This window comes from Platalea leucorodia, assembly GCF_965183815.1.
Source record: "Platalea leucorodia genome assembly, chromosome: 9".
Classification (NCBI taxonomy): domain Eukaryota; kingdom Metazoa; phylum Chordata; class Aves; order Pelecaniformes; family Threskiornithidae; genus Platalea; species Platalea leucorodia.
In genome coordinates, this window is record NC_138831.1 from 12,024,665 (window position 1) to 12,168,843 (window position 144,179).

The following is a 144,179-nucleotide window of genomic DNA, read 5'->3' on the forward strand; positions in this document are numbered from 1 at the left end:
GAAATTCTTCTGATTAAATGCTGTTCTACTTCATTATGACATTTCTGTACTTGTACTACCAGATTTGATGTGTACAGCTTAATAACACAACCAGACATGAATGCTAATAACTTTACAATTCATTGGATTGCTATTTTTTAATGTAGATGAATTTTAAAACACGTTTCTCTTGCTGCAGGCTTACATGAATCATATAAATTAGAAGGTAACAAAAGAACATATTAGCATTTGTTAGCTTGGATGCACAAATTTTGTAGTAACCATTTTAATATGTACTACAACTTTTCCAGCCTCAAGTTTAATATGTACTACAACTTTTCACCCTCGATTTTTCAACCAACATCATAATTGAATTGGTTTCCTTCTTGCCTAAGGATAATGATTTTACACTGATGGAATCGTTATTAGATTCGAAGGATTATACTGATGTTGCCTGTTTTACATAGAGCTAAAAAAAAAATCACAGTTATTCAACTGTAAAATACTTTTATACAAAGGCTACTGTAAGTCTGAGATAGATGAACTAATTATTATGTTTAGAGTTGTTGTTAATATCCAGCATCCATAACTGGAGCAAACTTCTTGACATAGCTCTGTGCAGTGGATGTGGAGTGCTTTTGAAAACCCAGCCCCATTGCGTGTTCTTAAGTCTGGCAGGTGGTAACTTGCTGTTGTGGAGCTGATGCTGTGGAAGCATGTGTTCATCGAGGCGGAGATGGCTCCCTACAGATATTCACAGAAACTACTCAGAACCCTCCTAATCTACAGACACATCCTCTGGTAGTGGAAAAAGAAGCAGAGGAAAGGTGGAAGAGGGAGAAAAAAGAAGGCATTACCTAGGGGACAAGTGCCTTTACTGGTAGGGATCTGGTTATCATTTCAGTTTGTGTTTGGAAGGTCTGCCTGTGCTCCACCACACCTTCTGAAGTATTAAAACAATGTTTTAACTGGTCCAGAATAGGTGAAAACCAGCTCACCTGCATCTGCCATTTTCCATCTGCACATCCAAGCACTGCTTCTTGAATGTATGGAGGGAAAAAATAGGCTAGGTTAAGCATAAATGATAAATTTCTGCTATCCTGAAAAACATCAACATTTCATGGGTAATTACACTTTAGGCTGCAGAAATCGCTGTTGAATTAATTGATTTTACACTTACTTCCTGATGTGCTAAGTGGGTGTTGGTTGGAGTGGATGTGTCAAAATAACATCTTCAAAAGTCTCAGTGATAAAAGACATTTACCTATATCCATTGAGTAATAAACAATTAGACTGCAGTATAAATATCTGCAACCTTTAATCAGACGAAAGAGGAAGAAAACTTTATTATTGCCTTTAAATATATTAAATGTTTTTGCGGTTTTTACTTGTCAAATATAGAAGTGTCTGGAACTGAAATTAAGCAAGTGGTCACTCGGACTTCCTTAAAGCTGGAGGTTAACCTCAATTAAAAAAATATTTAAAAATCATGTTTCTTTAATCATCCATTTAAAATAATTTTAAATCATAGGTGAGAGACCAGTCAGCATAACTCCAATGGACGCTCTTCTGCATGATTTTAAAAAGCCTTCATGCTTCATTACTGTGGATGGATGTCACTTCTAAGGTCACGAAACATGATTGCTTTCCCGCACTTATGCTTCAGTCAGTTTTATTCGCTACAGAAAACGAGAGCGAGGAGCAGCACCGATTGTAAACTTGCACTTACTCAACTAATTGTATACAGAGCGATCAATATATGAAATCAAATGCTATGTCCATGGTGCATTAAGACATTATCAAACTACTGTGCTTCTTGGCTACTTTAATATGCCTCGAGGTATAGCACACCACTCTAGTTATATGTGGTTCAATAGTTTCTTTAAGCTGAGATGTAAACATGTCTTTAAAAAAAAAAAAGCAGCCAACTGAAAGCTAATAGAGCTGTATTGAATTCATCTCAAATACATGTTAAATTTTCTTGACACCATTACCCTTTTCCTTTGGAAACTTCAGAGTGTTCTTGGCTAATAATAAAAATAAGGAAAAAAACCCTGTAAAAACAAACCAAGAAAAGTCAGTGGCCTATCTACTTTCAACCTTTTGCTCTTTGTCCTGGGTATTCACAGCAAAGGAGACAAAATCCCATCAAGCTTTCTTTTCAGCATTGCACAGTGCTTTATACTATTTCCTATGCTCAAGTTTTTGCCTGTAACAACAAAACAAAGTAATTAAGGTGGTTCTAGCAAAGTTAAATCAAGACGATAGCAGGAGACAAGATCTCTGGATTCCAACCCAGGCTCTGCAACTGATTTATTGAACGACCTGTGCTAAATTGTTTAACCTTTTTGCTGTTGATTCCCTGTCTTTAAAGTGAAGGCATTAAGCCTCACCTACCCATAGCATCAGTCACAGCGCTTGTTGACTTGTATTTGCATGGCGCTTTTGAAGCGCAATGCTCTGTAATGTTGCAGCAAAGTGTGGCTGTGCCGAGACATGAAAGTACACAGCCGGGAATCGGTCCTGGCTTGGCATGGCAGATGTTGCTGGCAAGTCCCTCTTCTCACCCCGGCATGGGAACCAGGGACTTGGACTCCCCGTCGGTGCGTGCCTGTAGCCATATGACGTGGTGCAAGCTACCGTGTTCCTCAGTGAGGAGACAGCCCCAGTGAGCACCTCCTCTCATCTTGGCTGAAGGTGACAAGCTCCGGCAACCCAAGGAAAATGTGTCCTTGTGCCATGGGCAGAAATGTCCCTAGCAAATCCTGGGGTGATTTCCAGCCACTTGATGGTGTTGATATGGACCTGGCTCATCCTTTATGAGGACAGAGTGACACTGTGGTGCCAAGTCACTGGTGAGATGCCAGTGAGCTTCAGCAGGGTGTGAATTCACCCACTGTCTTTTAGTTCAAGGTCTAAATCTGTGTCTGTGTGGATTCTGGGTGCAGAGCAGGCTAGAGGGCATGGCCCCCCAGCCCTGGTGTGTCTGCTGCTTGTATCGCTTTCATGACTGGCATCAACTTTGGGTTTTTGCTCCCCAAAGCTTGAATTCTTCTAAAAATTGACCAGATTTCTGTAGATCTCTAGAGGAAGAGCAAAATCTGTTGTTGTTGCAGTAAAACCTCATTATAGACTTGATGTTACATTTCATAGGGGATCAGTTTGTGAAGCATCTGTTATTGCTCTGTCAGAGAAGGTGCAGAGCAGAACTGCAGAGAAGCTTTAAGTTGAGTTTGGGGGATCAGGCATAATTGGCAAGTTGCTGAAGACTTGCTGTGTGCTGTAATTAAAGGGCTGCTGTCAAAGGCCAAGCAGGCATAAAAATGTACCTTCCTCAGCTGCTGTCCCCTCTGGTGAGTTCATCTTAATTTTCAACGTTTGATGGAGAATTGAATTTTGAGATGGAAAAGGGAATGTCTTATTTTAGCGAGACCTTGGTATCTCTTAGTGCCCTTCTGTGGGTATCCAGTCTGCACAGGCATGGGAGGAAAGGAGCTGGCTCCTTGATGTATCGCTCAATCTCCCAAATTATCATAAGGCCTCTCTAAGGGATGTGCTGACAGCAGGAGAGGGCAGGCTGGGTAAGTGACTGTACCACTGGCTGTTTGACATCAACAGCCAAATGTGCTGTGCCACTGCGTTCACCTATAGTCATGGCTGGAATTTCCACTGGGAGAGAATCTCAGCTGGGTGGGGATAATCAAGGTAAATATAGAGGTTTCTGGGATGGATTTCCTTGGCAGATGTCAGAAGATTTCTAGGAAGGGAGCACTTGAATTTCTTCTGCTTTGGTAGCTATAAAGCCCCAGAAATGTAAGGAAACTTGGATAACAAGCTTGGAGACGACCTTGTCCTTGGCACAAGTTATCCCAATAGGGAGCGGTATCAAGTATGTCTAATGGACAGATGTGCCCCTAAGGACACACGTCAACAGTTGGAAGACCCAAGCTCTAAAAGTGTTTTTGTGTTGCTGTGACCATAGTTTAGACATGCATTAGCTTTGAAGTAGCTGGCTGGGATCCTGCGACCAGTTCCGCTGCAGCAGGGCTGAGCTCAGTGCAGTTGCAAAGTCCATCTGAGAAGCTGAGAGGAACGGCAGTGTTTTAGCAATTTCTCCATCCTACAGCTGTATGCTTGGGCAGAGAGAGTGCTATCACTAGCCAAAACTAATTTAAAACTGTGTAGAGCTAACACAGATTGCTCTCGCGGGAGTGACTAAAGATAGATATATCCTGTAGCTCTTTACCCACCAGGTCAGACCATGCCTTGAATAATTTGGATGCATTCTGGTGGACTTGGTGGTCACTCTCTTTCCAAAGAACAGGAATAGGGATTAGCAGTTACAAAAAGACAGCTAGAAGGAAAGGTTTATTTTTCTGTTGTTTTCTTTCTAAACAACATTTCATTTGGTGCAAGTGCTAATATTGACAAGCGTATTTTATAATTTGCAAATGCACATAAGGCTGAGATGGTGCATTGGTTTTTAATGTTTAATGCACATAGTTTAGATGGCATGTATTAATCATATTCCTATTGCCTTTGTTATGTTAATGGGAGAAATAAGTTCTTTTTTTAATTTAAAAAAAAGAAAACAGGTTAGACTTTTTTTTTTTTTAAATGCATTATATATCAGCAGCTAATGAAGAGGAAATAATGATGACTGCACTGTAATATGTATTAGAACACTAATTAGCCTATAGCAGAACTGCTTACGAATGTCTTTTAAACACCTGCTTGGTAATTTTCAGCCCCATGCGTTACTCCATTTAACAGTGCATGCATGATGAGAAGACAGAGTTAAGACTGAAATATGAAACACAGTACACGTCAGCCTTTGGTTTTGTCTTTTGTTCGTCCAGCTTTATGTATGTTTAAGAAAGGGATAATGATGTGGATGGCCACTGAATAGCCCTTTTCATTGGCTGGGCTTTCTATTGCCTGTTGCAGGTAAAGGGAAAGGAATCAGATATGTTGTTTTCTAACTTCTCTGTGACCATACAAAGGCATTATTGTTTCAGGACAAGAATTCCTGATTCAGACTGTTGTCTTTCATGTATGCTAGGCCAGAATGTTATGCATTGCATCTCCAAGATTTGTTTATCATTGATTCAGTTTTGAGTGTGTGTTTTTGGGACCATTAAAAGCTGTACATCTAGGAATACTGTTGTCCTTGATTTTTAAAGCTATGTTTTGAAGTCTCCTTCTTTTACTGTAATAAGAAACCACAAATATTTCTACTCTACATCTTACTTGCTTTTACATTTTTGGCCATTATGTAAATAATTGAATTATAAACATGAATTACAAATGTGGACCCTCAGCCTAATAGCCTACAATGAGAATAATAAAAAATCCTAGCTATAAAAGCAGTTCCCATATTCCTGTGATGGGCCAAGGCTTCATCTGTGGGCTTTGAACTTGCACTAAAAGAAGTAGATATTGTCAGTAACTTGTTCATAAGAATATCAGTCCTAAGATTGCAGGTGCTTGCTTTGCATTTTCATACAGAAAACATTTCTAAGCTGCTCCCATATTACAGCGCTCTGCAGTGAAAACTGTTGGCGTAAGAACATTCATAATTATGCACATTTTGTACCATCTAACTTTAAGCTCCATGTGCATGGCGGTACCCCATAGGGAAGCCAGCTTAGGGACGTGCCCACGGTTTCCTCACCCGTTTTCAGAATGAAGCCCACTCTCAGGAAAGGTCTGTGTGGGACAGTTTGATTTGTTTAGGCTGGAGCATGTTGGCTAAGGTTTGGAGGATCCCTGCCTTTCAAACAGCAGGATGCCGTATATGCAGTTACTTTCAACCTAAGGCTTAGTGAGTCCTTTGCTAAAGGCTATTGAATTTTGGTGTTTTCATTCCAAATGATAAGTGGTGGTTTAAACCAATGATACAAAATTGCCTTAGAAAATCAAGGATGTGCAAATATTTTAGTGGTCTCAGACTAACGTATAAGAGCACTGGTTCAGTTTGTGATTTTTTTTTTTAAGCTTCTGTAATAGATTAGTGACTCCTGGTGAAGTTTTGTTTGCTGGTTATACAGTGTTAAGCCTTATTGACAGTGACTCTTCAGTATCCTCAAATACTGAGTCTCTGCAGTGATTCGGCTTCTTTTTTCTCACTCCTCTTTCCAAAGGCAATGTTCCCTGACTGCGCCGTTGACGTGCTGTAAGATATGGAGCTGTTTGTGCCTGAAGGCCTGAGCAGACCCTAAATGAGCATGCTAAAGGTGAGCAACTCTGATTCAAAGCTTTTTAAATTTTTTTTTATATCTTGACCATGAAAATTTTCAACTGATGCACTAAAACCTGAGATAATTACACATTTAAGTGCAGTGTGACCCCGTTTCTCATAAAATAACGCATTTAAAAGTAATATGCAATATTTCCATTTTATAGGCGTGTCAGAATTTTTTCTCTATTTTGAAATTTTTGGTATTATCTGCAATTTTATATAATGCTATTTCAGATGGCCATTGTGAGCTACAAATGTTTCCATCCTGTATGTAAGATCGGTTTTGCCTTACACACAGGGATGCTGCTGCTTTATGTAACTTCTGCTCTGGACCCTAAACATAGCAGTAAAGCCTGGGTATCTGCATGCAACACATGCAGAGAGGATATAGTTGAAAAGGAGAAGAGTGCTGGGGAATTTCAGTGGTGCGCATTGGTAGCGTTTGGGTCCCAGAATGGTAACAGATTTAAGCCTGCCCAAGGACCAGGTAAGAGGTGAATGCAGAGGGGTGCAAGGTAGCATCAGATGCCCTAAGGCAGCACGATGACCAGGTGTGGATTTGTAAAAGGGAGAGAGGGAAAAGGAGAATCTCTTTTCCTCTTCTTCCCTCCTCAGCGTGTGGTCTGATCCAGCCCGTGGTCCTGTGCTATAAGGGGGATGTACAGCGGGACTCCTGGAGGCAAACGCATGGATTCTTTCAAGGTGCTTTGGGGCTGGGAGGGTTGTCTGATGCTGGGTGACAGAGCAGACCTCCAAGACTTCGCAGTGTCAAATGTTATCGCCAACAGATGCCCTGGGGACTGCGATACTGGAAGAAGATGCCTTTGGGTAGGAGGTTTACACGCAGAAAGTAACAGAAAACTTACTCCAAGTGTAAGACAAGGGACTTACCTAGATACAGACAAACAAGCATCTAAAAAACCCCCAAAACCCCAAGCAATTTTGTCGCGTTCATCATCAGGATAAGTAGTGGTCTCAGCACACCAGGTGCCTCAGCACTATCAGCGCTTGTGGAGGCAACAGAGCAAAGCATAAGTGCATTTGTGCAAAGGAACCGGGAGGCCAGAACCTGAGTCTTCCAAAGCCCCAGGTGGATCTTTTGCCTTGCTAAGCAAATCTGCTCGCTTGGAGACACCAGCTGTATCTACCCACTGCCCCTGCGTAACGCTGGCGGGACCCCTGAGAGCAGCTGCTGTCAGACCTGAACTCACCCTTCAATGAAGTGCTGAACAAGTACATCTAGGATTTCTGAGTAAGGTGTGCTCATCTTTAAAATAGTATTCTTTTGAGGTTAGGCACTTTCCTTCAGTTATGTGAGAAACCGCCTCTCAGTACCATGAGAGGAAGAAGAGGGAGGGGAACGAGGGCATCTTGAAACAGGTCTTTTTAAGTCCCACTATGTGCAGCTGTGCTGGGAAGTCTGAGGGGTTTTTGCCTCTGCTGTCAGTGTTGGTGTGTGTGTCACTGATGGGGGTGTGTGAGACGAGAGCTGTCCCCACCTCCGTCTGCTCCCTTCCTTGTGTCTTCTGAAGTTGTACTCTACCTCCAGAGGAGATGGGACCATGTCCTGTCTCGTCAGCATGTGAGAGATAAATGACCAGTCCAGAAGAACTGAAATAATAACCCTCTGGTGGGTATCCACTCCTTTCTGGGGTTGAATCAGTCTCTCCGGGGGTCCTCCCCTACCAGCTCCCCAGTGCATTTCAGGTGAATCCAAAGATCTTAGCTTCTATTGCTATTTAATTGCTCGTCTGTATCAGCAGTATACTTAGGCATAAGCCATATGAATCTAATCACAAACCCAAACAAACCAACAATCATTTGAGTCCTTTATATATTGTCAGGCCCTCACCTCTTATCCATTCTGCATACATATAATTTTTCTGCAACCTTCATCAGCACCAGGAATTCAATAGCCGAGACCAACATTTATGTCAGTAAATCCAGTGTGTAGGTCTGCCCCTTTCCTGAATATTCAAATACGCTGCCACATCAGTGTTTCTCATTTGGAAGACAATGACAAGGGTCATAATTTTATTCTTTATCTCCCACGTCACCTGCTCCTGAATGCTGAAAAAAGGGAGGAAATGGCATACTGGGGAGCTCGATGGTGTTGATGGCAACTTTGCAATGCTCGACCGTTTGTCGGGGCATCGTGGGAGGATGAGGAGTGAGAAGCGCAGCTGAGCATCCGTGCTTTGCAGCCCTGGCTGGCCGGTGCTGGTGGCGGTGAGGTGGGACTGCCGATGGTGGCGGGAGGGAGACGGTGGGCGTTAGCCCTGCCTACCCCTCCAGCCGCACAGCGCAAAGCTGAAGGGCAGAATTGCCATGTCAGGTAGGAAACCTTCAGCCTGATCAAAAATAGGTTTGATTTCTGAAGATCAGAAAGGTTAAAATTGAGTTTAAACGTCTTGAACTTCCGTCAGGACTGTTTTGTGAAAAGGACAGTGGGTTTCGTTCAGTTGCTTTCCACTTGCACTGCATTTACATGCCTAAAAAGATTCAGCTGTCATAGCCCTGACAAGTGCTAAAAAGCTCTTGTTAAGGTCACCGATATCAGAGAAGTGTCTCTCATACAACATCCCAGTGTATCGGGGCCACTGTCACTGGGAACGGGGGCCGATGTCAGACACTGTTTGCTACAGACAGGATTGTGACCCCGACGTCCCGGCACAGCTGAGCCGGCGCTTTTCTCACCTCTCTTCCTAAGGAGAGCTGTGTAACGCTGCTCCAGCTAAGCGCAAAAAAAGCTCTAAACATGCATGACCTTTAAATTTAGGCTGAAGCTAAAAGATCTGCTGCTAACTAAAAATCTGGGGTTGTTTTCATGTGTCTGAGCATTCAGGGAATAGATGTAGCTCAACATGCAAATGCAGGGCTTCCTGCAGAACGACGCTGCTTTTCAAGATCTCTCATTTCACGCTGTTACCTCTCCATGCCCTGCTGTTTCTATGAAAAAAGCCTCTCTGAGGAAAAGTTTCCCACAGACAGAAATCCAACTGATGTGGTAAAAAAACCCAACCCAACAACTTATGGTTTAATTTCTAAAATGTGTGGTGTCCATCCACAACCTGTCAATCAGCATCTTCTCTGCCGCTGGTGTTTAGGAAACCGCCAGCCGCTCCCTCAGTTTTCTGTGTATATACTTTATACGTTGGTCCTCATCTATTTAAGTGAGTAGATCCTGAAGTCGGGAGCCAGGAGTCCTGCCCTACCGTAGGTGTGCAGAGGAAGATTTTCCCTCTGTGAACAGCGATGCTCCAGCGCCTTTTGGCATGTTCATTTGTGCATCTGTTTTCTCTGTCTACGAGTTACCATGCTCACGTAACTTAGGTGTTCTGAACATACAGAGAAATACATGTCCGAATGCTTTTTTTCGTATCGCTAATGACAAATGCCTAAAAAGGCCATGTACAGCGGCTGTCTGGTAGGTCCCTTCCCTGGAGGTTACGGGTGTGACATGCCACCAGCGGAGCCCTCTTGCTGCAGTAATGCTTATTTGGCACTTCAAATATCTTCCTTGAGCCACCTGGAGCCACTCATCATCTTCTGTCTTTAAAGCAAAATATGATGCATTATTGATGGGTGAAATACCGAAAAAATGTTTGACATTTCTCTAATACCTTACATTTTTATTCTCTTCTAATTTCAAGTATTTCTCATTCTATGCCACTACCATATAATTCAACATTTTAAGCATATTGTTCCTCACAGTGTCTGCTTATATTTTTAAGCCTGTCTGGTTATTTTGACAACAAGAGACATCATAAATTATGTAAGCAATTTCTCTCCTTACAAGCTGGTCCCAGCCCTGCGCTGCCCCGATAAGAGCAGCGAGACAGAAGCTGCTTTAGTAACGGCAGGACTCGTGTGGCTGCACTTCAGCTGCGCTGTGACCAGAGAACAGAGCACGCGGCACGTTGGAGATGAATTGAAACTGCATAGAAAATAGGGGGGTGGGGGGGGTGGAAAACCAGATCCAAGCCTGGCTGTGGTGTGAGACTCCTCTAAGATTTGGGAAGCGCAGTTTGCGGCAATTTAGTCTTGAAGCTGTGGCTGTGACCATGCTATGGGCTGTATGTAACAGAGCCTAGTTAGCACATTATGCGGGTCTAGAAATCGTGGTTCATCTCTAAAAGCTGGGCTTTCATCGCAAACATGCAGCTGGGGGTTCAGGTAGGTGTAAGGGAGGGTTCTAATCCACAAGGCTTCAAGAAAATCAGAGATATTGGGTTAAAACCCCTTGGGCGGGGGAGGGAGCTGAACCTGGCCCACACTTTCTAGCACATAGTCCAATTAAGTAGGAAAGTGGCCACAAGCAGCAGTATCTTGATTCTTACTTGAACTCAAAGAAGAGCAAAAGTCCTGCTTTTTCCTTGAAGGAAAGGCAGGTGCTGGGAAGCAATGCCCTGCTCCTTGTCTCGGTACCTGGGCTTTTATTAGACTCCACCATGATGTTTATATTCAGAGGTCAGTCTCCTGAGCTTTCACTCACCTTTTTCATATAAACAATCATTACAGACTAATTGATAATCTTGAGGGCTGGCAGCAGTTATCTGGGACAGATGGCCTCTGCTGGGAAACCTCTGCCTCTGATAACTCCAAAATATGACATAAGTTTCATCTTTTCAAGAAAGCCTTTACCAGATGGGTCTAATTTAAAGCATAGCCTTTCTCATTTCTTCCTAGAGGATAGCTAATTAACTGCAGAACGGATAGCTCTGCTCTTCTGAAGGCAGGCAGAAGTGGGTGTTTGATATCGAAACATTTATGGGTTTGGTTCCAGTGCATCGGTGAGGAGAGATGATGAACTCATTAGAATAAATATCGATAAGTGTGTTGAACTTCTCATTATTCTGAATTTACCAGAGCTGGCCAAAAAGAGGCCAGTTCTTGAGAAATATGTTGTGAAAAAATGTCTCTCGTCTCATTTTTATTATTGGTCTGCAATGACCAACCCTAAGTCAATTTGTATTGTCTCTCATCAGTCCTATTAGGAGACTGCTGCCAAAATTTGTGGTCACAGCTGAGGAGCTCAGGGAGCATCTCAGAAGAGGAGGTTGAAATAAAGCTCTTGTCTTGCTTTTCGAGGGCTGCCTGCACCAATCCAATTGTTTCTGGCAGTCATTTCCCAATCAATAGCCAGCTTTCTCATTTGACGTTTGAACCTTTGCCTTATTTAGCCGGGCTCCTCACAGTCCTTGGTTTGCTTGCTCGGAGGAGGCATCAGCCCCAGGCTCCAGTGGGACACTTTATTCTCTTTTCCTCTTGTGCATCCGAATGGCTCTGAGAGATTCTTCTCCTTCAGGCAGGAAACCCTGATCTTTTAAATGAGATGCATTACAAACTGTGCTGATTGCCAGCCTTGTCTCTCTTCTCTTACACGAGCTATAAAATACCTCTTCTCCTCCCCTCCCCAGCTGAACTAAAAATGGCCTATTTTTATACGCTTTTTACAAGCGTGTCTATGTGGTAGAAATGAGGAGTTCTAGCTTATCTCATGTTATGTAAATATTTCTCTGCTTCTAGAATAAAGTTTTTCTTTCCCTTTGATCCAGCTTTCTTGTAGTCAGTTTAACCTTCAGAAAGAGTCAAAAGAGATTCATTGAGATTGCCAATGGCATTATTCCTGAGAAAAACTGGAGAGAGAAAAGAAAACTCAAAATCACTGATATAAACAGCTCATTTAGGAATGAATGGCTAACTAAAGGAAAAGGTTGTCTTTTGGTGTCTTTTTAAGCAAAGTTTTGCTTAAAATAGCTGGGACCAAATGTAAAAATAGCATTTGCCATGTTTGCATAGTGTTACAAGATGAAAGTGGTGCTTTTCCTGCAGCCTGGGAGGTGGCTGTGCCCCATCCCTGTGCTGTGGGTAGGATCTCCAAACCCCGTCCCCTGGTTTGCGGTGGAGGTGCATTTTGCCTGCAAGCACTGAAGTGGGCCGTGAACTTCATATAGACTAATGCCAACGGTCATGGGGCACAGTACCTTATAGGGACATGGTTTGGTGGTTGACTTGGCAGTGGTAGGTTAATGGTTGGACTTGACGATCTTAAAGGCCTTTTCCAACCTAAATGATTCTATGATTCTATAGGAGCATATACATACGATGGAAAAGCTGTAGGTATGGCTGGAATTAGACGAGTCGGGCTCCTGGGGTTAACTGGTGAAGTCGGCTTTGGGTTTGTGGCTGAACTGTGCCCTTTTTAGTACCAGCTGCTGTGAAGGTGCGGCTGGAGCTCAGTCATTCCCATGGAGACAAGAAGGGGTCAGTGTGGTTGGAGGGGACAAGGTGTGCCTGTCACACCGTTGTGGGGAGCTGTGTGCTGGTACGGCTTTGCTGTGCCCCCGCTACACCCCAAGGCAGTGGCTGGGGACTGCTGCAAGGTCCCCTCCGTGCAGAAGCTGCTGTGTGCTCTGCGTTCGTCATGGGCTTGTTCTCTGCCCGCTGCACAGGGTTACCGCCACGGCTGCAAATGCTGAGTCTCAGACTCTGACATTTCTCCAGCTCATCAGTGCGTGCCCGTCTGTGCGGTACGTGGGACTTCACCCAGTTCCAGTGTCTTATTTAATGAAATACTTTCACTGGTGTCAAGTACCGCTGTGTTAAAACCCAGCCTAAGTCCGAAACCAGATCATCAAAGTTCTTTAGCAATGATGGTCAACCTCGTGAATATGAATGAGTGGAAAATACTCTAAAATTGTGCTTGGGTTGTTAGACAAAGATTAATATTCATTGTAAATGAAAGAGAAGGGATACTTTGCATAGTTCATGAGTGAGAAGGATTCCTGGAGAAAATTAAGAAGATTTTACTGGAATTATTTTTATCCCTCCGTACCTTTGTGGCTGAAGTTTTAGCTGATTGCTTTGGGCTGTGCTGGCAGGGGGAGTGAAACAGTCTTTCCAAAAGAAAATTCTAGGACAATTTCAAACTCCCACAAGAAGAGGTTGATTCTAGTCTTCACCTATTTCATAGAGATTTATAATTAGGACCGCAGCACCACTACTAGTGGGAGGAAAAGAAGCAAGCAGTCTATAGTTAAAAAATGTTTAATTAACAGTTAAAAATGATTATACAGAAGATATAAGAGTAGAGACTTTGTTATTTGGCAGGTTTTGGGCAAAAAGAATGATAGCAGAAGGTCTGGCTGAACTCATGCTTCTGTGCCACTGACCAGGACTATTAGCATGATTTCCTATCTGGAGAAAATGTATATGTGGGATTTACATAGGTCTTGTACATGTGTTTGCATGGAAGTTTATCAGGTCAGCTGCTAGTACCTCTTTGAAAAAAGCGGACATATATTTTGAAAAATAAACAGATGACAATGTGGACAGTGTCAGGGATGTGAAGGCAAGAAGGAACCACTGCGAACCACCACTTTGAGTGTCTGCCTGAAGCCTTCTGGCAACTTGTCTGGAAACACGGTCAGAAGTAAAACTTGGCTGAGCTTGGTTTTGCCTTGGTTCTCTCCTTGTTTAGAAGGGCTGATTGATCAGTTAAAGTCTGCTGAAATTGGGGTAAGAGTTTCGTTGCCTTGGATTAGGCCTCAGCACTGGATACTCTGGTTGCTTGAAAATAGGTGATTAATGGTGCTTTATTTTTCATGTTTCCAAGGCAACGCACAACCCCAAGACGTTGTTTTCCAGTACATGAGCAGAAGCTTTTGGCTGCTGCAGAAGAGTTCCCCTTTGTCTCATGTGAAAGTGCTGTAAAGGTACCAAAGCCATATTTTCTGTCATTATAGTCGATTTACATCCTAAATCCAAAAAGTAATGACGATCAGATGCAGCTGATGAAATGTTCTGTTCTCACTGCAGAAGAACTCATTCAATCAGCTGAGAGCTCTGCTGTTCAAATAGATAATTAGCGTTGTGACAAGTGTAACTTTAAATGCCTTGGTTTGGTGTCAATGTTAGGAAGTGTGATAAAATTAAATTATTTGTCTGCTTTAACCATGGCCCTCCTTGGATTGCTAATGAGAGAAATTCATGTTAAACACATGTCCTTTCTGATAGACTCCTTTACGGGTTCTCAGTTGGGAAAATGATTTATTATTTGTTTCATAAAGGGCATGAAAGAGAGGGCTTTCCCTTATTTTCTCTGACTTTTTTCTTTTTATGTCTTTAGCTGAGGTAACAGGTCATTGCTTGTGTTCCAGCATAAAACAGAAAGATCCCCTAAAATGAAATCACCGGGGAGAGCAATCCCGTTGTACACCTTTCCTGCCTGTCGATATTCCTCCTAAATTAACGGGCAGGGGAAGCACATTTAGGTGCTCAAATCTCAGGGGAGTGTTTGCAGCACCTTCCCTGGAGGTGACAAAAAAAATCAATCTGCACTTCTATTCAGGGCTGCAGAGCAATGAGTTCGGAGTGCCTAAAAATAAGTCCCTACGCGTGCTTTGAAGTACCTGCCTCGGCGTGCTGTAGCTGCGGCAGGGCCCCTCAGGTCCCGCAGCAGGAGGATGCTGCGTTCAGCACTCGGGGAGAGCGGGGAGTTGCTCCGGAGCACAGCTGCCGTTTCATTCAAAGGAAGCATTTTTATGTTTGCATTTTTATTAATGGCCAGATGGTTTGGTAGCTGGTTGTGGGTCCCGCCTTTGAGCAAGGGCATGCCAGCCCTCCCCTCGTGCTGCTGGAGGATTGCAGTCCTGCAGCCTCAGCTGGCAATGGAGGGGGGAAGCAAGTCTGCGTCCCTTCTCCTCTTGCAGCTGGGTCATTCTGCATCCCGAGGAGTGCGGGATTTGGGAGGCTGGAGGCTGAGCAGGCAGCAAGGAGCTGGACTCTCTCAAAAGTTGCTCTTTCCTGATGGACGGTTCTGGCATTTCCCCCCGTCCTAGGAGTTGCTTTGAGTTTAAATTAGCATGGGCTGAATGAACGAACATCTTGAAGTTGCATCTTTTCTATTGACTCCTAATGGGATGCTTTTGATTCTTCCTTTTTCAGCGTTTGTCAATGCCTTGATGTTCTCCCACCCAAAGAGAATTAATTGCCAAGATAGAATGAAGAGCACTGCACAGAGAGCAGGCATGGTCCAGACCTCACGGGACTAATTATGCTCTTAAAGGGTAAGAAAGTAATCTGAGGTACATTGGGAAGAATGTGTCTTAGTTATGCTACGTGGGGTTACTGGTACGTCTCCTGTATTTGTGTGTGTTTTAAAAAAAAAAAAAAGAGAGACTTTCAAAGATACTTCTTGACCTCAAAAAGATCAGCAAGGAGCTCAAGAAAAGAAATTTAATACCAAATGAATTACCAAGTTTCCTTGACTCTTGGAGATGGGAAAAACCAAAGGAAAGATGCACATGAAGGTCTTGTGAAATTCTAATACTAAAACACTCTCATGCACAAACTGAAAAGTCTCAAAACAGAGTTCAAAACCAAAGCAAATAAAGAGCATGGTATGAATGACAATAAGTGCCAGCACAGACACTGCAACGTGGCAGTTAAAGCTGATGAAGAGGATCCATGAAAGGAAAGGCGAGTGTCTATCAAACTGTTGGGCAGGGGAACTTTTTGATGCACCTAATGAGAGGCAGGAGAGAGTGAGAGGACTGACAACACACAGCCACTGTCAGCAAGAGGAAAACATGAAAATAGACTCAAAATTGGTGACAGGCTGGGGTTATTTTAGACTGCCAACTGTCTGTATTTGTGGAAAGTGTACTTATGCACAGACGTACATGTGTACTCCAAGGATATCTCCTAGAGGTAGCCGTATTCCTCTGGCAAAGATGAGATGCTACCTGCTACTCAGGTTGCACCCTCTGTGCTGGCTGCAGATGTTAGGAGAAACGTTTGGTAGCAGAGCAGTTCCCTGCCGAGAGGCAGGACAGCGGCTGCGTGGCTCCCGGGAGGACCCAAGGTCTGTCCTGGAGAGGATGCCCTCTGCCAAGGGCAGCGTGGGGGGACGCGCCGGTCTTTGGGAGGGCTGCCAAAGCAGCGTCTGTCTGCCTCTCCTCGTCCTGCAGCCAGCGCTTTGATGGAGTGGGAGTGACCAGTCCCACTGGTGCTAACGAGATGTCCGCATCCTTAGCCGACCTTGGGAAAGACTTCCAAGCTGAAGGTGAGACGTTAATAGCACCTCTGAGAAACAGCTCCCATACGCACAGCATGCAGGCAGGCTCCGCTTGCTGAGGCTGTTGAAATAGATCTTAAGCTTGGAAAAAGACAAATGTCTATCCTTTTTTTACAGGCTGTACATCCCACTTCCCAGTGAGACCCAAGCTGTACGCACGCCAGGGAGGCAGCTATGAACTGTGAAAAGTCTTCGCGGAACAGCTCTTTTCTAAGAGGGTAAGACTGATAGCTAGAGATACAGTTAAGTGGCCTACCATCTCCCCCCATCATGTTGCAGCTTGCACTATACATGCATCCGATTTAAAGAAAAGTAGTGCCTCTTTTTATCAAGCAGGCTTGATAAAACAACAATAACGTACATTCAGTTATATCTCTGCTAAACATATCCTTTTTTATTGCTTTTCGGGAGTTCAAAGCGTTAGCATAAAACAATCGAGGAGGTTGTTTTTCCTAAGAGAGCGAGTGCCTGTTTACAAACTCATTTTATTTTCACAATATCCCATTGTTATTTATTTCAGACAGAAAGCTGTCAGGTTAATGCACTCCCTCATGCAGGACAGCTAGCTTTATTGCCTGTTATTAAGATATAACATACATAACCTGACAGGCACTGCCCACGTCTGCGTTCTACCAGTGAAAGGCAAATTAAGTAGAAAATGGAGATCTCCAGTATTTCTTTGGGCTAAAGTGATATTAGTTTTTAACTCATTTTGTATTCATAGAGGATCCTGCATGTTTGCAACATATCCGACACAGTAAACTGTCGGAAGAAAAAGTTTTTTTTTTAATTCTTGTACTAGCTATCTCTGAGAAATTCAGACTTCAGAAGCATAGGAGGAGTTATCAAGTCAAGACCCCTCGTATAAACAGTTGTCAGGAAAGAATGAAAAAACCCACGTTACTCAGGTGGCACAAGAAACCCTTTAGAAAGCAAATACTGGGGGAATAGCGGTGCAGGGTGAGAAACTTTAAACCCATGCCTAAAATAACCCAACAACCAACCCTCATCCTCCAGACCTTCAAATCCCAAACCACAGCACTGCTGTCGCCTCGGGTACCGGCTTCCAGCGAAAGCCGTTACAGCTTCCAGAGCAGGCACGCACAGTTGCAAACTTTTTTTTTTTAAGCTGTATCAAATTCCTTTGTCTTTGGTGTGCGTATCCAGCTGGCGGCAGGACTCGTGTCCTTTCTCCTTCTCGCAATGACGGTTTGAGTCATTGTCCAAAAAACCCCAGCGAGTCGCCCAGTTTTGTGTTGCACCAACAGTTTCCAGCGAAACCCCTTGGAAGCCTCCGTGGCGATGCCGCTGCGGGTGCTCGCCCGCCTTGCAGCACCCACCTCTCACCCTACGTCCCGTGGGGAGCTGGAGAAAGGCCGGGCTTGTGCCTCCGGGGGTTCGCCTTCCCCGCTTTCCCCTGCTCCTCCTCTGCCTCCGCCCAGCTTTTGACTTTGCTCCTTGGTAGCCTTCAGCATTCCTGAGCAGCCTGGAGGAATACAGCTCCATTTTGGGATAGGGTATTAAAAAGCAGACGCTTTACAATAGTGTTTGCCTAAAAACGATGACTCAAGCCGACTATTGTGTCTTACTGGATTTCAAATAATAGCAATTGTAAGTGACGAAGTGTTGGCTATTTTTGGTGCTTGCAAAAGTGGAATGGCAGAAACACCTTCCCCATCACCCGCGGTTCCAGTCATACAAGTGATGTTATTCACATTTTTCATTATAATTTATTTTTTTCTTTCTTTTTTTTCTCCCCAGGACTGAATTGCTGAACTTGGTTAGTCACAGAAGCTGCTCTGGAAAAGCCGGCAAGAGGTAGGCTGGCTCAGGGACCTCTCACCTTAGCCCTTACTGGCTCTCCACCTTTTCCTCCTATACTTTCCCAATAACAACTTTTTTTTTTCCATCCCTCCCTGGAGAATCAAGTCAGTTTTATTAATTACCACAAATAAACATTAACTGAATTAACATGAGATGAGGAACAAACAGAGGTCAGTTTAAAAGAAGACTAGTCTGAACACTGGGAGAAATACAGAGCAAGGCGGGGGTCCACCTACAACCATCTGAAGAGGAAAACCCGACTCTTGCCTCTTGTGTATACGCTTGTAAATGTGTTGGGATTATTGTTAACCCTTACTGCAGCATCTAGATCAGCTCCCTCTTAACATAGGTAGAAGCCATGCTTTAAAAGCTTAAAATGTATAGTTCTGTTTTGTCTGTGTTCCCAGTGAGAAGGTTTTAGTGCTAGAAAGCCTCTGGCTTTATGGGAAGCTGCAGCACGTAAGGAATAGGCAATTTGCAGGGGAGAATGGGCCATGCAATTTAATGCTAAATAGTGATATACTAAATAAATTATTATAAAGAACTAACTCTTCTTCAATATAATTACAGTATTTTTTTTTCATTTCAGAGGAGAGGAAATGGCCTAATTGGGTAGAGGGGAAACCAAGCCAGGGAAAGGGAGGTGGCTTTTTGTCCGTCGTGCTGCAGAGGTAGAGCTCAGAAGCTGGAGCTGAGGCTTGGGCCCCTGCCCTGTGCATGTCTGACCCCTCTGGAGCAAGACCAGGATGGATTTACATCCTTACTCCTCTTCACCCTCCTTCCCTGCATTCTGGAGGAGGAGGAGGAGGAGGCCTGGGCGTACGTGTTAGGATTTTAGTCTTAGGACAGCAAAGCTACTGTGAGGGAAACCACTCCTATCCCTGCCACGTGCCAGTTTGCAGATACTACGAAGAACGCGGACAAGGATTTTTAGATGCAGTAAATCCCCGTGTGTGCAAATATATAATACGGACAAGCAACGATACTTTGAAATATTCTAGTATCCCGCAATGTTATAAATATTTTATTAGAGTAATAGAAAAAAATGCATACAGATAACCATAGGATACACACACAACTGGAAGTTTAAGGATAAATTTCAAACTTTTCAATATGAAACAAGGTACTCAGTACATATCTCATGGAGATATATAACTAGAAATTAAATAATACAATGTAATTGCATGAAAATGGCAATACAGGAACATGGACTAGAATTTTGTGAAACAAGAACAGAAAGAAAGAGTCACCCTTTGTTGCATGAAACATAACTATATACTTACTAGTAACACCTGTTTTTCCATCTCCCCCCTCCCCCCACTTGCAAGTGTCTGAAAACATCACTGGTTAGCCACATTGAAAAGCAACTAGCCATTTATAACTATATATGTACAGTATATACAGATCTTGCTTACTTCAACAGTTAGCACGTATTTTTATCTGGGTGTGATACTAATAAGGTAATTTGCTATTTGAATGCATATCAAGGTATTTTTTCTACAGTGCTACCATCATTTCATTAATCCTGGTTCTCTCCTTTTATAGTTCTGTGTGTTGTAATAGCACTGGGAGATTAAAAAAAAACCTCTTTAAGAGGGTATGCTTTATGTCACACGACCACTTGCTCTACCATGTATGTGTGCAGCTCTCTAAAAGGTGTCTAAAAGGCTGATTTGACTAAACTCACAACTGTAGAAGTCAAATGTACCAGGTTTAATGTATCTTTAATATATTGCTACGAAAGAAAGCATAGATTTCTCTGTAATAGCAAGCCTGAAGTGTATTTGTGTAATTTTTTTATTATAACCTATAGTATTGCCATAAACTTAGCAGAATCATATGACAGTAATGGGGTGCATTAGAGTGCCAGACCAGGTAAAATACTTTTGAATTGGTTAAAGAGCAGCAGGAAGGAGAGTTATGGATCTAACACTGAATTCAGGATGAGTTTACAGTGCAGTGCGGTAGACAAAAGAGCAAGATAATTTGAGGCTGCATATTTGGAAGCACCACATCACAAAGTGGTAGTAGTCCCTTTGCATAAGGCCATGGTGCAACTGCATTTCAATAATGCTTACAACTGGGCACTTTTGTTTGTTAGTGAAACACACTGACAGGAGTTCAGAGAAGGGCAATAAAAACCATCCTGAAGGTGGGAGAACCTGGTTATGAATAAAGAAGCTGGTTAAGAAATCTAAGGTGGGGATATATGGAAATTAACTTTGAAGTCTATCGATGGAGAGGAAGGTTAGGTGCTTGAAAGGTACATAAACGTCCACTGCGATAGAACAGAGAGCCTTCTTTGAAACACAGCTGTGAAATTACTTCTTAAGAGTAGTAGTGGAAGCCCTGCCTCTTGGACACCCCAGCGTGGACTGTGCAACACTAACATCCATACTGTGACTTTTCTCTACCTTCCAGCTTTGATTTCTTCCTAGATTTAGAGTAACTTATATAAAGGGCTGTAAGAAAACCGATCCAAACCTACTGGATTATGACACTGTCTTAAGAACGGCCACTTGGTCAACGTGTTATCGTCCGATTGAAACGCCATGTCTCTGGTTTCATCTTTTGCACGTAGAATGATGTTACCGTAACTACGCAGGACATACCCCAGACAATTCAGTGTCACTGCAGAAATGGAGTTTCTCGCTGAGCTAAGCTCTTCCTCGTAACTCTGATCACAGTGCCACTGCTCTCCTTCTCTCTTACGTTGTATCTGAAGTATGGAATATGTAAACTCCTTTGGTTCAAGTATTAAGGCATTTTAGATTCCTTTTTAAAGGATTTGCTAAACTTTACACGATATTTTTACTTCAACCTACAGTGAAATATAAAGAATTTAAAAACACGTCAGGATAGAAGAAAAACATGCATTAACCACTGCAGTTTTTTTAAAAAATGCACTTTTCTGTAGTAACTGATGAATTTTTTTTTCCCAGCAAATGAAAATGTATCATCACAACACTGAATTAAGAGTCAAGGAAAATATTGTTGGTAAGAAGCTGGATACACTGAAGATATTCAGGACTGATGGACCAGAACCTCTTGCATCCATACCTGTGACAAATGAAAAAGGTCAGGATTAAATGAAAGCATGAGTATCTGCTCTGTCAAATTATTACTCTTCCTAGATGCTAAGCAAAAATTATTGTAAATTTTTATTTCTGACAAGCAATTAAATTTACAAAAATACACTAAATATTTTTAAACTACATAAATATACTGCAAAATGCTGACGCTGTACGAGTGTTCTTTACTTTCAAGGTAATAATAAAAAAAGGAGAAAAAAAAATCGTAACGTTTTTAATACCAATTTACATGGTAATTTACCAGTTCAATAGAATGAAGTTTGTCATGCATAAGGGCATGAAGACTGTTAATTGCTTTTCTTTTTATTACCTTATTACCATACCACATACAAGCATTAAGTCTTTTTTTCTCCCCATCAATAAGGACTCAATTCCTGCAAAGACACGCTGCGACAACTGCTGGGTGTCAACTGTAAATTTAGCAATGATTCGTTACACTAGGGCAGAGACATGTCTCTCTATACCATGGCTGGTATAACGGAGGTGCCGATATTCGCTGGGGACCCTGTATAAGCACGTGACAAAATAATACTAATTCAGCTTCAACCTACTAGCTAGCCTGGGAATCAGGATCTGATCGCTGCTAGTGCCATCTCCGCCATCACTCGTTGCTTTAACTTCTATAGTGTAATCTTCGTTAAACTGGAGCAGAAGTTCGGCGGTTGTCTTGTTCGTGTTCAGCACGCTCATATTGCTCTGACTGCTGGTCCTGTACAAAACCTGCAACACAAGCAAAGAGCTGTAGTGCGTCATTTCTTCCGCTAGGACCTGCCCTGCAATTTTTGTTTGTGTTTCTTAGAAATAAGGTTTCAGTCTTTAAAAAGACGGGATGAGAGAAAAGATCTGATTTTTGGTTAATGTTCTAGGGCAGAATTACATTTAAAGAAAGAAGGTAACATCAATCAAGCTCTTTTATTCCAGCTGTAATCTAAAATGGCACAATGTATAATGATAACAAATCAATAATGTATTCTGTTGAGTGTCTTAATAATATATTGTTCTATAAATTATCCCGCCATTTGGAATCTGTCATTATCTAGATCAGCTTCTTACGCCAATACGTAGTTTGGGAAGGAGAGAACTAATCAAAATTACAGACTATGTTGGAAGATGTTCTGCAAGTGCTGAGTGATTATTCTGTCATGAAACTTAACTGCATTCCGTCTCCTATGTTTTAAAGAATGGGAACTACATTTGAATGTCACAGCCCGCTGCTCAATATGATCGGGCAAGAGCGAGGGATTTAAGAGCAACATCAGCCTCTCTTCTGTCCTGAAGACTTGATGAGCCTGAGGAGTCCCTAGTGCCAGTGGCGAGGCTAGGCAGAGAGGTATGTCCTGGCAGAGTTTAAAAAATATGCGGATCCAGTGCCTTCACCTGGCAGAGTTTCACAGATTTGACAAGCAGGTAAGCTTGGGAGTTTGGCAGTGCAAAACCCAGCAATCCCAACTCCCCCAAAATAACAGCAATAATGATGAAATGGAAAAAAACGCAAGGCCAGTAGAATTACACACATGCTGCCACCCTCGAGACATGCTCCCTAATGCCATGCCTTGCTGTAAAATGCTCTCGGAGGGGCACAGCGCATGGCTCGCTTCCCCAGCGACCACGCTACGGCTGCTCTGGTGTTTTCAATGTCATTTGTTGGCTCTTCTCTTCTTGGCAAACCAACTTTAGTTAACTGTACTGCCCTTGCCTTTTGGGATAAAAACGACCCCCTAAGTGCTCTACTTCAGTAAAATTAACCACCATTATCAAAATTCAGCTTATCCTTGTGTACTTAGCAACGTCCATTATCCATCTGGGAACCTGAAATCGCTGTGGGAGACGCAGTATGCAGTTTGAAACTCTACGTGGTATGTTTTTAGGTCAGCTACCATCTATGAAACTAGGTGGCTTATCTAAGCTGTAAACATGTATTTCTTGCCAGTACAACTCAGAACACTGCATAGTCAGATCTTCAGCATAAATCTTTTATGGAGGATGTGGGATCCAGCTGTACGCAGCTCATCAAGAGCATCCTCAGCTATTCTCTTAAATGTACTTAAGATATATGACATATTTAAATACCTGTACATTTGTGCACTGATCAGATTTGGAGTAGATGTAGCAATGTAATTTCTATCAAGACAATGAGCATGTCCCACAGTAGGTAAGAAGGGTTAAGAATATCAGTTTGATATACGTGGTACTAATAAATATACGTGGCCGGCAATGGAAACTATACCCATCAGCTAAATCTCGGATTATATGTTATATATTTATAGTAAGTGTTGTACATGTGTTAAGCGTTATACATGTTCTAACATCCAAGTGTTATACATTTGGATAAGTGGGATCCCAAGAGCTGGCAGCAATGCCTGCAGCTCCTGCCTTTGTTTGCATGAGGAGCAGAAGGCATTTAGTGTACCCTTAATGGTGAAAGGAGCGCAGTTCATGAGACATTGTTAGAACATGATTTACATCTCTAAAAAGGAGACACTACTGAGATGGTTTAGATGGGCTGCTGTGCATCCGCTGAACTTACTGCCTTGCAAATAGACAAGAAAAAGCAACCTGTGGATTGCTTTCAGATATTTTTCTAGTCTGTTTTTACTTACCTTATACCCAGTCACCTCGGACTCGTTCTCCATAGCTCTTACTTCCTCCCAGCTGAGGACTACTCTGGAGTCGGTGACATTCCAAATAACGTTTCCTGGCGGTTGACTGGGTGCTTCAATACATAACAAAAGCATGACTTTAATTTAATTGGCATTAGTGATTTATTCTACAGTAGGAAATAATAGTCCAGGTAATTGACTGTCATTACATGTTGGATGCAAAAGCAACTCAAATGCAGCCTCGTTGTTTGTAGACTTTATGGTTCAGAAACTAAATTGGAAAAACAGAAAGAAGGAAAAATAGAACGGCCCATAAATGTTATTTCTGAAGCTGCATTATCTGTTGATGGTCCTTCATTAAATACAGCCAAACGAAAGCATGTGTCTTAGGACATGGGTGATCAATTAGAACAAACTCTAATGAAACCAATGATGGTAACAGACAATTTCTAGTTTTAGTATGTTGCCAAGAATAAGCAAATTCTTCACAATAATTTGTTAGACAAATTTAGTCTTAGTGAATATTCAAATCTACACACTATACTGATTTACTTTAGTGTGTTTGTAATGTAAAAATATTTGACAGATTTTTTTTTTGTTGTTGTTCTTTTAACTCGAGGTGTGATTTTGAACTGCAGCCTGTGCCATTTCAGTATCTGCAGTTGCAACAATAGCGGGCTTTGGTCAAGGAAATCTATGGGGGTTTTTTTGTTCATTAACAATCTGAGACTGTTATTTTCTAAAGGAGTAGTATGCTTTTGGCTGTATGCTTTAATATATCTTGAAACTGCCACGCTTTCAGGGAAGGCGAAGGTAAGTACAAACCTCTTAAGATGCCTGAAGTTGGTTTCGCAGAAAATGGGTCATGCAGTGACACAATCAACGATTAAAATCTTTTCGAAATGTATTAAGGAAAACAATTTACTGTTGCTGTCACCTAGTGGAGGCAACTGCTGCTTAGGTGGACCACGCTATGCTTTGATGCTGAAGGTTCCAGTATTAAACACTGACAGTGGTTTTAAACACTCCTATGCATGTGCTTATGGGGTTTTTTTTCTCTTTTTTTCCTCCTCTTTTATTTTTAAACTCTTTCACACAGGTAGCTCCCTACCTTCTTTCCATGAGCAGTCAGATCAAAACCCACCTGATTATACTCCTTAACACAAAGTAGACACGAAAATGTAAGAGCGAGACTTAAAAGAATTATTCTAAAGTCAAACAACCTCTCACAGGTACTTTTTTGCAGTATTTGCCTTGTTCTATATACTAAACAGGATTTAACCTGATGCACTAATAGACACTTTTTGTAAATGTAAGAGGAGATTGTTTTACTCCTGAGAATTAAGTATTACAGCATATATGAATACTTTCCACACTGAGCTATTAAAGCTGAATTTCAAAAGAAATGAGTCATTCTTTTAAATCCACAACAAAATATTAATATGACATCTGAAAAAATGAAGAATAATTATATGTAAAAACTGTAAGCCTCTATCTACTACTTGACTTATGGAAGTGATTCAGATGGCTCCAATTCACTTCAGATACCAAAATCTCCGCTAATCCTGAGTGTTCAGAACTGCAGAACTTAATTTGTAACAGGTTAGTACGTGTCCAGTGCTAAGCGTGCAAATAGCTACACGGATTTCTCTGAGACTCCTCCGACACTTAAAGCTGGTCATATACCCTAGTATTGCTCTGAATTAGAACTGATGGACAGAACATTTGGTTGCATTTCAAGACTTTCTAAGTATGAAATAATTGTAACATCTTGCTTTACACACTTAGGCCAGTCTCCCCCCGTTACTTGCAATTTCATACAGCAATATTTTATAAAACAAAACTACACTTGTTACTTCGGGCTACGAATGTGAATATTTCAAATAGAAAAGCAAAGATACTTTGTCAAAGAGCGAATTTTCAATCTTGAAATATACTGCCAATTGAACCTCTGTATTTGTGTTTCTTGATACGGCTAATAGTTACTAAGTAAGTATCTTGTAGGTCATGTGGATGAACATAAACACAATGTGCACAGAAATCCTTCACAGTGAAAAACATATCAATCACAAATATTCAAGTTAAGGTAGAAACTGGGAATGATTAAAAACCACACATTTGAATGAAAAAACAGTTTCTACTGCAGCAGTACAGAGAATTATTTGTCTTAGTCAATTCAGCCAGTAGTTAGCAAAATCCTTCAGACTGACATTATACTGTACTGCAATGTTTTTGCTCTCTTTATTCACCAGCAAGATACATGGATGTAATGCAACTAATTTTTCTTTTTAATTATTCCAAATAGCAGTGATCTTGACTTCCTATCAGCCAATTCATGGTAACTATGCATATAATGTATTTAAACTCTAGCAAATATAAGTTAATCTGAGTTGGTTTAGTCCTCAGTGACAGTGAGACTCATTTTCGCATGTAATAATTTCTGATAAACTAGCTTATTTCATAATATTGACAATGCGACTACTTTTGGTAGAAAGATGTTAATGACTGTTCCAGGGAATTTGACCTTTCAGACAGAGGTAATCGTACATTCTTGTGAGTCTGACAGAAATACTTCAAGGTTGATGACCCTGATTCTGAATTGTATTACAATGTAAGAGCACACTAAAAATATTTCAATTTGTAGAAAAATTAGTGCAGTCTTTGACAATCTGTTCTCCAGCTTAATTTCTCCTTTTTAATAGCAAAGTAAGTGGCCTCTTGTGCAATTTGTTCAAGGGGAAACAATGGACATGAAGGATTGTTTTGCATGAATTGTATGAGGATCATTGCATTTCAAAAGCCATGCCCTAGGGAACTTATAAATATGTTCTAAAACCCTGAAAAATTCAACAAGTCTGTTTTTTTCCTTCTAAATAACAGAAATTTTTCTTTTAAAATTCTTCCAGTCACTAGAAGAATAATAAAGGTTCTATGCAGAAATTATGTATCTTACTTCAGCTCCACTGGCATACTTGAGTTTTACTTACTCATCCTGCTGAAGTAGCAGAGGGTAGAAAATGGAAGATCTATGCTCGATTTAATTGTGTAACTCCTCTAGTCTGAATGAAAATTTAGGTCACTTACGCATAGTGTGATTCCCAGTAATGCGCCTATTTCTCATTTCCCCGCAAATGCTAACGCACCATTATGTCTCTCTCCACTTTAAATTCAAGATACTTACGTGTCTTTTTTGTGGTAGCATTTACTGTGGCACTAAAGGGGCCTGCTCCAGCACTGTTATAAGCACGGACAGCTGTGTAGTATGCTAAGTTGCTCTTCAAACCTGTTATTCTTACTGATGTCTCATTCCCTGCAGCTTTTACTCTGTTTGAAGATTCTTCTTTTCCACCATTATTCCAGTACCTAACCTAGTAGATACAAAACAAAACCATTTAAAATCTTGCATGGAATGGACTGTTCACCCACAGCATTGCATTTGACTCCTTTAAGTGCATTTTTTCCTCAGCTGAAAAAGGTGGAAATACATTAAAGCTTCAGAAATATGTTTACTATGTAAAAAAAAAAAAAAACATCTATCTGCCTTTCATGCTTGCTGCTCTTTTTAGTGTGACTGTAGGAAAAAGGCAACTGAAATATTAGCTCTTGCTTGAATTAAAAAATGACAAGAAGAAAATCATTACTTCATCTAAAAAGTAAACAAGTTAAAACTCAGAAAACTGTATCTTACGGAACAGTTTCTTTGGAAGTAAATGTAATTCTGAAAAATACGTCAGTTTGAAAACACTGTCAGACAGACACATGACTATCAGCACAGGAAGCAAAACACAATTTCATTCTGTGTTCTCCATTTTCAAAGATATTTAAAATAAAATATCCTTCTTTTTGGTGTAGGTGGCGCAGAAAGAAAGCAAGATATGCAGTATACTGTCTTTTGTAAATTAGGTATTTCTAGAGTCTAATACTATAGCTGTTCGCTTTGCTTTTGAAATATTTTTATGAAAAAATCCAGTTTAACAGATTCTTGATTTCTGAATAGTTGGAAAATTTCTGGGGAGAAGGATTGGGCTGGAGACATCACTCGTGTCTTGAAGTCCCAAGTCCTGCAGCCCATCAGCAGAGGGTCTTGCAGAACATCCTCCCCACAGCCTGGCCTGCATTCACAAAACTCCCGCTGCTGGCCCAGACCTAGTGCCAAAAGCCACAGCTATCAGTTGCTCCCGGAGAAGAGCAACGATGCCAACATTCCCCATACTCTGGGGTCCTGCAGAAGTAAAACACCCTTTGGGTTAAATGCTGTCCAGCAGCCTGCCCAGCCCTTCTGGGTCGTGGCCCTTTACAATATCAATACTGGGAGTGTATTTTAAATGAGCTCACCTCGTAACCCAGTAACCTTCCACTGCTCATCTTCCAGGGAATGGCTGTCCAGGAGACCTCGATGACTGAGGACGACAGACTCGTCGCAGATACCCCAGAGGGTGCTATGCTAGGCTCTGTATTCGGAAATCAATAAATGAGAGAGCAGCAGCATTGGCAACTGTGGAACTAAACACATCTGTATTCAAAGTGATCTCATTTCTATTAACTGTGGCTATATTCTCTGATGAAACATCTCATGCTTAGTATCTGGAGGTAACTCAATCACATACATACCTTCTTCAGCTGAAAAAACTGTGGTTACTGAACTAAATGGCCCTTCTCCTTTATTGTTATAGACACCAACTTTCACTTCATATGGCGAAAAGGGCAAGATGCTTTCATTCCTAAAGACATATCTTGGTGTGTCAGGAGAGGTGACCACAGTCTGTATCCATGTTGTGGTGCCAAAGGGGCGGAAAGCAACAACATAGCCAAATCCTTCTCCATTCTGCAATTCTTCAGGGATGGGCTGTGAGAAAAGCAACAGATGACAGAAGTCAGTGATGCTACATACATCACTGGACAAGTTTTGCAGGAAGAAAGTACCAACAGACTAACATACGTGATTGTAACCAGGTTCTGGTACTGAATTTGGGATCATTCCATCAGCAAATTAACTCTGGTACAGCAGAGTAAAACGTGGTCCTTTGAACCTATTTTAAGGTTCGCACTTCAAGAAGGGAACAACTTTCAGGTACATTCCTTGTTTTCCACTAAGTATACTGCTTTGAGACATACAATTTTTTTTCCATTTCACAATCCATAGTTCATAAAAAAATAATAATTGCTTAGTCAACTATTAGAGAATCTAGTACTACCTTTGTACAGTGGCTTATACCTTCCTCTGATGCGGTTATGATTAGGTAACCACACGGAGCAGTCAATGTTAGTAACAGTATCTGAACATTTTTTTAACTCGTTAAAAACAAGATACATAACATGAAGTAGTATGTGATTGTTTCTGTTGGCTAGCACACACATCCAGAGTTAGTGGTAGGAAAGCAAGAACTGCAAATTTGCACTGAAACGCATAATTCTTTGGCTCAGCCTTTGAGCAATACCCCTCTTCCTCTTCCCCTGCCCTCCTGCCCCCTTTTTAGCATAACACTTGTTTGAGAACAGAAGCAATCTCAGACAAACGAACTAAATTTCCTACTGATTGCCATCTAGCACAGTAGGAAAAGCAAAAGAAACACATGAAAGCAAAAGAGGGAAGGCAAACGTGCATAGCTCACATTACAGAATGTTACCGAGCACATATACATCCTAGATGAGAAGCTGCTGCAGCCAGGGAAATTCATCTTTTAAGAAGAGTTTGAATGAAAACAATCATTCTCTGAAGAAAATTGCTTGCCAGAAAACTTACTTACATCCCATGTTATGACCAGTTCAGACCTGCTGCCTCCTCCCCCACTGACTTCAGAGGGGGGAATTTCAGGAACTGTGAAAAGGAAACGTATAGCTGTCCACACAGTGTAGATACAAGGGACGACATCATATAACATTAACCTCATGCTCTGAAGCTCACCTAGTTGCATTCATATTGCTTTTGCAAATGCTTCTGAGGCAGGGTGGGCACTCCTGGAAAGCCCCAGCCCCTCCTGCATTCACTGCGCTGCTTGCCATCACTGGGGCAGGCAGATGTTTTTCTGAGCACTTGAAGACCCTCACTAGCTCGCAGACTGAACCCTGTATGCTAATGTTTATGAACTTCTAAAAATTGGAGGCATGCTTCACTTTTTTTAATAGGGCTAACTTATGCAGATGTATTGGGCGAGGGCCTTACTCCTGGGGTTTTAATTGATGTGCTCTTCTGAGCTATATGCTTGTTACATGGAAGGTGTACACTGATCAAACACTAGGAATGAAAAAACCCTGTCAAAATTAACCTCTTTCCATCCATTAATACCTTCAGACTTTACAGCACTGCCTGAACTGACAGATTTTGGCATATTAAATACAGTTTAAATGTATTTAGATGTTATGCTTCTGTGATGTTCAGTAATGCAACAACACAAACTGTTCCACAGCTAAATGGAAAAATCATCAACAAACTAGTTATAGGCTTTTATATTTGATGGCAATTCCAAGCTTGTTTGCAAAAAGCCAAGGATGTGAATGCTCCTTTTTTTGTTAATATTCAAGACTTTTGAATTAAAAACAAGTAGAAGAACCCACTAACCTGCCTCTTCAGTTCTTACTTTTTCTGAGGGTAAACTAGGTTCTCCACCTCCTATTTTGTTACTGGCAACTACACGAAATTCATATTCAACCCAAGGATTTAAATCCACTACTGTGGTGGTGAATGTTTTTCCATCGATCACATCTGGAACTATTAGAAACAAAAAGAAAAAAAGAAACAAAGAACATGGTGTCCCTGGTCGAAAACATTTCAACAGAGCCTGCAACAAGAATTGTGTTTTACCTGTTGTAACTCGCTGCCAGCCAACTGAAAAAGGTGTCCTTGCTTGTATGGTGTAAGTGGTTACTGGGCTGTGATTGTCTGTGCCTTCTTGCCAGGAGATCTGAGCCGTGGTATCAGTTATTTCATCCACTTTCACTTGTTCAGGGGGCCCAGGTGAGCCTAGAATCAGATTGAAAAATAGGCAGAGTTTTGTAAAGCCGCTACCCTGGAAATCACTAACATAGCAGTATGGATTCCCATTTTATCAGCGCTGTGGGAGGAAGAAAACAATTCAGCTTGGAATAAGAACGCTTGTAATTGTTGTTTTACATTCACTAAACTCAAGTCTGATAATCTATTTCTGAAATACTCTGAACTGCGGCACAGATGACAGGGTTTTTCTGTTTGGTTCCCCCCGCCCAAGAACCTTTGTTCAGCGTGAACCCTCTATCTTTCCTGCATCTTTCACTTTAGTCTTCAATGTCCTCTTTTAATCTATTAATACATCTCTGTAGTCTGCCAATTTGTTTTCTACAGCTGTTTTACTGTCTGATGCACTGTAGCAATTTTTCAGCACAACATCTGATCAGCACCCCGAGCAGCAATTCAGTCAGGCAAGCTTTCTGCTGCCTTCTGGAAAATCCCAATTCTGAGCATCCTGGCAAAAATGCTGGTTTTTGTCTCATCTGCACCGGCAAAGGGGGGCTGAAATAACTCTCGTTCCCTCTCGTCAGTGACTTGAAGGACTGTCAGTGAGAAAAGATGTGAAGTCAAGATTTATGTAACTTTCAGCTCTTAATTTCTCTGGGAAAAATTATGCTTCATCAAAAATTGAGCTAAAATTCTCCCTAACTGCAAGGCAGAATCACATAATTCAAGTCACAGATGAACTGCGTTTGGTACTCTACAATATCAGTTGTTTCTGTAATCTACAATACACAAAAGTTAGAAAATATGATTCATGGTAACTGAAGCTGAAATTTACCTCGTACGATAAGGTCCGCTGCAGATGCTACGCTATCCACCTCTGTCTTCACCATACAAACATATTTTCCACTATGTTTCAGCTGGATGTTTCTAATCATTAAATCTCCTGATGCACTCTGTCAAAATACAAAGTTCTTACTAAAATAAATGTATTACCTTGTAATTTAATATTAAGATTCTATTTGTAAATGGAAAAGAAATCAACCAAAAATGTTGAAAATAAAATTGCTCAAAAATTGCATTGGCAGACAGCCTGCAGGATAGCAAGTTATTACCCATCAGCTGCTCCATGGTAATTGTCTGTTAAGCATTTTCCTAATAAACATGAGATAGTGTCCCTTTTTCTTTTACAGGAGAAGTAAGCTACAACGTGGTGAGCTCATACTGGGAACACACCTCCTGACTGCTATTCGGAACCATGAAGAAAGTCAGTGCCCCCAACCAACCATTTGCCTCAAAAGCCCTAAAAAAAAGAGAAGAACATGATTTCCATGGCCATTAACCAATTTGACTTCTAGACAGAATTTAGTTATCACAGATTTCTAAAGAAAGAGTTCAAAACTGTAAATGACAAAGCCGAATTTGGTCCATTCTACAGTGTGCGAGCACACTTTCATTTAAAAGTTAGTTCTACATTTTGGGCTAAATTCCCCGAATTTATAGTTCTAAGTTCTATTCTTTGTTCTTTGTTGAATAGTTAATCTTTGGATAATTTTTTTCCCATGGGTCTCTCTCATGTCATAGCATGTGGTTGATCTCCTGCATCAAGGGAAACATACATAAAACTTAAGTGAAAACTGTAACTTCATGTCACGTTAGGGCTCCTTGTATACGATTTGATTTCTGCATCACTGAGTAGAGAACTTGGTAGCCACTGTCACTTCAAAAAAGATCTTGTCTTTGTATCAGCTGAATTACTGCTTTAACGTTCACATCGTATTTTCCAGGTGAAATATCTCTCAGTCAGACTCCAATTTTAAAAAGTTTCTATTTTTTAAAAAAATTTCTGGAGAAGCAGCGTTTCATTTGAGGACAGAACCCTATTTTGTGGGTATTTTCAGCTACTCTGACCACATGACTGATTCTTGGATGCGCAGTAGTTTGGGAGAAAGGGGAAACGCAATTCTGGAGCTTATTTTAGTCTTAGGAAAAAAAAAATCAACAACCTTTCCAACCATTTGATTATTTTTCTTTGTTTCACGCTCACACCCATTATTTCAGCATTACCATGTCTCACTTTTTTATTCAACACAAGCTGAAAACAATTCTGCCTGATTCCCTTCCATGTGTGTGTAAACACAATGCCTGGTCTTCTGCGAAAGCACAGATGTAAGCATTTGCAGGACAATTCAGCGCCGACTGCCTACAATACGTTAGAAGTTGAGTCGAAGGCAATCTAAAATCCATCTGCTTGATTGGAAGTGGATATTCAGGGAACAACCAACAGCAGCAATGCATACTCACAAGCAAATCATGTTCTACGTGGAACTTACTTACTTATTTTAGCAAACTACATTTAAAACATCTCAACAAAGGGGACTGTCAAACAGAATAATTTTACTTGAAATAAAACCCACCAATTAACACTGCATTTAAATTATTTGTGGATATTTTGGGGAAGAATCCTAAAGTACTGGGGAAAACAGCAGAAACCTGCAGCAGCAAAAAGCTACAACACTGCAGGAACCCTCACCTCCTATGGCTCTGCAGTATCCACATTCTTGCCTAGCCAGATTAAATCTCTGTCAGTGTGGACAAGTCCAGGTGACAGTAAGATCACCTTCCTTTCTCCATGCTACACAGAATACAAATAAACCGTAGTCCATGCAGTATGAACAGCTGCTGAAATTGCTTTTGCTTCTCCTGACTGCCTAACAGTCTCGGCCATTGCTGGGCTCTATAAGCAGGTGATAGCCGAAACTGTTTAGAGGCAATCTGTTCAAAATTTTGGAATCTGCTCGGTTTGCCATACTCTTGGTATAAATCATCTGTCTTAGAAAAAAAAGAGCAGTAAGACAGTGTTACATCCTATATTTTTCTAACCATCTGGAAGACCAGGTGGTGGTCCCATAACATTCCCACTAACTACTACATGTCGGAGACCTCAGGCACGCGTGACACGGACTTCCAAGGCATCATTACATAGAATCCATTGAAAAAGTATTTTCCTTTTGCCATGTTTACGACCAAGAAAGCTGAAGTTATTGTTGCACAGATTTTTCATTTAACAAATACAGACTGCAACCATTGGAAGGCTTAGAACATGTTTATGCTTATTTACTTACCATGACCCACATGTAACTCCAGGTGAAATTACTCCACTGACCTTAATGGGATACAAAGCCCATAAAATATTTTTGTGGATCTCTTGGTAACCCATGAAGTTTTCCACTAAGGAGCCTCAATCCCTCTTTACACAATTAAGAGTTTTAAAAAAAACCAACCTAAATGTCTATATTCCATAAAACCCCTTAATTCTGTCCCTTATGACAAATTTCCAAGTAAAATGTTCTAGATTCAGACTTCTGAGTTAGCCAATACTCACCCTGGATTCTTCTTCAGCACTGACTGAGAATTTTTTGTGAAAAACTACTTTTTGATGCTTTTTTACTCGGGGGGGGGGGCGGGGAAGACACCTAAACAAGGCTTTGATTTGGCATTATGCCTGTGTTTGTTTTAGGAAAAACCTGGAATTTTTAGTGAGGAAAAAATATTGCATTTTCCAATCAGCTTATGAAGCTTTAATTGAGCCAGTAAAACTGTCAGATTCAGGTTTTGGTATGTTTTTAACCTTTCCTTTCTAATATCACTATTTGTATATACAACCAGGGTACAGCTGGGGGGAAATATTACTAAATAAATAAAGTCCATGTAGCAATACTGGAAGGTAACGGGCTATGAAATCGGAGCATTCCCATTACAGCATGACAGATGGTCAGTTTGTAATTCTCTAAACATTTCTGTGAAAATGTACATGATATATGAATATCTCATGGCTCCTACAAGGAAATCCCATCATCTCCACATGCACTTGTATTTAATCAATTGCAAACTGCAGAACAATCTGTGTCTTTGGTGCCTACTGATTAAATGCTAAATCTTTCCAGGTTTTACAGGCAAAAAGAAAAAAGTTAGGTGCTGAAATGTCACAGTTTCACAGGCGGTAGTGTCTAACCCACAGTTATTCCTCTAAAGCAGGAGATCTGGCAAGACTTATGTGAAAGAAAACTTTATGAAGGCTTATAATGGCCAGTTTCATGCTGATGCTCAGCTGCTTGTTTTGTTATCACTTGGCCATGGCTCGCACTGTAATAAGAGCTTTTGCTGTAATTGTTTTCATTCTCTTGATACATCCTTCATCTGTCTTAATGCTTTCCTTTTCCTGTTTTAATTAGAAGGCTAAATTCTAAAAACCATTAATGTCACCACGCCCACCACCCCCAGCAGCATCTCTGCATCAGGCATAGGAAATATTTAATGGGATATATGGCTTCTCACCTGCGGATGCTCAGGCAGAATGTTGAGGGGCACACTAAGGATGCAAGCGCAGGAAAAATAAGGAAAGATGGGATGTTTTTGTTCAGCTTTAGGCTGAAGCTCACAAAGTCTGCGTCAAGTCCCTTAATCTGTCATCGCTGTGTTTCATATGATCTTGGGGAAAATCATGCGGGGCCAGATGCAGAAACACAGGTAGGAACTTATTCAGGTCTAAAATACAAGGTGTCTGAGCAATGGGTTATGGGCAGCAAGCTAGCTCAATGAATGATTTCCTTCTAACATAGAAGGAAATTCTACAGGCCCAAAACAGAAGAAACATCCTATTTTTACCATGCTAGAAAAAGACAAAAAGTAAGCCTGTCTGTGCTGCGTACATCCATAAAGCAAATGAAGAGAAGGTGTTTGCAACTTACCCCTCCAACCTTCTCAAAATGAGAACCGTCTTTCTTGAAATCGGTGAGCGTTCCATTGAAATACCAGGTGAAGCTGATGTCCAGTATAGGATCATGCTGAACCTGGCAAGGCAAGACGACACTTTCTCCGACAGTGACATCCATGTTAGAAGGTGCCAAAGTAATCCTTGTTGGCTCTGTTGAAAGCAGAAATATCAGTTATTGGATTCCTGTATTGCTAAGCTGTGCTTGCTACTAATATTCTACACGTTCTTCAAATCTGATTAATGACAGTCACTTCAAATTCTGCCTCTGGACTATAAATGCTGCTGCCCAACCCCTCTTGTTGGAGCATTGTGTCCTTGCACATTTACCAGTGGGAGCTACTTGACACTGTAAAGGTAAATTTTAACCTGCTGGGGACAGGCCAAAGTAGTTTACAAAGCTAAATGCACTGCAACCCACAGCAATGAAATTACCATTCATGAGCGTGTGTGGGTCTCAGCAGTAACACTCAGGGTTTGGAGCAGGAAGCTGCAGTAGCAGCCACTGGGAAGATTAAGAGGGGGGAGTGAGAGAAGGTGCTAATAAACTAGCAGAAATCCACACAGGATAGAATGCATTGGATATTTGGGTCCATATATCATATAGAACATAAATAGCGTCATTAAGAACAGCTGCTTGTTATTCCAGAACCACATTAATGGAGAAAAGTTTCAAAGTACTGTAAACACTGTAAAAATAAACTTTCATTCTAGAAATCCTTTCTATATAATTCTATTATTTGTATATAAAGGGACATGAATCATTTAGGAGCACAGACGGAAAATGTGAAGCTGTTAATTCACTGAACAAAATAATTCTATTTGGATCTACGAGATATATAGGATATGTAATGCAGTAGGATATTCAGTAATTCCGAGTTTGGAAAATCTTTCCGATATTCCAATCTTTAAAAAAAGAACATCATGAGAAAAGACAATCTTCAGATAAACTCCACAGACTACTGGTCCTTTTAATCCAGTATCTTAGCTAGTAATGGATGACTTAGAGGGAGGGGCAAGAACCCTTTTAACAACAACCATGTATACAATTCGCTTTTGAAAGACTTTATACTTTACTGCCCGTGGAGTCCCCGAAGGCTCCTGCAGCTGGAGTTTCTACCACATCTTTTTCCATAAGCAAACAGCATATAGTTCCTTAGGGCTAAGCAGATTTTGGACTGGAATACAGAATTACCTCAAAAATTTTTTGATTGCCATGGTTTTTTCCTCAACAAATTAAAAAAAGCCCCAAACTTAAAAGCATAATTGCACTATTTAGTATTTAGGTAAGTGAGAGAAGGGAGGAAAGTGTTCAGAACTCCCTCACATCTGAGAAATATCTTTGTCAAAGACAGAAAATCCCTCAGTCTCTTTCCTCTCAGCTAATAAAAGATCTATAACAAATATCCTTTTATCTTTTTATATTGTCAAATATGTAACTTCTCACACTCTTTACTTTCCACCACATTTAGTATTTTTTCAATAAGCAAACTCAGACTCCACATCATTGCAGACTTCTGTTGCAGAGTTTGCAATTCAATTTACTCCACCTCGCAGATGACCCTCCATGCCAGCTCACCTACCTGTAACTATTAAGTTTGTCGAGCCACTGGCTGTTCCAAACTGGTTTGTTGCCAGGCATGTGTAGCTTCCAGCATCAAGTTTGGTCACATTTGCTATTCTTAGTCCTCCATCCTTTAATAACATGATTCTAAAAAATTATGAAGAGATTTTAAAAGTTGCAGCATTGATTTGTAGACAAAATGCTTTACTACTCATATTGTTACCTTAGATATATCAAACTGCACCAATTACCAACCTGATGTTTGAAAATTCTGTGGCCATACACTGACAATATACAACAAATTTGAACCCATCTGTATTTTACTTACCATTTTGGACACCAGTAGAACCAATGTTTAAGATATGCATGTGTGCACATGTATGTTTGTGTGTGTGAGAGAAACCCCACATTAACTCCATCTTTTTCAGCTGCAGCAAATGGAACTAGAATAATTTTCAACTGTATTATGTTGTTTACCTCATGCAGTCTTGCATGGTAACTTTGAAATAACTGCGTATCATTCTTATGATGGTGCAATGGGATTTTTCAGAAACAATCCACGTTTTGCACTTTTCAGGGCTCATATATACAAGCCTAACACACGCTGCATTGAAGTCAATAGCGCATTTGCACATCTGACTCTGTAAAGCAAGATTTAGTCCATGCAAGTAGAAACTCAGTGTTTGTTTAGAAAGCAAACTGAGACTTCACACTGTTGCAGACTTCTGTCTCAGTTTATCACCAACGCTGGGTCCGAGTGACCTGCAGACATGGCAGAGGTATGCTTGGTGGAAAGAAAATTCCCTCCACTCCAGATAACCTCCACCAGTGGGAATCATGCCTAATGGACAGATAGCACAGAACAAAACAGAAAGATGCTTATAAAAGATGTGGACAGAAGACAACTTGCATTACTGATATAGACAGACGAGCACCAGCATCCCCGCAGTAGAGATGACATCCTAGACAACAGCACTGGAAGGATGCAAAGGTAAGGCTGATTTGACTCCCTCTTTCCCTATTTCTGGTCCTCCTATCTGTCCTATCCTTAGATGCAGGACCTTCTACCAAGTCTTCCCTAAGATAACCTGGAGCAGCGATATAACAAACTGTATATAAAAATGTCCAGAATAATTAACAAAAAAAAACCCCAAAACCCATTTTCCTGATATGCCTAATTCTATCTCCAATCACATCAATCAGTTTCAAAGGCACCAAATGAATCACAGCACGGCTATTCTGTTGGTTCCCTAAGCACCTTAGCTAGAAGGTATTTTGGAAATGCCCAATTCCCCCATCTAGCTACCGAGAATCAACAGAACAGCAAACACCAGTAACACTCCAGGCGAACCTCTAACTGCGTTAGTTGGAGTCTTACACAGTTGTCAGAGTAAGTATCAGCTGAGAAGGCAGCAAATGTCATGAAACTTAACAGTGCTATCTTCCTTCTCTGAAGAGTCATGAGGATTTTGCCTTCTCACTTGCGTGTACTTCATTATTAACCTGCTTCTTTATTCAGTACAAAATTCATTAAATACACACCACACCCCTTTTTATTTTTAACATACTTGAGGCAAATTAGTATCAACGGATCTCCATCATTTGTCCCAACTGAGATTCAGTTCTCTATAGTTAGATACATAGTACAAAAAGCAGATGGGAAAGTCCGCTGTGTTAGGTGGCAATTGGGATCACTGCTTTTCTTCTCAAAACTTCTCCCAAAAGCATGGGACAAGCAGGATGCTCACTCGATAAAACAGGTTCCTTGCTCTTCTGGCATTCACACACTAACAGCTCAGCGTGAGCAATTCGTGTGAAGCTCCACATGTGCTACGGTAGCTGACGAAGGATTATGCAAGCTTGGCACTGCGGCACTGGCTGCAGGGCAGGCCTGTGAAGACTTTTAGGACTGAAGGCAGGCACGGCTAAGACACACCTGGTGAATGCACCACCTTCGATTTAACTGCATTGCCAAAATAAAAGTTGGCGCATAAAAGGTACGTGCTTCAGTAAGCTGCACTATCATTAATTATTTAGAGTGATTTATATTATAAATAATACAGTGTTACAATGGTATTTTTTTAAAAAGCAATTCAGCTGAATCCATATTTCAGAGAAGAATTAAGTTGGTAAATAAGGGCAGCAGAACACGAGGCTGGAGTCCGATGGGTTCAGCGATCTTATCCTTCACCCTCAGCTCCTCTGATCCTCCAAGACCATGCTCACTACCCACAGACCACGGCGGTGGGAGTCTGTCATGGCTCTGTAGTTATGCTGCTCCTCTCCCTTAACAGCAAGTTCACCTAATCCTCAAGGCCACATGGAGACTGCATTTTAAATGTCTGAAAGCGGGAACCTGGATTCCTTCCACAGCTGCACTGCTCTCTACAATGAAACATACTCTAGAAATAAGCACAGCTTTTAATTGTTTTTCGTAATTATTTTGATTGCATTTTATATTTTCTTAAAAGAAGGTGTTGCCACACTCAACGCCGTAGCCGAGATACATTTCCTTTCGGCAAAGGTGGTACAATAATGAAATTAACAGATGATTCCAAGAGATAACAAGTCGCCTTGTTAGAATGACAGACAAAGCATCTTATTTGGGGGAGCAAGAGAGTTATAAAGAGACAGACAGTTTAATCAGTTTACGTTTGGACGTAACCACCTTCAAATCTTCCAAAGTATGAGGTACCGAAGCCAATGGGGTGGTGTTTGAAGCATATTCGTAAGGAGGATGTGCTTCCTTAGCGTCAGCACAGCTGACCTCCCTGAGGCTTATTAACTTGTTCTGGAAAATTCATAAGCAATATCTGGCTGCACTTTATATTAGATGGAACGTTTATAATTAATTAAATCTTACCATATGGTTTATAGATATTTAACATGTGTTAAAGACATGATTAATACATTTTATAGGTAATTTTAACGACATCAATAAAAGGTGTTAAATATATCAATTATGGTTGCAAGCAAGCTATTGAGTTGTTGGACTTTCTAGCTACCTGTATATTTTGCAAAGGCTTGTATTGCATCATCTACTTTGAAGCAGTTTCCAGTAGAAAAAATGCAAAACCAAATAAAAACCCAACAGTATTGACAAAGCTTGAGATCAAACAAAGGAAAAAATAGGACTGGGGTATAAACCAGAAAATATCTATTGTTTAATTTAAACAAATCTCATTTAGAGTGCTCTGAGCTACCTGTGAGTCTAGCTTGCCTAAAATAATTAAGCAATGGGCTTATTAAAACCAATATATAATTAAGAATCAAGTTTTTTTTCCAGAATTACAAAAAAGAAAAACAACAACAAATCAATTCTAGAAAAAAAAAAATCTTTACTGGTAAATTAAAAAGAGAAACGCTTTACTTTTTCAATTACAAAACAGTAAATGCAGTGCCGCCTGTGCAAACACTAAACCCAGAAATAGCTCTATGCCTCCTCCTGAAACATTAGACAAACTGAAGCTTTTAGTATATTTAAAATTATTAGATATTCACACACTGTGATAAAACAAATGCACTACGGCTGGCCTGCTGCCAGAAAGCGATCTAGATCTTGAACACAAAAAAATAACACATCCTTTGGTGTTCCCTGTATCTACAAGCATTTTTCCAATACATTTTGCTGAAGGCCAGCAATTTTCAAAGTGAATTCCATTTTCAACAACCTACACACTTTTGATACACTAGCAAATGGCAGAAACTTTTAGCCCCGTAAAATAGAGATAATTGGCGGATTAATGCTTTGGCACATATCCACTTGCACAACTGGAGACTGATTTAGGACCCGTTTGGTCATAAGATCAAAACATCATTGACAAAATCATTTCTCGCTAACTCTTGAGCAAAACTGTAGGAAATTAATCTTTGAGAAGATTCTTTTTTTCCAATAGTCAAAGGGATGGCATTAAAAAACCCCAACTAAACAAACCTACAACAGCCAAATGTCTTAACTTATGCCCAGGCTCTTTGACTAAGGTCAACAGAATGGGGAGAGGATTAAGCAGCTTCAGGACTTCAGGGTTTGAGAGACTCATGTTGGTAAAACTGTGAGAGTCTTCCCGTCCCACCCACACTAGAAGCATGTATTTGGCATTACAGATCTTCCAGACAGCTGAGGGACTTCAGTAGGGTTAGTCTCCATCAATTCTGCCTAGTCTGTCAGCTTTTACACGTGACGTTACAATATATTATCTTAGTCATAACTGACCATGGAGAAATCCAATTGTGAAATGAGCGCATGTACTTCTCATACTGATAAAGTATTTTGCTATTGTTACAGACTGCATCAAATTTTCATATTCTCAGATATTGAAACAAGTATCATCTGGGACTAGAGAGCAAGCGGTGCTCCAGGATGCCCATCTGAGATCTGCCAGATGAGCAGATTCAAGCTATTCTGCATTCACTGTCCCCATACCTACCTGCTCAGAGAACTGGGACAGCGTTACCTTACTGATCAAAACCCTGTCAAATTGAAATGTTGGTGCAGTACAACCATATACACGCGACTAAGGGCCAGAATATGCCTCAGGATCCAAGACCACAAGGCTGCCAACTAAAATTTAGTGTCATTAATGAAACTGTTAATGAATGCAAATTTGCTCATCTTCCTGTGACACTACTTTATTACTAAAATAACAGACATAATCAAACTAAGTAATCACTGCCTTTTTTGTCAGATTATTCAGCAGAAAAGCCAACTATTTTAGATCCTTATTGATATGATAATAAACATAAACATATTGCTTTCCAGTTCATAACACTTCAGTACAAAGGAACAGTGGAAAAGTGGGTGAAAACTGCCTTTTTATATATCAATCAAATTCCAACTACATTAAAACAGATTAATTAACAACAAAGCAAAAAAAAAAAAAAAGCTCCTATTGAAGTACTGGTAAGTAAATGCATTACTTTCCACATCACAGCATTTCAAACTGTAATGCAAAATGAAGTAAAAATACTTAATTCAAACTGTAGGGAAGATAAAACCAGTAACTGATACTTCCAAGAATCATGCAACATTTTATCAGGAATTATTTCTCCTCTTTTCTTTCCCCCTTAATTTACCATCACTTCGCCACAGTTGAAGATGCTGAAACTGGAGATTTTAAAGAGAATTGTGCTGGAATATCTTTTAGTGAAGTTAAGGTTTGCAGCATCTTTTAATCTTTTTCTAGTCTTGGTAAATCTAGAAATATCTAGGAATAAAGGTGGATTTGTTTACAGGTGAAACACTGCTCCACGTGATCTCAAAATCCCTTGAATTAATCTGTTTCTAGTCAGGTATTTGAGCCAGGAGCACAGGACCCACTACAGCCAACATGTAGCAACTGTCTAGTGCTATATATATATCAATTAAAAATTATATACATACATAAAACATTTAAAGAAATCTTTAAAGGGGTTATCTAGGTTGCAGCTTATTTTGGTATGTCTTCTGGTTTTGATGAGTTAAACTAATATCAAGCGTATTTAACCTTGGTTAAATGTCTAATCCTCCTTTTTTGGAGGATAAAAGAAAAATAAAAGCACATCCATCTGGAGATGGAGGTGTCTCAGGCCAGCTTTTCAACACAGAAGGTACATGAAAGCAACTACAGTTGGCATCCTTTGCTCTCTCTACCTGGAGACACTGGGAGCTATGGCCTGCTATCAGTAGAAGCTGCTCCACATTAATTTGGAATAAACAAAACCTAGTTGTGCAGATAAAATATAGTTTAGAGATTAAAGACCTTATAATACGAGATGGTTGGCAAGGAACAGCCTGAGTAAGTACGAGCTGCTGCCAGTGTGGTGGTACACACTATAACCATAATACGGGGTGAAAAATTACCTGTGCCAGGTAATCAGGTACCCTCGGTACCTGATCTGGCAGTCATTAAAGAGAAAAGAACTCTTGCGAATTCTTCATTATCATGCTTCATTACATCACTCAAATTATTTATTTCAAAGGTCCAAAACTGCATTGTGGTGGGGAGCATATCGTCCTTCAATACCCAATTGATTTAATTCCCATTTTCTGTCTTTCCTTCTGCATGTTCTACAGTGATCCCTATGCTTTCACTTCTCTCTGTATTCCACTGCTCTTTACTGTCTAGCTCTCTTTATTCAAGATATTATTAAAAAAAAAATCACATATTTTGCAAAACTAACAAGAAGCAAGATTGTATTCTTCAACGTTGAATGATTTCTCAGTCCAGAGCTCATGAATCCATTTTGAATAATATTTTCTTCCCTCCACAAGACATATCATATTCAGCTCATTTAATTAAAATTTACTGAGTCATTATCCAAATCTTCTACATACAGAAAATGCAGCACCATTTAAAAATAAATTAAGAATACAAGCAACAGTGCCATCAAAATGAAAATCTTTCGGGCTTTACTAAAGTAATGTGGTCAGTACCTCCAGCAAAACATAAGTTCTCTTACAACAAAATACTATGAATGCATTGAAGTAATGGAGTATTTGTGCTTCATTTTTATTATTCTAACAGGAATTTTCTTAAAACATACCGATTCTATCCACGTTGCCGCATCTTGTGTGACATTTTCACTTTTACAGCTGACATTAAGGACTAGTTCTACCCTCATGCTAAGCCATGTTTGGCCTCTAAGCCTTCCAGAAAGCCTTCCCAGTTTAGGTGCAGTCCAAACTAGCATGGTCTAACCACAGTATCTATACCAGGGTGCTAGTGGAGTGTGCTGGCACATCCTCAGAAGAGGACACACTCCAACTTTTGTGCACGTTTACATGAAAAATGAAACATTACACTGTCCCCGTTCTCTACCAACGTTGAATAACTCCACTATACAACAAGCAGACCTACCAAACTCAACAAGAATATGGTTTTAACTACTCAAGGGCAAATAGATTTGGGAAACTATAAATATATTTATCCACATGGGATATACTGCAAGGGCTGTTCCCTTGCAGGAACTGACTTACGGAGACAAAATAACTTGCTGCACTCTTTGAAGACTGTGACTTCCCTCTTGCTCTTTACAAGCAAATGGCAATTCTAAGGGAGGGGAATGTCAGTCTCCATCTCACACTCAGTCTCTGTCTGTCTCTCCTAAGGAGCACTCTGTGAGCCTGAACCCTACTGGAGGTCTGAGCCCCAAATGTCATTAAACTCATTCTACCTTCTAGGTAAAGAGCATGCTGGATCTCTGTGGCCAGCATTACCCCTTTTGGGAACTTATTCATCCCTTTTTCTGGAATTAAAAAAAGACACCCCCCCCAACAGACTTCTCCATTAGAAATGTAGTGAATGGTTGAAAAATGTACTGCTAATTGGAAACACTTTCCTGAATTGCAAGAATCATAGAACTGCAAGAAATTCATGAATTGCAATTATTCATAGCAGACAGTAATGAACTCCAGTGCTTTCTCCAAAGAATCGCATTTCTGCTTTTCTCTGAAGGCGAGTGTACTTCATTTAGATTAATTCAGGATTATTGGCTTGTTATTATGTTTCCTCTGTAAGCCATTTACAGCGTGCTGTCAAAAATATAGAAGAAGACACTTTGGGCCATATTTTGGAAATACCTCCACTTTGCAGAACTAAAAGCCATAATTTATGTTCATAAATCTAAGCAGGCAGCATCATGTATGATCAATACTTTTTCAGAAACTGAACATTACTTTCTTTAGCCTGGTACCATCACCACAAATGAAATTGGTGAGTACTGCTTCTGAAGGGCAATCCAAAGCAACCATTAAGACCAGATCTGATGCCTATCCAGACAGATAGCTCACAAAGCAATGCGGAAGTGGTGGCTGGAATGCTCTTCTCTTGAACATGTGTGGAGCCCTGCAAAGTCCAAGCATGCCTGGCAGCTTTGAATATCATGAACCAAAGCTACACAGGTTATCTGAAGGCTGATGACAAGCAGGAACGGGAAGGATACCATTCTTCCTGCCTGCCTTTTTATGGAAATGGTATGGGGACAAAAACTAGGAATTTTCCTAAATGGCAAATATCAAGTGCTATGGATTTACATACATGCTGTACAAAAGCAACCATAAAAATAAGAACAAATGAGAATCATCAAAAAGCACTGTTTCACATGAGTTTTAGAGATCATTTTGGCCCTGTGTTACAGACTTATTTATCAATGTGATACGATGTCATTACAAGACGATGGGAGGTTTCACATAGAAAGAAAAACCAACTAGGGTTATTTTGAATGAGATTTTGCTTGCTTGCTTGCAGGCATGCAGCCAGCTAGCGAGCCTGTGGTACCGTGTCAAGCTCTGTAATGACAGATGCCTAATCTTCTGCCAAATTGCCAAACCTGACAACACTTAACACTTCAACACATGAAAACTATTGTGGTCCCTGTGAAGAAACAGCCAGAGCTGCACAGATCAAGATGACAGCAAGTGTCCAAAGCTTTCGGGTACAAGGAGAGAGCTCTAGCCTTACAATAGAGCAAATAACGGTCTCGATTGCAGCCTCTAAAAGTTTTGACCTATCTGGTAGCATCTTCTGCGTTTAGAAACTTCAGAACAAAACCATGCCATGGTGTTTTGCAGGAATAGGACTAGAAGAATTTCACCTGGTTTAGAAATAGCTTTCCAATGATAGGCTAAGCTTTGTAAAACCTAACACAAAGACCTAGAGGAGCAGGGGTACATTCATGAAACCACAACACACTGCCATAGCAATCCTCCTTCAAAACCAAAACGTTCAATTTCCTCCATCTCACGTCTGGACTTTTGGACACTTCAGTGATACCACTGTCCCTGAATTATCCTGCTAAGCACAGGGTGATACCAGAGCATTGCAAGAGGAACACTTGCAGTCATCCTGTCCTCACTGCTCCCAGGCAAACCCTACGACTTTCCATGGCTGTTGCTGTGACTACAGTCTATATCTTAGATAGTCCAGCAACTAGCTGCAGAAAGGCTGACCTCAGGGCAGACTAAACTCCCAAATAGTTATGCTGCTCCTCAGAGTTTTTACAGCCTGTACTGAGTGCTGAAGTGCTGCAGCTGGAATGTCCTAAGTACCAAACTGCCTAGTTTCATGCTAAATCAGATACATAACTATCTTAATTACCCCTTTCATCCAAGGGTTTTTTTTCCTGTCCCAGTTCACTACCTGAAACTCCCATTCTATGCAAATATTGAAATGTAAAACAGAAAGCTTGAAAAGGCTGTAATCCCTCATGTTGGAGAGATGCGAAGCAAGTGACTGCTCCAGAGTGCAGACATGTATGCTTCTGCATAGTTTGATTACACAATTTAATCAGTAGACTTTTGCAATTTTAGCTTATGACTAATTCAATAATGCTTTAATGGTTATTGCTGGAAAAAAAATGTTTACATATTGTTGGAAGTCAATGGCTGAGGATATAGGTGAATCACAAACTCTCCACTGAGAATTACTAACACCAAAACACATTCACTATCATGTAAATGCTAAAGAAATGGCAACATACATTATCATTGGTAGACAAAGTTTATGGCTGCTTGAAAAGAACCTGAAAGAGTATTTTCATTTTCTTTTCCTGTTTTCATCTGAACATGCACATGAAATTAATAATATATAATATATAATATTAATAATATATATGAAGAAGTACATTCATAATGAGTACACATTTTCTTTCACACACCTATTATTTCTTCCTGAAGTCATACAATCTTAACCTTTCCAATGGCTGAACTGACTAGAAATCCATCAGTTGTGATCCTAAATATTTTCGTCATGTACCTCCACTACATGTTTCTGAGAGAAGATGACCAGCACTTAAGACAATATCCAAGGGAATGAATTTTTGTAATGGCATGTAAGTTATTTTCTGTTCTGTCCCATACATATCACTGCTCTATTATTTAACTGATAATGCATACCGAGCAGATGTTTGCACCCACCTGTGCATGGTGACACTTCTATCACTTTCTTAAGTGTTCCCAGTTAATTTACAACACTTGGATACAAGTGGTTTTACTGTTTTACTTTTTCTTTCCAAAGTGTATTACACATTTGCCAATATTGATTTTCATCTGTCACCATTCAGCTCAAGTGTTTGGGTTTATGAGGTCCATCTTGCAATCACCTGGAAAACCTTGCGTAATTCTTGTGTGTGTGTGTGACCTACAATTTTGAGTCATCTTTGTAATAACTCTTCCCATATAAACAAACACAGTACTAGAATGGTAAAAATCAAAATATTAGAATGGTAAGAGTGCTATTCTGGACCTACCAACTATTAACTTTTGCCAACTGGATTTTTTTTTTTTTTTAAGTCTCCTTTTTGTCTCTCAGCCACATTATCACCATGGCTGTAATATGCCTCATCTGCCTGATTGCCAGCATTTTCAGAGTATTTTGTTGAAGGCTTTAAGTACTGTTTCATAAGCTTTGTATTTCCAGTTTTCTATCAGTACCTGGTTCTCTCTAAATGAGGCCAAATTCTACATTAAACTGAAAATAAAATCTGGCCCTTGACCTTAAAGAAAGCAATATGCATGTACTCTCAGTGCTCAGATTCAATAACAATTAAAAAACAACCAAACAATGCCCCCAGCTAGACAGACTTCAGAGAGACTTTACAACTATTTGGATCTACAGATGACAGTATTGCATAAAAAGACATAAACAAGCTTTTTGTAAGATTAAAACAAATAAACCAATATAACTTGATACCTTTCATTTTCATGTAGCTGCTCACCTCCCTTCTTCCAGGAGCATCTGGCCTTAGGGGAAGCTTTGGGTTTGCACTCAAAAGTAACTGTGCTGCCTATTTGAACCTGGATCAGTTTCTTCATTGGATTCTTGGAAAAATCTGGAGCAGAAGCTAAAACAGAAGGCATAGTAACAGTAAAATAAAGCACCTTTAATTATATTAATGATACTGCTATTTAGCACTTACATGACACTTTTCAGCTTCTAAACATAATTAAAAATATGAATTAGTTAATTCAACCAGATCTTCTATTGGACAATTATGCATTTCTTCTTATACTGGTACAAAAGTAAATGTCTCAGTTGTGCCGAGTACGTCACCTAATGAAGCACGCACAGATCATCACACCAACTTCATCTGAGCTGAAGCTCACTCAACCCAACGAGTATTAAGCACATGCCTAACTTTACGCTTTGCTGAATATGAGTGTACACAACTTGTCTAAGTCCAGGGAGGGCAGTCAACACCGGCAGTCTCATTAAAACTCAAGGAACTGGTTGGCTTCTAGTTTTGTGTGAGAATGCATGTCAGATCAGATAGGTTAGATGACACAAAATTACAGTGCAGCTCATTCTGAGTGGGTATAGTTTGCATTAACTAACAGTTAAGAAAAGGCACATGGCTTCTACCTATACTAACAATGAACTTCGAAAGGAAATTCAGTATTTTAGGAGATCAAGGCTAAGGGAGCAGTCTGCTGATTGACTGCAATCTTAACAACAGAAAGGAAATAACTCATGTCCCCAAAACACACTGCTCTTACAGGCTTAGTTTTGAAATCAGTCTACGTTGGAGGTAGAAACCGTACAAGCATATGAGTGCATAAGGCAGTCACAAGTTCAGTGTTTCCCTCAAACAAACAGTTGTCACTATTTTAGATTCGAGCACACACCGTTTGAATGACTGAATGACAATCGCTTGTCCCCTCGATCAGGAAAGGCTGCACACACGAGCAGCCTATTGCTTTCCAATGACATGGCTCCCCTGGGAGCACTGAAGCCCCGCTGCAGAAGGTGAGTGCAGCTGACTGATGTGCTGAGCCAGTGCTGCCTCCAGACCACGTAAGCGGTTTTAATCTTTGGGCCTGTGTCCAAGCCCCCATCTCTGCTCTTCCCCTAATTAATAATTTAGCTGTGTTCTGTTTTAAAGCAATGAATGATTGGACTGCAAATCCTCTGGAAGCAGATGAGTCAACTCCTCAGCACTGCAGATAAAGATATTAGGTAGACAAAAACATTTATTTCAGTGATAGCATCTGAGTTAGTTAAATTTGAGATCACGACGAGGTGGAATATGAGGCAGGTGAAGGGTGTGTGGAGAGGGAGAATGAGGTTTGTGTTTTAGCGAAAAATGAAAATCTTACCTACAACCCTGAGCTCTGCACTCGAATAAATGACACCATGTTTATTTTCAGCTATGCATTGGTATCTGCCAGAATCTGTCAGATTTAGATTTGATATTGTAAGTGCACCATTTTCAATTTGGATCCTTCCCTGAATATTAAGAAAAATACCTTTATTGATGATATATTTCCTGTGAAAAATTTAAAATAAGTAAGAAATATAAATAGGACAGCATAAATACAATAAATGGGGTAAATGTAACAGCATAATCATGAGAACAGTTCTAAAATAAGTGACATGACCGCATCATGGCATGGCACCAGTGACCGAATACGGAGACTTGGCAACACAGTGTATGAAATTGATTCTTCAAACTTGCTCAGTTTCACAGAGGCTTTGCAATCTCAAATATCCTCGTATTTCCCCAGAAATATGGACAAAATCATACTAGGCTCCTCACGACAGACCAGAGTATCCAAACTATACAGATGGCACTGGCATTTCTTACTATTTAGAGATTTCACACATGCCATTTGCTCATGAGCTCTCTGTAATACTATGCAGAAAAAATTCCAACAGTCATGAAACAGAAGACATATTTAAGTGCCTCAGAGCCAACAAAGCTACTGAAGTAAAGGAATCTTCTCACCTTGCTTATTCTTGGAAAGCTATATGAATTACGGTAAGAAGTGACTAATTTGAGGACGTAATGGCAGGAACTGGTGAGAAAAGGAACCAGTGACAAAGACAAAACCAAAGGAGCTTCTCCTTTGGGGAAAACCAGAGAAACAATAACAAACAAAAGAACAAACCCTTTTTTTTTTAATTTGCTCAAAAACATTTTCTGATTTTTTTTTTTTGATCTGGACATGGCTTACCAGGCCTAATGCAATGGTAGTCACTCTCTGCCTTTTCTTAAGGGCATGTACTTACAGCTGGCCCCACTGCAGGGTGACACCGGCTATCTATGGGCGGCCAGGACGGCTCAGCTCAGCTCCTTCCTTGACAGGTCCCCTCCCAGTTTATTGTGAGGTGCTCAGCCAGTTAGACAAAGGACAAAACAATTCCAAAGAGGAACAAGCCTGCATCTCCATGTCTTGATCCTCTCTCTAGCATCCCAAGCTGCTCTTCTTACTCTTCCTGACAAAAGATTTGTTTATGGACAAGGGGAGCTAAGTGGATCAACCCCAGCAGATTTTTGTGGAGGAGACCCAGGATGAAGAAGGATTATTGCGGTCAAGGAGCTGAAGACAACTGATCACTATAGACAGAGAACTCCTCTTCTGATGTCTCCTCAGCGCCAGCTTTCAAAGACTTAGTCCTATCGTTTACAGTCCTTAAATATGCACTTAAATATGCACGCTTATGCGCTGACACCATGCCAAAAGGCTGGACACCAATACACAAAAGTGAAGAAACTGGAAGACTGAATGGGAGAAGATATTTTTATACTTATCGAGGTAAAAAAACGCATTACCTCAGTGACCTTATGTGATACAGTAACAATGCTCTTAAATCACTGAGATGAAATTTTGTACTCCCTCATTTAACCTATCCATAAAACACTACCATTCCTTTTAGTGAGCACATAACTAGAACGCTCTGAATGGTAAGAAATGTTTTTCAGTGCCTAGATCATTTTTCATACCCATCCACTGAATTCACTCGAGCAGTCACTCTTTCTTCTTCAACTGTGAGTGCCAACATTGAGCACAACGCATTGGCCAAGGGCAAAATGCCTTCCTGCGATGGGCTAGTGCCCATAGTTTATATTCCTGATAACCTGAACTAGGCAGTTTTCTCAATGAAGCAGTGAGATTTAAAATCAATATGGGTATTAGATGCTTCTCTGCATTTCTGATCTGGGAGACCAACTATCTCACTTTCCAAGTATGACCTCTTTTCCCTGTCACCAAATGCATTACTTTCGATTAATTTACTTAACAATTGTATTAAAGCAAATACCTATGTTACACTGCTGTTTATATTTCATTCTTTGCATCAAGTACTGGTGACCCTATGAATTTTTAGGATTTTTGTCTTTTTTTGTCAAGAAGTTTGAATATGTTTTCTTTTTACCTTTAATGAAATGCCAATAGCAAGTATAACAAAATAATTTAAGTTCTCTATCCCTCATTTATGGTTCTTAATGTATAACTTTAATTAAACTTCCTTCTCCAGTCTTTCCTTCCATACTGATTTCTATGGTTCTACCATTGCTTTTAAATCTGCTTTTAGCTGGGATATTTTTGTACAACATAATTTGTCTTTGTGTTTCTGGTATTGCAGCTTTTGAAGTTTCCATCTGTATGCTCTTGACAAACATACAAAAACCAGTATCAAATATTTCTCTTGACTAATGGACTTTTGAGAATTCTCATACTTATATGAAGTATTGTTGATTTTACATAGCATCATGTTTTCAAAATAGAATGTTACCTCTATTGACAGCTGGTCTCCATTCTTCAGCCACCTATACGATGGTTTGGGCTTCCCACTTGCTCTGCAATCCCAGTATAAGGTGTCCTCTACAGCAACTTCAATATCTTTTATCGTCTGGATCCAGTGAGGCTTTGCTGCAGATGAAATACACATCAACAACAAGGACCCTAACAAGTTATTGTTCTATATAAGAATCAAGGGTTAGTTTGCACAGCACTCATCAGTTTTCTGTGCAGACTGGTTTGTACCAACAGAGGTTCTCACTGGTTCTACTTCAAGTCACCTAATGAAACAAATTACTCACTGTTCCTTTTATACATTTTTATTACAAGCAGTAAACCCAAAGAAAATTGACATTACAGATGACTAAAGCTGAACTAGTGAAACCAATATTAAAATCACTAATGATTAAACAACACAACTTTGAAATTGAGGTAAACGTAAGATAAAGAAATTAGTGGTAATATAGGAATTAAATAATTGATGTAGCTAAATGATCAGATTAATACTGAAGACAATCTTTTAAGTGCCAAAAAAATGTAATGGCATGTCAGCCTTAGTTCTAAATACCATTTTAATTGTTTTCTAATGCTAGTCAGTACTTAACTGGATGAATACATGGATATATGAGACTGTTTTTGAAAGCATTAGTCTTAGCACAGCATTTGGGTGATGCAAACCAGAATATGGCCTTAAGAAACTCCACAAAAATCACTAACTTTTAAACAAAATTTTGATGTATTAATACCATACATCCTTCAGAATTACCTAAAATACAATTAAAACTGAAAAGATAGAGTTTAAAGCATCTGTTACAGCTTTCATAGGGTAAAAAAACCCCTTCATTTGGTAAATAAACATCACTGCATGAAAGACAATAGCAGTTTTTTCCTTCAGTGCTATTTCATGCAACAGCACAACATTGTTTTATAGCTAATTCATGTGAATTTTCTTTGAATTTATTCAAATTACTAGGAAGTTCATAATCTCAATATATGCTATTTCTCCAAGAAAAGATAAATTCTGGACATTGCTTATGGAGAAAACAGATAAAAAGTAGAATGAAACTTGGTTGCAAATATATAGCTAAGGGCAAAAGAATTTTCCAGAGTCAATTTGATTACCTTAAAGATTTTCCTAACTTGGTAATTTCAGAAATCTCATAACACTCTCATATCGAAACAACTAGGAAAATAAGTTGTCCATGGTGATACAGGAAAATATTATTATTGAATAGATGAGTTTTGGAAGCACAGAAGGTCAGATTAATTCCCATTGAACTTCCTACTACAATGGAGTTACACCAGCAATTAATTCAGGCCAGGGAAATTAATGACTCGCCTATGGCCACGAGGGAAGTCTGCAGCACAGCTGAGAGCTGAACCTGTTCCATTGCCATAGGCACAAGACCAGCAGACCAACGTTTGGATGAGGGTTGGTATTAATTTCATTTAAAAAAGATTCATTCTTTTGTAGCATACAAATTTTCTCTCAATCATATATTCTGCAATACAGCGATACAATCTCAACACGATCATGTAAGTACCATATTTTTATGATAACAAGGATTAACACTATTTATGATTTATGTATACAGACTTAGGATTAACTTCTCACAGAAGAACTTACTAAAATGTATTCATTGAGATATTAACTTAGGAGGTTTTGGAATTCAACCAATACTTGCTGACAGCGAAACCTTCTGTTATTTCTTTTGTTTGGCACGTCCCTTATACCCCGCAAGGATTAATGCCTTTCACTGATTTGGGGATGATGTATTTTTTACACTCTCTTTATCAAAGTCAGCTCTAAAAGACAGGATAACCTGATCTTTGTGTCAAACAAATGTACTATCTTACTGATATTAATTTTGGTTAAATCTTGAAAGTTACTGTCACAACACTGGAGTTCAAGAAAGAGCCATTGCTTTATCTCACATTGTCATTTGGCGTATTTGCCCCACATGTGTCAAGGGGATGAAAGCTCAGGGCTCCATGTTGGCGTGCTTCCTGCACTTTGCATACCTAAATATTCATGCAACAAGCAACAGTGCGTGAATTATTGATGGATCCATACATGTGCAATATTCCACATCTGCTCCATATCTACACTTGAAAGTAGGTTAAATATAGTCTATTTTCAAGTTCAAGATCTTGGATTCAATGCCATTAATAAGAAAAACATTGTCTACACTATAAATCTTCGTTTTAGGACTCATTCATGTCAGACATGTCATAAGAGGGTTTCCCAAGTCTCCATGGTAGATAAACTGGGCTGCTTTGGAATGCATGGGAGCAAGACAACCACTCAAAACAGAAATGAACAGAACAGAGCTTCCTAAGCCACAATGTGAGAAATTCAAGGTGCTTGTTCATTCGCAAGAGTGTTGATGTAGACTTCAGTGATTTTCTTGAGGAAGGCTCTTTTTCTCTTCAAATTACTGAAGAGAGTATGAAGGAATGAAGGAATGAAGGAATTCAGCAGAAAGAAAAATACCCTTTTCAATCTGCCACATCTCGAAGTCTTTAAAAAAGGCTGTAAAAGTATTAGAAACTCTTTGAAAAAGAACAATTCAACTAATCACTTCAAAATTGAAAAAGCAGCTAAATAGAGGCAATTCCAGCTGGGAGTATTCCACTGAATACTCTGAACCTTGGCCAAGGTAAAGATGTCCACATTGCAGCAGCTGAAAAAAGTGCAGACAGAAGGTCATGTACCAGCAGATCTACATATCCTCTCAAAAGATAAGCATGACTTTCCAAGCCCAGCACTGCCCTTTTTATTCAGCTCTGCCTGACTGTACCTAAATGATTCTGAATATACAGCTTTATTCTTTTTGAGGTCTAGTCACTGTTAGGCAAATGTTACCTGCTTGGAACATCTGGTTCCACTACCACTGCCACATCTGTGCTCCTGAAGGAAGACTAATGACTTGGTAACAAAGCCTCATTCTCTTATGGAGCTACTGCATTGGTTTGGCGTAAAACTTAGATCTTCCTGAAGCGACGCCACTCCTTCCTCCTTAAGCAAGGAATAGGCAAGCAGGAAACATATTTTCATTGAGATAAAAAAAGAATGTCCTGTAAATTGAGAGGTTGGAAGTTAATTTTAACGGAGTTTGTAGCGCAGGGTTTGAGACTGTGACAGAAATCTGTATTGTGTGGTAATATTAAGAATTCTTAGGAAATTGCTGTGCAATCTTCATGAAAGATTCATATAAAGTTCCCTTAGGACGAAATACTTCAGCCTCATGGTCAGTCACTTAGAAAAGCACTAGACTCTATTTTGCTTCAGTTGTTTTTGCCTAAAATATTCCTTGCAATACTCATGGTCCCACAGGCCAGAAGCGATACAAGTGTGTAACTTCATAAAATCTATCCCAGTGAGAAGACTTGGTCATCTTTTTCTTGGTGGCTATGATCACCCTTTTCTTCCAGCTAACTAGTCCAGGCAGGTGTTCCTGAAGAAAACAAATGTTGCTTCATTACACTCTAGGGCATCCCTGTAGGCCATACGGAAAGCAAGAAACATTTTTTTAGATTTTTAAGAAACCCTTTGCAACGACTGTTCTCGGGTTTGATGCAAATGAAGGCCAACTGCAATGAGTGACTGCAATGACGGTCTTGGAAGCAATGGCTGAAGAAGCTGATGCTTTTCAGAAGCTGTGCCGAGATCCAATTTGTGAATAATTTGTGGGGTACCATGCACGATGCATGTCAACAGGAATTTTTATATCTGATTTCCTTCAGAGAAGAAGACTCCAATAAAAATCTCATTCTAATTCTGTAAACCACAGGAATAGCATGAAGGAAAGGCAGAGCTTCAGGTCCATGACTTTTGTCTAGACACTGCACTCTCCCAGAGAATACTGAGGTCTGCCATGCCTCTGCTTGGAGGCAGAAGACTACGGGAAGCTCTTCCATAACAGTCCCTAATTGGGGCTCACACATAAGATGCAGTCTGCTTATATGCATATCTTTACTTTGAAATTTACATTCTGAAAGCTGGGCTAGAAATCTCCTTTGAAAATACTTTCGGATAGCTCAGCAGTTGGGCAATAAATTAGAGCCAAAAGGACCTTTCCATAGTTCAAAAGAAAGCAGCTATGAAGCATACTGGGGAAAAAAACAACCAGAAAATGTAACCTTCATTTTTCTAGGTAGTATATCTGAAAGTCAGGCTACGACACTCATACTGATGCCTAGAGCAGTGATGAACCTTACTTTATCTCACAACTCCAAGTGACTTTAAGCATGAATAACTTTTTTCTGATAAAACAACTGGGCCTAGAGAAGCATCTAACACATCCCTGAAGATGTCCATTATTTGACTTCCATTCAAAAATAAAAATGCTCTCAAGCAACAGGGAATTGCTACGTCATTGGGGAAAGTTTTAGTATGTAAAAAAGATGAACAATTTGTCTCTATAGCAAGGCAATTAAATTATGAGACAGCATTGATAATTAAACTCTAGGTTGATCAAAGTCAGCAACTCCTTGATATTATTTAGTCATTTACAGTTTTGTAGTTAACGTTTTGAAGACATTTCCATTAACAAAGTAGAATCAGGCTATCAGACAAAGGCTTTAAACAGTGAGGCTCTTCCACATACATGAATAATGTAGTTTCAGTATCATTTTGGGGGTACATTACTACCAAAGTAATTAACAAAATATACAAGTATTTTTTGCTACACTAAAAATTACGTAGAGTCTATGTATTACTGGCAGGTTCGCCTTTGCTGTCACAGACCACCACTGCAGAGCAAAAGGAGAACAGCAGCAGAATTTTTTCTCCTTATTAAACATTTTACCTTGGTACTGTCAAGCATGAGTTCCATTAAATCAGCATGTGCTGATTAAGAATATATTTTCTTCAATTATACTTTAAATTAATTGCTTTACATATCTCTACCATGTTACATGTTCAATTGAATCTTAAAATACAAAAATGTAATTGTTTCATCTCTTCTCATTTTTCCATGCCATGAAATGCCTCCATGGATTCTTTATTCTTCTATTACCTCTTTATGGAAAGGGCTAAAAGCAATGACAAACGAATATATTAATAAAGTGAAAGCAAATTATTTATATATTCAGGTTTTATATTAAATCAAAGTTAGACAACCTTGTCCTATTTTTAGCACTTTCTGAACTCCCCTGAGGAGAAAAGTGGCATTAAACAAATGTTGGAACTGCACAAAGGACAAAAAACCTGAACATTTGATGTTGGGCTTTTCTTGATAAAATTCTTCATGAGAAAAAAGGAAGATCAATAGTCTGTTTGTAATGTTATGAAAGAACCCAAAATATCTGGTTTAGAGTATCTATTTTAATTATCAATTTCAACTATGGGTTGAGACTTTTATTTAAAACCTGCAATGAAATTAGAAAAAGCAGACTCATTTTGTTTTTCATAAAAAGAGCTACAGATGTGCACAGAATTTCTAAACCAAATTTATAAGCATTCTTGAGAAAATGACTATGGATACAATTAAAGTTGAGTCTACGTTCAAGTGCTTTGTGGTTTCAAGACTGTAATTCCTTATTGGAAGAAGAGGCAGGATAGCACAGGAAACATAACTGTTTTTTTTTTTTAATCAAACTATTTACGCACTGAAAAACCCAATTTTCAGAATTCAAATTTTACAGTTTCAGCTCATAAAACAAATCAGGAGAATAAGAGTGTTTTGCTTGATAGCAGAGCAATGAAATGTTTCAAGCTTTTGTTTGGGACTAGCTTTGTGTTTCATTTACAAAGAATCTTTAAAATCTGCAAAGAAAGGAAAACCTTCTATTTTTCAGTGAAATGGAAAATTTTTGTCCTTTTTTGTCCCCTGAACATATTTATTTTTTACATTATTTCACTAAGATAACTTGGAAAATGTTAACCCCAATTCATCTTATACTCTTTCTTGGGTAAGCCAGAAACGTGCTTTGTTCTTTTGAGGAGAGAAACATAAATGCTTTCACTGTTGAAATAAAAAGTAATTTGCCTGTTTGTAGTGAGTATACTTTTCTATAGATGATTAGCAGACACATCTTACACTTCTACCAATAAAATGTTTTAACAGCAGCCAACATCCACTAACATTACCACATAGATTTGAGTCATCTTTGCCAGCATTGGTACTTTCTGGCAGATGGATGTTTTTTATTCTAAGTCTTCAGTATATTGCTTTAATTTCCCCCAAATCCTCATCTGCTTTTAGAACAACTTCCTTAAATATTGATCTTTTATTGGAAGACTGAGCGGCATATGGTTAGATTTCTTTACCAGACAGATTTCTGAGCTTTGATATCAGACGCAGTGGCAAGCCCTCAGAAGACATTATCTTCAGTTATAGAACATTATAGAACAAAAATCCTTCAAATTATCAAGTGTTAAAATGATCCTGCCCTAAACACAGACTTGTTGGCATTCTATTGGCAACAACAAAGCAAGTAACAAAATAAGAAAGATTACTTAAATCTACTTAATTCCACAGAATGGGTTTCATTAAGCAGAACAAATAAAATTAAACAGTTGGAGTGCCATTAATGCCATTACAGGTCTCATTATTCTTTTTAGGATAAACATCCATATTAGGGATGAATCTAATATGGGCAGACATTTGTATCGGAATATGAACTCTATCTGAGGGTTCAAGTCCCTTTCTGGATTTGTGATGAAAATGTTCAACACTGATTTACTTGTCACAAAACTGCAACTTGCTTGCTTTTATTGATAAGCAACATCCTTTATTTCAGCTCCGTGTTCTTTAAGGAGAAAAAAAAAAACTTGGGAAGCAGGTCAGATACCTCAACATTGCCCACTGTGGAAATTTCATTACAAAGACTAATGAACAAATCCACTCTATTTTGTACGTCATTTACATTGAAATGTCTTACAACTGCCCTGATTTAAAACCGGAGTAGGAATACTGAGCCAAACTGATGGACAAACCACAACTTGTCTGAAACTTTCAAGTAGTGAATAAAAGTCACTTTATAAAATCAAACGCATAGTGCCAAGTTTGGAATGACAGATGACACTGGCAGATGAAGTATCTTAGATCTTTTGCCCTATGTTATTCATAGGATTTCTCAGAAAGCTGTAATTACGACCAGTATATGGAAAATTCAGATTGCTCAAAATCCCTCATCCAACCTAACCTTGGACATTTCCAATGATGGGGCACTGATTCAGTGTAACTATTAATCTGGAAGTTGAGGAGGGGAGAAGTCTCTTTTCCTTCCTCTTTATAAAATATGTTGTGTCTTAAATTAAAATCTTCATTGACTAAAATCTACATCACAGCACTGTGAGGGATGCGCTCGACCCCTTGACCAGACTGGCAGTGGTTTGGTACAGGCTCTGGAAGAGGTAAAGCCCTGAGCTGTAGCCAGGCCGTGAACTCCTCTAGTTTCAGTCTGCAGTCTGAAAACCCACAAAGGAGCAGAGCGACTCATTTATCAAGGAACAAAGTAAGTTGTGGGTACAAGGAGTCTCATGCACACCTTTTCCATCACATATAATTTGACTACAAGCCAACCACTTTATCCTCTATAATATGACAGCCTAAGTGAGTCTTCTTTGAGCTCTCCCTGCTAGGCAGTGGCTGCATGGCAGTGATTTCCCCTTGAGCTAGGACACCTCTCAAGGTTGCTCCTCGAGGCAGAGAGACCTTTTACCAATGGCAGATCTTTGGTAAGCAACCGATACCACGCATAATGTTGTAGTATGGTAACTTTGATTTTGTCTTGGTAACTTTGATTGCATGCTGAATTGATTCTAATGAAACATTATATAACCTTTGCATGTACAATCCCTTAGACATAAACCATTGTCCAAGTCTGACACCAAGATTGGACCAAGTTGCACCTAAGCTCCATCAGGAGTTAAGAAAGCAAGGGCGTCTGCTCTGAACCTCGTGACTCAACAGGAGTGTCTTCCTTACTCTTTGCATGCCTGGTCTCTCCATGAATCATTCTAACTCAAGTGTAACTCCATTTTCCTTTGTATGATTCTTCCATGCAGTAATTAATACAGTGAACCTTGCCATCGAACTTTGTTAAGTCACACTTTTACAACATCATATTAAAACGACTTTTGCTAATAATTTTGTTGGTGACTCCTTAAGCATTGTAAATCACCCATTCGCAACAAGCACTCTGTGTGTTCTAGTAAACAGCAGCTTCCGATACAGAAGTAGTAAACAGAAAGAACATTTGCTCAAAGTTGCACAGTAGCTATGCTCTATGCTTTTTTACACAACTTTAAAAAAATCTTTGCTCAGATATTCCTACATGAGGAATAGCATTCCAAAGCACAGTCTGAAACACTCTTTAAATTGCCATTTACCTAAAGAAAATTATGTTTGCTGAGATCTGGCTTTAACAAAAATTGTCAATTACCACTTTGTTGCAAATCACTCTAGCTTTAAAACACCACCAATGTGCTTTGCCGATATTCATTTCACTCTATAGCCTTAAATGCACAAGAGACTCTGCCTGTTTCCAGCTATTAAATTTCCTATTATTTCATTTCCTATGCTGAATTATATTCTCTCATTTATTTACTCATTTTAAAATAAAATTGGATAATTTGAAAGCAAAGGATTGACAATATCCATCAGTAATCTTTTCCTAAAGCAAAACAAAATTTGTATTTCCTGTAAATGTGAGGCCAAAATGATCCCCCAAATAAATCTAATTGACTGGAAATCTAAGGTTTCACCAATGGACTAATAAGAATTGTTTAAAAAAAAAAAAGTCTTCCCATCATAGAAAAATAAGCACAAGCACTTTCTACACTACTCTTAGCAATCCTTTTGAGCCTGGATGTTTATTACAAGTGTTATGCAAAAACCTGGTGCAGAAGTTCTCATTCTCTGTGAGTAGTTAAGATGCCACGGATTTTTAAGCACAAATACTCAATGGTACTGCAAAAGCTATAAACCCAAAAGTACCCTAGAGTGGTTTATATTTCATGTGGAAAGAAGGGTGGGAAAGAAGGAGAAAGCAAGTTTCCTACCATAGTAAGTGAGACGTCCTCTTGCAATGTTTTTTCCTCTTGAGTTTTCAGTAATGCACTCATATAGTCCTGCATCCTCCTGCTGGAAATTAGGTATTTCAATCATGCCATTGGATTTCCTCAGCTTTATTTTACTTGGAAATGGCAGACCATCAGTTCTTCTCCAGTTAATCTGAGGCACAGGGCTAAAAAGAAAATAATGGGATTTTAAACAGCTTTAGTTAAAAGTACTTGATTGTCAAAATTAGAAACTTAAACTAATATACAATAGAACTCAGAAGCGACTAAAAGCTTGTGTTAAAAGTGGTATTCATACTGTATAAGACAGATGGTCAGACACTATGGCAACTGATTTGCATGTACCGTTCTGTTTCATACGCTCGCTATAATTTGTGGTACCAAATCTTTCATTAATATCTGTGTTAATGTCCAATGATTGTAAAATTTCTTGTAAATCAGCACTGGCCTCCCCTGGAGACAGGTGAGATCTACCAGTGACTTCCATGGAAGGAGAATCAAGGCAAGTCTTTTGAAATTCCCATCCTACAACAGCCATCCATTCTCCAATTTTAAAACTTTTAGTCACCTAGCTGGGGAACCAAAGCAATAGCATGTGATTAAGTTATCAATCTGGTGCTTAAAATTACGAACACCTGACAAAGCTGTCTGCAAATAAACCACAAAGTGGTAAGTAAATACATTTACAGAAACATAAATGCATTCTCAGATCATTTGTGAAAGAGAAAAGGTATCAATTGTGTGTGAAATATCATTCAGAAGAGCAATGCATTTTAATCTTTATTTCAGCTATAAAGGAAGAACAATATTATGAAAGCATCAAGTACATTTAACAGTAAAATTCAGGCAAAATTCTCACAGACTTCAACAACATTTCCTTTTACACAGAGAAAGCAGAGCTAGGTCAAGGGATATAAGCAAAACTGCACTAATCTTATTCAAGATAATTTGAAATGAAATGTAAATTCCTGTGTTGCCAACATATACGTTTTAATTGTAAACAAAATAAAAAATTACTCCAAGACTCTTTGCCCTCTTATTCCAAGGCAATAATTGTGATCATCAAAATAGGGTCTTTAGAAAACACTGCCAAAATGACCGCCAGAACTCCACATCTCTTGTACAGATGAACCCTAACGGGCTTCAACTTTCAGTATGGGTGAAGTAAAAAACTTACTTTCCTAGTGCAAAGCATTCTAGCTTCACAGTTGAGCCTTTAGCTGCAGGAAGTGTCTCTGGAAACTGAACTTCTATTTTGGGTTCATATTCTCCCATCACACCTATATGAGACAATTGAAAAAGGTAATTTTTAAAGCCTTTTTTCTCTCTTTAGCATTACATCACATTAAATTCAAAGTCAAGTTTATTTCTCTTGCGCTCCATTTATAAAGAGAAGCATTTATAAATCCCTTTATAGAGGGACCTGCCAGTGAAATCACTGTCAGACTTAGGAGAGGAAGAGGAGCACACAACACAAAATAGTTTATCTTCTTGTAAAGCAACCAATATCCTGAAAATGCGTAAAAGGTTACACTGCAAAAGGCAAAAATGTTCACTAACGACTAGATGTGTTACTTAGCCATGGTGCAGAAAGGAAGTCATACCATCCGTGCGCAGCACTAGAGGAGTTGGCGACCCAAGAACTTGGCTGTTGGTCACAGTGCTGGTTACAACGCAGGTGTAATTTCCTACATCCGATGGCTCGACTTTGGCTATGTAGAGGTGACCAGTCTCTTGAGACACAAATCGCCGACTGTCCTCTTGTACAAATGATGGATATTCATTAAAGATCCAAGCAAATGACAATTCTAGTTGGTAATCAAAAAGAAGTAAAGATGTTTGGTAGGTTTTTTCACATTTTTTTTCTTCAAAAATCAGTTTATTTTATTACTGTATTTTACAATATTGTATAATATACAATACTGTATTATGTAACAAACAGGACCAGAGCGCCAATGACTGAGAAAAATAAATTTTAAAAAGTACCAGAAACTAGCAAAACCGAAAAAAAGGCAAAACAAACCATTTTTTCACCAAAGCCATATCTCCTCCAGCAGAAGAAAAAGGTGAAAGGAATTCAAAGTGTTTCATGTAAGGATAATTTTTTTTAATCTACTTTTTTTTTTAAAAAGACTTAAATATGCATGGAAATAGAAGCAGACAGCAAAAATGAGACCAAACTTTGCTAAAATGGAAACATTATTCATTCAGTAGCTACCTAACAACTCAGCTAGTTACTTAGCAAATAGAAACAGCAAGAGTATGCAAGTGAAAGGAATGTCAAAAGAGGCATAAATTCCCAGTAGGGCTCACCACACAGCAAAACTATTTTTTCATACAAAAATCCATAAAAATTCCATTAGAAAAAAATCTCTGTATGATACGGCAAAGTAGCCCTTACTACCATTCATTATGGTCATTTGAAAGGAAAACCACAGTTCAGAAAATAAACTGAGATTTGGCAAAAAACTGCATTAGAATTTGTTTTTTTTTTCTGAACACCACTCTGAGCTCTGTGTGTCCAATTTTAATTGGCAAGAGCCCCTTTCTGTGCAAGGCCATGTGCTTGTCTCATTCATATCCTACAGAATCAAAGGAAATTAATTTTTGATGGTTTTCCAGGCAAGAAATACTTTTTCACCCAAGTGCCACTCAGCTGAAAGTTTATAAAAAGATTACAGCTTCTGCAAGTGCTAATTAGAAACGATTATAGCTTGACTGACCTGCCTTTATGTTAAAACATCTTGTAGCATTTGCACTGCCCCTACAAAATGGAGATCATCCCTTTTTGAACAGGTTTAATTTGAAAGTGCATAAATTTTGACACAGTCATGAAATGGAGAGTAGGCATTTTTATAATCCTCACAGTTGAGTATGAATATGGACCCAGGAAAATGCTAAGCCAACAGGACAAGTTAACACAAGCTAAGACTGTGCAGATGGAAAAACATTCAATAAATGAAATTAGTAAAATATTTGTGGACTGGCTAATGCAAAATAGGCATCAAATGAAATGGCTTACAATTGCAGTTAATTTTCTTCTATCAATATTTAAACTCCTGCCATTAACGTAATTTTGCAGGAGCAGTGTGTATGAACAATTAACAGTCTCGTGACTTTTATCAAGAGTTAAAACTATTGTCATATTTGGAAATATGTAGTGTTGAAAACAGCCATCTACTCTTCTGGACTTGCAGCATGTCTCCTCAGGTAAAACAATGTCTTTCCCTAAGTTTCTTCCTCCATAACATGAGAGGTGTAATTAATTTATGATAAGGGAAGCCGACAAGGATTTGCCAAGAAAAGATAGGGTGGTTAGTGCAGTGGGAAGTAAAACCCTACGATCTAGCTTGACTTCAGTAAGACTTTTGAGATGTGCCACAAGAGTCTCATACACAAGCCAAAGAATATTCATACAGTCAACAAAAAAATATTCTGTACAGCTATTCTTCCATCTTACAACACAAATATCAAGATTTAGGTGTCAATGGTTTGCTGTTGAATTGAGAGGGCTTGTTGAGTAAGCATGGCCCAGCAGGGAGGTGGCATCTGTGCACCATCCTGGTTGTGGGCTGACACTATTCAATATCTATCATCCACTGCAAATGGAAAAAATGAAATAAAAAATAATTTAAAAAATAAAAAAAAGAAAGAGTACACCTGAAGAGTCTGAAGAAGACTACAACCTCTCTGAAAGCAAAGATTGTATGGTCTTGCTAAATGGGAAAGACCAGAAAATAAAGTGTAATTCCATTTCTACAGAGCAGCTGGATGAAGAGAGTGATCACAAGGCTGAGGGAGAGGCTGTAGATCAAATTAGGTATCAATTCAGGAACTGTAAGGAAAAAAAAAAAATTACATTTTCAGCTCTACATCAAACTCAGACATCCACAAGACATAAAAGTGTGGGAAGCCAGGCTTTATTGGTTCTGGTATTTATTGAGCTACTTGTTTTCCTTAGCTTAAAATATTATTTTTTTCTAAAAAAAAAAAAAAAAAAATTATTCAAAACATTCAAAGGGGAAGGACAGATCTGGATACGCAGCAGGAAAATAAGCAGCTTGATTTCGTTCCTATTATATTGGGTTAAGTCAAGAGTAAACTCATTGAAATCAGCCATTATGATTATGAAAGCCAAGCAAAGTGTATTCCAGTTTAATTGAATCCTTCAACAGCCTATGAATAAGCACTCCTGGAACCCTAATTTTCCATTCAACGTCTATTTTGGTCGACTCTTAAAAAAGGAGCAGGGTGTTTCTTTACCAGTGCCCCACAGCCAATATCTCATTTTATATTTATTGTACTTTACAAAATTTTATTCTTATTTTCCAAAAAATTCATATTAAACAGCTTGTTCTGTGATTTATTATGTTTACACCATTTGCCTGTTGCTGATCCTAGGGCACCTCAAGGGACATAAACTCACTCCCTTTCTGTCAATTACAAGTTTTCAGTTGATTTTCTGTTATAAATGGAAGTAATATGTCTCTCCTGGGCTTCCTCGGAGATCTAAGCCTTTGCTTTCCAATGCATTTTTTCCTTATTTGGCGACCATACATGGATAAAGTATTGGAAATTACAGTTATTACTCAATTTTTATTTGTTTGCTACATGTTGTTTGCCTTCTTCTCTTTATTTTGCATTATTTGATTATTATTTATTGTGCAGTCTACAAACCACAACACACTCAGCATGCTCATACTGTTGTATACACTTTGTGCACCTAAGTGTTTAATTAAAAATTGCTTATAAAATTGCCTGTCATTTTTAAACTTAAATTTTTACAAAATTCAACAATTAAACCAGCATGGCCTTTGAGGTCTACCATGGCTATTTCCTACCATCTATGAGCCTTAAAAAAACCCCATATCTTCACTTCCTATGTAAGAAAAAAATTAATGTTGCTAAAGGAACATAAGGGGGTAAGCCCCACCCATTTAGTAGTTTTTAACTGGATTCAAAGTTAGGCCTTAAGCTCATGTACATGCTTTTGAAAAGATTTCTTTTAATTATATTATACATTTTCTCTAGGAGAGGCTGCAACATATCAGTGGGAGACTACTGAATGGACCCAGTGCAATTTTATCTCTCGTAAACACAATTTAAGAGACAACAGTAGTTGTGGAAATCCAAAACTATAAATGAATCCAGGAAGTTGGCAAAGGGGGGGGCGGACGATGGGAAGCTGAAATATCCTGGTATTTTCTGTCTTCAGCTGGCACTCTGCCTAACCCACAGGGTGGCGTATGGCTTTTAAAAAAACTGTTTGCAAGAAAGTAATCAGACAAAATTTAGCAATGACAGAAACTGCAATTAAAGACATGGAAATTCGTAACAACCAGCTATTTTGAGTTATCTACCTTAGAGTTAACAGTAAAAGTAATGGAAAAGTAACACTGATTTTGAGAGGATAATGACAGATTCCATAATTAAGGAAGAAACCAATTAGTTCATCATTTGGCCCAGTTTCAGCTCAAACTGTGAAGAAATGACAGAAAAAGTAGAAAAAGCATCACTCAGGAAGGAGTAAGCTCTCATGGCACAGACCTGAAGCGACTGCCCAGTTTTGTGGGGCAGTCACACACAGAAACGTCAATTTGTCAACACCGCTGAGGACAGCTCTGGACGGCTGTCTGCAGAGGAACCCCTGGGAAAGCCCAAACAAATTATTTAAAAGTAGGAAATTAATCTGCATGAGGTAGAGTGCATTCAACTCCCAGAAGATGCTCTTAACCTAGACATAAACTGTCCTTAGTTCACTGCAGCTTAATCCTTAGACGATTACACTGCTATGGGTTTAGGTCACTGTGCTTGTGAATGCAAATGCCCCCAGGGAGTATAATGCATTTTATCTTACATGCGCTACCTTCAAACTTCTCATTAACTACTTTACTTTTCTTACTCGGACAAACCTTAGGTACTTTACTCCACTTAGTTCACCACCTCAAGCGGTCTGTCCTTCCTTCAGCAAGCATAACCAGCTGCAAGACTACTCTTGGTGCCTGGTCTTTAGCCAAAAAGAAAAGAAAAAAAAAAAAAAAAAAAAAAAAAAAAAAAAAAAGAGGTAATACTTTATCTCTGCCATAAAATAAATCAAAAATTTCTCATTTTTTTGGCAAACATTAAAGGTTGTTTTACAAATAAAAATCTTATGCACTGTAGGCATAAGACAAGGTGTTTATGTACTCCAATAGGGGATCCCAATATATACATAAACTGGGTATTATAATGTCTTTAGGTGCCACTGTCAAAAATGATATCATTTTGACAATGAAAAAACTCTTTAGAATTTTATTGGAAATAGATTGTACATCATTTCAGGGTTTTAGGGTATATTCTTAAGCACATTAAATGCCCAGAAACTGAAAAACTGTCCTAAGTATGTTCAGCTGGTAAAAGCAAACGAAAACAAAACTCAGAATGTGTATTTCCGAGGGAGATCCTGAATTGTTTGCAGGCAAGTAGTGATACCACTAACAACGCAAAAGTCTTCAGCTGTTTACAAAAGCTGCAGTCACACTTCAGAGTACAGTCTATCTATAAACTGTAGGTTGGTAGTTTACTTTTTTTTAATGTTTTCTATACAAAAATAATGACACTTACAAAACAAACCTCTATAATAGGGCTTGAATTGTAGCCACCAGGAGTAAGGTGAGACAATGAGTATCTGGTTAAAACAGTTGTAATGTTTTACCAACTTGGGGAAAGAAGTTTGGAGATTTATAAATGCTTCTGAAATTCCCCCCGAGCTCTTTAGAATAACTCTTTTCTTTTGGCTGAAGACCCTTTTGTTTATACAAAATGTAAACTGCATGATGGGAATCTGAGTCCCGCTACAAAAAGTGAAGAACATATCCTGAGAAACTCGTTTTATTCCAGAGTACAATGGCAACACTCTGATTTGAAACTAATGTATACCATTAATCATTTTGGCATAAAAGGTGAATTATTTTGGTAGATGAAATATAAAAAATCCATTTTCAGCATGCTGTGCAAGTAATTAGGCATGCAACTTCTGTGTATGGAATAACCCAAACCAATGAGAGCAGTGCAAGAGACCTATGTAATATCTTGCAATTTCAATCTACACATTTAATGAGACTATTTAAATGTTTTAGCTGAAATTGCAAGGTACCTACTTCAGCCTAACACCTAATTTTCATTTTTAAATGGGATATGGTAAGAGTCCACTCGTTTTCTGAGTTTGAAATGAGCTAGTGTGATGTAACAAGAGATGCAATTCTTTAAACATAGTTGCAGCATAAATTGTATTTTTCTCTACTGCCCACCCCTCACCTACACCACAAGCATAGACTGGCCAAGGAGTAATTGCACACACTAGTCTGGTACTTTTGCACAGCTGCCACAGGTGACAAAGCTCCGGTGATGTAAAATAGCCCACTGAAGGTCTGTTTGCCTCTATACTAGACAATTTGTAGAGTTTTTCTAAGTCTTTCAAAGCAACATCAAAAGCAAAGCACACCATTGTAATTAAAATGTAAACATTTCTAAGCTCATCCTTGGGAAACACAGATGATCAAGACTGGCAGCATTCTTTCTTTATTAATACCACAGAGGAACTCACGTTAAGTACGTTTCCAAGCAGCACATCCACTGGAAAAGCAGCTTGGCAATACAGCCTTGCCTGCTGTCTGTCTTCCTCTCCCCCCCGTCACACGTGGGGTTTGACCATTAGCTAGTGTGAAGTTTCAAACGAAATGTGACCTTGTAATATAAGAGTGCTCCTTAACTGTCAGCTTAAATGTTCCTTGGTGCTCCAAAGGAAATCCAGACGCTAATGGGAAAGTCTAACAAAATCCTTTTCTACATTTGGGTTCTAGTGCTGAATAAAAACCCAATTTTGTTTCCCCTGTAGCTGTGCAGGATGATGGATTAGTTTCTCTTTATCACATTTCTGTACTAATTGTTTCAGACTGGCTGTGTCATTCAAACTGTACTGGCTCCGATCAAATTGTTCGTACTCTGGAAGTATGCAGAAAAGTAAGAAATTGCTTTAGGAAGCAATATTTAAATACATACCCATTAGCCATATCCATTTCAAATGACAAATTGTTCTTTTAATCACCTCCCTAGAACTTTACATTTAATTGCTCAGAGCATTTCTAACAACTCTGTTGTGCTTTTTCAATAGTTGAAAGTATTTTAAATTGCTTCCTGCCTATAATAATTTTGAGGATAAAAAGATGATAGTTTAGCTTATTGCTCAACCAAAACATATCTGATTTCTTCTGAATGTTAAATATTAGTGAGATAAACTAAAGGAAACTAATGGAAATACCCAAGCGTAAATTTTCAAAGGAATGTACTAATGTTTATAGGTGGAAGTATTTAATTAGTAACAGATTTAATTTGGTAGTCTTTCACTCATTTAAGAGAAGGTACTCGGTAAACCCCTGTGAAAAACAAAAATTACTTTCAATACTCTTGTTAACAGTGTAATGATCAGCTATGACTGTGTGCTGGGACTGCAGCCATCTCCCTCCTGCCTCTTCCTAATCAATTACCCTGTTTCTAAAGAAAAACACAAATATTTTAGTAGAGAAGATAAAGAGCTAGAGGAGAAAAACCCCACAGTAACAATTTAGGGGTAAAAATAATCTTGGTAGAGGGCCAAACCCAGTTATTTTCTCCAATTTTTTCCTCTTTTTCCCAGGGCATACCTGAGATACCTGGGACTAGCTAAGTGAAAAGGCTCAACCTGAACTTTATTCTTGCAATTTGATTCTTCTTAATCTACCTCTCCCTCTTTCTGTCCATCCCTCCCTTCTTCCAACAAATACCCCACCACTGAAAGAAGTAGTCTCCCATTAAAACACTCTTACCCCATATTGCTGCCTCTTTCAGTTTATTCAGGTTCAGGAAAGAGGGCTAATGAGAGCAGGTATCAGCAATAAAGTGCACACCCCAAAGTCTTCCGAGGTCTTCTGGAGTGCTCACATATATTTTGCTCATGAAATTTATGCAGTATTAGTCCCAAAGTCTGCTCTACTCTTTGCTCTCCCACAAACAGGCCACATTGTACATGCTACTACTATATGTACTAAAATCTTAGTGAATCTTTAGTGGAAACCAAATGTACTGCAGCCAGCAGGAGCTGATCCAATCTTAGGCGAAACTCCTCCTTGGGCTTTAGGTGAAATTGTACCCCTCGCTGCACAGATTATAGCTTCTGACATGCTCCCTCCCCTCACTTAAGAAACAAATAAACTACCTTTAAAATACTGAGATTTAAAAATATTGTTCTGTTTTCTCATTTGTACGCTTGGGAATGCTACTTTAAACAAAATAAATATATATATGAAAGATTGAAGCCTAGAATCTTTCCTTAAAAACAAAATGATAAAAAGCTGCAATATTCCCATAATCGTTTTGCAATGGGTATTCAAAATGTAGTGCAAAATTTACGAGAGCTAATATTACTGACCATGGATGTTTCCAGGCTTTATGTTGTACTGACTATCTGGCTATGAAGCTATCCTTCACGATCTAGACACATCTCTCAAACTAAGACTTACAGAAGTGATAGAAGACCAAATATCTAAGAAATAAAATAATACTTCTAATACATTCACATGTTCAGTGTCATTGATGTGCATAAAGAAACATGAAGTTAACAAAGAGTTCTGTAAGAATCTGGAGCCTTGCTTGTCCAGTTTGCCCCTTCCCAAACTGGAATCATGCATCTTTCGCTACAAAGCTAGTTATACACCTCCACGCTAGCTTAAAAACACATAGTGTGAAGTAGCCGCAGACGTTGCACAAATACATAAATAGGGATATACTAATTTTAGTCCAGTTTATTTCAGCCTGGAACACAAGTTTATCAAAAGAAAAAGTGCTTTAGAAAGACTGCATTTGATAAAGTGCAGAACAGAGGGAGTGTCTCTGTAGCACTGGTTTGTTACTGGTGGTGAAAATAACGCTCTGACAGATAGAAATCATTGTAAAATCCAGCTGTGAACACGTATTATTGTCCCTCATATGAACGAATTTAAGTGTCTCTCAGGTACCATTTGATTTCAAACTGTCAGCTGAAATTTGTGCAGATGATGATGACACCAGCAGGACTATTGCTAAATCTATTTTTAAATAAAAAAAAAAAAAAAAAAAACCAAAACATTTCTCCTTGGCAGATTGAGAACAGCTCGAGAACACTATGGAACCATTTTTAAGGCCATTGCTTTTACAATATTCAACATATTATTCTCCTTAGAATGCATTTTTGTGCAAAAACCTCATAATGTGCCTACTGCAAGTATGATTTATTGTTCGTGCCCAGATGGATGTCATCCACAATCTGCAACAAAAGCAAAAAGTAGAGGTGCAAAACCAGGATGCTTTCCACCTCCTGAAAACACAATGATGGGCAGTAGAAAAGAAACTATTCTGAAGTTCTATCAGTTTGGTTTTGCTTTGTTTTAAGGGTATGAAACGTTTCCAAAGCCAAATAAGTAAAATTAATTCAATTTACAGTTCCCTGAAAAATAGCATGTTGATATTCAAGGGTTGTGGAAAAGAAATAATCAAAAAAGAAATAATCAAAGCGTCAAAATATTTCTGGCATTTGAGATACTTTCCATGCCATGTTATTCATGAAGCACAGTCTTGCTGGAACTTGCAGGTCTCCAAATGGCAATACAAGAGTCATGAGCAAAAATTTGCAAGTCTAAATACTAATTTGCAACAGACATGACATTATTCACTGAAATATTTGTCATACCAAGCAGTGAGCAGTAAAATTGGGATCTATTTTTCCATGATCTAATATAATTTCAAACCAGCATGTCACAACTTCAAAATAATAAGCTATAAACTAGCTTGATCCCTATCCTTCAAATACGGTCTCATTTTTTGATTAAGTCCACATTTATCAGGGCATGATAGTAAAAGGGAGGCCATATTCTTGCTGTTTTATATATGTAGAAATATCCTTGCCATATTACATGAAATAGGAACACATATCACACAAGGCTAATCATGAATATAAGACAAGTAGAATTTCCTTGCAATTTTCAAGCAACAGCTTGTCAGCTCCACAACACTCTTGCCATTTACTTAAGTTCTTGTGGGTTATGGTCATATTCCACACAGTAAAAAGATAACAGGGACTATATCCACCAACGTAAAACTAACGCCTAGTTTTTCCAGGCAAGCCTGAATTCCTTGAAAAGTCTGAATAATCATCAAGCGAATCTTCCCTTCTACCATCAAAAAAATCTTCTTTTTCTCTGAGTGTAAAGCAGCCCTGAAACTACCACAGACAACATAAAAGGACTATGTCTCATTGCTTTCTCTTCTCCTGGAGAACAGAATATACCTCAGAAATTAGTAACATTTGCTGAAATCCAAAATCAATGTCAGATTAGTAAAACTGACTGTACTAAACAAATACAAATCACAATAACTAGCAAACAGAAATAGTATCTTAAGACAAGCTACATGATAATCAAGATACGCATACAGTAGTAACAGTAGGTAAAACCCTAAAGGAACTTGTGGATTTGCTTTACTCAGGGCTCTGTCACTCCTTAGATACTGATTTTGGAACAAAATCAATAGTAGAGAAAAATCATTTTTAGATCTCCATATGTCTAGCCTTTTCCATTCTTGGCAGAAAGGAAAAAATTAGTATTGCATGAATGTTTTTTAACTGGCTGCACGTTAAGTGTGTCCAATATTAAGTTTTGTCTGTTGAGGTGTTTGTTATATTGACAGGCCTTTAAAACCATCAAAGACAGAAGAGTAACACAGTAGAAAGTCAAAATAGCTGCAGAGAGTTCAGCAGAACTTAATGGATATAACAATTGAAAAAGATAGCAGGAGATCCACATAAATCAATTTCAGACATTATTTTATCTTTCCAGTATATGCAGGAGACAATTTACTGATTTGTGGAAAAAAACCAGGATATTTTAACAGGTTCCTTGTAACAGAATTAAAATTATATACAGAAGTATGGTCATGCAGAGCAATGACAGATGACCATCTTAATTATCCAAAAATCACTGCTCAATTATAATACAACTTACATTATCTAACATAAAAAACAGTTGAATTAGTAAAATATTTGGGGGAAAGTCTTCACACAAAAAGTCAGTCATTCACTGAACCTCATATTCGGTAAATGTCAAAGACTACTGCTAGAAAAGGGAATGCCAAAAAGGGAAAATGGACTAACTCTTAAAACAAAACAAAACAAAAAAATTGGAGTGGTTTGTGATACAGCTCATGTTGAATGACAGAAATATAAAACTGATCTGTGCACACTCAACTGGAAATATTGAGCACCACCTTCCTTCCCCCGTACACCAACAGCCATCACAAAAACAAATCTAAAATACAAGCTCAGCATATGAGCCGATGTCTATGAAGTTAAATGGAGTTTCATTGTTGGTTTAAATGGTAAATGTCCATACCCTGATGGAACTGGAACTGCAAACTTTGAAAGGACAAAAGTACCGTCAACTGCATGAATAATTTGCTCCCCATTGAAAGGGGATATTCATATTACGTATGTAAATATCTGTGGCTAAGATGAGCAAAGAAAGAAATATGCTAAATTGTAGAAGGGAAGCAATTTCCTTTTTCCATACTATGAACTGGCATTTCTTTTGGGATGAACATTTGTTTCTATTGTAACTGGAATGCTGTATATAGAAGAATAATCACAATTTAATCAAGTCTCTTCTTGAAGGCTCCTTACAGAGAATGTAAGAAACAAGTGCAAATCCCCATCATGCTAGCAAGAACTTAGAAACTGCATGACATGGCAGAACACAAAAGAACAATATTTCAGGGACTAAAGGGGAAGAGAAAACAAGGTATTTGAGAAGGTTTTTAGAATTAGTGTTGTCTGAAATTATTCGATAGCTCAGTGTAACAAATACAGAATCAAAGGAAAAAAAACCCAAATCACTGATCTGGAAAGGGCTGAACAGCCCTCAGAGCCCTTAGGCCAGGTCAGCTGTTCCTAAACCATCCCTGCTATTCCTAACAAACTACTTCTTAATGGATGGATATTTTATCTAAGACTTACTGACCTGCATCCTACTGTGCCAGATCTAGAGGCACTGTATGCTTGATGTCACTGTGCTATAGGTTTATTTTAGTGAAGAAGAAGGATTTTTCCACCTTGCTCTATGTCTCCTGAAAACATTAATGGTTAATCCTCCAACTCTCAGACAAATCCAAGGATTTTAAATAATTCTGGTACCAATTCTCAATGCCATTTGATAATTCAGGGAGCCCTCAGCTCTCTCTTTTTTGCATGAATAACACAATTAGTGTGGGGGGTGTCAATCATATCTGCTGACTGCAAAAGAAATTCTGACCTCTTCCACATGTTGACTTGAACCATGGTTCTTAGCAATATGAGCATGTTTTGAATAACCTCCTGTTTAAGACCTTGAACTTAAACATCGCAGACTCAGTGCAGAGCTGTGGTCAGTTTGGTGACCACCTCTGGCTGTATACCCATGCATAGGATGCAAGTATAAGAATATAAGATAATTCAGACTTTGGACTGCATACAGAAGCAAAATTTCATCATTCTAATTCTTATAGATAGCTGGGAGAATGACCTATTTTCTCAGCAGCTGAAGAGACGAAGCTGTTGTAAGGCTATAAAGATGATTTAAGAGTATGTATCAGTTTAGAGAGAGAAAAATTCTGCAAGCTCAGACAGTTGTAAAATTGCCACTTTATGGCTGTGTCTGCTTGGACTCTGCCAAATTTAAGAGGCCACAATACCTATATTATTGTATTCAATGTTTAGCTTATATTACCTTGCCTTCGCAATCAAATCTAACATTTAATATCACAGCCCTTCAATAATGATACTCCATGTCAATTAAAACCAAATAAAACCAGTTACTTTCAAATATTACTTGAGGCTCAACAGCAATTAGTCAAAGACTGAAGATGCAGAATGAATGATAAAACATACCTGCAACTTTTGGTCCACCAAGAATCTATACATCCAGTTTTCTTGCCTCCCTCAAGACAGCAGTGTTTTAAATTATCCCAGCATCATTACATTACACTATCAAATGTCTTGATTGCAAGAAAACAGGCAGATACTAGCATAATTAAAGACAACAATCTAATCTTTGCAATTGTCTAGTCATAGAGAAAACCAGATTCATCGAGGCTCGGTGATTGTGAAATTGGGCAGAATTTAACTCCACAAGATACTCAATTAATTACTGGAAATATCATAAAAATCAGACATGTTAAGTGCATAGAAATTACTAGGAGCTAGAAAGGCATTTCAAGATAAAAGTAAATCCTCATAAGTACTTCCCTCCCCCTCTTTTAGTTTTGTTTTTTCTCTCTCTGTATTTACTTCAGAAACCAGGTTTCATTCTTGCTCTCTCTGAAAGATCTCTCTTCTGCCTTTCCAGGGAGATATTCCACTTTACAGTCAATCAGCCCTGGCTGAAGCGCGAAGCCTGGAAGGTCCCTTACCTCCCGCCCGGGGGGGTGGTCCACAGAGCAGCACGACTCCCTGCCCCTCTCGAACTGACACCGCGCTCCTCATTTTCGTCCTGGAGTTTTCAAGATCTGTTTTTGAAAGAAAGGTGAGCTGGATATTAGGAAACAGAAAAGACTAAATATACAGGAGTTTCAAGTTCTCAAATCCTGATACCACCTTTCTTAGTATGCAACTATGTTCAGGGATTTCAGTGGATCAGTTGCAAAAGAAATGTCTGTTCAACACAAGGGAGGATGACAGAATCAGGACTGAAGTGAACTAATTTACAAGAATGTAATTAAACAGATCCTATGGCTAATTTTGTTGTTATACTAGGCTTATGCTACCCTAATTTTGATAACCAAAAAGGAGTCAGAAGCGTAACTTAAAAATAGGTCCTTAAGCCACGGTTTCTTCCGAAATGAAGGCTCTGATGAAAATAGCATCAAGATCCTACTGAGCTCCTCTAACCAACCGTAAAATAACGCTAATAACACAGCTATTCAGAAAAACAGATATATATCTTTTCAAACAGAAAAGAAACCACTCGACCATCTCCCTGCAGCAGAATCCCTTGTAAGATCGCTAAGCTCTGGTGAAGGCAAGGACTTTGCACCTTGGCGTATTGACCTAGCGCTCTGCTCTGCCTGGCTTCAGGTCTTCTGTGATCATTTTAAGCTGCGTAAGAGGGGAAACAAATGCTACCAAGTATACATAAATGCAAAATTGCAAAGCAGCAGTATTTTATTATAAACTTATATTAACTTTCCCTCTAACTGGTGACTCAAGATCCAAGAAAGTATGGCCTCATTATATCCTTGAATTAAGCTACATATAACATTAAATACAAACGAAGATTGTGGTTCTACACTAAGAAAGATTTTTCCATGAATAAACCATATATTTTTCCATAATAAAACCAAACAGAAGACAATTTTAAAAAAAAGTTTGTTTATAACCTTGTAAAGGATACTAACACACAGTCTTTAAAATAAGGCTGTCTTTATAACCAAGCATAATAGGAGTAGTGAGTTGACCAACAGTAGCTATTTCCCAAAATATAGAATTTTTTAATAGTGAAAAACAACAGCTGTTACAGTCAGAACACTGAGCAAGAGTGATTAGAATTTCAATGCTTCATTTAAAAAAAAATAGATTTATTGCCCCAATAAGATACTGTTCTATTATTCTTTGTTACTGCACATAAAACTCGTGGGGGGGTTTCTTAAAAGGGCTATTTTCAGCTTTCCAACTGAATTTCCATACAGATACATGTCAGGGTCTACATTTTCACTCACACAGTAAGTTTGGGTCTTTCAGCTGGTACTTCAAAGAAGAGGAGACATGCTATTCTACACTACAACGAATACAGCTATGCAATTTAGATTTTAAAATTTACAGGAAAAAAAAAATCTATTTTACACATAAAATTAATTTAGAGCAAATTTTGCCCTCTTACATCACAACGACCGTGAGTCATAAATCTTACGCAATACCTACCACTTCTGTAATTAAGATGAATTGGTTTATCACTGCTTTCTAAGCACGTACATTCATTTATTGCAAACGTAGTCCTTTAGAAAAGTCAGTTGTCTTTGAGCTGTCCGACACACCGCACGAGCAGGATGGGATTGGGCTGGGAGCACCTTGGGAAGGGACGTGACCCACAGGACATGCCAAGGCATTCAGAAAGGCACATCCTCCTTATCCCGCAGGTACCCAGGGGGGACCCACTGCAGCTCTGCAGTTTGATCTGTTGCAATTTTGTACTGCAGAAGTTATTAATCACTGATTGCAGACAAAGGCTGCTGTCACAGGGGAATAGTTTTTTGGGAAACAAGAGGCAATGCAGAATCCATCAGAAAATGACGAATATGAGTCATACTACAATAAAAGAATAATTTTGCACTAATTAGCAGGAAGCTCTGCATCCTACTTTCTAGAGTGGTTTAAGTACCAGACTAATCACACAGCTGCAGAAATATCATCACTTAATTCATTTATATATTTGTATATTCTCTTTACACATTGTCTGGCACAACTTTGAAAATAATTAAAAATCACCATGTGAAATAGTAATAGAGTTCTCTATTAGCATTATACAATGAAGTCCAAACCTCAGACCTTGGAAAATATTCACTGCTCATATATGAGATTCCGGTCTGATTTTCAGCCATCTCTGTAACATATTCAGAGTATTAAAGGTCAAAGCCAATCATGTTCAGTAGAATAGCAGGAGAGATTGTTTCTTTTTTCGGTTTGTTTGTTTGGGGTTTCTTTGTTTGGTTTGGTTTGTTTGTTTGTTTTTTTAATAAAGCCAGTATCCAAACAGCAGTAACACTAGGGAGTAGTGCTGTATCTTCTAACAAAACTTGCTATTACATGAAATCATTGGGAAGGAACATTAACTTCTCAGAAAACTGACAGGGTAAATAAAATACTGTAAGAGGTGGGCAAATAATGGAAAAGATTGTTTACTTTTACAGATCGATTTGTATCTCTGAAATCAGAGGCTCTTATTCCGCTGAAATGTCTTAATAGATAAAATATAACTGGAAACAAAGAATGAAGAACAGGATAGAAGATGGTTTTGAGAAGCTGTGAGTCAAAACAGGACTCGCTTTGCAGCACCCCATGGGATGACAACACCTCATCGTTTTGTTTGAAAGAAAAGGGCAGAAACATAGAAAATATTTCTGCATTTTATCTATTGATCTACTACAGATTGTCGTATCAGTGGACTTTTAAAATGTTTCTTACCTACTTTCTCAAACTGGTCACCAAAATACAGTGTTTTAATTAGTTTCTCCTGCCTACATCTTTTTACTTCTTACTGGCATTTATTATGATTTATTATGCCCCACTTTTAACTCCTTTCATCTGAAATGCTACCATTCCAGTAGGAAATGAGCAACTTCATTACTGAACTGTACCAGGCAAAGTCTCTAATCATAACGATGAAAATATTTTGATAAAAATGTTACAAAAACCTGACTACACAAGAAAAAAATATTCAACTTAAAACCAATCCAGAACTGTGTAATTTGCAAATTAAATGTTTTTATTGCCTGTTTATAGTTTGCCACATAGAAGAAAGTTTAAAATTAGCAACTGAGACTTTTCTTACTCCTGAAACAGCATTTTCTTCTCCCTTCCCATGCTAATACATATATTTGCCTCATTGCTTTAGTACGAAGTACATAAAGTCACATCAACTGAAATACACATGCCATTGCAATAAAATGGAGCAAGAAAATGTAATTCAGCTTTATTGAAAAGTCTTTTATTCTGCCTGAAAAAGGAGAAGAATGAAATGTGTTCTTGCACATTTAAACAGCAAGGATATGAAAACCGCGTATTCCATTGGGTTCTCTCCTTCCATTTAATAAGCTAAGTTTTAAGTCTCAAGCACGTTGCTAGAAAGACTTCAAAATATTGGTTGTATCACATTGTGCCAAGAAACCCGAGTGATGTTTCACCCCTGTCACACGTATCTGTACATAGGATCTTCATAAGATTAGTAGGGGCTGCTAGAAATTACACCAATTTCTAATTTTTTTTTTTTTTTTTTTTTTTTTTTTTTTTTTTAACGAAGTAATGCACAGGACACATTCAGTCCCTGGAGAGAAGCAGGATTCACTAGGTTTCCAACTCCAACTCCAGTGACACCCAAGCATCTTATTACACTCACATCTATTGATATTTATTGTCAACACATGTTTATTAGCAATTCTACCATGTTTTGATAACTGCAGAACAAGGGTTCATGCTCTGCAAACATAATTGCCCCTTAAGAACCACAAAAATATTTATTCCATTACTTCACTGGACTCATTATTCAAAGCAGCAGAACTTGTTAAATATACTTTATGTATAATTCTGTACTTGTAGGATGTTCAAGTACCTAAATGAGTCAGACAATGAAATCTTTACTGTTTTCTTGAATAGGTAATTCTGATGTGGGGGCTTTGTTCAATGTTAGCATATAATGAAGTACTAATTCACAACCTGCTCGCCCAGGTAAAAGTCACATTATTAAGAAAATTAAATACCAGTCTTTCAGCTCTTAAAAAAACCAAAAAAAACCCAACCAGCCTCAGTGTGTTGTAATAGCTGTGTTGGTAATGACAACTTCTTCAGAAAACAGAATAAGACAAATCTGTTTCTTTAAAAAAAAAAAAAAAAACAACAAACAAACACCCACAAAAAACTCTTCACCATCGCCTAAATTGCCTACATGCATAAACAAGCCTTCTTCCTCACCACTCTATATCCCAAAATTGGCTACACGAAGGCATTTCCATGACCATGTATTTTATACTTCTTTAGACAGATAGCAGAAACTGAGTGTACATTTGGCATAGTTTTAAGTTTCTTAAAAATACTTGTATCCACTCAACAGAATAGTTGTTTGCACGACCTGTTAACCCCAACACACTGCCTGCAGACATACAGCACTTGGAAAAAGCACAGTAGAGCTCCACATGGAGCAAGTGAAACTTTCTGCTGCCTTCCCTGGGCTTCAGATCAAGCCTGGGAGAATCATGCTGGGGTGCGAGGGAGGGATGATACCAAAAATTATCTCCATAATCATCAATTATTGTTGGAGGTAGAAAGGAGAGAGTAGAATAACGTTAACAGTGCAAAAGTGAACATTACTCAAAGCATGCAAAAAGTCAGGGTGATTTGTCACTCTGGAAGAGATTCACTGGCTACCGGGGAACCACCTCCACAGTTTCATTTTTGCCAGGCTGGTGTTACAGGAAAATCACGTAATTTCACAGCAACCTCTACAAAGGCTCTTAATGCTGTGACTAACTGCTGAACTTTCATTTTATAGAACGACGTTTATCTGTACAAAGGTAACAGTACAGCAGGTTACACAAACACACTATAGAGCATTTTTAAAACCCCATTTTGATAAGAGAGGGGCAGCTCCAGTGCTTGGTGTACTCCTGCAGCCCAGGACAGCAGCACCACTCCTCCAGGTTGAGACCCAGCCCTGAGGCATAGCAAATAACACAGCCCTGCTGCCTACAGCCACCCGTGTCCTGGCCATTTCATGCCCTAAAGGCTCCAGGACAGGGCAAGCAGAAAGGACCTCCCACCCTGAAGGCACTTTTTATTCACAACCCAAAGCACTATTTAGACAACGCTGAGTTTTTAGTTTGAAATACTGCTCCCATCTCTGTTCACATTACCTTAGTCTCACCCAGCAAAGCCCATCTGAGTCTGTACCTTGCATCCATAGAAATATTGCTAATAAAATGCAGCAAACTTCTACGTAGAGCAAGCAGGTGGGGGACAAGACCCTGCAGGTTGTTTCCATTGCATGAAAAGCAGAACATGTAACGAGCGAGTCGTGCAGGGACTAACAGGCTGCAGGAGCCAGCTGCGGTGCACAGCACCAACCGACAGCATCAAAAACTTATTTACAAAACTCTCAAACTCTTCACCTCCCCTTAAATCACTTGGAGTGCAGCAAAAAATGAAACAGGAAAGAGTTAAACACTCTTACACCAATTAAACAAGAATCATTTAAAAATCATACAACAAAGTCTGTGTTATATAAACACAAATATGAAAAGCTAAAAAGAAATTGGCAGGGATGTATCAGAGTGCAGCGAACAGGAGATGCTGGCATGGAAAGAGGTAGAAAAGTCTGCAGTGTTACTGCAGGGAGAAAGAGGGACAGAGAGATGAGATGCTTTTGTGGGCTGTGTGGAACAGAAGGAAGAGAGCAAAGATGACAGAATAAAAGCAGTAGAGGAACACTAATAGCATAAAAGTTGAGTCAACATCTGACGAGCAGGGAAGTTTGATTTTTTTTTTTTTTTAAGACACACTTTGCATTGGCAAAAATGCACTGAGAGAACTGGAAAAATAGCATTGTAAGGGAAATGCATGTTTTGAAGGAAAAGACATTCTCCAATAAATATTTCAAAAAATATACCTTCCATAAATCCATATTATCTGGGAATTATCACTGAACTCAAGGCAAACACAGCACTGAACAAAGCAATTCAAGTAATTTAAGAAATATCTCAGGAGGAAAGGTTGTTTGGTCAAGGAAAGTATCCTACAGCTGAGTTCTCAGATGCAACACAGATTTTTCCCCCCTAAAGCTTTCCTAAAACAAACCCTAAAAATATCCTGACAGTCTATAAAGCACCTCCATCACTAACTGCTCATGACCACAAAGCAGGTTTAGTGGTGAAGAACACCGGGCTATTCACATTTTAATAAACAGATAGCTAAATGCCTTGCCAGATCTAGGTCTAGTTACCTGAAGGTTTATTTATTAACTAAGTAGCAGTGTTTCCAAGAAGATTTTCCTCAATAAATGAATAAATCAATGAAAACGATCCTGCAACAGTTCATTTTTGAAGCACTGGGAACATGCTGATGACAACGGGACACGTTTTTTTCTGCCACTGACTTCACTCTTTTATCTTTCCAAAGATAGCAACCTTCCTTAAAAAACCAGGCGGATTCTCCCACAAATATTACAGAATATAGCTGGGTTGTCACCAGAAAGTATTGCTAGGATACAGTTAACCAAAATCTGTCATCTTCCCCCATCTCACTTGGTATGGAGCACCTGGCAAAAAGCCCCACTGCTTTGATTAGAGCCATGTGGACTGTAACAGATGTAACGATGACAAATAACAGATATAGCAGATGAGTAAGTGTCCTATCAACAGATGTCTTACTGCAGCTGCTGCTTCACACGTAGAAATACACTAACTTGTTAGTCAGCATAAAAATCCAATATTCACAAACCTTCAAATATTTATAACTCTCATCAAAATATGTGTCCTACCTGGGTTAAGCAAAATAATATGAAATGCACAAGTTTATACAGAGCTGCAAACATAATAAGGAATGCCATTAACTCCAACACAGCTAATTAAAAACACGGCCCCTGGAGGAAACCATACCATCTTTGTGGAGCTGCTCCAGCTCTCAAGCGAGCCTCCAGCTTTCACAGCCTGTGGACCACCTCTTTCAGGATCAGGCTCTCCAAAGCTCTGCAACCCTGAGAATGTGTTTCTTGCCATGATTAAAACTCTGAAGTAGCTTTATCTGTTTATGTCTTCTCTACCACCAGCTTTGCAGCCAGCAGGCATGTGCAATGAAACAAGCCATCTCCCCATCCACGAGCTACAATACTAAAGCAATTTGGCTAGAAGAAGAGAGCAAACCTTAACCCATGACCTACCCTGCCAAAATCACCTGTGCCATTTTCTTTTCCAGAACCGGCTGGGTTTTATTTCTAGCTCCAGCTGCTGTTCAATATTTTTAACCTGACATGTTGGGGATCCTGAAGAGCTAACACTAACAGATTTTTATTTTGATAATTTGCCAGTACACTGTTTCTCAACCTAAAAACTGATGGGTTTGTCAGGTACATTATGCCGCAACTCTTTAGTTTAATAAAACAAGTACAAGGGAACTTAGAGAAGATGATGACTTCTGCATAAGTGATTTCAGTTTCCTACATAAGTGATTTCAGTAACCTACTTGAAGTAAGCCATAGAGGGGATAGAGTGCAAGCACAGAAATTAATACTGTATCAAGAACAATATTTACAGAGGAATTCAGAGGAAATTAAAACTTCTAATTTTATTATCAGAGTTACTGGTAGATGACAAATGCAGAGGCAGAAATAAAAGCAATACATTTTCATGGTAGCACATTTGCCTGGTTATGTAGAGGAAGAACAGTTATTCTGCTGCATTAACTATTACATAACAATTTTAAGAAAGAGATAAGTGAATTTTCACATTCAACAAATAAAGTAACTCAGACTTAGTATCCTGAATATAGCACATGGTACTGACAATTGCTTCTGTGATGTTCAAATCTAACATTTCTGAAACAGGGATATAATACACTCTTCCTTAGGTGCTCCACTACAACTGCAGCAGCATCTAGCCGAGTACAAAGATGTTGCCACAGCATAAAACAGATTCTGGAACATTGCTGCAACATTTGTGACTACAAGTCTCTTAGGTTACTAGCTAGGATTAGACTACATTAACAGGCTCAGGAGGACAGGATAGATAAGAAAAATGATCTGTTTCTATCCAGGCACCACACAGCAACGCTGAAGTTGTAGCTTAATCGATGTTCAGGAGCACATCAAAGCAAACCAGAATATATTTTGTTCATTTCCTTTACAGTAGCTAAAAGTGGCTAAAGCAGATGGTCTGTAGTTACTTTCTTACAGACTTCAGGGAACAGGGATGCAGTGAAATGCATTTCTTGCCATGATGTCATTTGCAGCTGAGAAGCAAAACTGGTATTTTCTACTGCAGATAAGGGAGAAAAAATAAAAAACACATCATTTTGATGGTGACAGTGGGAACAATAAAAAATTGCCAGGTTCACATAAAAACACAAAAAATTAAAAAATCTAATTTGATCTCTAGGAGTCAGGACATTGTGTAGTCCAAGTGGCAGAATTGTTTCTTGAATACTGAAGATGAAAGCCAAATGACAAAGTTTCCCAAGAAGCCGTATCTCCAACTTCTGCACAAGCACAAGTTCTTAAAAAAATTATTTAATCAAAAGCTAAAAAACATTGCATAATCTAATTCAGTATTCTTGTGCAAACATATTACTCTGTAGTCTCTAATAAAATTAAAAGAACATACTGAGGTTGCAAACTCAATTATTTGGAGTTAGAAAATGCCAGAATTAAGGTTGCCCAAGACCACAAATATTGGCCAAAAAAAAAAAACAAGAGTAAGATTTCAGCCCCAAGGGCTCGGGATGGAAGCATGTGTTGGCCCCTGTTGGCTGGGGATACATCACAGCTGGGAAAAGCACTCAGGGGCATTTGCTATCAGGAGAGAAGCCACCAGGAAGATTACGAACACGGGTCCCATGAAGCAGCCACCCAGACTGAAACGCAACTTTGTGCTTGTTCCCCCTTCTCCTCAACGGCTTCCCCTTCAGTCCTTGCTACCCCGCCAGTTCCAGCTTCCTCAACTCTTACCAATACTCAGGCGCAGCACATTCCTCGACTTTTCTTAAAATCCCTTTATTCGCAGTCTCATAAAACTCATTCTGCCAATCCCTTACCCCTTAATTATGATCATGATACTCATTACAATCAATTTAAGTTCCTCTATCTCCTCCCTCTTCTTTTAATCCAGAGGGATTTCATAGTTTCTGCTGCCAGGTTCTGAACTCAAGACAGACCATCTCATCTCAACAGCAATGCCAGACTCCATTAGGTGAGCATTACAGAGAAATAGCAACAAACAGCAAGCACGGGGAGCAATCACGAGTTTGGGCATGCTCTTTGTAAGTCTTCACGTGTAGGGGAAGACCTAGAAAGGGATTTTCTTGTCTATACCTAAGGTACAGGCAGAAGGAAATGCTGCGGTGAAGCTGGGAAGCTTCAGGGAGCAGAATTTGATGGAGGTGCTTCTTAAATAGCAAAGACAAAGACTAAGAGTCAATTCAACCAAAACAGCCTAAAGGCCACCTCAAGGCCATCTAGTCTCATTTTGGAGCTGCTCAGTATGGGGAGTTGATGATTTGTACCAGAGTTTCCTGCTATTAGATCAGCCAGTTTCTTGTCTTCTCTGGAAACCTCTGCTTTCCTCAAGTGCTGCTGAGTATATTTAATTAGTTTTTGAGAGTCTGAATGTTCAGTGGAAGGTGTCAAATTATTTTGCACCTACGGTGAGCTGCAGCAGGGATCGAGTACATGGCAGCTCTTGCCAAGCGCTGACTTCACACTCTTGGTAGGACGTTTAAGGAAACCTGATGAGCAGAGATCCTTGCAGGTGCTCCAACACACACAGCGAGATACACTGCTGCAGTTCCACTCATCTACGCTGAAATATGTTTTCACTGTAAGCAACTTTCTTACACTTGTACCCTCCCATCAACAGGCTCGCAGCAGTCAATAGAAGAAATCGTTAGAGCGGAGTGAAGGCATACTAGGGGAGTAAACACCACTGTGACCTGCAAGGCTGGCACTGGCTTTGCAGTAGCTCTCAGCAGCATGCTGCCCGCTCGGCTGCCTATCACATTTTCACAGGAGTTTCTCCTGGTATCATTTCTTAGGTAGGACAAACCCAAAGGCTGGAGCCAGATAAACTCAAGTTAGAATTAAAACTGTGGACAGTTCCGAAGCAGCAATAAGTTACTGCATACTGGATAAGGGTTTAATACAAGGGTTACTGAGTAAAACTGTATTGTGATATCCAGGAGATCAAAACAGATCATCTAAGAGTTCCTTCTAATCATTCATCTTAGAAAGACATGAATAACCCATGGCATAGCTTATTTTCTCAAATCTAAAGTATGGTAAACACTACCTTTTATCCTACCAAAGAACTGCTCTGTTCCTACCAGATACACAAACACATGCTAATCAGCCTGATCGGAACTATAGACAAAGTTCACCCACTGCAATTAAGCCAAAATTTCATTTGCTCTGTCACACATCTACTTCTGCCCCTCATATCCTCTGTAGAATCAGAATGGCCTTTTCAGTACATGTGCCAGAGCTTCAGTCTGGTTACAGATTCTCTCTTCCAATATCAATCATTGCTCTGACCCAGACGTAATAGAAAGACATTTAAAAACCAAGAAGTATAATCCCCATGCAGATAACAAATCCCATGTTTTGGTTTATAAAAGCAGGAAAAATAATCATTAGGCAATTAAACAGAGGGGTAAATAGATGATAAAACTGTATTTGGTCTTGCTCAGAATGAATTGGTATCTGATACTGCGTCGTCTGGAGGAAGAACAGGAGACCCTTGCAAACATGACTTGGAATAAATTAAATTCATTACACAAAGCAATGATTTGTGATAAGGACTCACTCTAATTTGATCTATTTGGACACCGTATATAGTGAGAAATCAATGCAATTCAGGGTGTGTGGCAGACAAGTACCACGGTGTGCCTACGTGTCTTGCTTTCAACTGAAAGCAGTTGCAATGCATAGCAGCCCTTTTCCAGCCTCTAGGCCGACATCATCATCTCACGGACACTGGGATGTGAGAAATCGATTTTACCCTTGCCATGGAGTCAGTCAATACTGGAGTCTGGAAGTATGTTTAGGTCCCACAGTTTAGACACAAAGATCAGAATCTCTAGACAATTTTTTCAGTAAAGAAGGATTTATTGTGAGGCAAAAAGGCTTCTAGAACAAACAAGACAGTAATTCCACTGAATCCCCATCAGAAAAGCTAGGAGAAAGAAAAATACAGCATGGATAAGACAGAACTGGCTTAAAGAGAGGCTACAGTTACTTTTAATTAGAAGCGAACAAATGAGTTATACACAAAGATGAAACGTTAAATAAGAGTAGCATATGTTAAGAGCTGAAGTTATGAAATACTAAGGAGAAAAATGCTACGTTTTGTTAACAAAAGCAGCTGAAAATTCAAAAAATTCTTCTGAAAAGAATATGAAATAAAACCAGAAAGAGATAGGTATTAAGAAATCAGAGGTTCAAAAATAGCTGAATGCAAAGAGTGTGAACAATTGATATGAAAATGCAAAATACAACTGTTAATCTCAGATTAATAATCAAAAGCATCATATCATACACTTCTTTGGTACTCGGGGAGTGAGTGATGAAGCCTACTTACAAATTATGAACAAGAGTTCAAAGAGCAGATGAGAAGCTGTGGCAGTATAGAACCAGTCTCTAAACCAAGAAACCCAATAAATCACTGACTCAATTTGATTGTTTAACTTCATTACTGGATAAAATAGCAGTATATACAGTAGAAGCAATCAATATAAAAGCACTAGGAAAATACAAATCATTAGACATTACAATGATGATAAGTTCATGAAGAGAAACTGCACTCAACGATGTTAGCTGCCTTCTTACACACCAGGGTTCCAAACAGATGTCCCCAGACACCAGTTTTGCCCCATCATCTGCGCTGATTCTCTCATTCTCATACAAACTCTCATTCTCTCCATCAGCTCTGCAAGATCACAAGGTTACCCACGCTGTCTGCAAAGTACTAATACAATGCAAACATTAATATGACTTTGAGGGGGTAGGGGTGTGTTTGTTTTTTGAAATGGTACCACTTGTAAATGATGAATGTCTATGGACAAAACACTAATTAATCTTAAGTCTTAAGTTATTCCCATATGTCATCAATATTTAAATGTGGTTTAGCTGGTTTTGGGTAAAGAGGTTTCGACTTTCTTATTTCCATGGTAAGGAGTATTAGAAAAAAATTCTGTATAACCTTTTAGTAAAAAGCTACAAAAATAAAAGTTCTAAGGAAACAAATGAAGGCATTTGAAATTCAAGTCGTAAAAAGGCCTTCCATCTAACTGGTGAGTTCATCTTTCCAGTTTACTCCATCCCCCAAAAGCTAGTGCAGATTACCCAGAGTACTTTCTTCTTTGCACTTCTTGCAGCAAGAGAGCGAAAAAAAGAAAATGCAGGGATCATTTGAGCACATTAACCTCCTTGGAAGAGAAAGGAACGAGACAAGATCTTTAGAGAATTGCATTCTGTCTGCCTCCGTAGTAATAGCATTACACTTGAATGAAAGCAAAATTATGTGGAAGACTGTTAGTTTACTGAAGGGTCAAAGAAATGACAGCTGTGGCAGGCGGCGGTAAACCTTTACTATGCCATGATGTACCAATGTGCACATCCTTCAGTGGATGAATAAATGCGGCTGAACAAGGGATTACACCTGAGCAAGCAACTGCATAGATTAATAAATTCAGCATTAGACCATTTGACAACAGAAGCTGCAGGAGTGGAGAAAAACAACTGCCCCAAAATACCTATCTGTTCTTCTGCTACTCTATTTATAAAAACAAATGCAATCCCAGTGCTACTGAAAAAAGTTTAATAGATTGAGACATGTACATAAGGAGAAAACCCCCAAAACACAGTGGGACCTCACATCTTTTTGTTGGTATCTAAGCAGAATCGTTAAGTGACAGATGCTCTATGTGCATATTGATCTCCAGCCTAAGCCAAATTGCTCCACATAGGGTGATGTAATCCTCAAAAGTATATCGTTAACTACAATTTAATAAAAAGCCATGGGCTGAAAAAATACAGTTTCATAAAAAAGAAAGAAGATCTCTCACAGCACGGGGCTGCGAGAGGTAATAACAGGAAAATAAAAAAACAGGTATTGCATCTCTTCTTGTAAGCAGTGAGAATTTCCTTGGCTATTAAATGAGACTACCCACAATTCACAGCCTGTGCTCCCTGTCACCCCTCACTACCATATTCTACTAGAAACACTTACGCAAATACATTATCAACACAAAAATAAAGACAGAAGCAATGCAGTGTAATAGCAGTTCTGCAAGTTCCATCGCTTTGGTGTTAAGACACCTACTTTGCTTAGCAAGTAGCTATACCAACATTAAAAACATCAGGAAGCAAAGTAGGCAGGTTGGCAGCAAATCGGAGCCCTGAAAAAGTACATTTAAAGTAAGATAGACAGTGAAGGCACTTAAACAGTTATTCTCCATCCCGCCTAAATCTGACAGCGTGTTGCAGCCATGGGTTACTTACAGTTAAAACTTACTATATATTTATATGTTCATTGAGTGTTAGTATAACACTCATCACTTGGTACATCACAAGACAACTGCGCTTGTTATACATCTTTTAGCAACATCATTTCTTCTATTTCAGAAGTTGTTGCTGTAAAATGCATTCAGAATTATTATTTTAAGTATTCATTTCAGTTTAAGGAGTTAGTTGCTAATAGTTTTATTAGCCATGAAGGGTGAAGTACAACACAGATAACACAGATGTGTTTATGTTGACTGAAACGTTTTTTATGTTTGATTTTGTAAGTTGTAAAATACAGTTGAAAGATCAAAACATTAAATTCCTACTGAACATTCCTATCAACTTCAATGGGCTTTAGATCAGGCCCTTAATGTGGTATTAATGTAATGTTATCTTAATATTATCTGTAGTATGCTAAATGGGCTAACAAGACTCCATTAGGGTAACTCTGACAAATAAAACAAGGGCTGAAATTCTTCCCTAGCAATGACTTGCTTTGATTTTTCAGTGAATATAAGCTCTGTTTTCCCAAATAAGCCATATACCAGAGGTTTAAGAATAGCCCTGAAGTGCAAGGAAAGTTACCGCTCTTCTTAAAGGAAAAAAAAAAAAAAAAAAAAAAAGTTCTTTATAAAAATTCTTACACCTACAGAAGTGAAGCTAGCACTTCAAAAGGCTCTCGTTAAAAAGATTTCAGAATTTAGGCAAAAAGTCTAAATATCTAAAAATATAATGGATCATATTGATTTAATCTTTATGTATATTCTGTGATTGAAAGAAAACTTTTAGGTTTTAAAAGCCTTAAAAAAACCCTACAAACAAACAACCCCCCCAACCCAAAAAACCTTTCCCCCAAACCCCACCATCAAAACCATCAAAAAAACCTTACAATGTAAGAACTAGACACTACATGTGCTAAATAATTTCAGCAAATTATTGCCCTCCAAAGAATATCTAAGTTAGCAAAATTAATGTTTAAGTCAAAAATAGTTATTGCCAAAATGTTAGATAGCTATTAGAGACATGAACAAGAGGGATTATGAGGATGAAACATGAATGGGCTAATGAATAAATAGTCCATTCCCCACCCACTGACAGTAAATATGCTTTGAATGCATGCAGAAAGTTTGGTAGGAAAGCTGCTCCCAGCAGGACACTAGCAGTAACTAATAAAAGGTGGTGGACAACCAAAAGCAGGTCAACAACAAGGTGCATGCAAAACTGCAGCTCCAGAAGATCCTTATTTCTTAGTGTCAGTACTAACACTGCCGCAACCAGGTTGCCTCTCTGGTTCGCAGCAAGCTGCAACCGTCAGGATGGAGGTAGCAGACAGTTAAAATACCTCCATTACAGCTATGGAAGAAAAATTTTGATTCAGATCAATTTACATAACTATCTTCCATTGCACTTCAGTTCAGACATTTATTATATTAAGCAAGTCCAATCAAGTGAAATATTTAATATGAGAAAAAGATGTACCGAGACGAAGCAACAGCTGCTTTTTTCAACCTCATTTAATGCCTTAAAATGGCAAGCAGATGCAACCAACAGAGGATGTGAACCTTTTGGCACAAACTGATTTTACACTCTGACCTGGGGCCTCATCCCTGTGATACAGAGGATTCAAAGATCCTCCCCAGGTCAGGATATTCTCAGCTGTGGAGCTGTGGGCCACTGGTCATGGATCGACAGGCAGAAGGGCTCGACACAAAGCCGGGGGTCAACACAGCAACCAGCTAAACCTCTGCTTGCATCCAGCTTTCTCTTAAGAGATTCCAATTTACACTATGAGCAAAATCACTGCAAGTTAAGACTTATCTTCACTGAAAGTGGTACTTTTCTTAAGTTACATAAGCCATAATGTTGCAGGTCATTAAGCCCGTATTTTTTGCTGGGCATGTAGGTTGGCGTTCAACTTTTTGAAAGAGTTTTGCCCAGACAACCTACCAAAACAGCGTGAAAATTTTAGTCTTCATGAAAAACTACACTAAAAAATGATGTAATAAATAGCTCTGGGTAAAAAGATAGTTTTATCTCTCTCTCTCTCTCTCTCACGGCCCAAAATATTCTTTCCCTTATTTCCTATGCTAGAAAGTCTCTGCTCTCTCTCCTTACCATACTCCCCTCCTTCACAAGCTATTCATGCTCAAGCTTTGAAAGATAGTAAGAGACAAGCAGATTTACATTAAAAAAAAAAAAATATATATAAGGTTGCTATGGGAATAAGAAGACAAAAACCGTTACTTAATCCAACATAAAAAGGATGAGAACTGGAGAGAACTCAAACGGAATTGAAACCGTCACCCCAACCGATAAGGTTATGATCTACAACAACTGCTTTTTCTCCCTCATTTACGCTATGCTTTTATGTAATTTCATTTTCTCTTCAGATACTATTTACTGAATACAATAATTATTTACAGAATACAGTAATTCAAGTTAAGATCAAAAAACTTTAAAAAAAGAATTAGAAGTAATATTTTCCAATATGTTGCTCACTACTTTCACCCACTTGTAAACTCTTGTAAAAGCTGAAATATGCCCACTCTGCATCAACGCTATGGATGTAGATCTGGAATTTGAGATGAATCCTTAGATTTTATATATTAAAAATATATATATATAATAGATTCAGCCATGTAATTTTCCTTCTTTAAACTGCAGTCTATGGTCTGCAATAAAGTTTTGCATAGGCTAGTAAGTAAATTCAGATATTTAGTTTTTTCCACAGCTGCAGTCAAAGGCAATTCTTATAAATTGTGAAGGCAGAAAGAACTGTCACACCGCCCCCTCTCCCCAAAGAGTCAAGGCACCATTAATGTCAGTAGTTTATCTCAAAAAACACTGTCTCTTATCAGAGCTTGCTGGAATCGCTTCCCAGCTAGCACAAAACATCACGGGAAGGAATGAATCTGTCCCATTTTTAAGCTGTTGATACAGGATAAATGTTTCTTCACATTTTGAAAAGTGTAGGGAAAATGTATTTCCTTCCATTACATATCCCCATAGCTGCCTTGACTCATTAAATAACATGCCATATGATCTCCCTACACAGTGAACCTTAAAAATGAGAAATGTGATGAAACCTTAAAAGACCCAATTCATAAAGTCTCTACCAATGGATGATCTCTGACAACATAAAGACCAGGAAGTAAGCTGGAATGAACTAGCTAAAGAATTTCTTGAACATACAGCAGAGCTTTAAAAGACCAGTTCTTATTTGCACTTTAGCTCTTCCGAGCTATGCGAAGGCCTCCTAAAAGTGACCAAGGAGCAGATTTGAAGCTCCTTTTAGATGCCATTGCAAGATTTATGTTGGGGTACATTCACATCACTGTGAATCAAATCCCATGTCTGGTACTAAGGCTGTTAGTGGCACAATTTGCCTGTTACTGTCAATATCAAAATTTGCCATTCAGTTGTTCACCAATAGCAATACCTTTACCTGCTGCCTCGGAAGTATGGGAGAGCCCTTAATGGAATCTAACATTGAACTATTCGGGGATTTTCTGTAATGCTTTCAGAGTTATAAATAGTTGTATGAGGAACCAGGATAAAAAGAAAAAGAACAAACACTAATTACCATCAACTATGCAAATTAAGCTGTTTTTAATTCAGGTTTAAAACATTTTGAAGTTCTCATTGCACAACAACCACCAAAGGCAAATGAACACTACATTTTTCTTTGCAGTCCTTTGCCTCTTGCTGCAGAGCACCCGAAGATGCACTAAATTATTTTGCAACGTATATGCCTTGTGTGCAAGGCATGACTCGCAGTTCACCGGAGACAAGGTGGCATTTCCCACAGCATTCTCCTGGAGAAACCGGCTGCTCAGGGCTTGGATAAGTGCACTCTCCGCTGGGTAAAAAAAACTAGCTGAATGGCCGAGCCCAGAGAGTGGTGGCGAGTGGAGTTAAATCCAGTTGGCAACCGGGCACAAGTGGTGTTGGGGCCAGTTCTGTTCAATATCTTTATCGATGATCTGGAAGAGCGGATTGAGTGCACCCTCAGTAAGTTTGCAGATGACACCAAGTTGCGTGGGAGTATTGATCTGCTGTAGGGTAGGAAGGCTCTACAGAGGGATCTGGACAGGCTGGATTGATGGGCCGAGGCCAACTGTATGAGATTCAACAAGGCTCAGTGCCGGGTCCTGCAGCTGGGTCACAACAACCCCATGCAATGCTACAGGCTTGGGGAAGAGTGGCTGGAGAGCTGCCCAGCAGAAAAGGACTTGGGGGTGCTGGCTGACAACCAGCTGAATATGAGCCAGCAGTGTGCTCAGGTGGCCAAGAGGGCCAATGGCATCCTGGCTTGTATCAGGAATAGCATGGCCAGCAGGACCAGGGAGGTGATAGTGCCCCTGTACTTGCACTAGTGAGGCCACACCTGGAATACGGTGTTCAGTTTTGGGCCCCTCACTACAAGAAGGACATGGAGGTGCTGGAGCGTGTCCAGAGAAGGGCATCGAAGCTGGTGAAGGGTCTAGAGCACAAGGCTTATGAGGAGCGGCTGAGGGAGCTGGGGTTGTTTAGCCTGGAGAAGAGGAGGCTGAGGGGAGACCTTACTGCTCTCTACAACTACCTGAAAGGAGGTTGTAGAGAGGTGGGGGTTGGTCTCTTCTCCCAGGTAGCAAGCAACAGGACAAGAGGAAATGGACTCAAGGTGTGCCAGGTGAGGTTTAGGTTAGATATTAGGAAAAATTTCTTCACTGAAAGGGTAGTCAGGCCCTGGAACAGGCTGCCCAGGGAAGTGGTGCAATCACAGTCCCTGAAAGTGGTCAAAAAGCATGTGGACATGGTGCTTAGGGACATGGTTTAGAGGTGGACCAGGCAGTTACGTTAATGGTTGGACTTGATGATCTCAGAGGTCTTTTCCAACCTTAATGATTCTATGATTGAGCCTCTTCAATCTGTGATGGTGGACGAGTGGCACAGGAGTTGTAAAAGTCTCTGCTTATTTAAAATAAGCTCCTAACATACTCCATTGCCTTTACTAAACAAAAGCGATGCTAATCCACTGATTCCTCATACTTGGTACTTTTTAAGAAATTGACACTTATGATATGGGAACAAACCCCAATGTGTATTTAGAACAATGCAGAAAGTCTCCGTTTTGTGACTTTTCACACAGACCCTTGCAAGTGTCATTATATTTCTTCCTGGCAGTTTGAATGGAAACTGCTAAGTCACCTGCACAAGGTCACAGCCATCACAACTCAAACTCAGGTCTCCTTAAAACCCACAGGCCTGTGCCCTTTGTATTAGGCTATTCCAGGTTTCTCATTTTACACCACAGGGAAACATCCAGTTGGCTTCAGTATACAGTTCCTTACTGCACATCATTGCATAAAGTTACTCCATACCTCCCCTTCTTCACTCAGGCTTTCTGTTCCCCTCTGTTGGATTAAAATACTACAAACACTTCCAGCGACCAGTTCAAATAAAGTGGTTTCTATGTTCAAATGTTTCTCCACCGAGTTCACAGCCCCTGAACATCTGACCCTAGACTATGCAAGAGTAAAGAATAACCAAGCACACTCACCTACATGTCATTGTCTGCTTTCTCTTCCAAGAGAGCATGCAGCACTTGTCTAGAAAGAGGTCTACATTCCTGCTAAAAGGCATGTGTTTGAGATGCTTTTGACTTTGTTACAAGGCTCCTAAAAAGTCAACAAGAAAGTCGTAACTATTTGTTCCATCCAAGAAGGAAAAAACATCACACTACATTAAACAGCTATATTTTAATATTCTGTTTATAGTTATGGAAATCTGGTTCATTTTAGCATCAATAAGTTCTGATTGTGCTAATCAGACAAGAATATAAATGAGCTTTTATTTGCTTACGTTTTCAAACATGTATAGTAATATGGTTGAGGTTAAGCTTTTGCTTTACAACCTTGTGTTATTTTTTACTGAAAACCAAGTGTGAAAATTGTGTTGTGAGCCCTGATAAATCCTGATCCCCAAAATCTCATCACTGATATGTACATCCTGTATTGGAAAAGTTAAAGGCTAATATTATCCCATTTGTTATTAAACAAGAAACTGAAAGGTTAATTATGGCAAAAATCAAGCTTTTGTCCAAGAGGCTAGCAGCAGCATATTTAATATTACCAAAAATTAAAAATCTAAAGCATTCATTTTGAGCACGATCATTAAGAACAACAAAATCAGAACAGTTTCTTTTGGAAGGCTTTTTAAAATACAAAACAAAATATTTATTCTCAGTTCTGTTGTTTTCCCAAACATCTGCCAAATTATTCAGCTTTAGATTTCAACTGCAGTGTACCGCCCCTGTTTTTCAGCTGCCATTCACAACCACTTTCATATGTTTTTTTTTTTTTCCCCTCCTGTAGTGTCCTGAGGTTCCCAAGTAAGGGGCTGATACAGCTTATGTTCTGCACCGTAAACTTCTCCCAAAGTCCTTTTCCCTCATGTTCCCCCTCCCCAATGTCTTTTACCTTTCTGCTTGCAGAGAAAAGGGATTCCCCCTGCCCACTTTGGTATTTCTATAGCATGACTGATCTGCAGATCTCCAGCCTTCATAAAGCAATGAGCACCACTAGATCTACTTTGTAGGTAAGAAATAGAAGACTAAAGGTAGTACTCAAGACCTCAGGAATTATCACAGTAGATGAGATTACTCATCCATCTTGGCCGTCGTTTATTCTTCAGCAATAGGCAACGACAGATACTTCAGAAAGTAGTTCAATCAATGAAGACGGCTGAACAGCAAGCCTGGGATGCTTCTGTCTAGTTTGCTATCAAAAGGCAGAAGAAACAACAGGATGGCTATTCAGGTAATGAGTGAAAGCTTTATCTTCATTTCATTACACAAGCCAGCAGAAGAAAGGCAAAACAGCCAAGCACTAAGCTTTTATCTCTTCAGTAGGGACAGCCTGGCAAGTAAAGAAGAATGACTAATAGCTGCTGCCAGGGGACAGGGAAGAAGAGGGAAACTGATGCTTTAAGAGAGAAGAAAGAGGGATCCCACCTTGCAGAGCACGAATAACACAGCCTCTCCTCAACACAGGTCCTAGTGTCCTCTTGTACTACCTGCAACAACTTCCAAGACCTTGCTTCTTCTGAAACTCTGCATTGCTGATGTTGGACCATGCTAACCCAAAAAACAGTTGTGGAGATGCTCCTGTCCTACCCTCATCACATGGCAGGCATGCTATGTACCGAGGAATGGCTATGTACCTTCAAAAGCTACTTTCTCAGAGACAAGACACTGAAGTCATACAATAAGTAGCCATATCCTAAATACCTGGCAACGATCTACCTACCAAGAAACCCAGCAAACAGAAGTCCCAAGGCACTGGGAGTTATCACGATTCTTAGTATATCAATATTTAGACTGTGGATTTGACTAAGTATTCTGTTAGGGGTTACTATTAAATGCACCCACGCTCCATAACCTTTTGCAAAAAATATACTGGAATCACTTGCTATATTCTACCATACTTTAAACTGCACTAGGCAGGAGAACTGTATAAATACAGATGTACAGCCTTCATGCTCAATATTTACAATAACAAAATTTTATTGCAGGATAAAGCACTTGAAAATTTCTTCTTAGTAATTTATGTAAAAATTAGAATTGCCACTAGCCAAAATTTCTCTATTCAAATGTCGTAAAATCTATGACAAGTTTAATTAATGAAGATAAAGACAGCATTTGCCTTGTTGAAATGAAGCACTAATTGTCTGGAGGTGAGGATTCAGCTTTAGGGTTAGACAGTACCTGCAGCAAGAAGTAGCTGCTTTTCAAGAGAACGTTTTCTTCAGTGTGGAAGATGAAGCAGAAACTGAGGAGACTCTTCAGAGGTATTTAAGGTCTCTCTTCAAAAAGAGTTTTAACATCACAGCATTTTCCACACTTAAGGAATTAAATTACTAACTGATAAGAGTATACCCACCATCAAAATACAGACTCCTGTAAATCCACTGAACTTGGAGAAAGCCCATTAAGTCAATGACAGTCTTTGCATTGACTTGGACAGCCCCAGGTTTATATATAGCTAAAAAGAAAAAACAGGGGATCTTGATGAAAGAGTCTATATTTATTCCCTCACTTAATTCCAAGTGAACAGATTAGCATCGTTCTCCATTGCTGCTCACCTCCTTATTGCCATATTGACAAAGAATGAGAACAAGCCCTAAAAAGCCTTTCTCAAAATGAACGTGCTCCATTAGTAGGCTGAAACAGAAAAACTTGCAATGCTAAGGCACAGGTGTGCAAAAATGCTATAGTTGTATTAAAAGAAAGAGTTGCAGCAGGAAGGCAGAGGCAAGATTTACATTGGTTCACAGCAAGAGGTGAAACCGGGTCTCCAGTAAGCTACCACCATCTGTCAGTTTATAGGCAAAAGATGGCTGCAGCAGGGCAAATTTCTTGCCTCCCAGAGCTTAAATATCAGCCTGTTTGCTGTATCCTTTGTTCACCATAATAGAGGAGCAGTTAGGCTTGATAGTACGTTGGGTTTAAGTGCAAAGGGATATCTACAATGGGTGCCTTTTCAGATTTACAGCAGCAATTTTTGTTCTCTGTTACCAGATCTGTATGAAGCACCCACGACATCAAACAATTCATAGAAAAGCAGAACTCTAAGAGTCGTTCCTCATTTTGTAACTAATTCAATAAGCAAACAAAATTTTCTGTCAGTGTAATGAAACTTGTTAGCAATATACAAGCAATCCAAGCTAAACAATTCTGACAGTCACTATTGGCATAGATGCATTTTAATATTATGACTATACATGTATAACGTACAAAAAGGATATTACTATTAATATGCGAAACCATTATGCATTAAGGTACAGACTGGCTCTGTCTGAATGCTGTAACTCTTAATGAAAACTGAATTTTAACAAGAGCAGTGTCATAGTAGTAAGTGATGACAGCTATTTACTTCTTTTTCTGCAAATGGATTCTCACTCATACAGAAACTCCTCACCAAAGACTAAATCAAAATTATTGCGAGTTTCTAAGAGCTATATCTGTTTTGCACAGGGGAAGGTATTGTTGGCATTCTGCCAACGTCCAAGAAGCCTACACTAAGAATTACACATTTATAGCTGCAAATACACTCCTACATGGGATTGGTTTCAATACAAGAATCCACCAGAAACACATGAGCTATTTTCTCATCTACATTAAATCAACAACATGTTGATGTTTGGTACATCCCTTGTTTTCAAGAAATACTGAAGCCAAAAAAAAAAAAAAAAAAGCACCCTTGTGCCTTCAAAAGATGTTTAGCCACAAGGAAACAGCATCTCACTACATAAATGCAGACCAAGAGGAAGATAACAGATGCACCCATGGATATTGGGTGAGAGACTGAGCTCTTAAATAAACAGACTGCACATATAAATGCAAGGTAGCATGGATTGAGACCATATTCATTACTGTGGTCAGATCCTACAGCAGCACTCCCCAAAAAATACATACCCCAGACTGATGGGAAAACATATGCACTAGTGCATCTGTAAACCTGGTACAGGAGAAAGGTACTGGCTTTCCAGATCAGGCAAACATTCAAGCCTGTCTCCAATTATACTGGATGCTAGAATGCACAGGAATATTGTTCACTGCCCTCATTTATCTTACAGGATCCTGATATTTGGGATCTGGGGCAAGTGCAATGATATTAAGAAGGGAACATGTATCACACTCTCTTCAGTCAGATCCCCTTTTTGCCCCTGCAAGTCAATATGGGACAGAAGATGTGGGGTCAAAACAGGAACCTGACTGAAATCCTTTGCACGTGCCCAAGCAAGCAAATCACCCACCATCTCATAAAATGGTATTCCAGGTGTAGAGAGCCAAGCTTTTCCTATGAAGAGGATATTTCTACTTTCCTCATAGCATGATTTAAAAGCAACGATAAATCAGTAAGAACATGGAAGGTTTGTGTTCATGCTCTTAGGAAAAATAAAGAAAAAGTAAGAATTGTGTGTTCCGATTTCATAAGTCTCCTAAACTTAATACTAACAAAGAGGAGAGCAGTGGATCTGATACATGACATTGCTGAGCCTGAGGGTTTAACAGAGTTTTTTCTGTATTAGACTGGGGAGGGGAAGAAAAAATGAGAGCAATGAAAACATCTGAATTGACATAAAGAAATACATACAACATGATCTAGTTTTAAACTCAAATGGACTATTATATAAGGCAATAGAAGGAAAACCTTCCTGTTGGCAAATCTCACTGCAAAGGGCCAGAACAGGAGCCAGGCTTCAATGTCAAATTGCATCTGCATGCTACAATAATTTTTTTTTTTTTCTCCTTTTTTCAGCCAAGGCTTGTAATGGCTGGAGTTATAAATAAGTTTAATGGTAATTTTTTGTTTTGCTCTATTAAGATAAAGCGCAGTCAAGATAGTGTATCCTAACGCTATTTGTGGTGGCAACAAGTTAGAAGCTTAGCAGAGAAAGTTAGTCCAAGAGGATTCTACAGGTCTCGCCCTGGAGATGCTGTTTGAAACATGCCCTTTCATCTTCGGAAGGACAAAAATTTCATGCATTTACACACACAGTTCTCCTTGTTTCATTTCTTTGAACTTTCTCTTTATTCACAGCTTTCTTTACCCTTCAAACATCCTTCAAAAGTTGTTTTTCCGCTTAATTCTCAGGAGAAACTTAAAAAAAATACCTTTCCAGGGAGAACAGAGCAGTCAGTTTTAGCAGTATAAACCAGCTGAAAACAGTAGAAAGTTATGAGAAAGCAAAAGAAACTAATGCCTGTGCTCCCACCAGTGCCGCTGTGAAAGGCTCGGTGAGCAAACGTGCAGCACTTGTGCCAGCCGGGGCTGATGGAGGCAGTGCTCCCCACAGAGCTTACTCCTCCTCTCCAGCTGAGCAATGCAATAAACTGCAGCAGGAAAACAAAGCCAAAATTAGCAAGAGTGGTAAGAAAAGCCAGCTGCCATGCAAACTGCAGAGAAGCAGTTTACACTCTCATGTGATAGGTATTTACCTTATTTATCTTAGATCTTCACCATATTTACCAGTCACTGCAATAGCAGTGCATCACAGTCTGCGGCACACTCCTCCGGCATTCTGAAAACGAAGGAACTGCTGTGCAGTTTACCAAAACAGTAAGTAAAATCAGCTGGGTCACACTGGACAGGTGGAAGTCTATACAAGAGTCAGGAGAAGCTGTAACACACCTGGAATCAATTCATGACTTCACCACAGATCATGGCTTAGTTTTGCACTTTAACTGTTCATGTTGTTTTGCATATTTCATTCACTTATCTTTGAAGTTGTTCTTCAGAGTAATTTAAACATAATAATACTAAAGTATGCGTTTTGAAATTTTTTTCTAGCAAGGCAGACATTTTGAAACTCCATATATATATATTTAATGCTAAGTAATCACCTTTTTGCTCCCCAAGGTAAATGGACAAAAAGACCGCAGGATCATTAGTCATACAGATATAAGCATACATAATAAACAAAAACCCAAGGGCAATTTTTTTTTTCTTAGATACTCTCCCATCCCCACTTTGATGAATTGTGAAGATTCGCATAGGATAAACAAAAAGCAATTCAATATAGGACACTGCAATAAGGGAACTAGTTTGAAATACATTATCTGTTAGGACACAGAATGTCAAGGTTTATAAGCCAAGATCAGCAGCATCTCCATTTCTGTAGCTATGATGTTATTTCATAACACTGAACTGCAGACAGGTCTTAAAAGAACTGTCTTTTTGCTTATAAGCAGAGCATTAGAAAAATTGTTTTCTATAAAGTCAGAATACCTGCTGATCTATCTTAATGACAGGTTAAAAGTAACATTCTCAAAACTGTTTAAACAACTTGTTTTACATTTACAGTGTGCTCTTGCTAAAATCCGCCTTGAAATAAATTCAGCTACAGGATTCCCAAGTGGATTTTGGAAGCACGCTGTTCAAAAGGTCCACTAATAATATTCAAGCAACTGAAGCAAACAGGTAATGTTAGCATTAAACACACACCCAGTCTCCAAATAGCAGAAAATCTGTATGTCAGGATTGAGACCTTTCATGGAGTTTCAAGTGAGATGGGTTAGGCAGCTGGAAATGCTCAATTCAGGCTGTTCAGCAAACTACATCTGGCTCAAACTCTTGTCTCTGCAAGCGTTGACTGTAACTCCAAGCAACATTCTTAATGACGGCAATATAACAATGTTAAGTCAGGGATATATACCAATTATGGGTGCCCAAGGCTTCCAAGCAGTCCTGCTCCATCAAACCATCTGGCTTTTGGCAACGTGAAAAAATAGCTTTTTGCTTGACTTCTTGCTGGTCCTCCAATCTACCAACTCCCACAGCTACTAAACTGACATTTGGGACATACCCTAATTGAAGGGAGATGAACTGAAATAGATGCAAAGAAGGGCTAGCAGGATGAACACAGGAAGAGTCTTACACCAGACCAGAACCATTTGCACTTCAAATATTAGCAATATTTTCCTTGTTACTGCAATGGGAATTGGAAATTAAGTATTCTGCTAGTAGAGTAATTAGCTGAATAACAGACACTTCGCTATGAGCAAACTCAGTGATAGTCAATACCAATTTCGCTATTGAAAATATTGTACTTTGAGAGATGTGAATTGATGAATTTGCAGCTAACATCAGCCCTTTCATACCATGTCTCTTTCTGCAGTTACATTTGCTGAGAACCACACATTTATTACATTTTTTTTCAGGAAGTCATTTGGTAGACCTGGTGTTAATACAGTTTAACATAGGAAACCTTCCCATTCATCCTGGATCCTTAGGGCTGCCTTTCTTCATAGGCAGCAAAACCAAAACTTGCTTTCATCTAAGTTCCTTTTAAATATGACCCAAAAGAACTGAGATGACATGAAATAAAAATGTAAGAAAGATTAAAGGACAAAAAAAGTCCTTGAACGGATAGGTGAAAAATCTTTCATCCTTGTAGGAGGCGGTTATGTACTTCTCCGCACAAACCACTACCAAGGTCAAAGTGATCTGAGCAAAGCTTTCAGGGTGTCACACCAATAGTTCTACAGATGTTGCAGCTGCTCATACTCCACGTAGTTGTTTGCAAGTTTCCAAGTAGAGATGGATGTTTACAGCTTTCTCCATATTACTGCTCGTAACACATCAGCAGTGCATGGGAGACTAGGAGAACCCTGTGCTATTGAAGAGTTAGCCTACCCTCCTGGGTCTGAATGGTACCTCATGTATTACCTCAAAGGTTTTTTCCATTTAAAAAAGAGCATATTTAAATTCAACACATCAAGAAAGAAGATTTGCATGCTTTGCAATTTAAAAAGATACAACTTCAATACGGGTGAAGTGATTGTTGTTTTTCAAAAGAACATTTTACTATATGTTACCCATGAATGAAATATTGGGTTTTTTAGCCTTCCCCTCTTATATTACCTGTATCTCAGACATTTGTTACAATTCAAAGGATAACTATTAAATTGTACAAATGTAATGAAAAACTACAGCAAGATAAAATTATTAGTTCTTATCTTCCTTACCTTATTTCAACGAAAAAACTTATAGAAAGAAATTATTTTTAAAAGATTAAAAACAAAGCCTTTTTTAAGCATCAATATTCATCTAACAGTAACATAACCACGAACATAATGAAATCATTCGTTCTACTGCAGGTAACATGCATAATGCCAATCTCCGAAAGAAGTGATTTATTGCATGAAATTTATTCATACATTTTAGTTAAGTATCGCAATGTAAGTACAACAAAAACAATATCCAGCAGATCAAAACCAACAAGACTTTGGAAAAAAATATTTAGGTAGCTAATGATTTTTAATGTTTGGATTTTACCTGTTTTATTCCCCCATCCCCCCAGTATCCTTCATTACAACAACTAATCACTTTTTTAAAAAATTGTTTGGTTTAGCCTATATTTAAATAAGGAAATAATATATCTCCTTTGAATAACAGCTATACTGAACAGTCAGCAGAAATCCAAAGTTACATATGAGAGATTCAGAAGCGCATACATACATTCTGCAACAACAAATTGTTTTGCTGACATTTATAATATCAAATTTTGCCAATTCAGATGCAGCCACGGCTAATTGGCCTTTAAGTAATTCCCCAATGATAACAGAGATGTAGCAGTAGACATTATAGAGGGTGGACTTATATCCTTCAAGTCATTTTAAGACTACAAACACATTTTCAACTTCAGGTATTTCCAGACGCAGCCCAGAAGAGAGGCACAGCCCTGGCTGGGACAGCTCCACTAGCTAACGCAGGATGCTCACAACTTCACACTGTGCCTCGCGCAGCACCTCTGCTGCACACGTTTGCTGCTGAAAGAGAAGAGCAGCATTGAGGAATGCCACAGAACACTACCTCTAACGCTGCTGTAGGGAACAGCTCCCTGCTGCCTTCTCCCTCACTGTTTTGTGATTTCCATGGGCTCAAAGGGAGTCGCACTTAATGCATGGCTTACGCCACGGCAGCAGGATGGGCCAGACTGACACAGGGAAAGCATGGACACAGCAGCAAGACAGTATCTACTCAAAAGAAGTATAAAACACGTAGCTTTGCTCCCAGCAGTTTAAAGGAGAGAAAAGTAAAGCCCCTCTATTTCAACCAATAATTCTGTTCAAGTCTTGCATGATTGTTTCATCAAGACCTCTTTCAGAAAGCAATCCGTAAAGTAGTCTTGCAGGAAAAATAATTTATATTTTTAAGTCTCTTGGGATTTTCTTTTTCTGTAGAAAAATGTTTGGGTTGGATAGAGACAATATTAGTACCTTTCGCTTTACAGATTGGTTTAACAATGTGGCTTCCCTTTCTTCAAAGTTTTTGACTAAGCCAAAAGCAAATCCTGGCCTTCTGAGTCTCCATATAAAGCTAAATCCATATACCTCACTCACAGTCATATTTCTGTGCACCTCAGGTAGGAATTCAATCCTCCTGAGGGCAGCCAGAACATAAGCACCAGTTACAGGAGAAGGGGGGATGAGAGAAGAGGCTGGCACAGCACACGCTGCAGTATCAGTAAGTAATCACAGCCGGCTGACTGCACAGGCCAGCCACAGCATCAAGGTCTCTCTCTATCTATCCCTGTGTTAAGAGTTGTTGCAAAGAAAACACATCTATTCACAACAGACCCAGGCTATAAACCATTTGATTTACATGTTTCAATTAAAGTACATGCATATGTACTACCTTCCTTCCCAAAGTAGCACTGACTGTTCAGTAGAGGATGCATGTAGGTAATTTGGGTACTATCAGCTGTGCCGGCTCTTCACAACCCCAGTGATGCCAATGCGCACCAAAATCACCAGGAGTCAAACCCTGAGGACAGAACAGGGGCCTCTTCTCCCCCTCACATGCACCTTGGTATTACTAGGGATGCTCAAGCAGAACACATGCTGAAAGAGATCACCAAGAAAAGCAAAGGACTTCTGCTGCTGCTATAAGCATCGACCTCGATCAGGTAAATAAAAATGACTCAGAAGAGCTAACGTGGCAGGAGAGAGAAAAGACCTGAAAAGCAGCACAAGTTCCAAACACTGAGAATTAGCTAGGCTATTGCCTGGGGAGCAGGAAAACCTGAACTGGAAAAAAAAAAAAAACAAAAAAACAAAAAAAACAAAAAAAACCACACAAACCTCTGAACTGCTGAATTGGTGCAGCAATAACATAGCGCTACTCCTCATGAATAAACCCATTCTAACGTAAACAAAGTTTTGACAAAAGGTGCAGCAATCATCCCCAGTTACAGCAAGAATTTAAAGTTTCCAGTTAAAGAAAAACATATATTGCAGCTATAAAATCACCATACCTATGATGTATGCGTTACTAATAACATCCTTAATGTATTCAAATATCTTCTGCTTGCTTTGAAAGCATAGCCCTATGTAGTAAATTTGGAGGAAAAAGGTTATTTAATTCATTCACTGTTAATATTTTGTATTATTTAAGATACACATTGCATGCTTGGTTTCTAAACTCTACATGACATTTGCATTTCAAAGTCTCCATGGTTCTATTCCTCAAGTGCAGCTCAAATCTGGAATCTGGATACTTATGCATAGCTCTGAACTGCAAGTTGGATATTATTGTATATTGTTACCTCCAAGACAGCCAAGAAATGATATCAGGAACAGCCGTTTCCACAGCAGCAGCATCTTCAGTCACCTAAATTCAGTAATTCTGGTTCAGTCTCAGGTGAACTGGATGTTTAGTCTTCCAGGTGCAAGGCTTAACCTGTTAAGAGAATAAACATAAAATTGAATCCCATGATGAACCCTAAGAACTAGCTTCCTTGTTAATGCACTTTCTAAAAAATACAAAGTTGACAGATCCTCTACTGCTCCTCTTCTTTCCTATGACTTAACCCTCAACAGAAGAGTACATACATGTATTACATTTAGGCATGTATATGAGGTGTTAGAAGTTATATAATCCAGCAGGAGCAGAGCTGACGGGTAATTTGATTTTGTAGTTCCTACTTCTCACCAATCTCCAGCATTCATTTATTTGTAAGAAACAGTAGTTTTAAAGGAAGAGAGAGTACATGAGGTGCAACCATACACAAAGTACAGTAGTTTAATGCATTTGTTACAAGAACGGCTTGCATTGCACTTGCCTTGTATACACTGTGCTAGCAACAACCTGAACATGTACAATAACTGATTTAATTAAAGCCATGTCTAACCCATTACTTTGTTTTCCATACTAAATCTATACTCAATATGCATAACAGCATTGTAGAAGTCTGAAGAGGAAGATCTAGCAACTGAAAAAAAACAGTGCACATTACACTCAAGTGCATCAGGTGTAATGACATGCTATGAACTAATTTGCTAGCTTCTAATTCCAACTTCGTTACTGGCTAAATGATAAACAGTTTGGCCAAGGTCTCCTAGCCCGGGTATGACATTATTATTTTAATTTTATTTTTTCCTAAAAAAGCTTTACAGTCAATTTTCTGAAGTTGTGTGACAACTGTAACCTTCATATTTTGTGTGTTCCACTTCCACACCATCCTCTTTCTTTAGAGGAAGGGTAGCTGGACAAAATTTGAGTTCTGCAGTACACAGACCAGAAGACCAGACCAAATGGTTCCTTCTGAAACCAGTCTGTGGATCAGTGCACAGAAATATTAAGATCAAGAAAGCAACCATTAATTCCGAGGAACCAAATCCAAGATGTCTGAACTTGATTCTTCCATGTGAGCCATATTTCAAATTACGGTTGAAAGTTTCTAATACTCCTGTAAATCGAGTGTCCGAATTTCAAGCTAAGCACCCCAGAAAAAGAGATCACACTCTCATACATCCCCACCCCACGACTTGCTAGGAGCATTTCAGCTTCCCAGAAAAACATGACATGGCCCTTTGCCTCAAGAACTGTATCTTTCCGCATCCTGTGATCCCAGCTCACACAGGGTACGCTATCAGCTTCCACAGCAAGGCACATAGCGCTGACAGCAGCACCCTCTCCTCCGTACTGTCAGAGGTATTGCATTCTGACTTCATGCGTTTCTAAAAAAGAAAATAAGCAAACCCAAAACCTCACATTTCTATTAAGTAGTGGGTATTGATCACTCAGCAGGTATCTGCTGCCAGGAAAGCAGGTACAAGAGGGAAGCTTACTGTAGGGGTACAGCAAGTCCCAAGTACCTAAAAATGGGGAGGAGGGGGCCGGGGGGGAGAATATCTCACCCCCAAGCAGCTCTCTGGATCAGACAGTTTGAGTAACCGCAACCAGTTCTCACAGACTAAAATCTGAAGTTTATCATATGCAACTAAAACATGGAACTGTAGAATCATAGAATCGTTTAGGTTGGAAAAGACCCTTAAGATCATCAAGTCCAACAGTTAACCAGTGCTGCCAAGTCCACCACTAAACCATGTCCCTAAGCACCACATCTACCCATCTTTTAAATACCTCCAGGGATGGGGGCTCAACCACTTCCCTGGGCAGCCTGTTCCAGGGCCTGACTACCCTTTCAGTGAAGAAATTTTTCCTAATATCTAACCTAAACCTCACCTGGCACACCTTGAGTCCATTTCCTCTTGTCCTGTTGCTTGCTACCTGGGAGAAGAGACCAACCCCCACCTCTCTACAACCTCCTTTCAGGTAGTTGTAGAGAGCAGTAAGGTCTCCCCTCAGCCTCCTCTTCTCCAGGCTAAACAACCCCAGCTCCCTCAGCCGCTCCTCATAAGCCTTGTGCTCTAGACCCTTCACCAGCTTCGATGCCCTTCTCTGGACACGCTCCAGCACCTCCATGTCCTTCTTGTAGTGAGGGGCCCAAAACTGAACACCGTATTCCAGGTGTGGCCTCACTAGTGCAAGTACAGGGGCACTATCACCTCCCTGGTCCTGCTGGCCATGCTATTCCTGATACAAGCCAGGATGCCATTGGCCCTCTTGGCCACCTGAGCACACTGCTGGCTCATATTCAGCTGGTTGTCAGCCAGCACCCCCAAGTCCTTTTCTGCTGGGCAGCTCTCCAGCCACTCTTCCCCAAGCCTGTAGCATTGCATGGGGTTGTTGTGACCCAGCTGCAGGACCCGGCACTGAGCCTTGTTGAATCTCATACAGTTGGCCTCGGCCCATCAATCCAGCCTGTCCAGATCCCTCTGTAGAGCCTTCCTACCCTACAGCAGATCAATACTCCCACGCAACTTGGTGTCATCTGCAAACTTACTGAGGGTGCACTCAATCCGCTCATCCAGATCATCGATAAAGATATTGAACAGAACTGGCCCCAACACCACTTGTGCCCGGTTGCCAACTGGATTTAACTCCACTCGCCACCACTCTCTGGGCTCGGCCATTCAGCTAGTTTTTTTTACCCAGCGGAGAGTGCACTTATCCAAGCCCTGAGCAGCCGGTTTCTCCAGGAGAATGCTGTGGGAAACATTGTCAAAGGCCTTAAAAGTCCAGGTAGACAACATTCACAGCCCTTCCCTCATCCACTAAGCAGGTGACCTTGTCATAGAAGGAGACCAGGTTAGTGAAGCAGGACCTGCCTTTCATTATTGGTTTCCAAAAGCAGTCATCTAAGCATGATAAATTGTGGTAAGTTTTCATGTTAGAAAACCCACAACAGTGCTTTGGCAACATTATAGTTCTTCCTTTCCTGGAGCCAAAGAACCCCGAAGTCAGATACACATACTGAGGAGATTCCATGAAAGGAGGCAGAAACCTCTTTTGTGTCAGATCTGCAGTTCAAGACTTTTTTTTTTTTTTTTTTAAAAAAAGCCACACATACAGAAAGTGAGAAAAATACTTTTTGTTGAAACTAGAAGACTTGCGTTTGGTCATGTCTCCAAGGGCCATCTGCAAAGCCTTCCCCTAAGGAAGGTTATCCGTGGACAGCCAGAGACCAGAGGCAGGACAACCAAACACCCATCCAGGACACAGCCTGCTTGAAGACTGGCTGCTCCTGCCGCCACCAGAAGCCATGGCTGCGCCTGTACCGTGCCAGCCTGGCACAGGAGCATCTCAGCACACCCCAGTTTTGGGCTGCAATGCTAAATCCTGCCTAAGCATCACCATCCTAGCCCATGGAAACTAGCTATTTTACAGCTGCAATGTTTGCCCTGAGCAGCAAGGATAGCCAGAAGGGCAGGAAGGGGGACAGGAGGAGGTGGAGTAGGAATACTAAAGTAGGTCACTTTTATATGTCAGCTTTCTTCCAGTCATACAAGGAAGGAAAAAACAATGATGGAAAAGCTAAATTAATTTAATTTTGTTCTTTAAGTGCTCTGGGCAAAGCAGAACATGATAGATCCATTTCAGGCCAGAAAGAAGTGCTTTGCTAGAAGCTAAAAAAATTGAAGAGTTTTATATGTGGGTATAAAATCATAAAAATACATCCCAACCTCTGCCTGCATTATATTTTAATAAATTTGCATATCTAAGAGAATTGTAGTTACCAGCTAGCTAACCTTGTAAGATTTAAATTATTTTAAATGCTTCATTTTCTCTTTGTTCTGTAAGATTTTGTTAATCTAGGATATACTCCTGAATACCCAAAGTTTCATTTTTAAAACATGACACTTTAGTAGTGTTCAAATTTATAGCTTTAAGCCAGATAAACATATCCTTATTCTCAATAACAGGGCAGTTCTTTACGAAGGAAGATGCAAATTCATACTGACACCGATTTAACACGAAGCAGACACGGAAGTATAAAATTCTTGAAGTTTTTCCTCAGTTCATTGTTGAGCAACAGCCTTGCCGTTAAAGAAAAGAAGTTAAAAGGAGGTTTTCTCTGCTGATGCCATCCCAGCGTGCTGCCGATAGGTACACAAAGGGTTGCAAAGCACGAGACCCACCATGCACTCCCTGCCCTCCCCTTCTGCACCTCTGCCAAGTCAGAGGACTGTTTTAGGCTGTTTATACTCTCAGTGAATATTTGTCACTGGAGTAAGCTCGTTGCTTTGAAATTGCTCCAAAATCAAGTATTGAGTACCACTGCAGCTCAGCTTTACTGTAACCTTTCCTAAAAAAAAAAAAATTAATATATTAATCTAAAAATTAGATCCCCATCAGAGGTAACAGACAAAAATCCATTATGTTATAAAGGTTGCAGCAAGTTATTTCTCATAATAAACGTATTCCAAGTATCTAGCACGTGGAAATAATTTGCAAATCTGTTCAGTCCCAATGTAGGGATTCAAAGTCAGATGACAATGCTGAGCATCTTTGTCACCTTCAGAGCTCCTACACAATCCCAGTCATTTTTCAGATCATCCACATTCAGAAAGAGGCAAGGAAGAATACAAAAAAAGGTTCCAGCTCCTTGCCATTTGATTGTAATGTTTCAAATATGTCATATCTTACAAACGGAGAGTAATGTAATATTAATAGCAAAGAATAATTTTACCTCCCCCTCATTTTGCAGAAGCAAAGGGGTATATCCACAGCATCATTTTGGTGCCTTTGGAAATAACTGGACTTAAATTACCTCCACAGAAATTCAGCACTTTGTATGTAAAGGCCAGAAAGAGCAAAGACAAGCAGCACCTGCTGTGGTTGGGAAAGACAGTAAAGAAACAAAGAGAGTAATAACCACAGAATATGTAAAAGGAAATGTGTTTTTAAAATTAGAACACTCCCTAGTATTAGACAGTGGTCTGGTTTCAGGAGAAGCTGAAGATATTTCCAAACAGCAAGAAAGCAAACCTGTGAAGCACTGCAAACACAACAGGAAAAAAAAAAAAACAAACAGATTTAATGTCTTTATTATACATTTCTTTGACTTTCAGAGATAAGTAAGTTCTCATGAATTCTTCTGAGAAGTCCATTGAAGACAACCACAGGATAACAAGAAAAAAAACCAAATACCAGCCAAACAAATTACATACGATGAAAGCACACACACAACAAAAATTCAACTTGATTTTTCTTCCTTCAAGATTAGCTTTTTCAAAACCTATGCACTTTCAGATCATATAATATAGGAAGTGATAGACAAGAACGTCTGAAAGAAATAGAAAGTTTGGGAAAGGTTCAGGAGTCAGTAATTTTATTCAGTGACCTTAATTTTTACTACCCAGAGTCAAGTGTAAAAAGCAGTAGTTCCCCAAAGGTGGAATTTTTAGTTCTATATATAGAAAGGGAACTTGTCAGATCTGGCTGATAAGTTCAAGTTAAACTTTGAGTTTGAGCTAGAGGAATTTGTAGCATCACTAAGTCTAAATTAATCCAAAATTCCTGGAACTTAGGAGAGCTTCAGAGACCTAGAACTTATTTTTCTGTATTGATCACAAACCACAAAACAGAAAATAAACTGATATACTGACACTAGAGGTCAGCATATCTTTGCAAAGGGAAAGAATTATTAGAATCTCATCTTGATAAATTATGAGATTAACACTCTAGTTAATGATAAAGTCATCTCCACAGGGCATCATAAAAAGCAGATGCACTGATTAGTGTGGAATACCCCTCAGCAACTTCAAGTAGCCTTTTTTTTTGGGGGGGGGATATATATATCCATTTCTCATTTCCCTCAAAATGAAATTACTAGCTGTGAAAAATTACCCAATATACTTTGTTTCAATGAGGAATACCTACATGATGGACCGTTATCTTCCACATCACTGAATCAAGCCTCTGCCTCTTATAGTCCCTACTCTAAGACTGAAAGGAACCAGTACCATGATGAAAATACTGTAGCTTTGTATGGTAACTACACACGTTTTTCCATGCTCAGTTAAAAAAAATTAAAAATGCTACAATAATAGGCTTTTGAAAATCCAAAAGAAATACAACAAAACCACTATAAAAGTACTACATTTGCACAGAATTTATGAAGCTAGTCTTTCTCTAATACTAGCTAATCTCTAGACTTTGCTTCAATACTAAGATAGCCCAGTTCAGTTGGATCTGTCTCTGTTGAGATGAATCCAACTCAAAAGTGCTAAAGGTATATGCAAGTACCAAGTCAAGGGCAGACCTAACCAATGCCAGAGTTGACCACAGATTTTTTTTTTTTTTAAATCCAACTTATATCTGTTATTTGTCCCATTGACACAGACATGGTGCCAGCTCAAGATGAGAGCTCAGAAGGGATTTCTGTCACTTGAAGGGAATAGTTAATTCAAGTCCAACATCATCCAACAGGCAAATCTAGAGACTAAGGTATTGAGTAATTTAATGTTAGAGATTGGAAAGGCTTTGGTGGGGAAAAAAAAAAAAACCACACACATAGAGGAAACATTGAATATCACAGAGCCAGCACTGGCAGTATACTTCTGAAAGAAATGCAAATGCATCTAATACACCTGAAAGACTTTAAATAAATAAGAATTGACCAGTTAAAAGCTAAAGAAGCATGACAAAGAATAGAGTTAAAAAACCTGCTAAGCAATACTGTGGCTTGTTCCAAAGAAAAGTTTAAAATGGTGCTCCAAGGAAAATCATGGTTGCTCTGACTCCTTTGGGGTCTCATTAGATCTTTGTTCCATGGCTGCATGGTAGCACCACTCATTAGCAAGCAGCCTTTGCAGGTAGCAGTTGTGAGGCTGCCTGTGGCTCTTCCTCAGCCTTCGTATCCCTACAGGGATATCAACAATAGACAAATCATTCTGATGAAGTTGGACTGTAAGCACAAAAAGGAGGAAGAAAGTTTTAGAGAAACTTCACCATTACCAAGCACTAAGTAGGATTAGAGTCATCTCCAGTGTGTCATTAGTGGAGACTTAGTTAAAAAGTGTCATTTTGAACAAAATTAATTTACAAAAGCTTCAAATAGAAGAACCAACAACTGCTCCATGGAGAGTTTTATTGCAACTTCTCTTGTCTCACTGCATTTATCGACTCTTTCAGCCACAGTCCCCTGCTTCACTTGCCCATCCATCCTTTGCAGTTGATGTAAATCTCTCCAGGACATGGACCACTCAGGTGATTCTGGTTTACAGAGCATCTTCCCTAGACCTATACTTATTTTAGTCCCTCCTTTTCCCACTGGAATGAAGAACATTTGTAGTAATTGAATACCCGTTCTCCCTGTATACTAATCTTTCTACAAACAGTGTCACACAGCATCTCTGCTTTATACCTCCTATTCGTCACAACGTTAAGATCCACTCTGAATATACCAACAGGTTTACTGGATCCGTATCTGCAGTTCTTCCATTTAAGAACTATAACCACTAAAGAAAGCTGTAACACTGCTGAGTAAAACTCCCTTTTACCACAGGGAGTTATTCCATATCAACAGAAGCAGTGAAGTTACAAAAAGAAAATAATTGAGGAATGACATTTATCATAGGAATAGTACTATAATACTCAGGAATCCTACTTTAAGACCACCAACTTACACAACTGTGTGCATGAACCTATGTACCAACAATCTGAGAGCCTCTTCAAATCTAGCCAGAGGTCTTTACTTTGCACTACCTGCAGAGACAGCCCACCTCAATCAATTTTAGGACACCCATGAGAAAACTTCACAAAAGGAATCAACTTTGCATTTTTCCCTAAATTTAGAGGGGAATGTTGATCAGAATCTCCTTTAACTCTTTCAGTTTAATCGACTACATGATACAATTTAAAATTATTAAGTCTTTTAAGCAATAGTAACTCCATATCCAACATACATGGAAGACCTACTCTGAACACAGTGAATAAAGTTTGATGATATGTTCAGTTACTGTCATTAAAAACTAAATTGTCTTTTTTTGGTGTTGGTACACTGAAGGTATTACGCTGATACAGTAGATTAATTTTTCAAATTCAAAACATACATATTAAATGAAAACAATTATATTTCTCTTTTCTACATTACTTCAGGAAACATCCACACATTGGTAAATATGAAAGTTGATGAGACAAAGCAGATTGGCACAAAAGTTCACTCTTAAAACTTATCTTGATACTGTTTGCTTTTTCTCTCCAACCAGTCATGGCTTGGAGTTAACCAGTTTATCAGAAACAAACAAAAAACATTGGTGTTTTATTTCCATAATATTTTGCAAAGTTTTAGTTACAAAAGCTGCTAGTATTAAAACAAACAAACAAACCCTCTACTCACAGAAGAAACAGAATTAAGGCACCTATTAGACAAAACACCTGCTATGACAATATTAACTGCACAGGCATCAGCCAAGACATTTGATCTCAAATGGCAAGAGCACGGTCCTGATACAGATGCAAGAGCAGGTTCTGTCCTTGCTGCCAAGGGATGGCTCTGGAGCCCCGAGGAGCAGAGTTGTGGGTTTCCTAAAGGGTTCATCTGCGTACAGACTGTGTGTCCCCTAGTTACCATCAAGCTCACTTCCAGTTTCCAAGTAAAATCTTATCTTCAGTGCCAAAATTATACTTCCAATTCATACATGAAGAAAGGGTGTTCTTACAGTGTACCAAAACCTTCAGGCTGCAACTTCTTGGTAAAAATTCTTTACCTATAGTAATCAGAATCTTGTCTATTTAGCACGAAGAAAAGTTTGAAATTCCCTACAAGTGTTATTAAAATTTAAATATATATATATTCATATTTGCCAGTCATTGCCAAAAGCTAACTTCTGCTGCTACTTTAAATACCTCCATTTATTACCATTATACAGATACATTCCTCTATACTCCAGTAGATTATTAAATACCTACCCAACCCACGCTACACAACATCAGTGCAACAGCCTCTTGCATTTCAAAACCCTATGATTAACGTACTGTAATGTTAAAATTGCAATACATCCTTGATGACACAACCTGCGCTCTGTCCATTAATTCCTCCTTTCTTGGAATAACCATATTTCAAACCAATAACCAACTTCAAAGCGCCTTAATTTTTTTTTTTCTCTCGCAGAAGAGTGACCTGTCACAAATAAAGTATTTCCTCTGTTATTTTCAGGCCACTGTTGCTATAATTTGTATGCCTGAGGCTTTCTCCCTGTAACTTAATTTCAGACACCCTTTTGATAACACATATGGGTCATCACCTTCAACTGGGCGTTCCAAGACAGGTAGTTCCAGAGGTCAGAAATTCTTTGAACCCGGATGACAAGATGTCAACAAATCACTTCAAAATAGTCTAAGGCTCTAGAATTATGATAAATAAATCAAAGCTATTGGAAAGAGCAAATACAAAGAACTACGCCTTGTGTAGCTGCAGCGGGGGGAGAGCAGGGGACTGACTACCTGATTTCCATAACTCGGGTGACTACGATGTCTGCATTTGCATTACCAGCTCTCTGGGGCTGCCAGCGTACTTGCTGACCATCAGCATGACGAGCCTTGGGATGGCAAGAAGTGTTGCTGATGAGCCAATACTCAGTCTCTGAAAGTAAGACTGACCTTTGGCAGTTAAGGTTACTTTTATTAGCCATTCCTCATTCCCACAAAAGTAGCTTTTGTATTAACATATGGAGAGCAGTCTCTCGTGAGGTACAAATAATACAGTATTTCTTTCAAAACACCTTTGGTTCCATCTCCTACAAATCATAATTTCAAAAGCTTCTTTTATCCTGCATGGTTGCCCAAATATAACATCACTTTCCATTGCATACATAATTTCACTTTGATATTCCTTGGCCAGAACAAAGTTGAACCATACGTCTCGCCTTGTCCCAGCCAGCACTAACATCCACCTCCCACAGGGCACCACCCTCACTGGGCAGGGGAGCCCCGCGAATGCTGATCAGGGTTGCTGACCTGGCTCTGAGGGTTACCTACAGCAATTTGTCAGTAGCTCCCTCTTTGTCAAAATTTTAAAGACTCCTGAATTTCCAATAATCCTGTTGCCTGCAGTAATACCACCTAGTTCAAATATAATTTTTAAGCAGAATGTGCCGTTCTCCATCATATTTCTCCCATACAGAAGCACAGTATTGACATAAAATCAGGGTACAGGACAAGCAAGACTCATCCTACCCCTGAGATAGCTTCAAATCCCAGAAATTGGAATTCAGGCAGTTCCATTTACCTGAACCGTGGCACCTAGGGAGCAAAGAAATGCCATAAAGTAATAACAGGTTGTCTTCAAGCACTTGAAAAAACAAAAAAACCTCCTCAACACAAACCCCAAGCATTTCCTAAGTTCCCCCCCCAACATAGAAAGATTAAAAAAAAAAAATGAAAAAACAAAACAAAAAGCCTAACCATAGACAGATCATTAAATGCCACCAGAGGAAACAGCAACGCAGTCAATCCACTTTAAAAGTGTTGACAATATATTATTCTGTCAGGGCACTGCAACTCGAAAGCATACAAAACAACACAGAAATACTCTCAACACCAGACTGCACCAAAATTTATACCAACAGGCCCCTGTGTTTAACTAACTTTTCCTGAGAAAAAAGTTACTCTGATTTACAAAGTTCCCTGTAACAAATATTGCTGCTCTTAGACCCAAAAATATTCAAAACATACACTCTAGCCTTTCCGGTCTCTCTCACTACAGGAGACCTTACAGAAACTCAACATTTCTATCCCATTAAACTCTTCCTTAAGCTGAGAATTTAAACTGCAAGATACAAGAAAAGTCATTCTGTGTCTTAATAACTTTATAGGTGACAAATTAAACAGGCAGTACACTTTGGGCTTGAAAGAACTTAGAGATTTTGTAGGTTAAACAGTAAAATATATTGCTAGCTGTGTATATGTATACACACATACATACAGATATATTTACAGCTAGCTATATATAAAAACAATATATGTAACAAACTAACAATGTATACTAAACAGACAATTGCAGAAAAAAATCCCTTCCTTCTCACCCTCTGTCCTCCTTCCAAAAGTCTCATTAATGCTCAAGTACCTACAAGACATTTTTTCAATTTTAATGGCATTTTTGTCATTTGCATAACTCAATACAGGCAAGAAATCCTCAATGCATGACCACCTCTTCAGTTACTTAAAACATCCAACCAAAACTTAAAATATAACCTGTGTATTGCATTAATCAAGCATTTTCCATAAAGAGCAACATAGTTACTTCTTTGTTTTCAATAGAAAAGGAAAAAAATTCCTACCAGAGATTTGAGGATGAAAGCCTCTAAGTGCCTGGGCTTCACCTGCACCTCTCCAGTCTGAATGCCACCGTGGCCCTTGTGGCTTCCCACAAAGGTTTGGACTCACCTTTGCTTTTAAATGGTACAAGTCTCCAAGATTTCATATTTTAAAGTCTTTAATAATACATTTTAATGCAGACTTTTCTGGCTAATTTACTCAGAGTGAGAAAGGACAGCCTTTCCCACATTACATTTCAGAGGTCTGATGGTAAGGTTTTCTGCATTGTTTTTGTTTTAACCACTAATTCAGCTTTTTACATAACTTTGCAGGGAGTCATTACAAAGCAGAATATATCAAAAACCCAAACAAACAATTGTATTGCATGACTCTAAGGCAGATGACCCTACATGGGTCCTCTGGCATGTGTTTACACTAACACATAGCTGTGAATTTAAAATTTTACTATTATACTATACAATTGTTTCTTCTTGACTGATATCAAGGAGAGAAACTCCCCAGACCAAAACTGACATAAAATTGATACAAACTTGGTGGTGAGACACACTGCTCCACATGAGCAGTGATGGAAAGTTTCTCTTCTTTCCATAAGCCTCACACACAGGTTTCTTTTTTCTCCCTCCAAGCAGAAGCAAGCCAAAAAGGAAGAGATGACCCATAGGCAAGCTGACCTGAGACAGACCCCACAGGCTCATTTTCTGCCTCACAGCTAGATAAGCAGAGGAATAAGTCTGCAGGCGAACACGGGGGATCCTTTGTTTCCTCTTTAGCTATTAGACATCTACAGTTTTTGCCATGGTAGGCAAGGGTGAGGTGTCATATGTATGACTGAACTAGCAGTAAATCCTTGGTTTTAAGGTCAGCACACATTCAGTACAGCAGCCTTTAAACCAAAATGCACGTGCTGGATAGATTTTATTGAAAACTCAACTCAATGCTAAGACATGGAGCAGGTTGGGTAGGCAAGCCAACAGCAACAGGCTTCTCTGGAAATTCTGCTCTGAAGCTCAAGGTATCCTTCAAACTGCCCCCAGTGATGGAAAAGCTAAGCCTAACACTGGGCCATGCACAGCGCTCTACGTCAAGGCAGCTACTCACAGGGAATAATTCACATCAAACCATCTTACATGGTTGAAGATAAGAGACAAAAAACAGCACTGGGGGAATTTGCCATTGCAGTCCCAAGCTGAGACCTCCCTCACCCAGCGAGCTGAAGTACCAGCCCCACTTCCCCACATGCTCCAGCCACAACATTTGTTTACAGCCTGACAGCCAACATGTAATGGGTAAGGAGATGTATTGTCTCTGTTTAATTGTAAAAGATAAATTAATTCCCAAGAAGTAAGATACCGAGGGGGCAAAATGGCATAAATACTTCAAGTATGTAAGTAAACAAGAAAAAAAAAAGTAAAAAATACAAAATTTCTATTTTTTTTTTTATACAGTCTTACCAGCCTTTTCTTATTCTTTTAAAATATCTATAGCCTGGGAATGGAGGAGCTAGATAGAAGAATTCACCAATTTTAGCAAGGAACTGAGCTTTAGGAGATACGGCCACAGGTACCCTTAATCTATCTTGTCTGTGATTATCTCACTACAAGTCACATGCAAGAAAGTAATCCCCTGCAGCATAGAGCACTGATGTGAAAGGAAAGAAAAGCTCAAAGTCACAGCTGAATGGTTATAGCTGAACCCATTTCAGTACTTTTTTTCCCTTCTGCTTCTTACTTGAGACCAAGGCAGCTTAATCTGCATTGATGTCTATGAAGTTTCACTTTAAAAGTTATTCACCCCAAGAGACTTTCCTCTCTTATGAATAGAAGTAAAATGCTCAAATATTTTTATGCAAAGTGTTTTTAAAAAAGAAACTATGAGATATTGCCCGAAAACGTAAATACTGGATTTCAGCCAAACTCCAAACTAGTATCAGAGATATTAACCCCAAAGTGAGATTATAACAGAAAAAACACACTTAAACTGAACTAGCAGGTAGAAGAATACCCATTGGAGAATACGATAAAGCTATTACAGATGTTCAGTTGATTAGTATGGCTGATAAACAGCGCACTGTCATGTGCAAGCTAATCAGAATCAAACCATTTTATGGTTACTATTAAGACCACAGAATATGGTATTTTTTTAAATCATTATTTTAATAGAACACTTCCCCACCTCTTCCCACTCCTCACTTTCTCTCTGTTTTGCCCCACACACCCCTGCTCCCCTTCATTACTGCAAAATGAATTCCAGCATTAGTTTAGATACACGCTTGCTTTGTTAACTCACCACTGGAAGAGGACAGTACTCAGACCCCTATGATGGAAAGTAAAGGCAAAGGAGAACACATGACGAACAATGAAATGACAGGTAATCTTAGTTTTGCATAATTTAGAGATTATAATTATTATTTGGATATCTTTGTTATTCATGTCTCCAGGCAGGAAACCAAGTCTCAGCCTAAGACCATAATTTGAAAAAAAGCAGAATACTAGAGGTTAAATTTCAACTGAGTTTTCTTCCATTGCTACTAAAAGAGGAATGTTCGGGTCTACCCCAAGACTAATGCATGCAACCACAGTTGATCTATGGCCACAAAAAGCAGCAAAGGAAGTACTAGACTTGTTAGCCAAACCACTGTGAAACACCTCTTTTATCCTTCCCATGTAATGAGGCCTCACTTTCAGGTTACTTAAAAAAAAAAGGGCTTGACAAAAAGCAGTGTTTAAATTACTTAGCAAGATCTCCTTAAATATCAGTACAAGGCTAGATGTGATAAAGACTACATTGGCTTTGCTGGATAAGTTTGACAGCTTTGCCTAAAAAAAAAAAAAAAAAAACCACAACCAAGAAAACTGGAAGGAGCAGAGAGGTACACTGAGATAACATTCAGTGGCGATGAACCTAAGAATATCTGAAGTACTGAAAAATCAATTTCTTGACTTAGGAACTAAATTCAAATTAGGAAACCTCTGTCTGATAGATATTTGAAAACCATGGAAGGAAAATAAAGATGCAGAGGGAGGTTAATTGGTTTGTAAAGTATTAAGAGTAGCTCGATACAAAACGCCCTGGCAGGAAAACAAACCTGCAGAAGAGTCATACAGAGAAAGCACATGGAGTTTGCACCAGGGAAAGGGATGCAGAAACAAACCTGAATTTAATTTTTGAGGTTCAGGTGCTTTATTTCATCCTAATAGTAATCATAGTATTGTTCCGAAATCATTCATGGCAACAAAGCAAATCTGAAATACAGCTTCAGAAAACCTACGTTTAGAACTTTGCTAACCAAAACACTCCACTTCCCAAATATCACTTCACCTTTTCCTCAGAGGAGAAAAATTCTTCTCCACTGTGCCTAACAGGAAAGTAGCAACAAGCCCCAGACCCCAGAAGATGCTGTTTATCTTTTGCATCTCCAAGGTTCACTTCATGTCTTAATGCGCTCGGTGTTGCTTTCACTATTAATCATGTACTGCAGACCAAGAGTAAGTGCTTTTCCAGAAATGACTTTAAACTAAATTCATAGTTCTTTAAGAACCAATAAACCCACCGAACCAGAAAGCTCACCCCTTCTGCAGTGGGCTACAAGCAGTCAAGCTGCTCTACTCCCTTTAGCAAGATTCACTACCACCTGTTATTTAAAGCACTGAGTGGAAACTGTTTATATAGTTTAACAACATACCTGTTTTTTGAGCCAGAAAGGAAGGAAAGGGCCAGAAGACAACAGAATGTGTATTTTCCTGTGCTATAGCCAAAGGAGCAAAGCCTCCTGGACAGTCCTACTGAATTCTTTTTTCTAATCCTGTAAGACCTAGGGGAGCATCCCTTAGCACTCACCAAATGTTCCTACAGAAATCAAGATCTTCTGCATTACATTTTTCTGGAGTTACCCTCATCAAGAGGAAAAAAATCCCTATGAAGAATGGGTACACGTGTGTCTCACAACATATATTAGATGAGTTCTTACTCTTCCTCACAGGGAAAAGTTATTCTAAGCTGAATATGAAATCTGAATAGTCAGATCTATGACATAGGCCATGAAAGACGCTGCAATTACTAAAATACTTGGGACACCTCTGCATCCTTCATTGTACAGAAAAGGGAAGGTGAAAATTGGAACTTATGCTGAAACAGAGCCTTAAAGAACATATTATGCCTGGTTTTAAGTGGTATCATTAAAGCAAGAATACAAAAGTATAAAGTCATCTATGAAAAACCTTGTAAAAGCGTACTTGAAGCTGTGCCTACAATGCCTGGTTTTAAGTCATAAAAAGTAATTTTAATTCTTCAAAGGCTTTTGGAGCCTTTTTTGACTAACAAGGCCATTAAATTCACCTGACCATACGCAATGAATCCAGGAAGTAATATTTTTTCAAAGCCTGATATTAAGGGGGGCTTTCAAGACTCCTTTCACATTCCAATAATGTTAATTAGATCTACATATATTTTACATAGTGGAGAGGAAGAATACCATAATAGAGCTCTATTAATTGATGATAAAGCCTCGCTGGGATTTTGTTTGTAGAAGTACCAGCATCTTTTAGTTAGAAAAGTCCAAGGTATGTAAAATATATCCCGGTGAAGCAAAGAAGGGTTGTATTTTTTAGAAGTCCTCCACACAATGCAGAGAAAACTTGTGGAATTTATCAGAATAATACATCACTCAGGACTCAGGAGGATTTGCAAAGGAACCAGATAAATAACACAAATAACAAGCGTGCCCAGAATTATTGTTGCCTGCATTTGTAAACAGGGGCTGGAGCCAGCACTGCAGGACACAGCTTGGAGTTGCCCGAGGCAGAGGTAGGAACCAGCTCCGTGGAGCAGCAGCTGTAGAGACACAGACCCCATCAGGCTTGTTGCACCCTCTTCCAGGTAACTGGGGTTGGCTATTTGCTCAGAATACCCACACAAATATTGAGCGTAACTTTGCGTAACTCAGACTTTGACAGTAAGTAATAGCAAATGGCAGTTCAAAGATGACTGGGAAAAAATTCGTTGTTATTTCTGGTGCCAAAGCAAAACCTGACCTGGTTAGGGACAAAAAGAGAAGAAAACTATAAACTAGCACTTTTCTACCCCCCAGGTGTATTTCTGAAGTCTATTATGGGTTAAATTTAACATATATAAAATGTAAATGTGTGTTGCATCACTACAACATTAACATTTCTTTTGTGCAAACAAACAAACAAAAAAAATCAGCTCTCTGTTGCAATGCCTGTTGGTATCTCAAACAACTTCTTTTCACATGCGCCATTTAGCTAGTTCCCAGAAAGTATATGGATAAGTTAATCCAAGAATGATATATTCATTACCACCTTAATTAGGCTTATTGGACAAGTTGCCAAGTCTTTCAGAAAGGAAAAAATGTAGATCCTTACAGATTTAGAATTTGAGGAAATTTAAATTAGAATTGCAAACAGTTAACTGTCTGCAGTGCTTATTCCCCAGATTGAAGCACTTTAAAATTTTCTGAAAATAAGGCAGAAATGCTGATTCTTCCCTCCCTGCTGCAGGGGACCAAGGGCTGGGAGAAGATTCCTTTTGTTACAGTATTGTAAAGGGTCATAAGGATAAAGGAGATTATTTTCTTCTGCTTATTTTGCTAAGATACCTGCAGAGAAAAAAATGTGCTTTTCCCCTTCCGGATGATGTTGTATGCATCAACTACAAATTCCAAGCCTGGTTCTCTTAAAAATGTCACTGTAGACTGTTATCTGCTGGAAAGAGAACATCCTTGGACACAAAAGGGAAAGTACGCCTATGTTACTAGCAATTTTTATGTTTGAGGCTTACATGTAATTCTTTTCACAGTACAGTGCAAAAAGCTTCAGGGAGCAGCTGGAAACTTCTACCACAACAGTGTCCGAGGTTCCCCAAAAGGTAGCGGATACCTGATGAGAAGTTAAAGGGATCAAACGACCCAGACCAGAACTCATGCCTACTTTGTGTTAAGCAATCCAGAGTCCATCTGAGAATGAGAGCAGACTGGAGAAAACTTCAGGTTTAATCTCACCAAACCTTACTACTGTTTTCTATCAATTTCACACATTTTACCATGGGGGGTTTTTGTGGGGTTTTGTTGTTGTTGTTGGTTTTTGTTTGTTTGTTTTTAAATCGCAACTGTGTGAAAGGTCTGGGAGCTTTTTGTTCTTTCAGGATAAGATACAGGCAAGTTAACTACGCAAGTGATCGAAATCTGTAACATTAGGATGTTCAGATGCTGGGGGAAAAGATTGCTAAAATAGCTCAACAGCAGGAAGCACGAGGTGGTGGAGCTTTGCAACTTCTTTAAGCTGCTTAGCTTCAGATAAGAAGCTTATGCAACTTTCTTAACTCTGGAGTACATTCAGCAAGTGATACCAAAACAGTTTTCAAGTTAAGTTACACATGGGACAGATGCCTCGAGTACTGTCATTCTGCCCTCTTACCAATGAAAGATGCCAAAAAAACCTAAGCCCTCCAAAAAACCACCTGCCCACTAAAAGCTAGGTACAGTTTAGTAGAGGAGGTAAGTGCCATCCTTGTTTTACCTTGATGTTTCCCTTGCATGACATGGGACATCTGCGTAGTAAGCCCAGCTTCTGAGCTTTGGCAGTATAAGCAAGAGATTGTTTCACAGTTTCTAAGTGGAGCCTGCCTACAAGGAAGCTGCTGTGCAGTCATCTGGAAATACTTGTAGAAATGAGTATAAATACTGCGGTTATTCTAGTCAGAAAACAGACTTACGGTAAGTTGTTAGGATTTTTCATCTGAAAATAAACCAATCAACCCACAATGGATCTAGTCAAGAATATTCTTGGGACAGGATAGGGACAAGGTCAAAAGCTTCAAGTCTTACAACCAGTCTTGATTAAGTTGCATCAAAGCTGGGACTTGCATGAATAATGAACATGAAAGAGACACCCTGCTCCTCTTGGAAGTTGTTAAAGAAAGCATGGAAAACGCTGAGAAAGAAGTCCATGATCCTTTTCTGGACCCCAGAACCTTATGGAGAGACACCAAGTGCCACCATCACCACTTCCATAGGAAACACAACAGGGGTGCAAACACCCGGTCAGGGTATGGCACTCACCACAGAGGATGCACAGGGGCCGGTTCTCAGAGAGGCTGGGACTCCAATCAGGGGCTCCTGAGGGCTGTGCTTTTGCTGAGGACAACGTGTCTATTGATGAAGATTCACTTATTTCAACTGTTTTGTAGGAGGACAGATCTGCAGAAGGACTTTCTGGTCTACAAGTGCACCTGATGAAATACTGGAACTTTCTAGTATCTGGAGTTTGGTGTGCGAACCACAGTTACATGGCAGGGAAGAACTTACTACAACACAAAATGCCAAGGAAAACCCATGATCTGTTGTTATTCTCTAAAGGAGAAGAGGGAAGGAAACCCTACTTGTTCTTCATGTAGCAGTCACAGAAGAATAGCATGGTTAGACATAACACCTCTTCTGTTTGCATTTTAAGCTCATCAAGGAAAAAAAGATGCTCAAATAGACTAAACTACAGCTTTTAGAGCATTAGAAACACAGCTCTTTACCAGAGCCATACAGATTTTTATTTTCTTTAGCAATACAACAGCAAAGATAGGAAACGTAAGATTCAAAATTCAATAGTTAAAACAATTATAGTGAGAAATTGATAAACTGTGAGATCTATAAACAGATTAAGCTAAACATATAAAAGGAAAACTACCACATACATACAACTAGTTCAGTAATTGTATTTGATTCCACAAATCGTTTCCCAGTTGTGTAACGCTTCATCACTTTTTCCACTATAATTTCAAGACAATTTTTAGAACAGGAAAGATGCAAGACAAGCAGCAAGAGGAATAGCGCTGTGTGAGAAGGCAGACCCTCAAAAGCAGGGGGAGAAGAAGAAAATAACTCCTGTTTGCATTAATTTAGCTACTTCTGGGACAATAGCTAACTCTTGCTTACTCAAGAGTAGAAAATAGACAAACGAGTAAATGTCCAAGAATGGGAGAAGTGTTACACATGAGCAGCTGCCACCCTTTATCTTGTCAAGAAGAAAAAGACACTTAAAGTGCACTTCCATTGCAGCTGGGTGATGATGGCAAAAGAGCTCATCAGGGCTGTGTACCGGGGCACTGGGCTCCACAGCTTCTGCGAGCCCCAGCACTGGTCCAGGTAAACTGTCACCCAACCCAACCCAAATGGAAGAAAAAAGTTTTCATCACAAATTTAGCCAGCCACCTTCTACTGGTTTTAACAGGGAGCCATTTGGTCAAGTAAACATAGATACATCTTTCTGTATGAATGATGAGATCTTTAGTCTACAAGAACAAACATGTATTTTCTCTGGTGTAAAAAGTTCGGTATACAAATAGAGGCTTTTCATATGCCACTAATGATGTGCGCACAAACCTAATCAGTACCTAGAACATCCTGTAGAATCAATAAATCTTTATCCAGGGGAGGTGCGTGTTGCTAAAAATGTACGCTTAAATGCTCAAACAGATGCTACTGACTGCACAGTTGAAGACCTCACATGAAGTACAATAAAACTTAGTAACTCAAGTTCTGGTTTTCCCCCAAAAGACTTCATCACTTCGAAATTTGAGGGTTCAGTTACACAGATGCTTTTTCAGCAGTAATGCTGATTTAGCCTGTACCCTCGCCTTATTCACTCCTTTGGTGATGCCAGCACAGCCATTTGTCAGACCTGCAATGAACAAAGTCAAAGAGCTGATGCAGGCTAAATTAAAGGGTTATTAAGGGGATAGGTGACTTGATCCTCTGTACGTCTCCCTTAACTCAAGGATTATAGCTCAGAAACAGCTAAGTCACTTAGATATGCCTAAGTTTTTATTCATTATCCCAAAAATCTTTCAAACCTAGAAGGGATTAAACAATTTATTTAAATTACCTCTATTCTTAACCATATTTCCTTCCTGGCTGCTAAATTAGTTTTGTTTATCCTCCTTCTCTTCTGCAAGCTTTAGCTTTGCTTTTTATCCTGTAAGCCAATGACTGCACATAAAGGAGACTTAAGTTTAAGTCTTGTGCATTGCTTGGAAGTGGCAAAAACTCCAAGACACACGTAGCAATGCTTATTTTCCACCACAACTAATGAATTCTGCAAACTTTTAGGTAAAACTCTCATTGCTACTGTAAACTCTTCCCCCTCCCCTTTATAATATGGGGGCATCATCTATAACCTCCTGACCTCAGCAGCTTGCTTCAGAATTTAATGGAGAAAGAGGTAAGAAAAATCCTAAAGATAAAATGTGAGAGCTAGAAACTGATACATTAAAAATCCAGTATACCATATGGCTGATAAACATAAAACCTCTTCCCTGTTGAAGCTGTTTTAGTTTCTCTGTTTTAAATCAGGTTACACAACAGATAAAACAAAGAAATCAATTCACTTTAAGTGAAAAAAATCAAACGCTTCTCCATTTTAATGTTCTCAGGCTTCATCAAAAAAAGGAAAGAAAGAAAAAAGAAAAATGCCAGAAGATGGTTCAGCAGAGAGGCCCAGCATCGTGTCAGACCTCTCCCTTGCACGAGGCTCAAGAGCCTCCCCTGGCCACCCTCCTCAGCTGCTCCTCCTCCATCCGTAGGGAAGTGCGGATATCCTGCCGACTGACTAGACCTGTCTGGCCAGAGGATAAGAGGCTCTTGGGAAAGAGGGTAAGAGAGGCAGCACTAAAATGAAGTGCTATAGTGGTCCCTGTTCTGCCTACAGATACCAACTCATAATCATGAGACTAATTAATACACCATTTCCCCCCCATGTTCTCCTGGGAGGCAGGACAGGTGACAAGTGCAGCAAACCTCAAGAATTTAGAGCACCCCAACTACACCACTGATCATCAGCACCTTCCTTCACCTCTCCAAGTCTCCCCATCTGCAGAGATGAAACGACAATCCCAACAGCTCTTTGCAAAGTTTGTGAGCTACATGTCAGTTCTTTTACAAGGGTTAAAAATTCACAGTCATCGTTGTAGGAAATCTTAATGTGTTTGAAGTAATCTGCCATAAGTAGCATTACATAGACCACAACATAAACATTTACCAACCCTATACAGCCAATTTGCACATTGCCAACATTTCTGCATATTTCAGTACTCAATATTTTAAAGGGATTCTAAGTATTTAGTTCTTCATATTTGCTCAATATTTGCTCATCTGCCTCATCTTTTAAGCATTTACTTCATTCATAAACACAGCGACACACATTTCTCCCCATTTCCATCCACCGGTACTCACTCCCACACCAGTTCAACTTGAATATTCAGGATCTCATTTTTAAGGAACAGCAAATATTATCCCAATCATACCTCAAACTCAGAGCAGTAGGCAGTCATCCTCTCCATTCAACACGTATCTACCTGAAGAGCTAGACTGGGATACTTTGCAAATTGTCTCCCTGAAGATGCCAAAATATCCGACTCGTCACCTTTAACTTTTAGAATTTTCCAATTACAGAAACTAAAAAGATGTTGGCCACAGAAGAAAAAACAAGGAAAGACACAATCAAGCACACAGATAATACTCTGCATGACTTTTAGCAGAGCTTCCATAAAATTTAACCTTTTATCTATCAATTAATCCACACATAGGTTACAAGGCAAGTATTTCTGCTCATGAATAGGAGAACAAACATAAAAAAAAAATCAAGTTAGGAGTCTTAACTTAGCTGTTGATTCCCTTTCCTCTGCTGTAAGTTGATCAACTTACTACTAACAGCCTTCAATGGGGTTTCCACTGAACTTTCTGGAAGGATTGCTCAGCAGCATTTGCCATTGATTTAAACCACTATATACAGTGTCCAGTTCATAAGATCCAAACATAAGAAAGCATGTTTGGAAAAGAATCTATTATTAATATTCACCTACTGGCTTGATCTGTGGTCTCGGGGAAAGCTTCAATTCCCTGTATCTCATGGCTTCAGCTTCATTGGAAAGACAGCTACCTGAAAGCACTTACAAACTGAAGAAATTACACCCATAACTCTTTGCAAGCCATTATGCTAAGATATGATTCAATTCACATATTTACATGCACCCTCATACAAAAGAGAGGAGAGAAAAGTAACAAAATCTATCCTTTCCACCTAGACTACTCAAAGTAGATGTTCACTTTCGTACATTTATCTGCACAGTCAAAAAAACACACTCGATGTATTTAGTCAACACAAGCAAAAATTAGGACAGATGGAAAGGAAAGAGTTGGAGCCAGCACTAGTGTATAATGAATGCCAATTCATGTACAAAAACATTAGGAGTTTTCCTAAAAAGCCAGATGCAGACCTGAATGGTCCAGAAGGCAGTACCAATGCTCAAAACTAGGGCTTACTTAACAGGCATCTTTCAAAGGTGGGAAGGCTACTCTCTTGTTCTAGCTTCAATCAATCAATGTTTAAATATATTCCCCTGTGACACAGCACAAACATTTTCAATGCAAAGCTTGCCTTTTAATAACTCTAAGGCAATACATTCTTAAATCCCAAGGTTAAAAGGAAATTTAACTGATACCATTAACAGTTTCACTGTATGGACCAACAAAATGAACCTTAAATTCAGTGCAGATCAACATGACAGAGAAATTAGTGTTTAATAATTTCACACATTTTTCAGGGATAAGTATTTATAATAATGTGCCCTTGTAATTCAAAATGGAAACAGTGGCCTACCAATTATTCAGGCATATACTCCATTGTAAAAAAAGAAAGTTTAACAACAAAAGAACCCCCCAAGCCATAAAGATTAAAAGGCTTATTCCAGCCTGAACTTGGCTCTGCTCCTTCCCTCCAATCTCAATTCCAGATTCGAGCACATAACTTGAAATAGGGCATCCCACCGCCATGCTGGATTGGCAACAGGCTCCTTTTGCATCATTCTGGGTGTTCAGGGCAGTCAAAAGGCTGCAGTGAAGGTCAGCCTTCACTGGAACAGCCTCCTTTCTGTGGCCATGCCCTTGATTTGCCCTTCTCACCAGCAGGAGAAGAAATGAAGAGCACCAGCTGTTTCTTCCAATACATTTCTGGCTTCTCTACAACTATCATCTCCTTGAGTATTCAAAGTGAACAAATTTTAGAGGCGATGGGATGGAGAACAGTGGATGGAGGGACTTAATAGCCAAAGAATTGTTGGAATAAAGTCCTGTTCCACCACCTCGATAAATGCTAATAGTTAAAACAGCTTCATTAGAGGTCAGTACGATATTAAGAAAGCCCTATTTTCTGCTAGGTAAGCAACAACAAGAAACTGCATAATGTGATTTAGTTGCTTTATAGCAAGAGAGAAGCGCTCCCATTACAGCCCCAACATCCTGCCCCACCTGTAGAAGTGGGGTTTCCTCCTGGCATCACTGCTAAGCACCTACTCTGGGGTTTGAACTACATCACAGCCCAGAGAAATCCTCCTCACCAGCTAACCACAAGCTTCCAAACAGAAACATATGGTCAAGGAAACAACCACTGCCAACAGGAGTTTAGGAAGATCCTTACTTAACACAGCTCTTTCCCATAACTGCAGAAATGCCGGGGAGGGGAAGTCACAGCTTCAAACCTCCAGTATTTCAATAATATGCAATAATTACCTATACAATCATTATCCTACACTACTCATACCATTACATTTATAAATCCTGCTGTTTTAAAATTGTATATCGATTGCAGCAATTATTTAGAATTATTAAAACACACCCTCTGGTCTGTCTTATTGCAATGAACAATATAATTTCCTGCAACAAAAATATTTAACTGCAGACAGAAAACTCAACAGAATAACCTGAAAGAGAAATGTATTTTTTCCTTAACACTTTTGAAAGACTGAGTTAATGTTCACCATTATTTTCCATAGCATTTGGATGCTCAGATTTGAAATACTAAAGGTAAGAATGTAAAGGGTCTTCTACTAATCTTGATAAGGGGAAGGACAGACTCAAAGTGTATGCAGATATGTGATAGCGTATATGCTAATAGCTCTTGATCACTGTGCTAGGTTTCTGTAGAGCGCTTGTTTTTAAAAAAAAAAAGTGCAACAAACATTTTACAGTTATTTAATTGTCCAGCAGCATGTTCCCAGAGCATAACGCACTTCAGTGGGAAAGAGGTACTGGTGGTGAAGCAGTGACCTAGCAGAAGTGTTATCAACCTGTGCTCTGCTTTATAGATTACCCTAGTAGAACATACATGCATATACAGCCTTTTCTTTTTATTGTCATTTACAACCTACATCAACACGCTTGGCTGAGATGTTAAATAACCCAGGATGCTGAAGAGAGCTTTCCTCCCACTCTTAACCTCAACTTTGCACATACAATGACTTGCACTACACTTGCAGCAGCAAGCACCAAAAAAAGTTACCATTTAAATAAAGAGTCATCACAGTAAATGCTGACTTTTTTAGTCATGAGTCATAAAAACTGCATGTAATTCTGCATATTTATGTTCTACCAACGCACAGTCCCACCACCCAGGCAAGTGTTACTGCCCTGCACCTACAGATCAGGACCACCAAGGGTTACTACCTGCTCCAGCATCTAATAAGCATCAAGCTCACCCTGATGCTTGCACCCCTCTCAGTGAGGGCACCAGTAAGTGGTTGGGTGGTAGCAAGGAAAGACTGTTTTCATGTTTTAGAAACAGACTTTCCTTGACCAGCAGGACAGACACACATCCAGGTGACTACAATAAGCCTTAAGAAGCCAGGATGAAATCAAAACAGTTGATTCTTTTCAGGAAGAGCAAATGATGGTTTCCGCATCAACCATACAAGTCCAATTTCCTAGTTTCTCTGTGTAAAAATATCTCCACAATAATATGCCATTAAAATAGTATTTTTCATCTTGCATGTTTTACTGGGAATGCTAAGAGACACCAAATTCAACAAATGGAGTGTCTTCAAATGCAGAGATGCATGATTCTTCTGTAAATGAACTGTGAAAATCAGTATGCTTGCAAGCTAAACAAAATTTATCATTTACTGACCTGCTCTGGATTGGATTAGACAGGATTGCTCCTTATGTAGTCAAGTAGTGCAATATGCTGAAAATGATTGTCCTGACCTCAGTACAAGTAAAAGGGACACTGGCCATGCTTTACATTAAGTCAGATTGTAGAAAGCCAGTTGATTTTCCCCACCAATTTATTCCAAAGAGAGGTTTACAGCTACAAACAGCTGTAGTTTATTATATTTTAAATTTCATAAGACTTAAATATGTTGAGCTATAATACTCTTCAGAATTGTCAAGGCCTACTGAACTGAAACACACTCCTCAAATGACAAACATGGCGCTGCGATTTCAGCAGAGCTAGAGGATAGTATGGTATTTTTTTTAAAATGAGTCAATACACAAAAACAGGAATATGGAGAAGAGCATTTTTTTAAAACAATTAATGCAGGGTGGCCCACTACTGCTTGGATTAAAATGTAAATGGCAAAGTAAGCTGGATTTAACCATAAATTTTCAATGAAGCTCAAAATACTGTTTTAAAACAACAGTAAAAGTCACGATTTCTCACTTCTCCATTATAAATCAAGGTACAAGTGTGTCCTTCCTCAACTGTACGTGTCAAAACCAAAGAAACAGCACATAGGAATAGAACTATAGTAATAGATACGAAACCTGCCCATACCCAGTGCCTCTGGTGCTTCTTACACTGTGTCCACCAGACCTCACTCAACCAGAACAGGTCTCGACTCCACAGCTTCCCTAGCACTGTGCTACACAAGTGATTTACTACGGTAAAAAAATTCTTCATTTAGTTTTGTTCATTTAAACACAGTATGGAGGAACTAATTTGTAACAGCTGGTCCAGTTTAACCATTCCAGGCTTTTGCTGCAAATAAGCTGCGATCAGAAAAGCAGAGGCACCTGTCACCACCAGACACACACCTGGGTACAGAGGTGCAACATAAGAGTCTTGCTCCATCCTTAGCTGTTGGCACTGCAACGTATTAAACGGCACGCAGGTGCCAAGGACAACAGGGAGGTTGGTGGCACCATCTTGTAAGTCAGATTTCACTTGCACAAAGATTTTATGAGGTCCTTCATGCTCACATTTATTAACTTCTTGCTATCATAATATGTGTTTCCCCATCAAACTGCAGGTCAAAAATTTAAATAATATGCCCTGTATTGTGCAGACACTCATGCCTGCCCTCTGCCCATCACAGCAGTGCACCAGAAGGAACGAGCCTTTAAGTGAAAACAAATTCCACTGTATCTTTGCATTGTTGCTTCACCCACCTGTATACATATACATCTAAAGTCATACTAGCATTGCACAATAAGTGATCTGATGTTGAGAGACTGGTTTTTTGGGGGTTGGTTGTTTTTTGGGGGGTTTTGGTTGGTTGTTTTTTTGGGGTTTGTTCCCCCCCACCCCCAGTGTCTGGGTTCAGCGACAAGACTTCCAGACACAAGAAATAAAGCAGATAACAGCTCAGGAAAAAAATGACAATTCAGCCAACTGTTAAATTTCAAAAGCATGCTCTTCATAACCATAAATGTCAGCCTGACTGTCTGGAATTAGTCTCTCTGACAACAACTTGCTTATTTCCAATATTTAAAGAAAAAAACCAGTCTAACCTATTGCTGTGAGAGTACCTCAGAGCAAACCAGTTAGAAGAAATATTTGCCTGAGTTCGGTGCACTGGAGCGCGAGTTAGAAGTGCAACTCTCTCATGGAAAAAACACTGAGATTTATTCTTTTATTTTCCACTACCCAATAACGGACTGATCAATAAGAACCTCCCAGACAAGTCTGGTCATCTCTGGTTTTCTCCTCCTATTATCTGAAGCACTTGCTCAAAAGTCTTTTACACCTCATGTTGCTTGTCTCATTTTCTGGGGACTCACCATATTGGTAGCTCTGCAGTATGTATTTTAAATGCTTCATGATTCAGTCAAACACTGCAAACACAGACAGAGTTTGTCCTGTGTACAATCAGGATTAACGAAACACTAAAATGCATCTCCTGGTTTCAACTACTGTCCATTCTCACTAGGTAAGGGTCTCCAGGAGACCACAAGTAGGCTGCAGACATGATTGTTCAGGGCTGAGCACAGCTTCAGTAACTCTGACTGCTGTTTCACTCAGCTGGAAATGCAGCAAGTTTGCCAGTTAATTATTCTTTACATTGATAAACAGATCTATTTTTCAAGAGAAATATATTTAAAAGTTATAGTTTGGGAAAAAAAATCCCATATCAGCTATGCAAAAATGAAAGCATCATTGATTTTAAGGAATAATATTATACTTTATTACATTTAAAAAAGTGAAACTTTAAGAGTATAAAACTAACTGCTCTTTCAAATAAAGTCAATGCTATACACATTAGGAGCTGTATTTTAATTGATCTTTTCTCAGACCAGATTTCAACATGCATATTTTGGCTTGACACAAGAAAAGACCAACTATCTGCATTATTTCACCAGCCCCCCACCACCTACTCTCTTCATTCAACCAAGTACAAGACTAAGAATCCATAAGATTTTTTGAACTCCTGCCACTTCCCTTCATTCTGTATTAGCTCCTCTTTTCTTTGTATTAGAACACTAAAAGAACCACCAACCTATGTGTAGTAAATTTAAGTTGACTTCAGTCAAAGCTTTCCCCTCCAGTTTTTGTTATCCAAACAGTACCCTCCTGGATACACTTTCATTTTAAAGACCATCAACTTTGATCTTTCTCATCTGTATCAATGGACACAAGAACAATGTGGCCTTTCAAGCACTGAAACAGGAAAGTACTTCTCAGTTTATGCAAACCTGAAGCCTTTACCTAATCCTTTCCTATATTAGGAGAGAATGGATCTGTTGATTCATGAATCAAGAATAATCATGAATCTGACAATTCTTTAATTTTTTCCTCTAATGCATTCTCCTGCACCACATGCTATAAAATGTGGATATTCAAATCTACATTGAGAAGTTAGGGCTATGACTCTAAATAGCCTCACTAAATCAAAGGAGGAGATGTTAGCATAAGAGAAGACTGCAGCTCCATCAACTTCATGTTTCTGCATTTTAATTGTTTTTAATTGGGATAATCATTGACTGATCTTTCCCTGGTTTGGCTGAAAGAGGCTGCCTTTGAGGGACACAAGCTATAAAGCTGCAAAACAAAACAACAAAGACAACAACAACAAAAGGACCTGGAAAAGTCTTACTGTCACTGCAGCTATTTTTTTATTAAGGATAGCAGCAACACAGCAACCATTTCAGAGCATGAATATCAAAGCAAGTCTTCTGCTCCTCCATTTCCAGAGACAGTTTCTGGGGCACATTCAGTTCTGAAGAACCAAAACAGTAAGTTTCTAAACGTCTTTCAATCAAAGTCGATTTCAAAGTGTCTTGCCATTTAATCCATCTTGACATCACCCATGTACAACAAGAGCTTAAGCAATGCATTCATCACAGAAGTCCCTTGAATAAGTCATTTCCCATCACTTGTAACTTTAGTAGTGTTCAACTTTAATGCATGCATGCATCTCAGGTGACTATAATCTAGTATTCACTAGTGTCCAAATACGAAGTAGAAGGTTACATATTTGGTATCAGAACAAGACAGACATAGCCGCCAAAGTCAGCACCAAGGACGAAAACTAATACACACAAAAAGTAACTTTACAGACGAACAGACTCCTCATTTTCCTCGCATTTTTTAGTAAATCAAGCCCCATCTTCTAATTATTTCTCAAGTCATCCAAAGTCTTCTTTATACTCAGGAGGGATACTCACCACCAGCCACAGTCATTCCTCATTACTAATAACTTCTTCCCCCTCCCTGTAGGCTTGCTAGCTCTTCAGACAGTAGCACCATACCACCACACCTTTCATCATTGCAAATGAGTGAAAAATGTTGTTTGCAGACTGCAGTTAATCTGTGTCTTCTAGTATCAAAGTAAACCCTGACAATCACTTACATTCATATAAAACCATTGGCTTATGTCACCTGTAAGAATCGGTCTCTTCCAGGAAGTAAAAAGATTGAGCCTATTTGCAGAAATTCCCCATTACACAAGAACATAAAGATGCGGCACAAAACGAAAGACAGGGAGCGTTGCTCAAAAAGAACACCCAAAACCATCCACCCCTGCATGAGTGGTTGGAAACATTTATTTGTGGGTGGAAACTCCAATACAAACATTATAGAAAAGTAACATGAAAATATGGCATCGCTATGTAGCTACAGTGACTTGCTCTTTACAAATTTAAAGAGCAAGTTGTTGCGGTAGGTCCATAACTCACACATCCATAAGTCCCCAAGCCCAAGGATTTGCAAAGCGTGCAGCCAACTGGATACATGCACAGATTTCTGCGCAAGACCCTAACTAAGGTCACCGGCATTGGAGCTGAGTGACTGCCGGAGCTACAGGAGTTACATGCAGGGCCGGAGCTTGCCACTGCTCCGCAGCAGCTCCGAACCCCGCAGACTTTCTCAAAAGATCTAGTATTATTACTTCCCTTAACATAAAGGGTACCAAGTTGTAGATTAATTAGGCAACCCCTACCTGATATTCTATTCATTAAGCAACCATCCGCAAAACCAGCTTTGGACAAATCCTGTAGCAAATGCCAGTGCCAACTTGCAGATCCTCTGCTCTGACAACACAGACCCGAGTGGCACCTCCTACTGCTTTAGCATATGCAGAAAACACCAACGCTTTCAGCTTGAAGGCTGTAGTTCATTCCCAGTGCAAGGCAACACTAAGACTAATACAGAGAAGTAAAAATACTACAAAGCCTGTAGGTGCCCTGATGAGCAAGTGAAGTGCCTGTGTAGCAGGATATAGAGCTCACAGCACAGGGAAGAATCGCCGGGCATTAACATGCCTTTAAATTGCAGACCCAACATCAAGTTGGCAGCATTTTTAGTAAGAATTATACATGTTCACTAAACCATTTTCCTCAAATGTTTTCACAAATTCATCTGCTAGATTATTATGCAAACTCTCTTGCATAATAAATAACTTTCTGGAATAATTCCACATGGAGTAGCAATGCACTTTCAATGCTTAAAAGTTAGCTCAGCATTTCCATCAGTAATTTTAATAATTTGTTCATAACTTCCCATTAGATTTAAAAAAAAAAAAAATTACATCACTGGACAAACTTGGCATGCTGCTTAAGCTATAGTTCAAGTTTCTCTTGCAAATTACCGCAGTCAATAGTTTGGAGAGTTTGCTTGTCCTTCATTAAGTCTTGATTTTTTATTTTTATATTTTTGCACTCATAATAAAAATACATTAAAACAAGCACTTTGAGGACAGCTAAAAATCAGTATGCTACTGATTTTGTGTGTGTGAATGTGTCAATGTCATCACTAAGGTAATCATGACTAACCAGTTAGCACCCAAGGCTATTGCTGGATCTCTCTCCGATGCGTACAACAAAATGGTGCTTGGATTTAGGTTAATCACAGCCAGGCACCACACTTAATTGGCAGGAAGGTCACACAGCGATACTGGGGACATCAGCAGCTCATACCCAGTAAGGTATGAATCATAAATAAAAACCAAAAAGTTCCAAAAGAGAAGGCAAATCACTAGTTAAAGAACAAACACCAGAACAGACAAAACCTGCAGAGAGGCTATCGCAGAGAGCTACAGCAACAGAGGGAGAGCAGAGCCATCAGCTGCGCCCAGCCATGTTACTGCCGACTACACCGAGTGAGATGCCACTGAAACTTCGTGTCTAGCTCAATCTTTTTTCCCTACATCTGATGGGAAAGTTCTGGGTTTGTCAGAATTCAGTGGGAACTGAACAGTCCCGAGTGACGCACAGAAAGAGCAAAGCCATTATTCAAGAGGAGAAAGAAAAAGCTTTTCAAAAAGCCTTCACTGGAGTGGTGTGAGGTTTGGTTTTTTTAAACCAACAGGCTAGCATTCCCACCGACATCAGAGAGAGAGGAGAAAAAGCTTGTATACTCACGTTCCTGAATTTGAGACAATGATTAGTACTTAATTAAAAGCAAAGCCAGAGAAGCACAGCTTTAGAACTTGAGTAACTCCAGATTCACTTAAAACAATTTTCGGGGTGGGGGGAGAAGCATGCACACACTCAGCTTTCCAGCGGCGCTTACGCAGCCGCCCGCGGCGGGCCGAGCCGCCGGACGCCCGCAGCGCCCGGACCCGCTGCCGGCGGAGGGGCCGGGTCGGGCGCTTTCCCGCCCCGGGAGGGCGGCGGAGGCACAGAGGCCGTTTTGTGGGGTGTTTCCAACCGAGGAGGAGAAGCATCAGGAGGAGGAAGGTCGCGCAGCGGCTCGCTGCCGCGCACGCGGGAAGGAGAGGTGCCTCGCTCATGCAATTAGTAGAAATCAATCAGGCGAACGGCAGCCGTGTGCTTGCACCGGTGCTGCAGAAGCACGTACGAAGTGCCCGTACTGCACCTTACCTGGAAGAGCCCCGTTTTCTGCACTGGACCGTAGAGGCGCTCAGCGAGGCAGCACGCCAGCCCCCGCTATCTCACCCAAGCCGGGCAGGGACCCCTCTCCGCGGCGTTTAAAATCGCAGCCCTCAGCTGCGCGCCCCCGCGGGCTGACGCCGGCTGCCATCCCGGCCGGAGCCGCTTCCCCCGCGCTCGCCACCGGCAGCGTCCGGGACGCAGCCCCGCTCCTCCCCGCCGCGCCACCAACTTGGGCGCCCACGAAGCGGCCCCACGCGTGGGGCGGCCGCGGTTCTCCCCGCCCGCCCCGCGGGGCGCAGCAGCCCAAGGGGCGGCAGCGGCGCGGGAGGGCTGAGGGCGGCCGGGCAAGCGCGGGCGGCTCGGCTCCGCGCGGCGGGAAGCGCTCCGCCACACCGCTCCCCTCAGCCGCGACCGCGGGGGCGGCCGCCGCCGGGCACCCAGCCCAACTTTGTTGCCCGAAGTTGCCCACCTCAAGCCGAGCCGCTGCCCGCCGCCGCGCCTCGCCGGAGCCCTTCCCGCGGAGCCACCCGCAATAATCCTGCAGCTCCCGCAGCGCCCGGCGCTTCTTCTGGAGCGGCGAGCGCCGCGCCTCAGGCGGCGGGGCGGGGCGGGCACGGCCCGGCCTCCCGCCCACCCGCTCCCCCACCGCCCAGGGGCCGCGCCGAGCCCAGCCCAGCCCAGCCCAGCCCAGCCCCGCCGCGGTGCCGCGCAGGTCCCGCGGGGTCCGGCGGCGCCGGGGCAGCTGCGGCGGGTGGCGGCGGGGAGCGGGGGGGGGCAGGCGGCGGCTGCTGCCCTGAGAGCCCGGGAGAGCTCCGCTAGAATTTACCCGGGGCGGCGTGAACAATCACCTGGGGCGGGAGGGGGAAAAGCGGGTAAGAGGTGCTCCTGCAGCGAGGGGGAGCCGTGTCGGGCTGCCCCTTCCTGCCTGGGCTGAGCGAGCTTGGTGTTGACGAAGAAAGTTGACACATAAGAGCTTGAATAAAAACTCCATCTAATTTCTGGGCTGGAAGCCCAGGAAAAGAATCAGGTTCACGTAGGTCTCTGTACAGGAGCCGGATGGAGATTTTATTGAATCTGGCTCCAGCTGATCACAGTATTATAGCTGTGTTGCTGTAATTAAGGCTGAGCAGAATTCCTATAAGTCCCTTTTTTTTAGCAGGTTATATAACAAATAGTAATAAGTTTCCTGAAACCTCTATTATCTTTCAGGATCCCAAAGCACTGGGAAGTATACATTACAATAAAGTGCGCATTAGTGTGCTCTGCCTCAGTGGAAGTCACGAATTACACCGAGGATGGATTTGGCTTTGCAGCCACGGGGAAGCTGTTGCTGCAAGAGAAGGGAAGGACTTGGTGACTGTCCTCTGCTGCACAGAAGACTCTTGGGCAGGGGTGGTGATGCATTGCTCTCCAGGCATCAGGAGGACAGACAAGAAGAAAACAGTTCGCTTCTTCAACGAGTAAGATTTAAGTTGCTGCCACCTCTGTTTCCCTTTCTGCCTGTTTTTGTGGTGAAATATTGAAATGTGCTGGCTGGGAAACGGTGGCATCTCCTCTGGGGACTAGTAGAAACTCGACACAGCATCTGTTGACCCAGACTAAGAGTAGGAGCCCTGACCTGAAGAGACCATCTTTACTTTTCTATGCATGTGTGAGTCTATAATTAAGGAATGTCCAGCACTGAAATGTAGTCACTTCTGTAATGAAATGTGGCACTGGTCTGAGGAAGGGATGTCAAGAAATAAATTATCTCAGAAAAACAAGATGCATTTTTAATTGGCAGAATGTGATCACATAGGACTCATAGAGATGATAGAATAACTGTGATTTAATGAGTTACTGTTCATGAGCTGAGCACTGAGATTCATACTAATACGGTTCAGCTCAGCTTTGGCACGGAGCAGGAGCGTGCACTCAGGCTGTTACTGTAGCTCAGCTGATGTATTACAGTATGGTAACTCCATCACATCTCTAAAACTCCACTTTAGGCTTTTGCCTAGAAGATATTAACTTTTTGTTACTATTACACAAAGTCTTATGATAGGACTAGGGTCAAGCCTTAGTTTTACAGCAAACTCTGGCACAGGTAGGAGCACGGTGGCTGTAGACACCTCTGTGGGGCATTGACTGAGCACAGACCCAGGAGCAAAGCCCAAAATGCAGATTTGGCTTCCTCAGAGGTCTGCCGTTCACTTATTCACTACACCTGATTCACTTGGGCTTATGAGAGCTGACAAGGTCATGGACCTATGGCACAGTTCTCCACTTGGAAGTATTAGCTTTAGCTCTGCAAGACCAGCATGAGAAGGATAGCCTGTATTTTTATGCTTGACTGACCATAGGAGCTGTTAAAATTTTGAAAATATATTCTGCAGTTTGCCTTCCCTGTTGTCCTTGGTCACCTCCAGCCCAGCCCCACGTTTTGACTGCTTTGGCCAACTAATATATTTTTTCAGTTTCAGTTAAGTCAAGGACTTCAAATCCCTATCACAGGTTTCAAGTTACACTTTGTAAAAGATATAGGGTTTTTCAAGTTTGTCAGAGAGGCACTTTATGAGATTGTGAGGTCAAAAAGATGACTCCAACCTATGGAATGACAAGTAAAAAGGGACAAAAAGCACTCTTTCCCTCAGTTATTTTATAGCAACCCAGGCATGTAGAAATAGTGGGTTTGTAAGTGGTTTTCCTGTATTCATTTCAGAAAACACAGCAAACATGCAGTATCACCGTACACTTACTGAAGATAATCAATCTGTAGATGGTGAATTCTCTGCAGTTAGATGACATGTTTTCACACAGTACCTGATACTATGATGCCCTTCTGCCATCTGGGGCTTCTGCACCTACTGTAATATACATGTTCAATAATAACAACTTAATTGCAAGTCTCACGCTACTTCCAGCTTAATGATTTTTTTTCATTTCCACTTGTCATTCAAATATCACTGTCGACAGGTCTCAGAAATTGTATAAGAACAGGGATGCTTCTACTCTAGTGTTATCTAATTAATGCTTCCTTAGGATTAAAGTGGAAAAACCCACCACTTTAATTTATGAGCATGGGTGTAATCAGGTAAATGAATATGATATTCAGACTTCCCAATTAATAAATAATTTGGTTGGAAGACCCAACTTAACCCTGTCCATCCTGATGCCGGCTGGTGTAGACCTAAACTATCAGCTCAGCGCTTGCTACCATTAACTACATCCCCCTCACTGCTCTCTGCCAACTGCCACAGTTGCTATGTCTACTTTCAAGTAATATTTCTCTTGCCATGCTCACGTGTTCAGCACATGGATCGCCTATAGAACAGTTTTGTGCACTGCTGTTGTCACTGACTGCTTTGACAAACCTTGTTTTTTCAAATTTTAGATGGGAATTTAGCCACCAGTAACAAGTAGACTCAGCTCCACCATAATTTCCTCCAGAAAAATCAATCATCGCTTGTCTCCTAGATGCTTTAGCTTTCGAAGACTTTCTCTTACCACTGGCAGGAATACAAACTAACTCACCTCAAGGTTAAATTGAACTTGTTTTGCAAAAGACCTCTAGGACATTGTCAAAATGGGATATAGTCAATGGAACTCGATAGACCATTAGTCTGGTCTTACCACTGACATTCACTGCTATCAGTTTCTTTGGAGGTAGATAAATCAATTAATCTGAAACAGCCAGTAGACAGTAGAGTATTTAAAAAAAAAACAAAAACAAAAACAAAAACAAAACCAAAACCCAAACAGTTGAAAATTTAGTTTTCTCTCTTTCTATGTATAAGGGTTATAGCAGCCCACCTTTTCCAATCACACTTTCAGGCATGATAATGTCAATAATGAAAATCTATGGAAAAAATATATGATGCTTTGCATGCAGTTAAATAAGTATAAAACCTACTTTTCCCAGTAATACTTATGGGAATCTTATTTAAAGGTGTTTAATGTAAATTTCATCTTTCTAATTTTTAAGACATGCTTCTCTCCTTAAGCCAACATTGATATCAACTTATCTGAGGCTTTGATCTGCAGGCACAGTTAATAGATTATGCATTTCTTTCAAGACCGAGGTCAACTGTGCTAACTAGATAGTATTTTGAATATATATATCACAAGATAGCATGCCAGTTCTTCAAAGCACAGGGAGACTCCCTGTTGTGGCGGTGTCAGGGGATAAGCTGCTTTCACTCTTGTTCTTGGCCCACAGTCATCTCAGTTGATGTCCCCAACACTGACACCAATATCAGACATGCTCCTCATGCCCATGGCCATCTATATTTTGTCACCATTTTGTATAATTCAGCTCTCCATGGGCCTAGGAGGCATTATGTTAAAAAGGAGTCTTTTTAGAAGCATCCAGCAACAGTCTAGTCCAATTTCACTGAAGTCGATGGTAACACTTCTTTTGGCATCAAATGTGGTCAATTAAATCACCAGCATCTTAAAATTTCCATTTCATTGTCTCCATGAGCTCCTGCTTGTGCTAATAAATGGAGAGTGTAACTGGTGTTTGGAGCAGCAGGAGGGAAGGACCGGGAGGGGGAGGCTAATGAGAGGCCCTGTCTGTATTAAGGAAATTAATTATGTGACTGGATTAAACTGCAGCGCTGAAAGCCTCACTTTGCCCTGACACAGACTATATGCATTAAAGGTTTACGCCAGTGTAATAACCGCAGCAGTGTTGTTATATGGATGCAAATTTCCTTAATGCAGGCAGGACCTAGATCAGACCACAGTGACTAATACAAAACTGATAAAAGAAAGTGAATTATGTGCAATTGTACTGGAGAGCATGATACAGAAAGAAAATTATAATAGGAAGGTTAAGTGCCCAGTGAGTGCAAACTGATATACAATATCTTGAAATCACAGAGAGAGAAAATTAAAATGGTGAAATGATTTCACATATAGGTAGATGGAGGCATAAAAGCAATCTATGAACTATGGGAGGGAGAACAGAGTGAGAGCATGATATTTTCAGATATACAGCCTTTTGCCTACTAGAAATGAATAAGTGATTGAAGGCTAATTCCAATAAACAGGCAATTTTAGTTTTGTTTTTATTTTGGCTTTTTGTTTGACTCTGCTTTTGTGTGTCATTGAAATATTTGTGTATTAATAGATACTCATTTTAATAGCATTACAGTAATCTGAACATCTGCAGCTACTAGGCATTAAAATACGATTACTTCCCTATATATCAAGTTCCTTTCGCAGTACTTCTGCCTGATTTTGTCATATCTATTAAAATGCAATGGATCGGTTCTTATCATTACCTATTAACTGGCAACCTTGAGCTGAAGTGTTAAGCAGAAACAAGCCTGATGCCTGGAGGCCTGGCTAGCAACTCAGCAGAAGGCAAAGACATTTTATTGCTGTCCTAAAAGCTAAATGACAGGCTGTGTAACTTTCCTAATCAAAAATACAAAATTATATTCCCACTACCCCTGCTATCCTTTGTTCAAACAAATTGCCTGATCTACTGTTCAACAGTTTACTAAATATAGAACATTTTTCTAGATTAGAGGTTTTAATTCTACCAAAAATTCAGCTTAGTTTACTAGAGAGATGAGACATTTTGTTTAGAGCACCGAGGAGCTCTCACATGGCATGAGGGCTCTCGCAGGCTGAGAAACGACTGCCCTCCTGGGCTCAGACTAACTTTTGAGGAGGTGAACACCCACAGGATAAATGCATGCAAAGCATCACTGTGAGTTTGCTGTTAAGGGCTAGAAGACAGAAACCAAAATGTAGGCAGCTGTTGCCAGTAAAGATGCAGTTAGTAAATTTTTGACCAGCAAAGAAATACTCCTTTAAAGCACTCTGAAATGTGATCACTGTCCCCATCATGCTAGGGAGGAGTGGAGGAAAGAGCAGGCTACTCTTCCTTCCCTTCTTCTTAGCGTGACAGTGATTTTTCATTCTACTCAAAAGAACTTGGAAAAATCCATATTTTTAAAGTTATTTCTGCAATGGTACAATATTTGTTTCCAAATGTGATGCTGGATTTTAGTAATCTCCAAAGCTTTCAGTTCTAGCTGGGAAATTCATAGCAGTCATGACACACAAATATTGGGAACCGTCTTCATCCTGTCAGCCATCAGCAAGTATTTCTTATGCAGCATCCTCCATGCATCCATGGAGTGGTGCTCCAGCAACCTAGTTCTGTATGTAGAGCTTAAAATTTAAAATGTCAGATGATTTTTTAAATTCTACATACAGAACTAGGTTGCTGGAGCACCACTCCATAGGTGCATGGAGGATGCTGCGTACGATGAAGTAGGTTCAGGTTTTAATATCATGCAATTTCATTCATGAGTTAGCTCAGGCATCCCAAACGTCTCTGAGGAAAAAAAAAAAGGTAAATGCATTTAATCCTAAACTCTGTCAGCAGGATCAGATGCAGCCAGATAAAACAATGAGCATAAATAACACTGACCTATGAAGAAACAAAATGAAAAACAGCATACCTGAAAGACAAACAAGACAAAAAAGTTCCCCCAAGAGCTTCAATTTGGTGAAGCATTTCAGCCAGTATTTATGTTTGTTTCTATGAAAACATATGTTTTAATTCCTGTCTACGTTAAGAATACTTTCCTAAATCAAATACTAATAATTCTGAGATCTATAAATACCCTGATGGGAAAACTCTGCATCTGTAATGAATACAAATGACCCTGTACAAATGCATTTTGAACAGAAACAATAAGGAAAACAGTATGCCAGTGACCTCCAACCAAAATGTTATTGCATCTCAACATGAGGGCAGTTGTGGACCTTAACATAGTGAAAGCAAGTTTAAAAATCTTTCAAAAATTCTAGAACAAAAAGGAAGAGTCTGAGAGGATTCAAGTTGCTAATATTATTGACTACCAGCTCCACCCCCCCCCCAACTTATGGGAATTGTGTTGGAAATCCTTAAGGATGGCATTGCCATTTAACTAACACACCTCCAAATACAAATGGAAGCCACACTCTTTAATCAGCACACAGTTATATCTCCTTCTTGTTTTTTTTTTTTTTTTTAAATTGCCACTTGCTTTACCTTCAATGCTTTACAATTTTATTAGCTTCAAATGAGAACTTCTATAAGGTGAATATTAGGGAATAGTAAAAAGGGCTGTAGATTGGGTGTAAGCCATTATGTCTGTTTAAGAAGAAAATCTTGCCACTCCTTCAGGGCACGTGGGATTTTTAGGGCTTGAATCTAAAGGAATAATTCTTATGAAGTTGGACAAGATCCTCTCTGTAAGCAGGGAGCTGCTTTCAGATACAGGGAGACCATTCCCATAGTCCATGACTCTCTGAATAAAGCCATTTCTTGACTGTTCCTTCATCTTCCCAGCTGGTCCCCATTTCCCAGGGTCTGTAAGGGAGCTGGTAGAGGAGGATGCTCTGCTGATCCTGAGGGGCTGAAGAACTGACTACCCCGCTGCTTATGCCAGTCACTGTGCTGATAAAAAGCTTTTCCAGGAGGGAAGAGATGCCCAGACAGCTGTTTCTTACTCTTTTCAAGCTAACATTTGGAAAGTCATTCTAGCTGTATCTTGTAATGACATCTGAAGATTGAGGGAATTTGGAGATGTTGGAACTCACATTTATTCAGGATGCTAGTGCTAACTCTAACTTACCCTGCTGCTTAATTAGCTACACAGAATATTGTAAGAGTAACTACATGCACTAGGAA

The 144,179-nt window shown here is 39.5% G+C and overlaps 1 protein-coding gene across 1 annotated transcript; it reads right to left on the bottom strand.

Annotated features, from left to right (window-relative positions):
* Positions 1-21,084: 21,084 nt before the first annotated feature.
* CNTN3 (contactin 3) lies at positions 21,085-104,804 on the bottom strand (the record flags this gene model as incomplete). The annotated part of the gene is made up of 20 exons (XM_082321650.1): positions 21,085-21,185; positions 21,769-21,937; positions 23,818-23,930; positions 26,999-27,185; positions 28,153-28,268; positions 28,429-28,663; positions 29,565-29,635; positions 30,377-30,526; positions 30,620-30,778; positions 31,584-31,701; positions 35,497-35,672; positions 37,103-37,230; positions 47,751-47,901; positions 49,154-49,283; positions 51,573-51,709; positions 60,591-60,775; positions 61,786-61,888; positions 62,213-62,416; positions 75,096-75,191; positions 104,750-104,804. The coding sequence occupies 20 exons, from the start codon at positions 104,802-104,804 to the stop codon at positions 21,085-21,087; spliced, it is 2,784 nt and encodes a 927-aa protein (XP_082177776.1).
* Between the last annotated feature and the right edge of the window lie 39,375 nt (positions 104,805-144,179).